The 121,896-nt window shown below is 43.6% G+C and overlaps 5 protein-coding genes, 1 long non-coding RNA gene and 1 other non-coding gene across 16 annotated transcripts; 4 read left to right on the forward strand and 3 right to left on the reverse strand.

Annotated features, from left to right (window-relative positions):
• Positions 1 to 24,710: 24,710 nt before the first annotated feature.
• On the reverse strand, positions 24,711 to 27,744 carry OLFML3 (olfactomedin like 3). The gene is made up of 3 exons (XM_034990244.1): positions 27,324 to 27,744; positions 26,365 to 26,650; positions 24,711 to 26,036 (listed from the first exon to the last, which is right to left on the reverse strand). Exons 1-3 carry the CDS (start codon positions 27,435 to 27,437, stop codon positions 25,216 to 25,218), a joined length of 1,221 nt encoding a protein of 406 aa, XP_034846135.1. The 5' UTR covers positions 27,438 to 27,744; the 3' UTR covers positions 24,711 to 25,215.
• Positions 27,745 to 29,219: 1,475 nt separating this feature from the next.
• Positions 29,220 to 78,393, reverse strand: HIPK1 (homeodomain interacting protein kinase 1). 7 transcript variants are annotated; one of them, XM_034990246.1, is made up of 18 exons: positions 78,250 to 78,387; positions 77,582 to 77,736; positions 66,972 to 68,049; positions 58,362 to 58,485; positions 51,299 to 51,418; positions 50,405 to 50,491; positions 49,324 to 49,508; positions 48,847 to 49,009; positions 47,700 to 47,925; positions 43,798 to 43,919; positions 42,748 to 42,882; positions 39,982 to 40,124; positions 39,387 to 39,569; positions 38,678 to 38,884; positions 36,935 to 37,176; positions 35,213 to 35,343; positions 34,441 to 34,509; positions 29,220 to 34,080 (listed from the first exon to the last, which is right to left on the reverse strand). In XM_034990246.1, the coding sequence occupies exons 3-18, from the start codon at positions 68,045 to 68,047 to the stop codon at positions 33,592 to 33,594; spliced, it is 3,702 nt and encodes a 1,233-aa protein (XP_034846137.1). In that variant the 5' UTR covers positions 68,048 to 68,049; positions 77,582 to 77,736; positions 78,250 to 78,387; the 3' UTR covers positions 29,220 to 33,591. The 7 variants fall into 7 exon arrangements, with proteins under 7 accessions (XP_034846137.1, XP_034846139.1, XP_034846136.1 ...); XM_034990248.1 differs by lacking the exon at positions 77,582 to 77,736 and having other exon boundaries at positions 39,982 to 40,121; positions 78,250 to 78,393; XM_034990245.1 differs by lacking the exon at positions 77,582 to 77,736 and having other exon boundaries at positions 78,250 to 78,393.
• Positions 68,374 to 68,512, forward strand: LOC118000536. Its single transcript, XR_004676489.1, has one exon. It is a non-coding gene; the product is annotated as a U4 spliceosomal RNA (small nuclear RNA).
• Positions 78,394 to 78,644: 251 nt separating the features above from the next.
• LOC118000505 lies at positions 78,645 to 84,808 on the forward strand. Its single transcript, XR_004676484.1, has 3 exons — positions 78,645 to 78,809; positions 78,981 to 79,096; positions 83,080 to 84,808. It is a non-coding gene; the product is annotated as an uncharacterized LOC118000505 (long non-coding RNA).
• Positions 84,809 to 93,156: 8,348 nt separating this feature from the next.
• DCLRE1B (DNA cross-link repair 1B) lies at positions 93,157 to 100,146 on the reverse strand. Its single transcript, XM_034990256.1, has 4 exons — positions 99,688 to 100,146; positions 98,834 to 98,999; positions 98,296 to 98,478; positions 93,157 to 96,099 (listed from the first exon to the last, which is right to left on the reverse strand). Exons 1-4 carry the CDS (start codon positions 99,874 to 99,876, stop codon positions 95,021 to 95,023), a joined length of 1,617 nt encoding a protein of 538 aa, XP_034846147.1. The 5' UTR covers positions 99,877 to 100,146; the 3' UTR covers positions 93,157 to 95,020.
• Positions 100,147 to 100,328: 182 nt separating this feature from the next.
• Positions 100,329 to 109,957, forward strand: AP4B1 (adaptor related protein complex 4 subunit beta 1). Of its 3 annotated transcripts, XM_034990252.1 has the most exons (11): positions 100,329 to 100,535; positions 100,676 to 100,861; positions 102,756 to 102,980; positions 103,640 to 103,770; positions 104,143 to 104,290; positions 104,833 to 105,329; positions 106,364 to 106,447; positions 107,226 to 107,329; positions 108,060 to 108,267; positions 108,482 to 108,763; positions 109,206 to 109,957. In XM_034990252.1, the coding sequence occupies exons 2-11, from the start codon at positions 100,749 to 100,751 to the stop codon at positions 109,631 to 109,633; spliced, it is 2,220 nt and encodes a 739-aa protein (XP_034846143.1). In that variant the 5' UTR covers positions 100,329 to 100,535; positions 100,676 to 100,748; the 3' UTR covers positions 109,634 to 109,957. The 3 variants fall into 3 exon arrangements, with proteins under 3 accessions (XP_034846143.1, XP_034846146.1, XP_034846144.1); XM_034990255.1 differs by lacking the exon at positions 102,756 to 102,980; XM_034990253.1 differs by lacking the exon at positions 100,329 to 100,535 and having other exon boundaries at positions 100,636 to 101,312.
• A 4,343-nt stretch (positions 109,958 to 114,300) lies between these two features.
• Positions 114,301 to 120,686, forward strand: BCL2L15 (BCL2 like 15). 2 transcript variants are annotated; one of them, XM_034990258.1, is made up of 5 exons: positions 114,301 to 114,995; positions 116,044 to 116,196; positions 116,517 to 116,638; positions 119,454 to 119,678; positions 120,275 to 120,686. In XM_034990258.1, exons 2-5 carry the CDS (start codon positions 116,070 to 116,072, stop codon positions 120,290 to 120,292), a joined length of 492 nt encoding a protein of 163 aa, XP_034846149.1. In that variant the 5' UTR covers positions 114,301 to 114,995; positions 116,044 to 116,069; the 3' UTR covers positions 120,293 to 120,686. The 2 variants fall into 2 exon arrangements, with proteins under 2 accessions (XP_034846149.1, XP_034846148.1); XM_034990257.1 differs by having other exon boundaries at positions 114,301 to 116,196.
• The last annotated feature ends 1,210 nt before the right edge of the window (positions 120,687 to 121,896 follow it).

A 121,896-nucleotide genomic window follows, 5' to 3' on the forward strand; every position in this document is an offset into this window, starting at 1 on the left:
AGTCCTTCATCATTTTCATTAATTAGAGAAACAAGCACAGATGTCACTTATCAGAACTTGCAGAGCAGACACCTGCGCCTGAGACAGACAGTGAGGCAAGGGGGGGCAGATGGGGTAAATTCCAGAGACTGGGTTTTGGAGATGGGGGCCATTTCCCTGCAGGCAACACAACAATGGCTCGGGGAAGTAATGGAAGGAGGGAGACGCAAGTGTCTATTATACACAGTTAGCAATCACACCCCAACCCTGACCCATATGAATTCCAACACCCCCAAAGCTGTTGTCTTTGCATAGTGTCCTCCTCCCTACCTCCACTCCCAGCTGCCCAGACACTCCTTTTAATCTGACTTTGAGGAAGCAGGATTGCTGAGACAGCCAGTGAGGTTGGCCCCCGGGGATCCTCTTGTCGCTGACCATCAGGACAAGCTCAGATCTCCCACATCCTTAGGTTCCGAAATGGCCATTTCCGCGCTGAGAAAGGAGTGCAATCCTCGAGCATACACTGAACTTGGTGTTAGAAGACAGGGAACTCCATTCAGGTCCTGCCACAAAAATGCTATGTGACTCTGGCAGGTTGCTTAATCTCTCTGAGCCTCAACTTCCTTCTTAGTATAATGGAGATATCAATACTTGTCCTGACTTCCTCACCTTGCTGATATGAGGATCAAATTAAAAAACAAAAACAAAAACAAAACAAATCATGGGAATAAAAAAAATCTGTTTAAATGTTTGTTTTTAGAACAATGAAACTGTTAAAAGCAATAGGCTAGCTGTACACTTAGCAACATGGCTGGATCTTAAAAACATGGCCCTGAATAGAAAATGCAGGAAACACAATGAGCTGTATACCACAACACTGTTCGCAGAAATTAACAACACACATGCTCACAAAACAACCATACACGTTCTTCAAAGATCCAACATTAAGCAAATTAGAATAATAATAGCACCAAGGAATGGGGACAAAAGGAAGGAATGGATGAAGGAATGGATGCCAAGGGTTCTGCAAGGACCAGCGGGGACCAGCGGGACCATGCGTGACATGAGCTGAGGGGTGGACCAATCCCACCCTGTGCACCAGAAAATCAGGGAGAGAAGAAGTGCATTGTTACGAAGCATCAGCTTTGTGAAGTTAGAGTATGGACAACACTCTGTCCCACAACACAGTCTTTCATTTATTCACTCAACTCTTAACATTTGGTAGGCATCCACAGCCGGCCAAACTGTGCCAGTTGCTAGGACTACAGAGCTTTTAAAAAAATAGGTCCTACAGAGTGGCAGTGCCTGACAGAGGTGAAGACAAGGGAGCCCAGAGCAGGGGATCCCCACCAGCCTCGGCTGAGGGAGGCGGTGGGGCAACAAAGACTGGAGAGGGGTGCTTGAGCCCTTCTGGAAGGACGGGTCTGTGTTAATCTGGTGAAGAAGGTGAAGAGGAGACTGCAGGTGCGGGAAACAGCAAGTTTGGTGGCAGGCATGGGGGGTTTAAGGAGCAACTGGCTCAGACCAGGCTAGTGCAGGCAGAACAAGGCCGAGCCCCAGAGAGCCGAGGCCCCAGAGGCAGGCAGGCCCTGCTCCCAAGGGCCTCTGAGACGGAGCAGGGGAATTCAGATCTTGCCTACAGGCTTGGGAGCTGATGTGGTTTCACCCGGGAGGCCATCACACCCCGGTGTGCATTTTCCACAACCACCCTGGACGCGGGTGCACATTGGGCTCCTGGAGGGAAGCCTGAAGGTGGGGAGATGATTCAGGAGGCTGGAGGGGCACTGGGGGCCTGCACTAAGGCAGCTGTCGAGGAGATGGAGAGGAGAGACCAAGGTTGTGAGACAGGAAGAGGAAGAACCCAGGAGTACGCTGACCGGCTTCTGACTGGCAGAGGAGGGCTGAGAGAGTCGGGGATGATGTTGCAGCCTGTGGTCAGGAAGCAAGGTAGCCGTCATGCCGTTTTACAGAACAGGACATCCAGGGGGGACAGGCAGGCTTGGGCAAGACCACGGATTCCACGTGCGGAGGGCTGAGTTTAGGGTGCAGCGGGTGGTCACGCACACACGTACTCAGGGAGCGAGAGGGCCCTGGGCTGGGCAGAGGTGCATTTGGCAGCCCTGTGATGTAAAGCCACTGGAGGAACCTCCACATCGGTGCAGGGGGAGGGGAGGGCTGAAAAGAGAAGGCAGCCAAGAATGGACCGTTCATTTCAGGGGTGGGAGGCATTGGAAGCTGTGGAGGATGAAAGGAAGAGCCTGGAGAAGAGATGGGGAGTAAGCGAGTCCTAGAAATCAAGGAGCAGGGGGTTCGAGCAGGAGGAAGCGAGGGGCGGCAGGTAAGTCACATCAAGACTGAAACAAGCACAGCAACCGGAAAGCCACTGGTAACAACAGGGACTGGATCCACACTGTGGCAGACTGAGAAACACACACAGAATGTAGGCATGGCACTCGCAGAAAAGTCAAGAAATCCGGCTGGGAAGGTAGGGAAGGAGACAGAACTGGGACTAGAGGGAGCCAAGGAAGGGACTTCTCAAGGATGAGAACAACTTGAGTATCTACAGGGGAAAGGGATGTGGGAGAGAGGAGGAGACTGCAGATCTGGGAGAGAAGAGACAAGCTGTAGAGGGGGACCCTGGAGAAGGGAGGGGGTGCAAGGCACAGCTGAAAGGGTTCGCACGGACTGGAGAAAGGCTACCCCTTCCCCGAGTTCTCCTGAAATAATACTGCATGTGTCGCTCCCTGCTCCCTATAAATTAAGGCTGGCACCTGTTACTGAGATTACTGTGAAGTTTATTCCGTTTCATCCTTCCTCCAACTCCCTCCAGTAAGGGCAAGAACTCAGAGGTGCCCAAGAAGCAAGAGGGAGGGCCAGGGGCCCAGAGCCAGGAGAAGTGGGGACGGGAAAAGGGACTCCAGCCCATAATGGACATAGACATCAGCATCCCATAGTCTTCAACGCAATGCTTCTGCTGACCATAGGCAAGAGGCAAGAATCCTCACTAATTTGGGGACACTGGCCTGGCTTCTTTATGGTTGAAACCCATCTTCACTTACCCTGCCTCCCAACTCTGGAACCACCTCTCAATTTTTTGCTTACCCCTGTTCCTTTGGCTTTGGTGTTCTTTCCTTTCTGCCTCTGATTCTTGGCTCCTCCAGAGTTTTGTCTTGTATTCAATACTTTGACACTCTAGCTTTTGTCTCTCATGGGTAAAGGGATTTGAGGTGGTCAACAGAGATATATTGACTATAACAAGATTTTTTTTTAATGAGATCATAAATGAGAAGAAAAGCAAAGTTAGATGAAGGAGGATAAATCCAAGAGTAAGGTGAAAATACCAAAAATATATTCCATCACCATCAGTTTCTGTACACTTTGTTTTAAATGGTCATAGACCATAGAGTTCTGAGCTTTCTGGCAACTAACGTAAAGAAGAAACATGAGGTATGCAAATCGCTGTGCTTTTAAATAAAAACAAATGTATTAAAACACAAAAGAATTCAGAATAAAAGAGGCAAAGGGAACTTCAGCATGAAAATATAGGAAAATTCCAGGGTATTAGCCATGCAGCAGGCCTGGAGAGCACCAGAACATTCCAGGAGCTGTCTCCAAACAGCCATCTCCATGGGAGGAAACTGATGGAATACCTGATATGTTTGAAAGTATTGAAGAGTTTAGACAACTTAGGGGGAAGTTCAGCATGAAATAATGATAAATTCATAGAAATTAAGCATAACAACAGGACAATAATTATATCCAGTATTTTTTAAAAAGTACAAGAAAGTAAAACTAATAACTCTGCTATGAGTAGGAATTATGTGCTCTTAATGTAATCATCAAATATTAATATAAATGTTGATCAAATTGATGCTATAATATATTAAGAGGAGAAGAAAGTGACTGCGAGAGATGATGCTTTTTTGTTTTAATCTGCTAAATTTTGAGGTAATTTGTAGTTCTCACTATAAAAATGAAAAGATGGGAAATCAATAGATAATGCCTGAAACAGAAAAATCAGGAAGCAGCTGTATAAGCTTGTTATTTAGAGATGTGAAAGTGAGTGCCCAAAAAAAGGAGCTTACGAAAGTTGGGGCCGGAGGATCCTCTTCCAAGAAGGCTCATCCACACAGCTGGTCCATTGTTGCTGGCTGTAGGCAAGAGGTCTCTCTTCCTCACCACAGAACCTCTCCACAGGGCTGCTTGTGCTTCCTTACAACATGGTAGCCAACGTCCCCCAGAGTGGGCAGTATAGGAAAGAACATGGCAGAAGCCACAGTATCTCTTATGACCTAGCTTCGGAAGTCACACTCCATCCTTCCACATATATCCTCTTGGCTACACAGGTCAGCCTTATTCACTGTGGAAGGCGATCACATAAAAACATGAATCACCAGGAGGCAAGGATCACTGGAGGCTGCCACACAAGTATTCAAAAAGTAGAGACTTGCTAACAAAGTGAACCTCATCCTTAAACATGCTTATAAGTTCATCTTTGTTAGGCCAATGCCATAGCAGAGAAGCCCTGTTCCAAAAAGCTAGCCAACCAGAGACCAAGATCATCTGTCTAGGCATCCAGCTCTCTGAAGGTCTCTGAAGGTCTGATTTACCCATGGATAAGACTAAAGAATCTAGAGGAATGGTGGGAACGCATGCTTTTGCCTCCATTAATGCTATTTTTTGCCACTGAGCATTTGGTAAATGTTGAGCTGCAGGGAGCTCAATGTTATGCTCGCTGACAAGTACATGTAGTTCAGCTCCGCCCTGTTACCAATTGAGGGCAGAGCCATATTCTTTATTTAATAGGCTGAGCTGGAGATGGGCTGTCATCCATGTGTGAAAGTTCAGGAGCCTGGCCTGGGACACATGCATGGCTGAAGGAGAGCATCTTGCATAGAATACCTGTCCTAGCTGCAGACAGCCTTGGCATTAGGGTGTTCCAACTTTAGATCCACACCCCCTCCTCCTTGCCCAGGAACAGAAAACTATTCATTCTGTCTTTTAAAGTTCTATCAACTTTCCAAAGTCCAGCTCAAAAGCTACCTGTCCATCAAGCCTCCCTCCCTCCCTCCATACCTGCTCAGGATTGCCTCAGTTGCCTCCACCCCTCCTCCAGACCAGTGTCCCGGCCTCCCAGCCCCTTCCCTGCTCCCCTGGCCAACCTTCCTGACCCATACCTCCTGACGCGGAGGAAGTTAACCAAGACTGAGGAGGAAAGGTGGGTACAGACCGTGGTGAACAGGGTGCATGGAGGTGTAAGTACTGACCCCACCAAACTCCGCCATCTTATTCAGATATAAGATACACCTCATCCAAGTACCACTGAGTCAGCTTGTACCTTCCCAGGCCTCAGGTCCCTTCATAAGAAGCTCCTGTCATTTTTGCCTCTGCAACGTGCACCTTTAGAAAAGAATGATTCTGGGAGCACAAAGATGCCCACAAAGGATATCCACAATATTTGGTGTTTATTCAGGCGTATTTTTTCCCCCTGGGGAAAAGACTATATGGTTTTCATCAGCTCCTCAAGACCCAGAGAAGTTAAGAATCCTTGTCTGAGGACACAAATCAGGGCCTGCAGGCCAGATGTGGCCCTCTGTTATTGGCTTGGACAGCATGGTGTTCTGGGGGTTTTTGGCAACATTTAAAGGTCAGAGGATTTTACACAAAAATACTGATTTCTAGTTGTTGTTGTTTTTTAAAAAATTATTATTGGAAGGGGGCGCCTGGGTGGCTCAGGCGTTGGGCGTCTGCCTTCGGCTCAGGTCATGATTCCAGCGTCCTGGAATCGAGCCCCGCATCAGGCTCCCTGCTCAGCCAGGAGCCTGCTTCTCCCTCTCCCACTCCCCCTGCTTGTGTTCCCTCTCTCACTGTGTCTGTCTCTGTCAAATAAATAAATAAAATCTTTTAAAAAAATTATTATTGGAAAATGAGGCAACCCTGAGCCCACATTCCCTGGTGGCAAGACTTGGCTAGACCAGGTCAGCAGCTGCCCTTCAGATGGGGCATGGGTTCCGCACAGTCCCCAACGGACCAGTTTCTTTATGATGAGTCTGCCTTCTCAACCCCGTTTTAGGTCCTTTGTGTTAGATATTCAAAAACGGGTCCTGTGGCTCTCCCAGCAGCTCACCCTCCCACTGCTGGCGTTTCCTTACCTGCGGAGGGACCTACCCGAGCTGACAGCCCCGCCTGGCTCCGCCCCCCATTCCTGATTGGCGGACGGGCACTCGGAAACAGGTACCGCCCCTCTCGCTCGGAGCCACCTGCCCACAGGACACCTGTCTGGCTCTGGGTCCTCAGGCCCTGTGGGGCAGGTCCCTTGCCGAAGGACCCCATCTTGCTCCAGATGTGAGAGCTTTAGCAGGTAATAAAGGTAAGACTAGGGCGCCTGGGTGGCTCAGATGGTTAAGCGTCTGCCTTCAGCTCAGGTCGTGATCCCAGGGTCCTGGGATCGAGTCCCGCATCGGGCTCCCTGCTCAGCGGGGAGCCTGCTTCTCCCTCTGCCTCTCTCTCTCTCTCTGTCTCATATGAATAAATAAATAAAATCTTTAAAAAATAAATAAATAAAGATAAGACTGTTCTTCAGTCTACACGTTGCCTGTTGCTCTCTCTTTAGTCCAGGGATTTAGGAATCACACTGCCCTTCCCTTACCAGCTGTGTGACCCGAGGCAAGTCAGTTCATCTCTCTTCTGCCTCAGTTTCCTGTCTGTAGAAAGAGGATGATAAGATTAGTGTCACCCTCATCAAGTTGTCATGAAGAAGAAATGTGATAATCCAGTTTTTACTGCTTACCTAGCCTAATATCCAGGACATAGTAGGAACTCAGTAACAGCAACCTATTATAATTTCCGATCTCAGTGTTTTAAAAGTTAAACCAACTAAGTTGGAAGAAACCTCCCAGTCATACCTGTTATGTGTCTCTATATTCTCACAGGGTTACCACGCTCAGAACACTTCTGACGACAGATGGTGGGGGGGGGGGGGGTGGCATTTTCCCCACTAAGAAATTCTCTGCGACACCGGCTGGGTGGCCTTCAATTTAACTCAGTTCTGACACTGTCTACCTGGAGATGGCATCAGATCCCACAGGTTAAGGGCTCAGCCCTACAAGATTGCCCTCACCCCAACTTCAGATGCTAGGTCGTCACCATGCTTCTGACAAAGCAGCTACAAATCAGTGGCTTCCACAGTCGCCTCCTCTGGTTTAATTTGCTAGAGTGCTTACAGAACTCAGGAAAGCCGTTACTGTTTATAGGTGTAATATAAAAGGATATAAGGCTACAGATGAATATCCAAATGGAAGAGCTGCGTAGGCGAGGTCTGAGAGGATAGCACAGGAGCTTCTGTCCCCGTGGAGGTGGGGTGCATCACCCTCTTGGAAACGCGGATGTGTTCACCAACCTGGAAGCTCTCTGACAGAAGCCCACACTGCTGGCATTTTATGAAGGCTTCCTTACATAGACATGATCAATTATTAACTCCATTTCTAGCCCCTCTCCCCTCTCTGGAAAATGGGGGGTGGGGCTAAAAACTCCAATCTTCTAATCATGACTTAGTCTTTATGGGGACCAGCTCCCATTCAGGAGCCACCCAGGAGGCCGCCCAGAATTACCTCATTAGAACAAAAGATGCTTCTTGTGTTCTTATCACTTAGGCATTTATATAAGGGTTCGGGAGCCTGTGTCCGGAACTGGGGGCAAAGACCAATATATGGATTTTTTTTTTATTATCTCACACAAACCAAAACAAGGAAACCACAAACAGAGAAACACAGGTTTTCTCTGACTGGAGCTCTTCCCTTCCTCCCTTCTCTGGCCTCTGAAGTGGCTCCAGAAAACCCCTAGGGGTCCACCCAAAGGAGTCAACCAGACACAGTTTAAAACCACTGTCCTAGCCTTCCACTAACCCGTGCTGGGACCAGACATCTGAGAGTCATCCTTGATTCCTCTCTGTCCCCTCATCCCATACTCAGCAATCCCAGGTCCTGTGAGCAATCTCCTAGATTTCTCCCCATCTCTCCCCTTTTCTCAACCCCACTGCTATTGCCCCTATCTTCATGATTCTTTCCATTCATCCATAAATTCAATAATTCACTCATTTAGCCAATATTTATTGATACCTACTATGTGCCAGGCACTTCAGAGACAGCAGTGAACAATACTGCTCTCAAGGAATTTTCCTGCCCTCAAAGAACTTCCATTCTACTGGAAGGAGACAGAAAATACATAAGTAAAGGATACAGTGTGGTGGATAGAAAAAATAAATCATAGGAGTGGAGGGTGGAGGGACTGTTTTAAATAAAATGGCCCATAAGGCTTCATGGAAAAGAAAATTGTAAACAAAGGCTTGAAGGAGATAAGTGAATAAACTATGTGAACATCTGGAGGAAGACCATTCCAGAGAAAAGAAAGAGAAGGTGCAAAGGTCCTGAGGTCAGTGCAAGGCAGGTTCAAGGAGCAGCCAGCAGGTCAGTGTGGCTGGACCAACAACGACTGAGTGGGAGATGAGGTCACAGAAATAAGGGATCAGCCTGCAAGGGCCTGGCTGGTAGGTCATTGTGATGGTTTTGGTCTTTACTCTGAGTGCAGTGGGCAGCCTTAACTGAGACTTCCCCATTTTTCACCTGCATTACTGCAATAGCCTCCTATCTGGCCTCCCTGACTCCAGCCTTCACACTGCGTGCCCACCCCCGTGCCCCCGTCAGTGCTGCCTGAGTCAGCTTTCTGCAACACATCATTCCCATTCTTAACACCTTTACCAGGTCTCCACTGTTGCCAGAAAATGTCAGTTTCCTTGGTGACGCTTTAAAAATTGGGTGATTTGAGCTTAGACCCACCTGTCTAATCTCTCTGCAGTTATTATCCAAGGAGCACCCCCTGCCCTCAATAATACAGAACGGATTCTAATTCCCTGTGCGGGCCACTGCCTCGGACCCTCTGTTCCAACAGCTCTCTCCACATGCCGGAGAGCGTCCCCTTTGCTCTCCTCTCCTCTGACTGCTCCAGCGCTTCCCCAAGGACCTCGGAGGGGGAGGAGAGCATCCGCGCTCCCCGGGAAGTACCATCTTGTGCTCATCTCCACTCCGGCGCTTTTCCCCACTGTCTCCTCATTGCCCATTCACTCATCCCACTGCCCTCGAGAGCACTCTGAAGGCTGGGTGTGTCCTTTTCATCCCTGTGTCTCCAGCAGTTGACATAATACCTTGAACACAGTAGCAGCTCATTTAAATTTTAGCTTAAAAACAAACGATTCTCTTTCCTATGCTCTTCAGACCCAACCCATTAAGCTAGAATTCCTCTTTCCTCTGAGCTTAAGCACCTCCTCGCATTTGATTTTGCACGGAGCAAAAAATCACCGTGTGACCTTTACCAGTTATGTGTACACATGTGTTATATCCCCTCATGGGTTATGAACTGACCAGAGTCATTGGATTTAACTTTTGTAACCTGACTCCACCCTGGCCCCCCCACCACCTAGAACGATGCCTCTCATGGGGAGATTCTAGTCAAATTAAGGGTGTGTGGGCTTTGGGATGGGACTTTTGCCATCTTGGCTTCCTGGCTTGTGTGTTAAGCTTTTTTCTTCTTTTTTGGACAATGGGGGTGGTGGTGATGGTAATGCCTACTTCAGAGCACTGTTGAAGGAGTTGAATGAGCCATTGTGTTTGTTGGGGGGGTTGTCATTGATTAAGGGCTTCAAAAAGGCAGCTGTTATCGTTAGAGGTGCAGTATAGTATTTCTCGAACTGTTAGAAGTTCGGTCCCCTTTAAAGGAGAGAATTTCTCATAGGATCCCTGAAAACACATATGCAAAAAGAGTGACTCAAAATAACTGTTATTTTTATAAATGGAGTCAAAATTTTTGTAAAGCTTATCATGTTGAGAAGTCAAAATTCAAGTGATTCTTGGAGACTGTGCGGGAGCTTAGAGTGTCCACAGACCCCCATCTGAGGAGCCTTTGTTTACTAAGTTGCCTTGGGGCCGAGCCAAAGGCAGAGGCCACTTCCATGGCCAGCAGCATGGTTTCCTTCCAGGGGTGGTCTGCAGAGACAGAGTCTTTTGTTCTTCCCACAGGGGTGGGGCTAGGGAGGGGGAGCCAAAAGGTCAGTGGTTTGCCCCTGGCGACTCCAGCCTGGTGTGGGTCCAGCCCGTGGGTGTGAGCAACCTCCCACCAGACCCTGGAGCCAGCAGAGCCTTGCACAAGACTGAGGGCCAAAGGGACTGTGGGCAGAGGCAGAAAGAAGTTCGGGGGAAACGATGTAACTGAGGAATTTTATATCTCCAGCAGACGGAAACATTGCCGAGGCAAGAGAAGGTCTCCCAAGCAGAGAAGAACCAGTTAAACGTAAAGAAGGACTCCTGTGCCCCCTCCTTTCCGCCAGGGACTCTGCAGGGGCTGAGGATCCCTTGGGTCCTCCAGCTGCTCTCTAAATACTGTTTCAACCCCACGCTGCCCAGAACACCCTCTTCACCTCCCCTCTCCCCTAGCAGGATCCTGTTGGCAGGAGTCACCCTGGCCACAGACCCAGAGTGGAAACATCTGGAGATTTCCCAACTTGCATTTCAAAGAGATCTCCAGAGCTCCCTTCCCACCAGCAGCATATAGCAGTTCCCCCACTTACACAGGCCGAGGCCTCAGTAGTAAACACACCAACCGCTCACCATTCTCCCTCCCAAAAACCTAAACAGAAGTCTAAATGATCATGACAGCCATGGGCAGACTCTGTGAATGCACACGGAGCTCTTTCATATTTGGGATGAACCTGCAGGGGGCAGCGGGCAGCATCCTCCCTGCAGCTCCGTTTTCCCACCGGAGACTCTTCCATAGAGGCTGTCAAGCTTGGAATGCCATTCTCCTCCTCCCGAGAGACTTTGGAAAGAGTACAGACATTCAGCCACGCCTAGCACCCTGAAACGTTCCCGCTGCACACAGTGCCCTTGTCCTACAGCAAGGACCGGGAAGCAGCTCCTGGCAGCTCCCCTCCCTGGGGCTGTCAGATCCCTTGAGGCAGTGCCGGGCGGAGGCCCAAAGGAGGGACCAGCCTCCTCCAGGGAGGAGCTTTGGTCTAGTGGGCAAACTAGCTCTGTTCTAAGTCACTGCAGTGTACCGCAATCAAAATGTAAAAAGAAACTCAACTGCATGTTAAGTAACTGGAATTGAAATAAAACTTTGGGGTGGGGGGGGCGCCTGGGTGGCTCAGTCATTAAGCGTCTGCCTTCAGCTCAGGTAATATCATGGGATCGAGCCCCGCATCGGGCTCCCTGCTCAGCGGGAAGCCTGCTTCTCCCTCTCCCACTCCCCCTGCTTGTGTTCCCTCTCTCGCTGTGTCTCTCTCTGTCAGATAAAATCTTAAAAAAGAAAAATTTGGGGGGAAAAAAAGAAAAGGGAAGAAAGTAAAAAAAAAAGAAACCCACAGAGCCCAAGGACCACGCAGGGCTCCCTTGTCCTGTTATTTCTTCTACACCCTCACTTGGCCTCCTTCCACCCTTCCCCACTGTACGTTGGAACAATTTCCCAGAGAGAATTCGGTGATGTGTGCCAAAGTTCTTACTAAATCTGACTTCTAAGAATCTACCCCCAAGAAAAACAGTCTATTTCATTTTGTCTTAAATCTATAAGTGTTCTCTTTGAAATGTTTTTAGTAATAAATAGAACTGGCCCAACAGAAAGGACTAAACAAATGATGGTATTTTGGGTACTACAATACTATGAAATCTTGAAAAAAAAAGTAGGGGGAAAATGTCATACTATATTGAGAACTTTTTAAAAGCATTTTCCAAAACATTATTTCAGTATATCTCCAATTACATCTAAAGAGGGAGCAAAAAAACAAAACAAAACAAAACAAAGCCAAACAAAAAAACAACCGTATCCAAAAAAAAAAAAAAAAAAGACTGGAAAGATATGTTGTGTGGTGGGTATATGGATTTTTTTTTCTTTGTACTTCTTAAATTTTCCACAATTAGTATGTGTTATTTCTTAGCAGACAAAAACAATAAATTGTCCACCTTTCTAAAGGACAGCCATATACTTTATCCAATACTCATAGAGTAAACTTCTTATCACTTGGCCTCCTAAGGAAAGCCAGAAGTGGAAAAGGCAGATGAACATAGGGCAGGTCATTGATCGATGAAAGAATCTTTGGCAGGGCCAGCTAAATAATTTGCAGGGCTCAGTGCAAAATAAAAGCAAGGAGCTCCTTTTTCAAAAATTAAGATTTTTGTGGGGTGCCTGGGTGGCTCAGTCAGTTACGTGTCTGCCTTTGGCTCAGGTCATGATCCTGGGGTCCTGGGATCAAACCCCCACATCGGGCTCTGTGCTCAGTGGGGAGCCTGCTTCTCCCTCTCCCTCTGCCTGCAGCTCCCCCTGCTTGTGTGCTTTCTCTCCCCCACAAATAAATAAATAAAATCTTTAAAGAAAATTAAGATTTTCGAGACAGCAACAGCAGAGCATTATTACACCAAGTGTGGGGCCCTTCTAAGGGGGGAGCCCTGGGCTCTTGCCGGGTCATGTGTCCAGGAAGCCAGCCCTGGTCTTTGGCCTGGAACAGGGCCCCACGATGCAGCAGGTGAGGGCTTACAGACCCGCACCATGCCTGGAGGAGTTGACAGGAGGTCCCACTGCTTTCTCACCTGCTGCTGAACAGATTTTCACTCATCCTGAGTCCACTTTCCCAGCAATCAACCTCTGGAACAGTGGCATACTTTATCATATATATGCAAATCAGAAGCCAGCCAAGATTATTTAAACCCTGGATCATAACCTCCTTTTTTTCCACTTAAGGTGACTGCTTATTTATTCTATTTTAAGGATACCGGAAGGATGCCAACCCATTTTCTACCCTGAAATTAATGACAGTCCCTCCTGAGAACAGAAGTCAGATTTTTTTTTTTTTTTTTTTTTGAGAAGCAATTTCTGCTTGCTTTCTCTCCAGAATCATCAAGAACGCTGATTTGCAGAGTATTATGGTCTTTCTCTGGTCTAAGATCCCCCCCTTTTTTTTTTGGCCAGTCCCTTCTTTTGGGGAGCAGAGAGGAAATTCATTAACAAATTCACTACCGAGCATTATTCATTCCACATGTCTCACTCAGAGGTTTTTAATATCAGGAGTTACAGCAAATCACCCATAAATTGTGATCACATGAAACTAACAAGGCTCACAGAACAGCCTCCCTGCTAATGACCAGGCGAAGGCAAGGCTGGAGGAAGTGTGTTGATTCCCCTTGTCTGAGGGGGAGCAAACTCATTAACTAACCCTTGTATTATATTATGTGTAAAGCAAATTTGTCCCTTTGCAGCCAGTCACAGCGGCCGCCTGCTGCAGAAATGCAAACAAATCAGATTCAAACCACAACCAGACACCTGCCTAAGCCAGAGCTTGTGAAAAATGGAGGCAGAGTTGCTTAGGCAGAAATGCACACGCTAAATGTCTTCTTCCTCTAACTTCTCCAGCACACTTCACCTGAGGCCAAGTCAGGGGTGGGGTCAGGCAGGGCCCAGTTCTATCCCTCACCCAATGGCCAGAAGAACCCTTCTCATTTGTTAAAATGCCCCATGTGGTTTGCCCTGCGGCCAGCCATCCTGCGTTCTTTGAACCTCTTTGCTCTCGACGTTTCCCCCCCTTTTTTTTATTTTATTATGTTAGTCACTACACATTATATCATTAGTTTTTGATGCAGTGATCCATGATTCATTGTTTGCGTATAACACCCAGTGCTCCGTGCAGTACGTGCCCTCCTTAATACCCATCACTGGGCTAACCCATCCCCGACCGCCCTCCCCTCTAGAACCCTTGAATGTTGGAAAATACTGTAAGGGGCATCTAGCTGCACCCTTCTAACACTTGCATCCTCTGTAAAGCCCCACCCAACATTCATCGAGCATTTGCTTGCACACCTCCAGGAACAGGGAGCTCACCATCACCAAACATAACACAAAACATTCTGGCACAGAGCTGATTATTCTTCCTTTTGCTAAGTGAAACTCTCTTTTTGTGCAACGAACTTGTACTGAGAGCCTCTTTCTATGCTCTGGGGCCAGATTAAACAAGTATTACCTCTTTTCCTTCTGGTGACCTTTCAGACGTTTGAAGGCAGGGCTCTTATTTCCCACAGGCCTTCTCAGGGGGTGTCAGCTACTCTATTGTCCAGGGAACTTGGCCCATGACAACCTGTCGAAGGCTCAGTTTTCTTACTTATAAAATGAAGATAATAATATCTAGTTTGGGGCGCCTGGGTGGCTCAGTCAGTTAAGCGGCTGCCTTCGGCTCAGGTCGTGATCCCAGGGTCCTGGGATTGAGCCCCACGTTGGGCTCCTTGCTCAGTGGGGAGCCTGCTTCCCCCTCTGCCTCTGCCTCTCTCTCTGTCTCTCATGAATAAATAAATAAAATCTTTTAAAAAAATAATATCTCGTTTTCAGCATTGCTGTTGGGATTAAAAAGAACGCATGCCAGGGTACCTTGGTGGCGCAGTCGGTTAAACGTCCAACTTTTGGTTTCAGCTCAGGCCCTGATCTCAGTGTTGTGAGATCAAGCCCCACTTCGGGCTCCACACTTAGCAAGGAGTCTGTTGGGATTCTCTCTCCTTCTCCCTCTACCCCTCCAGCTCTCTCTGAAATAAATAAATAAATCTTTTAAAAAATCATCAAAATCAAAATAAAAAGAGTGCATGCAAACATCTCACAGGAGCCTCGCCCGTGGCAGGTCCCTCATAAGTAGTAGCAGCTCTAATAGTCCTCTTCCCCAGGACGGAAGAGAACATCGCTTCTCCAGCCTAACTACAGCAGAACGACACGGGACTGTCTCCCCTCCTTCACACTAATGCTGGGCTTCTACTTACTCAGCCTAAGAAGGCTCATCTTTTGGAACAGCCACACTTCCTAGTACCTGCTTACATCAACCTGATACCAACCAAAATCCTTCAAGTCTTCATGCTTTAAACCTGTCATGCAGGGCGCCTGGGTGGCTCAGTTGGTTAAGCGACTGCCTTCGGCTCAGGTCATGATCCCGGAGTCCCGGGATCGAGTCCCGCATCGGGCTCCCTGCTCGGCGGGGAGTCTGCTTCTCCCTCTGACCCTCCTCCCTCTCATGCTCTCTGTCTCTCATTCTCTCTCTCTCTCAAATAAATAAATAAAATCTTTAAAAAAATAAAAAAAATAAACCTGTCATGCAGTTAGAGGCAATTTATATTCTCAAAGAACTAGCCTGGTGGCTATTTCCTGACCATGCCTGTGCCGACCCGCCTCCCCACCCTTGCTCACGCTCGTCCTTTCTCCTGGAACCTGCTCTAGGTCCAGTCTTCCCTCCAAGGCTGACCTCAGATGTCACCCCTTTACGGAGCCTCTTCAAATCTCCCTCGTTGGAGTATGACCGTTTCCTCCTTGGAGGTCTTACGAAGGACCCCCTCTCAAGGTACTACTCCTCAACCACTCAGGAGGTCTTGGGTAGCAGAGGGAAATGGGTGCCTGTTTATCATCCTACCTGTAACACCTCCCACCCGAATCGTCAGCTCCTGAGGCACAAACCTCATCACGGTGTCCTCCTTGACCACCAGCACAAACCTGGCTCTCGTTAAATAATTTGCTGGGGGGATCCGTTGTCTTTTGAGGCTTGAGACCGCTGCATTCATGCCGTGTCCGGCGGGGGCATAGGGTTCGGCAGACAGTCCTGCTGTTTATTATTTCTGTGTGGCGGCCCAGCCCAGAGGTACGTGGCCCCGCAGAAGCTGCAGCCCAAGGCAAATGTGAATTCGAGGCTGCACCCAGTGAATCTAGGATCCAGGGGAACGCGAGGCTGGCAACAGGAGATCCGCAGAGAAAACGGTGTGCGAAACAGAAGGTGGCCTTCTGGCCACTGGCCTCTGGCACATCTTCCATTCAGGAGAGGATTAGCTGCTCCTGCAGAGCTTACACCTGTGAAAAAGCCTCGTGTGGGGGGCACTGGCCTCTCACGCTCGTGGAGAACATCCTTGGGAGGAGAGGACAGTCCCTGGACAGTAAAGACCCTCCTTTCTCTCTCTGTGCCTTCCTGCCTTTTCATCTTTCTATTTCCCGCAAACACCCCTCAAGCTGGAGCGCGAGGTACTGACCCGGTGGAGAGACAGTCTTCTTCCCCACAGGCAAGGGCAGGTCCACGGCTCGTCTGGGGAGATGGGTCCAGCAACAAATACTGACAGACAGTGAGACATAGTGACGTGGGTGCCAGGAGACACCCGCGGACAAAGAGGTCAACTGGGAGCCTCTTGCCATGCGCCAGCCGGGTGGTCGTGACAGCAGTGGTAAGTGTGAGGAGGAGCCCATGGGGGTGTCCCTCGGGCTCAGGCTGCGGAGCCTCCAGAAGCTGCCCCTCCCCTCCCCCAGGCAAGGCTAGGGCAGAAGGTCCTCCTCTCCCATAATCCCACCACACCGTCATGTAGCTCCCTCTTTGTTTCATCCCGTTATCCCCCCGGTCCACAGGATGCGAAGACACGTCCACGTCTGTCTTATTCAATGTTGTGAATAAGCATGTAGCACAGAGTAAATACTTCATCAATATTCATTATGTTTTTAATGAATCCATTGTCTGTCCCAGTTGGCTTTGACATTGAAGTGTTCCCACAGATGCTGCCCCTCACGTGGGCTCCATTCAGACGTCAGCGTCTCTCAGGGGCCCTCCTGACTCGGGCCTGTGTCTCACCCCGATTTTCTTCCTGCTCCGCGAACTAGGCTTTGGGCGGCACTCTGCTCTCTCGTGTGCTCTGCACCATGCCATCCGAATGCCATCTTTGGCTTTGTCTTCCCTGCCTGCTGATGACCACTTAACAGCGGTGCGATCCCACACAGGGTCCACGTAACAGAGCGTTCGGAGCCCCTTTTTGAGTCTGGGACATCTACAAGTTCCTTCTGTTCCTAATAATCCACTCCCTGAGCTACGACTTCTCATTTGTACAGCATCCCTTTGCTCCTTGCTGGACAGTCTCCACGGCCTGCCCCGTTCCTTGGCGGCCTGAAACCCAGCACAGACACGAGACATCGATGCTAATTTTGAAACGGATATTGTGAGCAGCCAACATTTGTAGGCATTTGTGTGCTTTATGATTTACAAAGCTCTTTCACATACATGATCTCCTTTAGTCATCACACCATCCCCGGGAGGCAGGTATGGACATCGCCTACACCGTGGACCATGATGTCTGCTCCGAGCCCTTCCCCTGCACTGCCCACAGCAAGGATGAGCCAGCTGGTGCTTTCCAGATGGCAATCAATACGAGTGTTGAGCTGCCTGAGTTGCCCTCGTTAAAAAAACCCACAGAACATAAATCCCACTTTACCGCTGATAACCTATCTGCAATTTACAGGCTTTCAATTGAATATTGAAGTTTGATATAAATGACATTACTCCTATCTCAATTTAAAATCCAGCGATATGACTAACATTTCCCCCATGTCTCCCTTTACCTCCTGAATTATTATTAAGCGAGTGCTCCTAGTTTACACCTTTACTATTTTACAACAGCAAAAAATATTTCACCTCAGTCAGGACTAAGGAGGGCTGGCAAGAACAGAGAGAAGAAAAGGGAATTTACTAGGTCATAATCAGAAATGAGAGGAGAAATCCACATCTCTGTGTGTTTCCCTCCCCTGGGCTGGGAGGGAAAAGGAGTTAAGAATCCAGGTCACTTGATGGACTCTGAAAAACAAACTGAGTGTTCTAGAGGGGAGGGGGGTGGGAGGATGGGTTAGCCTGGTGATGGGTATTAAAGAGGGCACGTTCTGCATGGAGCACTGGGTATTATACACAAACAATGAATCATGGAACACTACATCAAAAACTAATGATGTAATGTATGGTGATTAACATAACAATAAAATTTTTTTTTTAACTCCAAAGAATCCAGGTCACTGGGTAGAGATCGAGGGGGCAGAAACCAGCACATTGCTCAGCCAGTACCAGCTACTTCATGCACCTGCTTCACCAAGGAAACTAATCACGCCATGTGTAGAAAGGGTACCGTGAGTTAGAAAATACTTGTATGTCTTGAGGGGATGAGACCAGATGACTTCCGGCCACTCCCAGCTTAAAAGAGGCTGCGCTTCTTGTCTGTGGAATATTCTGCCACACTCCTTGGGACTCCCATCATGGTGCCAACTTTAAATCTTTCAAAGCCCTTCACTCTTGTTCTGTTCCAGCCTAGAAGGGACAGATCTAGAAAGTGACGCAGATTGCTCTGAGTGGATCCAGTGGCTACAGGGAGAACTGACAGGTGATAGTGAGAGAGGTAAGAGAAGAAACGTAAGCGGAAAAGCATAGTAACCACGTTCTGTTCAGCATAATGGCTCCGAAGGCATCATGGCATAGCTGCACAGTATAGGAATTGAGGTTGATAGTAACTCTGAGTCATCAAGAGAGGTTAACCATAGATATGTCACTGTGAGCTAGCTGGTCACTCAACTCATTTACAAAATATTTACTGGATGCCCAGGATGCACCTGACTCTGGATCCAGGGATAGAAAGATGGATAAGGTATGGTCTTTGCCTTCAAAAGGTTCTCTGGGCTTCAGTTTCTTCAGCTGTAAAATGAGGGAGCCAAACTCAGTGATCCCTAAGATTTATTCCTGGGGGTGCTAAAAGCTTTATGTATTAGGGCTTGAACCTCAACAATCTTCTGAAGTGGTAATCCAGGTCCCATAATCCTGTTTTGCAAATGACCAAACTGAGGCTCAGAGGGTTAGTGTCTGGCTCAAGATCACACAGTCAATGCAGAGCAGAGCCGAGACACTCAGCCACATGGACCAATCACACCAAGAAGAAGGGTCTTCCTCTCTCCCTTGTGCTCTGTCTGCACTATCTTCCTTCCTCCAAAAGGGCAAGCAGAATAGATGGGGAACGGCCCATGCACCTGACAACTGCATGGATTTACTGGTCTGGAATACAACATTCAGCAGCTACAAAACAAAAGTCATGTGCAATGTACGGTCATAAATATCTGTAAGACCAAGTGCACCCAAAACGGCATTGAAGGATCTGTCAAGATCAACAGCAAGGTAAGTCCAAAAAGTCAACAGTGATGTCTACCAGGGACCCATGCTGAACAGCTAAAATATCTTTGAGAGAAAATATGGTAAAAAGAAAAAGGCAGGGCGCCTGGGTGGCTCAGTCGTTAAGCGTCTGCTTTCGGCTCAGGTCATGATCCCAGGGTCCTGGGATCGAGCCCCACATCGGGCTCCCTGCTCGGCAGGAAGCCTGCTTCTCCCTCTCTCTCTCTCCCCCTGCTTGTGTTCCCTCTCTCGCTGTGTCTCTGTCAAATAAATAGATAAAATCTTTAAAAAAAAAAAAGGAAAAAGGCAGCTTGGGAGTACTACATTTAAAAAAAAAGGGTGGGCAGGGGGAAGATGACCCAAACCCAAAAACCAAACACACACATCACTGCTGGTAGGGTTGGTTTAGGCACAGAGAAAAGGGGACAGGTGCAGGCGCGGGATATCTTGTCTCCTGCTGTTACTGATAATGCGGAGATCTACGCTGGGCCACGGGTGGCCTGTCTTCCTACAGACAGTGTACAAATGGAGAGACAAGGTAGCCAGAGCCACTGGATCGAGACAAATGGTCTGGAACACCAGAGATGGCCACCAGCATACTCCTCAGGACAAGACAGCAAGAATCAGCCCTGGGAATGAGCATTTACTGAGCACCTTTATTATTCTGGATGCTCTGCTGGCTGTTTCGTAAACACTGGCTCATCCATTCCTCACCAGCTCCAGGGTAGGTAATACTCCCTGAAGCCCAGAGCATTGGTGCGCTCAGGCTGACATGGCTAGGGAGTGGGCGAGCAAGGATTTGAATTCAGCCTGAGTGGGGAGCTCCAGCTCTTTCCACACCTCACACAGCCTCCAAGACATAGGTTCTGCCCCAGTACTTATTAGCCACGTGGCCTTGGACCAACTGTCTCAATCTCTGTACCCCTCAGGCTCCTGGAGACCTGCTTCTCTCATGGAATTGTTGTAAAGATTAAAGGAGATTAAATGCACGAGCACTTTGCTCTCTGAAAAGACGTCTACAATCATGATGACATTACTAACAATAATAGAAATGACATTTATTGAGCACCTACTATGTGCCAGGCACGGGGCTCACTGCTTTACAGGAATTGCTCCATTCAGTCCTCACAGTAATCTGTGAAATGGGTACGACTACCCACATTCTATGAGTGAAGAAATGGAGGCTCACGGAGGTCAAGTAAGCGGCAAGGAGTGGGGCGCAAGGCTAGGGTGGGAGCAGCTTTCCCTACTCCAGAACCCTTGCCAGGACCCAGACCCAGCTGCTAAACAAGAAGCTTCCACTACCTTCTGTACTTTTACTGCCTTCCTCCCCTGTGGTCACAGGGCTTAGATGTGTCGGCCTAGTGTGAGACTTTGCCTTTAGATGCTAGAGCTAGAAATCGTCACCATGGGAAGGCCAGCATGTTCTGCAGTTGAAGGAGACTGCTTTCAGCATTTCTCTGTAGCTTGTCTTTGTCCAACTGAATTGAAGGATGCCGCCAAGAACATTTACCACGTGCTGGCAATGTGCCCCTTCTGAGTTAGGTCCTGAGTTAGGAGACAAATACGCCCAGAGTTCTTAGAGTTCACAGTCTAATGGGGGAACCTGAAGACAAGTATTTAAAGGGCCCATCTATGAGCTGGGCTCTGGGTCAGGCCCTGGGGACACAAAGACGAGCAAGATACAGTACATGGTGATGCAGGCCACAGCTGCAATGTGCTCAGGGTAAATTGGGGCCCATCGGGAAGGTACCTGACTCTGCTGGGTGCGAGTGGAAACCCCAAGCAAGTGGGGTTTCAGAGCCCCATACTGATTGTCCACACTGCTCAACAGTTTCCATATATCGGCTCTAATCCTTGCAGCAACAATCCTATTGGGCAGATACTGTTGGTTTATAGATAAGGTAGTGAGTAACTTGCTCAAGGTACGAGAGCAGGAAGCGGCAGACCAGACTCAGATCGCAGGCACTCGGACTCCAAGCTTGCCAGACTCTAAAGTCCGCGCGCTTTCCAATAAGAAGGGTTGCCGCAGAGAACACTGAGCCATAAGCTCTGCTGGAGAAAGAAACCACACACCACGAATGAACACAGCAGGAAAGGGCAACCGCGCGACCATCCGCAAGGTGACAGGGAGGAGGTATGACAGGCTTACACAGGCTCTTTCATTATCCTGGTGTGTCCTCTGGGTCATGTACAGGGAGGAACATCCTAGAGGGTCAAGGCCCCCTGCCCAGCAGTCCAGGGGACAGGGTGAATGTTTTTGGTGGGGAGGTAAGTTGAGGATGAGTTGTCCGTCTTCAGGTTGTAAGAAATAGAAACCCACTCATACTAACTTGAGAAAAAAAGAAAAAGGAAAAGAAAGAAAAGAAAAGCAAACAAGAAGGGGAGTATCTGTTTTAAGGAGTCGGGCATTTTGGAGAAGCCAGGCTAGGCTGAGCAGGGTGAGCACAGGGGGATGGGTAGGGAGAGAACACATGCTTGGCGACCCTCTTGCAGGGCCTCGGCCTCTGTCCACCCACCTCATCCTTCCCCCTCTGCAGGCTGGCTCTTGCTGTCTCTCCGAAGCAGGGCAAGAGATGCTTCCAAACACTTTCTCACATCTAACATCTCTGATCTGCAATTCTAAATCCCCAGGAGAGAGAATGTGATTTGTTCCCCTTGGGCCACGCAGCCAAGGCCAGGGAGTGTGGGTGTCCATTCTCAGAGAAGGTGGAGCTTGGGCGGCGGGGCAGACCCCCGGGGGTCATGCCGGAGGGCTCTGGAGAGGTGTCCAACTCTAGATATTGTCAGAACCCATGTTCTGGAGAGACAGTGCTGAGAGGTCTGCCCTTTAAAGTAATACATTGGCCTCCACATTTATAATTCTTCTGTGGCGTTATTAAATCCATAAACAAAGATTTAATCTTTTAAGCTCTGCATTGTGAGAGCACAAGTTAAAGAGCAGGCAGAGGAGAGCTTATCGGCCTTGGTGGTGGCTGGTGGCATGGGTAGAAGAGGACAGAGCGTCCAGGATGCTGGGGCCGAGGAGCCAGAAGAGACAGCAGCTGCTGATAGGGGCTAAGGGTGGAGGGACCCCCCCCAAAACACACAAGCAGAGCTCTTGCACTAGAGACCACACTGCCCTGCCCAGGCAGCCACAGGGAGGCTGGACAGCAGGTCCTACAGAGAGCCATCCCCGGAGACTGGGACAAATACCGCAACACCTCTCAAAATGAGTGCAGTTTGACCTAAACAGGTAGAGAACTGGGAGCAGAGTTAGGGAGGATCGCAGGAGCCTCAGGGAAGGAAGGGGCTCGTGCACTAGGACGGGTGCGAGTGGAAACCCCTCGCTGAAGGAGGAGGAGGAAAAGGGCTTTGCTTCCTGCTTAGCCCGGAGCCCTGTCCCAGAGGAAGCATGACAGCTGAATCAACAACTTCATCCATCACTGCCCTTCCTTCCCCACCATCCGGGGCTCAGACAACATTGGCTCAGTCTCCTTGATGAAAATGGCAAGATGAACACGTGGTTTCTCCGCGGGCAGTCGCAAAGACCAGCCCCAGGGAGGAGAACATACTGAGAACAAAGAGGAGAGCTTGAGAGTTAGGGCAGAAGACTGGGCACTGGAGTAGGAAGAAGGGGACCCCTCTCCATCGGGCCTTGTGATGGAGAGGCAACGTCTGGCAGCTTAGCGTTGTCAGGCCAGGGGCTGGGGGCAGATGGGGGGCTTCTCTTTGGGCGTTTAGCCCCCTCTCCCCCATGAGAGGCTCTGCCTTCCACTGCCTTTTGTTCAACCCAAAGCAGAGGTCACAACCTGTCTCTGCCAAGTGATGGGTTATAGAGGGTCTGAGAAGGGGCGCTGAGGTTGGTTTCGGATGAGAGGATTCAGCTACTGAGGAGCTCTCTTTGAGCAGCAGATAATTTAGTTTAATGAATTTGGACAGTTCATTGGATCTGCTCACACAGTTTCACTCACCTTCCAAAACGCTTCCAAAATAGCACACTAGCTATTGTACAGGAGCCAAAAAGAAGAAAAGCAAAAAGTCATAAATGACAAGGCCCCAGGGATTTCTGCCCTTTCAGAAAAGTCTGAGTGAACTTTTCCAAAGAAAACTGAAGCAAGAAGAAGAAGAGGAGGAGGAGGAGGAGGATGAAGAAGGGCTGTTTCTGCCTTTCTCATTGAGGATTGAGGCAAATTCTCATAGGCCCTCCGTTTCAGAGCCAGTCCCTCCTGAGGGTCATCCAGAACCCATCCCTGATGTCTGCTGCCATATCGAGATAACGCCACAGACCCGGCCCCAGCCTCTTGGCAGCTTGTAAGCAATCACACTGTGAGAGTGGGTCCCACTCGCAAGGAGACCACCCCCCCACGTGCACACAGGCGCACACACTCAGCGACAGTCCCACGCAGCCAGGGCCGGCGGCCGGGACCCCTCTCACCAGGCCCTCCCGGGAGAGCACCCCGCCTCCTCCACACCCCTCCCGTGCACCGCCTGCCTGCAGGAGCCAGATGTTCCGTGTTCACCCACCCCTCTGTGGGTGACAGGCGGTGATTATGGTTGCCAGCCCCACATTAGGAGAGCTGAATGGGAGAGAGCCCCCACCCGCCCCGGGCTCCCTACAATAGCGCCTTTGTGAGGTGCTTCACTGTCTCTCTTTTCCCTGTCCTCACCAACCTACGTGAGGGGCAGCTCTGCCTGGGGAGAGAAGAAAAGAAGACAAAAGGAGCATCACAGGCCCCCCTCCCCCCCCCACCGGCTGATCCACCCTATCCTTTAGGGAAAAGATGTGTTCCTTTCTCCTCCCCACACTGAGGTCAATAACCACGAGGACCCTCGGGCTGCCTGAGGTCTACTTCCCCAGAAGGGCAGCGGGTCTTGTTCCTGAGTGCAGAATGGGGGCATGCGGCGGGGGTGGGGCCTGGCACAGAGCTCAGCACATTCCGACGGCGGGGGGTGGGGTGGGGTGGGGTGCGGGGGTGGGGGTGTCCAAAAGCCAGGGTTTTCCTCTCCGGGTCCCTCTCCCTTCCCCGGATGGCCTCCTGGAATTCCGAGCCAGAGGCCAGGGCAGGACAGGGTTAAGTTTCCAGGACTCCTGGCCAGACTTCAGCCAGGTTCCAGGACTGTGGTGGGGTGAGCGGAGGGACGTGTTGGGAAACTGGTAGAGCTCCCATCTGGGGCACGGTCACGGCCCCTCCTCCTCGCCCAAACCGCAGACGCCGTGGCAGCAAGAAAATCAGCGCGGTTCAGAGCAAGCTCGATTGTGTAACCGTGTAACCGGGCCCGCGGGCTGTCCCGAGCCGGAGAGGGCAGTGGGGGCTGGGGCCGGGGCAGAGGCCACCTCCGAAGTGACACCGGAGGTTCTTTCCCAAAACACAGTCGGGGCTCTGGTCTTCACACTGCGCTCCGCTGCCACTCGGATCCATTTTCTGGTTCAAACCCTCTGTGAACTGGAATTGGAAGCTCTGCCCCTGGGCCCCAGGCTGGCGGCCAGGGGCGCGGGGCCAAGGGCGGCTCTGGGAGGGCCGCCGCGGACGAGAGGCGGCTGTGGAGGGAAGCCTTTCCGCCGGCCTCCTAAAGCGGCGGGATTGTGTGCTTCCCCAGGCGCCGCACGGTAAATCTGTAACTAGAGAAGTCCCCTCTATCTCAGCAGGAGAGCCCAGCCAAGTCCCCGATGTGGCTTAAGGAGTGGCAATGGGGTGGAGGAGGAAAAGGGAGGGTCAAATCCGATCGGAGGGCCACCCCAAACACACACAGGCGAGGAGCAGTGGATTTTCCTTTTAATGCAAAATGTTGCAATAATACAAAATGATGTGGAGAAAGCCCCGTTCTCCGGGGCACTAAAGGGAGAAGGGAGACAGCCAGAGTTGAAAGTCTCCTCCTCCTAGAACCCTCTCCCCCCACCGGACTCACACGGAGGCAAGAAATATTCTGTTGCCCATTTGCTGGGGTTGCCCCCATAGGAGGGTCCAGAGCTCTGGGTCTGCGTGGTCTTTGGCCTGAAATTCATTGCCATGGGGCAGGAGGGCAGTGGCCACTTAGGGCTGTCTCTCTTTCAGCTCTAAAAGGGTCTCTGAAGATCTAAGGTCCCCCAGGAAATGGAGGGGCTATGAGAATTTGGCTTCCGTTGGCCGCAGATACAGGCCCCGAAGCACAAGTTGCCCACATCTGGACAACGAGGAGCAGGAAATGTTGTGGGGACAGAAATGTGTAGAGGTGAGAGAGATTCACCGACCGGGGCTAGGTCCTCAGACTTCTTCCTCTTTCTTTCTCATCTCCAGCTTATAGACAATCTGGTAGCCGTCATCCCAGGCGTAGAGCTGACGCTCTCGGGGGTTATAGCGGAGGCTGGCATGGGCCCCGTATCGGCGGGGGAAATACGGGAGGGCCGCCCTCTCGGGGGTCAGGGTGCCACTGGCATCAAAGGAGCATTGGATGCGGGCGCGGCTGGCAGGGCGGGTGTTGTAGACAACGTACAGGGTGCCGCAGATGACAAAGGCCGCCTCGGCGTTCTCTCTGGGACATGGTGTGTCCCACTGTTGCTCGGTGTCCAGGGTCTGGGGGTCTAACTTGGCCAGACACAAGTGCCTGTCATCTTCCCGAGTGGCATAGACAGCCCAAAGGCCCTCCTCGTCAGCGGCCAGGTCGATGTACGTGTCTGCTGTCAGCCCGTACGGGGGGATCAAACCCTCTGCCGGGAATACTGAGCTGTCCACCACGGTCCGGTTTGCCAGGTGGAATTTGATGAGCTGCAAGGTGTTCTCCAGCTCCCCTCCCCCTCCGGGTCCTCCAGGAGGCCTCCGGGCGTAATAAAGAAAGCCACCGTACACCAGCTGCCCCGTGCCTACCCAGGGGAAGGGCACCCGGATCCGGGAAGCTTTCCGGGCAGCCATGGCCAGGGTGAAGTCCCGCAGCCTTGGGAAGACAAAGGCTGTGTCATTCTGTGTCCCATCTAATACATAGATCTTCTCTGTTGGCCCCATTGGATCCTTGGTCCACAGACCAGCTGGGCCACCGAACCGCTTCAGGATCTTCATTGATCTCACCTGCGAGATTGTGTAGCCACAGTCTGGTGGGGAGGGAGAAAAGCACAGGACAAGGCAATACGGGCAAGAGTTAGATGCCCGATGCGGGAACCCCCCAGGATGGGCCATCTGGAGGACAGTGGGCATTTGCCAGTGGACGCCTCCACTCTTAGGGAGGATAGGGAAAAGGGCGCCACAGAGGCCTGGGTCCCCAGAAACGCTCGCAATGGCCCTGTCATTATAGAGATTCCCCTAAAGCAGATTCCAGAAAACCGCGCCAAAGTGGCCTCCGGGACAAGGAGAAAAATGGGAAAGAACCAAGGCAGAATACAGGTCCTGAGAGTGTCAGGGCTCTGCTTTTGGACCACTTACCTGTCACCATATCGTACTTCTCATTTCTTCTACCCTTGCCTTTGATCCCAGGGCCTCCGGTCACCTTCTCATCAACCTCCACACAGGGTAGAGCTGGGTTCTGGGTCTCCAGATAGTCAACTTCCCGCTCCAGACGGTCCACTCTGCCCGAGATGGTGTCGGCCTCGGTTCTGAGTGCCTCACGCTCCTTCTCGGCCACCTCCAGCAGCGGCAGCATCTTGTTCTTGAAGTCCCTCAGCTCAGCGGCGTGCCGGCTACTTTGGTCCTGGCACTGGGCCAGCCGTTCCTGCAGGGATGGGGGCCAGGAGAGGGGCTGAAGGGTTACAACTCCCCGGCAGGGAGAGGCCCAACCAGGGAGTGAGGAATGGGAAAGAGCACCAACTCAGCCAGGCATCAACTCCCCTTCAACCCCCACTGAAAGGAAACCAGATGTTTGGAGATGCTAAATGTGCAAAAAGCCGGGCTCGGATCACCTAGGCCTCTACCCCCACTTCATGTCCTCTGAGCCGCCGGGGGGGCCTAAGTGCATGAGGGGTCTCTGCTCCACTGTATACTTCTCCTCCTGGGAATGAACAGATTTCAACTCGGGAATGGCACAGACTTCAAACTGTTAAAAAGACAGAAAGCTGCAGATTCTCTGGGAACTTCTAACTCTCACAGAATCATCAGCTCACCCTGAGATGCTTTCTTACCATGCTAGCTCTCATGTCCACTGTCCCCTTATTCCATGCCATCTCAGGGTAAAACACAAAGGCCTGTTTGCTTTGGAATGGCTCTGTGGCCGTGGGGAAAGAGGAGGGCTTGCAATTGTAAGGATACTCTTATTAAAAGATAGAGTTTTCTGTCGGTCCTCACAGATCCCCATCGTGTCATGTCCCCAGATCCCTGACACACTGGGTGAATCAACAGGAGATGTGGAGTCCTTCCTGCCTGGCCCGGGAAAGAAAGGAGTCACTCACCTCTAAGGCAGCTAGTCGGCGTTCCATGTACTCCACAAGGTGGTGCTGCTGTCCCTGAAGGGGTCGCAGCCATGACAAAAGGAACAAGGTGAGGAGAGGTGTGCAGGGCCCCATGGCCGTGGGAGAAAGGGGGCCGGAGTAGGAGCGTGCGGTCCTGTGCCTTTCCCACTCAAGCCCGCCGCTTAGCTTTGGAGGCGGGGTGGGGGCGGTGCCTTCTCTCTTTCTGGATCTCGGGTCTCTCTCACTACTCTGGAATGCTTTCACGGTCTCTTTACAGCCCCCACCCCCTCCTTTCCGCCTGGATTGATCAAACACAGATGGCCCTATGGCAGAGCAGCCAGAAGAAGCCTTAACCACCTCCCGCCTAGGCTGTAGGCTCCCAGGGAGAGGGGAAGGAGATGAAACCCCGGGGCAGAGGACTTCTGGGCAGTCACCCAGAAAAAGGAGCTAGCAGCGGGAGGCAGGGGCCCCCCAGTACACTCAGCAAACTCTATTCCTGTTTTAGGAGAATGCATGCTTCCTTCCAGCGCTGGCTTCTTAAAAGACATCCATCATTAATCTTTTCCTTCCCCAGCAATAGTAGCATGAATTGTTTTCTGCCTTGTTCAGTGGAAGCTGGAAGCAGGGGAGATGAGGTTTGAGGGGAAGGGGTGGGAGAAAAGATCACAGTGGTCAAATCTGCACTACCTTCTTCTATAGCTCACTGGCGCCATCTTGTGATAAGCACCTGGTGTCATCTCAGGATTCACAGGGAAACCAAGGCTTAGACCTCACGTCCTGTGGAAAATTTTCCACAAAGCCAGCCAAGCAGATTGAATTTACAGGGGTTTTCATCATTAAAACACAGATTTCCCCACAGACTACCCAACTACTTAAGGGGCCATCCCAATCTCTCTCTGATTTAGCCTAAGGAAGAGAATATAACTGAGATTTTAAAACAAACAAAAATACCAAAAAAACCCAGATCACTGGCAAGTTAAATTCATTCTTGATTACCTGGGAAGTGAGACTGATAGCAGAGCCTTTCTATTTGCCTTTCTCTTACCTGAACTCTTCTAGGTATATTCTCTTACCAAAACTGGGGAACGTTCAGTGAGTTCACCCTCATTTCATTTATTTAGGAAAAAAAAAATCTTAAAAATATATGTGTTGCAGTCGAAATCAAATAAATGTGTTCTGACTTCCCTACCAATGGGAGAGAAGAGCCTATTGATCATTTCTAGGTTATGGTCCAAAACGGTGTTTCTAAATGCGTCTCATTTCTATACCCCAACCACGACTGCAGAAGCCCACAATGAATTAATGGCCACTGTAGGGTAGATGTGGCCTGAAACACATGTGTGAAAAGAAGCCAAACGAATATATAGCATTTATTCAGGGACCTGCAGTGATCGATTTAGACAAATCTCTAATTCTTCATCAGGAGAAATTTTCTTCACTTTAGAATCAAGAGAAATCTAATCGGAGTCCTTCTCCAAAAGGACTATGCTTCAAACAATGCAGCTTGAAAGGAGGGAAAAACAGCGTCTGCTGTGGTGATTCTGATTTTCATTATGATACTTCAGATGGTTGCTGGAACATGCTAGGAAACAAACTTTAGTTATCCTGGGTCAGAAGCTGTGCCTCCTTCAAAGGGCCAGGACCAGATGATCTTCAGCTAGGGCCTGTTTGCTTTGGAATGGCTCTGTGGCCGTGGGGAAAGAGGAGGGCTTCCATTCCTGGGAAGTGTTTTCAACCAACCCTGTTTCATTTCCATTGTGGAGATTTGTATGAAAGATGGATTTGCCTCTAACCCACCACTGACGTTCATTTCAGATGCGATATATTTAGCCACTCCAAAGATGCCATTTGTTGATCCCCTTTGTAACCCTCTAACAGAAGTCAAAGACAGCCACATGAATCAGAAAATTTACCCATTTTATTGATGCATTGCAATTGCTCTACATTTTACCATATTATGTAGAAAATACTGAAAATACAAGCTACTTTGTAAAACCAAAGACGAACATTGAATCCAAAGATAAACTATGTTTTACACAATGGACCCTTTTCCCGTAGTTAGTATTAAATTTTAAATATCTATTTCTTTTGTTAAAATGATTATTTTACATACTCCCTAAGTACATCTGCATTACAAACATAGCTCAATAATTCTCAGAAACTGTTTCTAGAGGCTTGTTGTAAAAGGAAGCGCACAACCAGAAAAGGGAGAAAGCAAAAAAAGTTTAAATCGCACACAATAACTAGCATATCAAATACATTTAATAGAGTTGGAATTCCATTGCAATATCAAGGATTCAAAGCAGAAATACTAACGTTACATATAATGTACATATAATGTACTGCTACATGTAGTGAGATTATTTTTCAAGCTGAATCAAAACCACACATTATATAAAGTTTAGCAACAAACAACCATGTAGACATGCTGCACCATCCATCAGTTAAAATAAAAACAACAAACAAACAAAAACCAAAACAGGAAGCAGGCTTGGGCCATTCCTGTCACTGAGAGGCAATTTCATTTCCTATCCTAAAACCAACCAACCTAATCAGTGGGTTTTTGCATAATAATGCTGACTAAAACACACATTACTGTGCTTGCCTGGCTAAGGGCAGTCAAGCTGAGCCCCTCTAGTGGAGGACGATGGATGGCCAGAACTGTTTGAAATGGGAGTTCTTATTCCTGGGGCTGGTATCTGAGCTGAGCACTGACAGCAGTATCCCCCTCCTGGGAGCTATTAAAACTCGAGTGATCAAGTGTCCCAATGAGCCCAGAGTGGCTGTACTTAAACCTTCCCCACTTTCTCTCTCACCCTGAAGGGGAAAAGCTGGAAATGCAAGTTCTGAAAGGACGTAAAGCCTTAAGCTGGTCTGAGGTTAGGCCACTGCTCACTGAATTTGCAGGGCTTCCCCCCATCCTGTCAGGGCTGGCAATGTTAAGCCCCAGGGACAGAATCTAAAGCCACATTGAGCACATACACATTGAGCGGACACAGATGGATTTTTATCTTGGTAAATTTGAAATGCCAATTTGCAGACTAAGGCTGAAAATTTCTAAAACTCTTAAAGCCACACACTGCTAGTAAGGATGTTGCAGATAACAATACACACTCTTGGTATTGTCTTTTCCCCATGAAGTTATAAGACACTCACATCTAAAGTGGTTATCTACTTATTGGACAGGGGGGCAGGAGTGGAGTGTTTTGTACTTTTTTTCCTGCATCTCCTTTGTTACAAAAACAACAAATCTTATCCCTTGTAGAGGAAAGGTAAGGAACAAAAAATGTTTCTACTAGAAACTAGGTCTGCCTTTGAACAAGAAAATCAAAATATGCTTGGCAAAAAAGGGAAACACAACGATCACACACGTTGACCAGAAAACCGTGTAACACTAGTGACGGAAACTATACAAACTGCTTGGGTATCTTCCCCAATATAGCGGTGCAAACCGAACTCAGGAGAATGACCACAAAAAAAAAAAAAAAAAAAAGAAAGAAAAAGCAGAAAACACCAACATGTTCCTGGTAGGCTGCACTGACTGTACTATCTGCCCCATCGTGGAAGCCCTTACTCTTTACAATGAAGAAACTCCAAATACCTTGACAGCTCCTCGGTGTTCAACCCGGTACAGAGCTTGCTGACCAGGCTCCATGAAATCTCCCATCTCCATCCTGCACCTCCTTGACGCCATCTCTACAAAGAACCAGTCCTAGACTTAGCCCTCAAGTACATAATTTTCAATTCAGATGGAACACTTCTATATCTTAGAGTTAACCTTCTTCCCCCAAATCTTTTATGGGCAGGAACATCCCCATCCCCAGTACCCTCCACTTGACCCAGATCCATGCAGGAGCTGAGAGTACAAGGACAATTTCACAGCCCCAAGAATATTCAAGTTGTTAAAAAGAAACCTCAAAAGCCCGATGACTCAACAGGCTTTGGTTCCTTTTTAATATTCTTCACCGGCTCAGAAACCTTCCTGTGAGTTCCCTGTCACCAGCGGCCTCACAAAACTCCTCCTCATAGTATGGGGACATGGTAAGCAATACAACAGGCTCTTTGGTATAAACAGATCTGTTATATGTTTTTTTTCAACAAGCAAATATTTTACTAGGAATGGCAACTATTTGCAGGAAGGACTGCCACATGGGAAAAGGAAAAGAAGAATCTCATTCTAAAAGTGACTGCACATACTTTAAAGAAAAAGAAAACAACCACATATTTCATATTGGCTTGACTCCTCTCACCTGCTTCCCAAATTCTCACAGAAGCAAGGTAGCAATGCGCCGTGAGAGAGCCACATGGGGAAAATGCTTCTGTGAGAACTCAGCTGAGATTCCGGGTTGGAAAGGGGTAGACGTGGTGCTAAAGGAGAAAAGCTGCTGTTTTTATTTTTCAACGAAGGCAGGGAAACTGACAACAATGCATTTACACGACACAGCTACTAATCCTGTTCTGATAAATCCCAGTGAACAGCTTAGGGTCCACAAGGGCTTGCTGGTCCGTCCTAAGGCAAGCTCACTGTAAACTCTATGAACCACTACATTATCATATAAGGCACTACAATAAGGGAAGGAGGAGATAGGGAAGAAGAGACACACACTGAACAACTCCTCACCAGACACACCTGTGCAAAACAATTCCAAGGGTCTCCTCTCCTTGCAGGCAATGCCCCTGCTCATTCAACACTACAGTAATATGCTCTAATATAATTGCAATTAGTTCACATACATTCCAACAAGTATCAGTTCATTTTGGTTTAAATACAATGGAGACATCCATTCCATCTCCGGGGTAACACTGGAGGATCAGATACACACTAAATACACAATTCAAGTGTAATCACTACACATTTGATTACAAATAACATTTTGGGTTAGCAGGAAAAATTGCTTGTTATATTTTTCTAATCAATATGTACATATTTAATTATGCAAAATATTAAAACACCACCATTACAAAACTTCTAAAATATTTTTAAATTCAGTAATAAATTTTTAAAATATTTTTTGCAATTCCTACATGCACTTATTGTATAAGTCTTAATAAGAGAGCATTCAATTTGCTGCTGGCATACAAAGGAAGCTACTTTAAAGTATAAAAGCTATACACAACGTTCTTATCTGGTTTCAGATTCTTTAGCTTTCTCCCCAAATAAATCACTTAGAACAGAAGGGAGAGATGAGGCAAAGAGAGAGAGGTGTATTATTGAAAATTCATATTAATCTGTAGGCAAAGCTCACCAATGCCAACAACCTTTAGGCAAAGCTCATCAATACCAATATCGCATAATACAGAGAGATTTTGCATATAATAAGACAACCACCACCATACAATAATAACCACCTTAATGGCTTTTCCAATAATAAAATTTAAGCTGAATCAGAGAAAGAGAGAAAGACTTTTAAAAAATAACTTAAGAAGAATGCACGGTACTTCATTTAAAAAGAGTAATGCCTAGTGCTTTCACGGTAGGTATGGATTCTCTCACACTAAGTTACCAGCAAATGGTGAGCTGCCTTTTTAACACTACTTTACAATAAACACAGGAGCAACTGAGAGAATCCCAAGAGTAACACAGAGCAGTATATTACCAGTTTTGCAAAAATAACAATTGCCCAGTAAGTGTAACGTGACACGAAAACAAAGCTAAAACACTGTAAGTCTAATGTCCCATAAGAAAGGTAAAATTTTGAGAGGAGAAATGCCTGATAGTCAGATACAGACTTGTGTAAGCTGCTCTTAAAATAGGCAATTAAATCTTGGTTTTTAAACAAGCAAAAAGTGATGATTTTTCTTTTCTCACTTGTTACCGGATTTCAAATCCTTCTATCAGCATTTTTCCTCTGACCAGCAATTACAATAAAACAAAGTTAAATAAAGAGGGGCTTCACTTGGTTTTTTAAAAACATTTATAGAAATCAAGTCAGAGAGAAAATATTTTTCAAAGGGTAACTTCAGAACGATCTCTCTTCCTTGGTAACTGCAGAAGATGGGCATCTGAACTCTTCCAAATAGCAAAAATGCTGTCTCAAAAATAAAGAATTAAAAAATAGGGCAGACTTTGGGAGACTACAACAATGCAGTCAACACTAAGACAGGTTCCCCAGAGAAAAACCTTCTGCTTCAGTGGGCCCCTGCAGAACAAGTTGCTGGCTAAGGAGTTTCAAGAGGGGCTTAAGGGAGGAGAGCTCATCATAGCCTGTTATTAAGAACTCAAAGCCAGGAACAGGCAGCCATGACCCCTCCTCCCTCTGCTCACCAACTACAAATAGGAATACTGGCTGATCTTGGTAGGACTCAGTGGGTATCCAGTGTAAATTGTTGAGCCTCGGGAAGACCCAATGTAGGACTGGGTGGCAAACTGGTGTTGGTACTGAGCAGGGGCCACACTGGCAGAAGTGAGAAGGCTGGGCCCAACACTGACAGGGACCTGGTGCACCAGAGTGCTAGGGTGGGTGGTATAGGCTGCAGCATGCCTTGAGGAGCCCTGCGGGGAGAAGAGATGAGCAATGGAGCTGGTGGAGCCCAACGCAGCAGCAGAGGTGGGGGCAGCATACGTATACAGGTGGGGCTGGCTCGGCAGGTGAGCAGGGGCTGGGGCCAGGTGTGGGTGCCCCGTCGAGTGTAGTGGGCTGCCGTGCTGGAAGGCGTAGGGGGCTTGGGAGAGCGGGGCCACAAACGCCTGCTGCCTGCGGGGGGCAGGGTTGCTGCTTCTCTCCTGCGAGGTTGGAGCTGACGATGACTGCTGGTTCTGGAAGGAGGAAGAAGGGAGTGAGGAACCTTGAGGTCATTCCGGTTCAGGGCACCAAAGACCAAGTGGAGAGTTGAGTAGAAGTTCTAACCTGTACTGTTCCTGGGCTGCCACAGCACAGAAATCTCCCAGACTGGCAATGCTGTCAGAAGTCAGCCTCCATCCCTCCACCTCTTGGCAGAACAGATCCTAACCCAGCCCAGATAGCAGCAGTTTGCTCTTAAGTATGACAGGGGCGGGGGGGGGGGGGGGGGCAGGTAGGGAATCAAGAGTTCACAGGGTTACCCACTCCTGCAAGTTAGTAACTGTTGACTCAAACTCACCCTATTCTGGCGCCAGGGAATTTGAATTTTTCCTAACCTTTCTTTCTTGCCATTGTTTTCTTTTGTTCTCCTCTAAGTTCTTCATATCCCTCTTGACTTGTGGAGCCTAAAACACATGCACTAACTCGAACTGACATTTGCACTTGCATGTGCTGTCTCTCTCTCTCTCTCTCACACAAACACACACACACATTCACAGTTACACCCTCATATTTACACTTTCTTAATACTGGTAGACATCATACAAGCACCAGAATTTTAGCTGAAGAAAGAATGAATAGTGCCCCTTTTACACACAGAATAGTGTCCCTCCCCATCCCATCAGATCACATAGTGGTGGCAGGGGGGGAATCTCAGACTCAAGCCAACACATAGGACTAGAACCAGCTGATGAAGTGGCCACAAAGCTTTGCACTGTCTCTTGCCTCAAGTAATTGGTGTGAGGCTCAGGTTATTTATGAGCTGGGATATAAAGGAAGAGGATCTGGTAGCAAAGCATGTGGTGGTACAGAAGCAGGTACGGACTAAAGCACCCAAGGCTCTTTCTAAATTCCAGACATTTCTCTAATCTTCCAGGACAGACTAGGGAGGTCTGAAGGAAAACCTGGAATGTGTATCCTCAACACACTTACAGAGGGAATAAAGGGACACAGCACATGCAGGTATGACACAGGCCATAGAACACCAAATGGTCTGACACAAAAGGGGCTTCATTTGGCTTTATTCAGCAGTCCAGCCGGAAGCAGGGTTCTCCAGAGAGTGACAAGAGGGAGGGCCCCAAACAGAAGGCAGCAGCCCCTAGCGCTTACCTGGCTAAGGTTGAGTGGCTGTGCTGCGCTGGTCCCCCCGCGTGGAGCTCGACACCCTGTGGGGGTGATACAGCATCCAGATGACTGCCCACTCACTGAGGCCACTGGCTTGGTCTTACTGCTCAGGAGACCTAAAAAAGGGTCAGACCGTAGTCAGTTATGAGTGGCCTCAGCTAAAGCTCAGATGGCATCATATTCATCAGTCCACATCTGTGTGAGGTTTGCAAGAGTTAAGGTTTCATGTGTATCTTATTTCCTCAATTACATTTACACCAGAGGAACAAAAACTGTACAACCCATTTCTTTTCTGTCTTGCTACAAAGCTCCATGAAGGATCTTCGAAAGATTCACTTCAGTAAATCTTACACAGTCTCTTGTAATGTGCAAGGCACTGCTGGAAATACAAACACCAGTGGGACGCAGTCCCTACCCCCAAGGGGCCCAGAGTTTTATGTAGGAAGGGGTGAAACAAGTATAGAAATGACACTGGGAAGCTGAGTAAGATGTTGGTAATACTTAGGACATTTAGGTGTCAAAGGGGCTTCAAAAGAAGGCACGATTAGATCCTGTTGGGCACTCACTATCTTCAAATTCTAAGAAACTGCAGAGCAGTTGGATATAAGCAAGATCAGTTTCCAAGTTCTGCTTCCTCTGTGGTCCTACTAGGAAAACGGAAGCATTTATTCAATGATTTGTGGAGTAGCCTCTATTCTTTGGACCCAACAATGGACAGAGCTCCTAACGACGTTCTTCAGTAGCCTGGCATCAGGAAGTTCTGCCTTGCCTGCAATGGGACAGCTGCCCAGTTCTGAGGGGGGGAACCGCACTGAAGCTTAACATGATATCCTGAAATCAGAACCCTGTTCATGTCTCTGGCGGTAACATAATTCACAGTAAAACACTAATTTATGTCAGTACAGCACAGACAGCTATACTGACACCAAAATTTCATGCTCCCCCCTCCTTTGGTGTACAGAGTTGCCACTGGAAAACAGGTGCCTAGACAAGGACTCCATTTCCTGGGCCTCCGAGCCTCTAGGTGGGGCCATGGGATTAGTCTGCACTGTTTCCAGGGCTTGAGAGGTGTCCCTCCTCCAAACTCTTTCTTCTTTTCATTGGAGGCTGAGGATCCCTGGGCTCTGATCCCTGACACACTGCAGGCCCACCAACCAGGAGCACTAGCACTGGGAAGTCATGTGAGTAAGAAGCAAACTTCTATTATGTCAAGCCAGGGAGGTCTGCGGCTTGTTACTGCAGCTAGCATTACCTGATAACTGAACTGGGGAGCCTAAGCCCAGCATCTAGCAACAAAAAAGATGGAGGTAGCTAGGTTGATGATAAAACCACAAAAGTATTACTGCTATGACACTGGTAAGAAAAGATCTAAGTACATAGCGTTTTCCAAAAAAAAAAAGTTTGCAGTCATTTTTAATAGTATCAGTTCCTGTTCACTCTGGATTGTCAAATTTTAATCACTTGTGCCAAAAAAAATTTGCCTGTCTTCTCCCATCAAAACGGAGTACATTTCTGAGACTACAAATTCACTTTTACCAAATACACTGATTGCCAAAAATGATTTCACATCACAAGGAACCGGTTTCTGAATTAAGTAACTGGTCGCTACCATCGCTACCATATAATCTACCTAAGCAGATTAGAGCGACACATTAAGGACACACACACAGTGATGGAGAGTTCACCTGCGGCTGTGAAGATGCTCACCTGAGGCTGGGGCTGCTACAGTGCAGTCGCCAAGCTGAGTTTTCAGTGGAGGCACGATGATGGTGCGGGTGCTGGCGCCATCCCCCACAACTCTGCCGGGCCCCTCCACGAGGGGTCCACTATTGCCCCGGAGAGCACCCAGGGTATCAGTGGAATATGGGCTGCTCAAGGACGAGTCAGAGTCTGGAGAATCATTGACAGTGACATAACTGATGACATTAGACCTTGCCTTCAGGCCCGAGCTGAGGAGAAGAAAACACATGACAATTCACCCCCCTCTTAGCAATGTTTCTTTGATGATCTCTGGTCTCCCATGACGACAAGGATGATGACGGCGACAGAGTAACACTAGCAGTGGCAGACTTCTGAGTGCTTGTTATGCATCAGGCACTGTTCTTACACTACACATAGGTCTCACTGGATCCTCACGACACTTCTATGAAGTAGGTACTATCACCCCCATTTTGTAGATGAGGAAGCTGAAGCACAGAGAGATTAAGACACTCAGCCAAGGTCACACAGGCGGTAAGTGGTGAAGACAGGATTCAAGCCAGGACAGAATGCTGCCAGATACACAGCTCTAACAACTCTTCCACGTTGCCGCTCAGCCATTTCCACTCACGGTCATTTCAATAGTATTCCCCGTATCATCCTGCTAGACTATATAAATGGTTCCTTAGTATGTCTAATCAAACTTCTCGCCATACGTTTTTTTTTTTTTTAAATGTTCCTTTACAAACTGAACTCCATCTTCGTAACTTTAATTTTTCCTGATTTTAAAAGAGACTTGGCTCCAGTCCAAGCAATCCTGCTGGTTTCACAACTTTTGCCACTCCATGGTCACTGTTCCTCACTGGAAAGTTCACCTTTTCTCTTCCCCAAATCCGTTCAGAAACCACTTTCAATACTTAGGTTCAAGTCTACAACCCATTTGTAAATACCATCTTGTAACTGTAAATATCATTTGTAAATAGCTCTTTTGAAGTACTTCATTCTAAATCTGCTCTTTCAGGTCATTAAACTTCATTTATATATAACTCTGCAAAGTCTTCTCAGTTACTGTCATGTGTGAATCCTACCTCCTCAGGTAAACGTGGGGTTATTCCCTCTTCTTTATGCCTAGCACCAAAGGCCCAGTGAAGAATTTAACACAGAAAAATCAAAGCAATTAACTATGTTCCCACTAAGAGAGAGGTGTATGTAACAGTTCTTAAATGTATCCACTCTCTCTTGGTTAACTGCCCAGTTAAGAACTTGGATTAAGGTGCTGAAATAAGAGGAAATTATCTGGTATTTACATTCCTCAACTTGCAGACCATACTTAAAGTTGCACCTCTTCCAAAGAGGCCTTTGCAGATTATGAAATTACAAATAACCTCCTATCTACTAACTTTTCCAATTAACTGTTGTTTATGTGCTTCTGCTATGGCATCTATTTTCAGACTCTAAAGGTCCTTAAAGGCAGGGAATCATGTCTGTGGTATAATGTGCATTGCAAGCCAAAGCAGCTAAATATTAAGCAACTTAATACCCCCCTTCTAGCGAATGTATCTGAAAAGACTGATTTAACATCGCTCAGTCATGGAAACTTGAGTGTTCTGACTCACGCATCCAAGGCCACGCTTCCAAAATACCATTTTTTAGTCCTTCCTTTCATAGCCCAAACTGGACCACTTGCCTGAAACCAAGAGTCGAAGATTAAGGTTTGGAGCCCCGAGCCAAGGAGCCATTCACCTATCTTACCTATTGGGCTTATACTTGTTGTCCTCTTCCTCATCAGTGTCACTGCGGATGGTGATGACACTCACAGGAGGGCTAGGAGTATCTGGAATGATGATTGGCTGATGCTGATCTGGGACAGGGACTAGGGAATTATAAGAAGATGTGGTACGGAGAGGACTGCTCCCAACCAGAGAATAGACTTGAGAAGGCAGAACATCCAGAGAAGACCTGTAGTAAAAGGTCACAAGAAAGACCGTTCAGTCCTTGGTCCCCAAAACTATCCATCTCTTCCCCCAGAACTCTTCCCAACTTGTTCTTTGATTCCTTTTTACCTAACCATTAAGTCAATACAACACTTGACTATAGAAGTTCCAATAAAAACTAAACGAACCGCTCTAGCCAGGGTTTCCACCAGGGACAGGAACCCTAAAATACAACATAAATTTTATTTTTGTATGCCCTTTACTCCATGGTTAAATTTCTCTCTGTAATGTTGGCAGAAAAACAAAAACATCGGCCTAAAAGACAGCCTGGATTCAAAGTGGCAGCAGAGAGAAAGGATCTGCATAACCAGGGCACACCTGGCATGCACGCCCAAGTGAAAAGGTTAGCTCACTTCGGCAGCTACTCGCTGCTTTACACCGAAAGGGTCTACACCACGGCACTCTAAATGCTGGCGACATCTCTGTCAAACTGGCAGCTTTAACTACCAGCTCTAACAGAGACTTACTTAGAAGAGACTGGAGCAGACTGCTTATTCTTCTTTGAAGGGAGAGAACTGGATTGTTGCTGTCTGACAACATGGGCAACACCAACATTCAGGGGCTGAGCAGTGGCCAGTGTCACGTGGTTAGTCAGCAAGGAGGGCTGCTGCATGATAGTGCTGTACTGGCTGCTGTGAGAGTGGGCGTTCCTGTACCAATAGAAAGACACAGAGAAGACTGAATGCCTAAACCGCTGGGAAATTAGGACCAAATAGGTATTAAAAGCAATTAAAACAACCAAACAGAGCTGCGTTTTATTTTTTAAGTTGGGCACCTGGATGACAAGGCTATAGGTTTTCATTGCATGGTTTCTAATTGCATAAGCCTGTCTTTAAATCCGAAATAAATGATTCCTGATCTCAGAATCTATTGTTTTCCTATATTCCAAGTTTTCTCATTACTCCATCTCCTAGCCCGATAAGGGTTTTCTTAAAGAATCTGAAACAGAGATACATCTCTCCTTTCCTTTATATTCTTCCCAGTCTGACCAAACCATCAAGCACTTCTACCCTAGGGGATCTACCCTTGCAAATCTCCCAGAGAAGAACACAGGGTACTTGCCTCCAGTCTGTGAGCTGCTGGCCACTGCCCATGGCCTCTGGAATCACTGCTGTGGGCTGGACAGAGTTGTGCAGAGCTACCCCAGGCAACTGTTGCCAAGTTGAAGGCAGGAGAATTTGTTGGGTTCCTCCAGGCCAAGCCTGCTGTAAGGAAACACACATAAAAAGATCCAGACTTGACTCATTCTTGGCTTTTTCTTTTGTTTTTCAGATGAAAGAAAAATTCGTATCTTAAAAGAAGTTGCTTGTAGATTGTTAACTTGCAGAGATCAAAAAAGAAAAGTCAGAGGGGCTCAAAGTTACAAGTCTTATGAATAGGGAAAGAGAACATGCTGCTTTTTCTCGGCCACCTCTGTAACATGACCACCAGGGTATTAAAGAAAAGAAGATCCCTGTGGTTAAGAGTTTCTCTCTTATACTGCAGAGTCAAAGAGTCTGAAAAGTTCAGAGGTAAGCTCTGGTTAAATGATGGAGTATCATTTTTGCAACGATTCTAAAAATACACCTAGAAAGAGTTAAGACAGCTCCCTTGAGATTAAAAATAGTAATTTTAAAATTGAAGTGCCAATCAGTTAAGACATCAGGTCAATTCAACCCATAAAACAAAGGGGAGAATTGTGCCTTTTTAAAAGGGTAGAACTTGGAACATGGAGACAGATGCAGATGACCAAAGGCCAAAATCCTTTGGCAAACAAGCATATGCCAGCAAGAGAAAGCCAACTTCATCATATACAGCCATATGATAGAATTAAATAAGGCAGTAAGTAAAATATTTCCAAAACAGATGCAGGGAGCACCATATTTTGTTTTTAATAGTTACCTAAAATATAATGTTTAACGTATCATTTATGGAAACATACTTCAACATAAAAACTAATCACTACAAGAAAATACATCATTTCTAGTTTTTAACAAGCACTTGCAATAGACAGCAACAAATATGTTTTCTAACTTTTTACAGAAATTCTGGCATTTTCTGAAAAAATGGGAACAGATTTGAAAGTTTCCTTTTTAAACTTAAATTCTACAGTACAATCACCTACAATGCTTGGGTACATATGGTTCTTTCTTGAATTTCAAACTGCAAGGCCATCAACACACTGTTTTAAAAATATTTCTGCAAGTAACAGATCCACTTGTTACAAATACCGGTTCCAAACAAGAAGCCTTCAAAGCAGAGAAACTGCAAACACGTCTGCTACCATAAGCAGAATTTAAAACAAAATAAAACAAAACAAAAAATAAGAGAAGTATGTTAAGTCACACCATGCGTCTTTCCATAAGCCAACACCTGCACAAGACAAAGCATGTAGTTTAATACAGAGCAAGAAATAACATTCCAACGTGAGGCAGAAATCTGGCGTTCCAAGCGACGAACTGTTTTGACAGAGGAAGAACAAAAATATGCAAAGCTTAGCAAATGACTAGTGCAAACTTAAGAAAAGCAGCAAAGGAGAAGTATCAACTAACGTTCTCAAAACTACAGGTGAGCAAGTTAAAACCAGTGGCTTGGATCAATCAAATTGGAAATATATCTGACTCCCTTGCACTCAGGTTTTATGCTCATGATACAATTAATCTGGAGGTGACAAAGGCTTTTAAACTAAAAACCAAACAAATTCCAACAGCCAAAGTATGTTTCTGGAAGTGTTTATACTCAACATGAGTCCTTGAGAAACAACAAAGGGAATTTTTTAAAAGCCCCTTCAAAAGATGTAGATATCAGTATTCAATAGTATCAATAAAGCTTTCAAATGGCTACCTAATTTTAAATTTTTAAATAATGAAATGCTGGATGTCCAATAAAACAAGTTTAGCTCCCCCAAATAAACCAAAACACATCCAAAGACCACTCTGAAGGGTACAAATCCTGAAACACACCTCGAGGTCCTATTTGTTTTTCCTATCTCTAAGCCCCATACTATTACATTTGCTGCTGTATTTAGTAACTTTTCCCCAGGACTTTTAGTGACAAAGGTATTGTATTTGCATAAGGGTTTTCGGCCATATTTTCATCTCTGTATAAAGACCTATTGGTAAAGTCATTAATTTCTCCATAAACCCCTAAAAATGAGTTCACGTTTAATCTCAACCAACAAATGAAATATGATCTAAAAATATTCTAAAGGGACCATCTTTAAATGGAAGATATAAGCTGCCACTGATCACGAGCAGCAGAGTTATCTTCATATGTTCTTAGAAGAAAAGTTAACATCAACTGATAAAGCAATAAATTAGGAGCATCTTTAACATTTCTACATGCACAAAAATTTTCGAAGCTTAAAATAGCAAATAAAGAAGGAAGCTAACTTGCCAGGGAGTTCAAATTTTGGCCATCCGGATACCTGCAGCAGAGCCGAACTAAAGGCCATTTCCTTTAATTCTCAAGGATCAGAGGGTAAGAGGGCAGAAAACAGATACAGTGTTGAAGCTCTTCTGAGACTACACCAAGAGCTTTTATCACACTAGGCTGGCAAAGAAGAATAAAGGGATCTGGCTCCTTACAGAGTCACACTGAATATCAGAGTCAAACAGTGCTTCAGCAAACGTTGGGGAGGAAAACAATGAGACATTAAAGATGTAGCAAGAACACAGCCACAAGATGGCACATGCTTCCATGCCCTCTGCAAAGACTAAGTTAAAAAAAAAACTTTTTTTGAAAAATGAGAAAACCAGAAGGAAACAGAACAAAAACAAACAGGAAAAAATAAAAAAGAAAGAAACCAAAGAAACTCCGTTAGTAACACAATCAAGTGAGGGGAATTACCAGTACAGCGGCAGTCTGTTCAACCAGCGCCGGCCGGCCGGCTGCGCAGCTCAGAGTAAAGGGCACCGCATACTGCGGTGTGATGGTGGCTACTTGAGGGTGGAGAGTTGCTACCATTAGTGGTGTACAGCTTCCCTGCAACGTAGATTAGGCAGGTGAGTGAAACAAACACGGAGGCAGGTTATCTGGATTCAGAAGGGTTCTCATTCCCCCCAAGATATTACCAACAAGTAGGAATTTCGTATCACCTAAAATGCACGTAAAACACAACTTTCCCCTTCAGCTCTGCACGGCATCAGCCCACTAGGTCAAATGTCAAGGGCCTGAGGCAATCAAATATAGGAATCCTTCTTGGGCCCGATTCAGAGGATTGGCTCTACAAAACTCAGTTAACAAAGGCATGTAGTAAGAATTCCTCTTCGTCCTACTCCCAAAAGAAGAGTTTTGGGCTTCCAAATTTCCTCTGTGTCACGGGCCACAAACATTTACACACGGAATTGAAAATACGGTATCTGTTGCTTATATGAGTCTTTCATGATTTTCTTGCCCATCTTAGTTGCATGTCCCGTGGCAGGTAGAAAGTTTTAAGGCTTTCTATAGCTTAGTTAAACACACAGAGTGAAGGAATGTAATACTTGAAGAGGCATCCTGGTATGATCCAGCCTCTCTGTCATGATATCATTCTGAAAGAGTGAGCAAAGGGGACACTAAAGGGAACAAAAGGGGAACACTTTATCTTTAGAATCAAAATGCTGTTACATGTGTATAAAAAACTAACTATATCCCACCAAGTCTGAGTAAATTTACTCAAAACACCATTTCTCAAGGTCTGGGTATTTATCCTTGTAAGTCTAAGGAAGACACTGTCAGAGCTGCAATAGTGTTAGGAATGAGCAATCATTCCTCTATAGATGTTTCCTTTTAAGTCCACGGAATCATAACCAAGAAAGATCTTACAGTCAAAGTAAATACCATCTTCTAGGACAAAATATCTGCATCTCAGTAGCACTTCCGCAATACTGAGTATCCAAGCTGCTGCGGCTTTTTTACCTGTGTCAGAACTCCTGACTGTATCTGCAGTGGCTGAGCAGCTGGAGCCTGGGGTACAATCGGCACAGCGTTATCCATTCTCACAGGGAACCCAGAATGCTTGGTTGTTGCTTGTAGTCCAGCTGTAGAAAACACCACCACAGTTAAATTGCTTTGCTAGGTCTGTGGTTTGCTTACGGTTTTTTTGTTTTTAGCTTTTCTGTTCAAATCATCCACCACCCAGGTTAGTTCTAGACATGTGACATAGGAATTTCATAGAAGTCTAGGGACTTAAGAAAAGGGAGACTGGTTTGGCTCTCTCAGGTTAAATTCATGGGAAGATGTTTGATACAAGAAGGGATGGTTTAAGGGAATTTTAAAAAAACTTTTTTTATCCTGCAACACTTAAAATGTAACACCCATCCCATTCCCATTAATAGCATATGCAAAAGCAAACAAACAAAAAACCTCTATACTTACTAAGTTACATTCACCTTTTAATCCATTAGGGGGGAAAAAAACTTGTATTTTTTACATGCAATCTATTAAAAGCAAAGACTTAAAATAATTATAACTTTTGGTTCATTATGACTCTTAGTTAAGAAAAAATTATCATTATTTATCATCTAAGTTACCCTTTCAGAATATTTTAAGATGTTTTACCCTACTCCTCAAAAAATTCACAATTTAGTTACACATTTTATCTTCAACTAGTATGTGAACTGAAGAAATTATAACTCAGGATAAAAATATTTAAAAAGTAGGTATTTTGGTTTACAGGAACACTTTTTTTCTACTTATTTTAGGAATCTGCCTTTGCCATTGACAGCTTTGTCTTTTACAACTAATGCACAGCTAATTTTTGCTGCCTTGCTCTGGGCACAAATGCTGAATGAATGTTTCCTCCAAATGGGAATTTCTTATTCTGGGGAAAAGAGAGGCTCAAGGCAGTTCTCCCTTTTGCCAAGAGTCGGGAAGAGAGACTTCAAAACTTTCTTTTAAACTTGCCCTATCAAAACTTTCAATGTGGAGAATTTAAGTTTCTATTATCCACTAACAGAAGTTTCTCTAATTCACTAATGCCTGCAGTTTTGTTAAGTGGGACACAAACATTTTAATTAGAATACTTCTTCAGTGATACTTTCTAAGCTATCACCAACTAATTTCTCTTAATATTACTACCAAATAAGCATAACTCCTAAGCTCTAACACTGTGGTTTTCAGCAAGTCCTCCAATTTTCCATTTCAGTGATTTACAAGTATTTTAGCAGTAAGATGTCATATTGGAAAACACAATCCAGAAATACACGAAGTAAGAGAGACTAGTAAAATTAGAATTAAAACACTATAATAATAACTTTTTAAAAAAGTGCTACTTATATAAAAATGAAAGGTAACAAATCCAGATATCCAGATTAAAAAAAAATCGGCCAGCCGTTCTTCATAAGGCAATGCTAGCTAATAAAATATCTAAGCAACATCAAAATTCTTGTCTAAATTCCCAGGACACATGGCCAACTACAAGACAACATTATTGTAATAGCCTCCTACAAACAGGAACAGAGGGCAAAGGCAAGTAAAATTTAGGAAGAAATGTTCATGATAGAAGTTCACCTATACATTCCAAGATAATAAAGTAAAAGGGACAAAATTACAAAATGATAGTTACCACTGAGTAAAATGTGTATCTATTTTGGTCAACTGGAATAGTACAGAAAGTAATATTTATAGTACTGACCTACAAATCTAACTAAATAAGCATTAGACTGCTTTCATAATTTAGGCTAAGCCACAGCAGTTAAGCTATTTACACTTGCTTCTTCAGGAAACTACAAGTGGAAACAAAGAATTAATAAGGCAACACTTTTGGAAGGTTCTCCCTGAGCCCTGAACTAGGAAATGATTCAAGCTTTAATTTTTGTTTTGCTTTTGTTGAATACAACCCGTTAAATAAAAAACCATGGAAGTATGGAAAGAACTGTCTAATTGATGAGGGTCAATTTTCTTCTAAGTATAGTATCTTGTAAAAAAAACAGATGGTGAAAGAAGAGGAGGCAACCTGGAATAGAGGACTGCTGGGCAGAAACCAGCATACGGCTGTGGCTGACAAACCAACTGACAACCTTTATAGCTGAGTTTAAATACTAAGAGGTGGTACTGTATATTTCAAAAACCCACTGCCTGGATTCAAACCCCAGTTCTACCACTAACTAGTGGTAGTTATTAAGACTTTGGGCAGATGAGAGAATCAGGTTCAATTTTCTCATCTATAATGAGATATAATGACATCGGGCACAATGGCATTACCCACTTCCTAGGGTTGTTTGTTGAGGATGAATTAATGCATGTACAAACAGAACATTATCTGGCGTGTAGTAATACATATCAGCTATTTTCATCCTCATTAACTTAAAAACTCCTTTTGTTTGGAAATTATATAATTTGCTCTAACTCCTCAGGTTATTCAGACTTCCTAAATAGAAAAAAATTTCCAAAACTTATAACTTATTACAGCAAAAGAGTTACACCACTCTTCCCCTCTACATCGAGTCTACATTTTGTTTTATTAAGGGAACCAAAAAGTTCTGCTTCATCTTATAAATATCATCTGAGAAGCGGCAGAAGACTTCAGAGTCCCGCATCTGAAAACTGTTCCCGTGAGACTCACTTTGGAAAAGGTGAGGGGGAGGTGGGTGGCTAGTTTGCTAAATTCAGTAGAAGAATCACTCGACATACGACAACCCAAAGTATAGAATTTACTCTTATGTAGCATATGCAGAAAATTATTTGGTAAGTTGGGCTAAATATGCATTTACGGGTTTGGTATCTGCTCCTCCGCTCTCCCTGTGGTCTCTCCCTGGTTTACATCGCTATCGCTCTCCTGTCCTCCCGGTAATCTCTCAGTCTCCCCTAGCCCCTCTTTTCCTTCTGCTTGCTCCGACTCTGTCAGAAACCAAACAAACAAGAGAGTCACAGTCAATAAGTAACTGAAGTAAAAAGATAAAAATGCTACCTGCTTCTATTGTAAAGTGCTATGACAAGCCTGAATCCTGATTTATTACCACAGGGTACTGACAATGACTTTCTGTTGGGAAAGTCAAGTGTGTTGACTTAAAATAATTTAAATAATTTAACCTTTTAAATGGCTCACCATATCAATAAACACATTTCCCATATTTCAGAAAAAAAGGAACTGGACAGACTGAATTACAGAATAATGATAAAAAATGAGGAAGGATGGGAATGTGAACATTTAAATTTTATTGCAACATATGGGGTCAGAGCCTCTTTCTTCAGCTATTCTGTTCCTCTGTTGATAGAAGTTTGTAGGAACAATATGATTCATAAGCTGAAGCAGATAAATTTAATGCACTCCCCATACATGTACCTCCGCTTGTAGAATTTTTCAGTTCAATAAATAATTTTTATTTCTGAATGTAACTCATGAGGTTTCCATATTCTTAAGCATAATTTTTACATTTTAGAATAAAATTACCTTTTATTTGGAAGGCTAATTTTATTAATAGTAGAATGATAAAGGAAATAAGATTCAGTATAGAATTTCTGTTTATAACAAATTTGTTCAAGCTTAATATTTCTGCATATTGAGAGATACATACTTAAACAAGATATAGGACATTGGTACAAGGTCTCAGTGGGCAAGAAATTGGTATCAGGACAGTTCAAATAAGAAAAGTGAACTGAACTCCCATAACGTGTCAGACAGTAGCATAATTAGATACATAACCAATGTAAAAAGGGTAAATCCACGTTGTTAATTTCAGTTATTTTCATATTCAGAGACAGAGTTTAAACTTGTCAGAGATCAAAATTAAACAACTAGATACCTACTAAGGAACTGCCTAAAGCAAGATCTGTGGCTCTGATATGATACCATTTGATAGAGGAGATTCCCCACTTACTCTGAAAAGCAGGTGGACATACTATAAATGTTTGTTGGAACGGATCTGTCTGAGTGCAAATTTGGGTGGTTCCAGGCTGCAAGGACACGCCCTGCTGGGCAACTCCAGGAACTGGTGCTGCAGACGATGGGTACAAAGCCGACTGGTAGTTTAGCAGTGAGACATCTGAATTAGCCAGGGAAAGAGTAGCAGCTGCTGCAGTAGAACTGGAAGCTAGAACACTGGCCTAAAAACAAAAGGATTATAGCTGTATACTGGCATAAAGTGGAAATAACAGTATTTTTACACATGCAGAATCTACCCAGAAAAACTTAAAACAAAGTTTTAAAATGTAGTATTAACTGTCCCTGAAATAACTCTCTGCTTAAGAAATCTTCCCAATCTCTAAATTTAAGGCATACTGTAAGGTTGAATAAGAAAACACAGAATAAAAAACAGTCCTGTACTGAGGACAGCCTCAAATAGACCCTTACCTCTTCCTTCTGTACAAAAAAGTTGCTGGATGTGAAATACCACCAAATCTCCTTTTAAAAGTAGACCTAGCTAAGATATTAGGAAGCTCACATCTTCAATAACAAATGTAAATATCACCATTTGGCAAACAAATGCAAAACCACTCTTAAATTACTGGAAACACCAAACCGAACTCATAAAAACAGTGAGTAGATTGGTGGTTGCTAGGGACAGGGCAGAAGGTGGGAAAGAAAATGGGTGAAGGTAATTAAAGGGTACAAACTTGCAGTTACAGATGAGTAAGTTCTGAGGATCTAATGTACAGTAGAGAAAAAAATTATTGGAAACACCCTTCAACACATGTAATGAGACATATAAAACCTTACCAACAGAGAAAGTCAGTGGCTAAAGTCAGTACAACTAACAGCAGTAGGTAGTACAATAGCTATGGTCCCTTTATGGGACTATGCAAAGACTGTGAGGGCCTGGATTAGGCCTTTGAATTTAGTTTTTGGCGGTACATGACTGGTAGGTATCATCAGTCCACCTGGTCTCCCATCACTTTTGCTATGCAGGAAATTCATAAGAAGCAACAAGATCACCAAAGCAAAAACTGGTTTCTTTATCTCAAACTGCACTCTTACTAGTTTCTACCCCTCTTAGGTTTGAGTTTCCAAAATCATTTACTAAATACCTGATTGTGCACTGTATTAAGCTGGTTGCTGAAGCTCATGGTTAGATTTGTGCTTGTATTTGGGGCAACGTGAGTAGTGAAGGGGCTCTTGATCTGACTCACTGTATCATACATGTGAACCCTCCGCTTGCAGATCTCCATGTTCTGAAAACAGGACTTAACACTGAAAAAAGAGATTAAAGATTCAGTAAAATGAATGCTGAGATTTAAACAGACAACAAAAAACTCAAGATGAATATGGATCAACATTTTTCCCCAAGTATATTTAGATAAAATGAATCCAGAGTTTTTATAACCATAAAGAGAAGAAACACACATCTTATTTTTAATCTCACGATTTTTTCAATGAGAAAGGAAAGCATCAGTGAGCAAAATATGAAAGTACCAAGGCTGCTGCTCATGTGATTGTTCTGTTTAGCTGTTAAGATGGTAACAATACTGGACCACATCATGGCAAATGCCCCAGACCATACTCACTGATTGCTATGTGGAAAATCCAGAAGGTGGGTCATTGTCACAAACTGATGGTTAAGAGTTTTCAGAGGAGTAATTCTCTTATCTGCATCAATTGTTAGCATTTTTTTTAACAGATCGATGTATTCTCTTCGATCCGCCTTCTCTGCCAACATATCTGTTCCCTCCAAGTCTGTGGACATATTCACCTTCCAAGGAAAATTTAGAAATATTATACTTCATGACTTAACCTTTAATGCTGATACTATGCATATGAATAATAGATAGATACAGATAATAGATCTCAAGAGAAAAACCTGAGGAAATTCTTTTTATTACAGAAAAATCATTTTCACAAGTGGAAACTCTTCTTATGCTGTCTAAATAAAATCTTCAGTTTGGTAGAGTGTGTTGGTAGAAAAAAGCTGAATGAGTCTTTTCATTCAAAATTTGGACGAACAAGTGAAAGCAATTATTATTACTTAAATATAAAAATTTCTATTGTTGAAAAGATTAAATGACATAATAAGTATAAAGTGTTTAAGCAGAGTTTGGAACACAATATGCACTCAATTAATGTTAGCTCTTAAGTATTTATTTAGCAGAGAAAATGGACAGTAAAGAAATCTTCAAAAATAGTATTTCAAAATACTGACACACAAAAAGACCAGTTAAGCAAAAGCAAGGGAGAAACACAAAATTCTTTTTTTTTTTTTTTTTTAAGATTTTTTATTTATTTTTTATTTATTTATTCATGAGAGACAGAGAGAGAGAGGCAGAGGGAGAAGCAGGCTCCCTGCAGAGCAGGGAGCCCGATGCGGGACTCGATCCCAGGACCCTGGGATCATGACCTAAGCTGAAGGCAGACGCTTAACCATCTGAGCCACCCAGGCGCCCTGAAACACAAAATTCTAAAAGTATCCTTGGTTAGGATTCAAATGTTCCTTTAATACATGGCAGAATACTAATGAACTTTTATCTCTAAAAAAATGAAAACATATAGAAGATAACAGATTGAATCCATTTTTAATATAACTAATCAATGGAAATGTCTCTGATTAAGAGATATATAAATACCTGGCTTCCTGAAACCTTCTATACTCACCTGAGCCATGTCATCTAAACAATTAAAAATGTACTTTCGAGCTTCTTTTGATTTGATTCCAGTCTCCAATTCATGTTCTTCCGGTGTCTATAAAATATAGATTAAAAAAAAAAATTCCATCTGTTATGTTATTTTCAATGTTTTTTTCTAAATTAAAGCCAAAAATACAAAGAAACAAGTGTTGTCACCTTGCCAATCAGAGATGGCAAACATGAAAGTAATTTACAGCCAGAAAATCTTCTGGTGGATGGACGGGACCTGGATATCTGGCCACCCTTTTAATAGTGCTAAATTAAATGTGGAAACAGTGATCTAACACAGTTCCTGAAGGATGTCATGTAAGAGGGGATATTACCATTTTTCTCTTAAAGCTACTTTCAAATGAAATGATATTTCAAATGCTAACTATTAAACAGGTTCAGGGGCAGAGATTCACAAGGTTACTCAAATTAGTCAGAGATCTCTCAAGTTAAAGGAGTAGGATCAGAAGTAAAAAGCAGGCATTTGTTTCATGAAAATATATAAGGCCTTAACATGGGGAGTTAGAAACTTATGTTATTTTCTCATATTTATTGAGAATTCTCTAAAAAACAGTCCTAGCTAAGTTACTCTAGTTCTTCCTGTGACTTAATGGTGAGCACTATTTTCCATACCCCCTTCTCAGCTGCTGGTTCAAATATACAAAATAACCTCAGACAACTGAATGGTGTTTATTTTTTTAGCTAAGGATCAGGTCAAAGGGGTACAATTAAATAATTTTTCCAAGTACTTCTTCCTGCAAACATACACTGCCACCACCACCACCCCCTTTCCTTCTTCTACCTCAAGAATTTAATAACTAAAAAGTTGGGAGTGAAGAGTACAGGAATGGGTAGTATAGTAGGGGAGCCAAACCTTAAGCCTCCACAGCGGATACCCCAAATTAGGATCTCTGTTGAAAAACCTGGTTGTTTTTGTCCCAGCACTGAGAAGATATTCGGCGGGAAGGCCTTGTGTTTGTGAAATGTAACGAATCTGAAACATCAAAACCATTAAAACACTGATTTGGAGTGGAAAGGGGAAATATTACAATATTAATATTTTATTAATACGAAATATTAAATATTTAAAAATATTAAAAACTTTTACACTAAGATATTATTAGTTCTAGCCAAATCAATACAAATGAAATTTATCTGTAAATACATATAAATGCTAACCCACTCACAGGTAATTCCCAAATATTTATTCAGCTATTTCCATGTTACTGTATCTGTTATTTACAAGGAAAACTCAGTTTTGAAAACTGTGTGTGTAACCATTTTTGCTTCTCTGTAGACCTCTGATACAAAGTTCAGAAAACTTCAGGAGATTTTTAGGACAGAACAGAATAATTTCCAACAACTATCTCATGGATCACCAAGGATTTTTCTTTTTCATTTGCTGATACATTATCAAATTTAAAAGATCAGGAAAATATTTTTATAAGCTTCTTTCTTACTTGGTTTCTAGCTCCCTACTCTAAATTGCCATAGAGCTTTTCCCTCATAACCATAAAATTACTTAATTTAGTTTCTCTACCCCTTCACCACTAGGGGGCAGGCTCTGTGATAATTCAATCAACATTTACTGAATACCTACTATGAACTAAGCTAGCAGTTCTCAAAGTCTGGTCTGGGGACCCTAAGGGGTCCCCAAGATCCTTTCAGGGAGTCCACAAAGCAAAAACTTTTTATTATTTTTTAAATAATACTCAGAAGTTATCTGCCTTTTTCATTCCGTTATAGGTATACAGTAGAGATTTCCAGAGAGGATGTGTGATGATGTCATTGCTCTGATGGCTAATGAAACATGTGCTTGTATATAGTTGTGTTTTAAAAATTTCCCACTTTTATTGTTCAACATTTGTTTGCTTCCACAATTCTAATGACCCAAAAAAGCAAAAGAAGAGGTGATTTGCTTTTCTCTCCACTACTGAGAGTGATACAAGAGGCAATTTTTTTTACCACCTCTTCCATATTTGAATGGCTGTACTTAATATTAGAGAGAAACTTGTAAGCCAGGAAATAAATCTTACTTCCTCCCTCTCCCACTAAAAACTTCAGTTTTAATGTCTTTTTTTTTAAAGTTACACTTTTTATTTTATTATTTTTTTAAAGATTTTATTTATTTACTTACTTACTTATTTGAGAGGGAGAGTACGTGTGTAAGCCGGAGTAGGGGCAGAGGGCAAGGGGGGAGAGAGGAGAGACAGAATCTCAAGCTGACTCAGTGCTAAGTGTGGAGCCTGAAGCAGGGCTCGATCTCACAACCCTGAGATGATGACCTGAGCCAAAATCAAGAGTACCATGCTTAACCGACAGCCACCCAGGTGTGCCCCGTTTTGATTTCTAATGCAGTATATACTAATAGATATAAGCTATACAAACAGAGCTCTTTGGGATCCTCACCAATTTTTTAACAGTGTAAAGCAGAGGTCAGCAAACTATGGCCTATAGGCCAAATGTGGCCTGCTATCACGAGACAATTTCAGATAACAGCAGGATATTACTACTCTTGAATCTGTGGGAGCTACATAACGGAAGCCAATACAGCAAGAACAAAAGAGAAAAAAAATTTAATGTAGATAAGAACATTTTTAATGTGAACTTCTTTTGCGTACAAAAATGGTGAAATATTTTTTAAAATCCAGAATAAAATTTGTGCAATAAAATACTACCCAGACATTTAAAACAATAGAGTAGAGGGGCACCTAGGTGGCTCAGACAGTTAGGCCTCTGACTCTTGATTTCGGCTCAGGTCATGATCTCAGGGTCTTGAGATCGAGTCCCAGGTTGGGACTAGATGCGCTAGGCGTGGAGCCTGCTTAAGATTCTCTCTCTCCCTATCCCTCTGCCCCTCCCCACCCTGCTTGCTCACACGTGCACACTCACGCTCTCAAAATAAGTAAAATAAATAAAATGACAGAGAAGTATAGTTAATGACACATAAAGATATTTCACAATATACTAAGTAGAAAAACAGATTATAAATTAAATAATCTCACTTTTAAAAAAATTACATTTCACTGATCCTAAGAGGCACATTTTTTCACACTAACATCTTTGAAATCAAGGTATGTCCTACAACTGATAACTACATGGTTTAATTGGCAGCATTCTTTCTTACAGGTACAGAAAATTGGTGTATCTTTCAACCAATAGTGTCTTAAATATGATAAAATACAGTATATATCCTCCTCTATATCCCTAAGTTTATCATGTGGAATAAAACTATATATAGCACATATATTCATTCATTCTTTTAGTAAGTACTTATTGAGCCAGGCACTGGTGTTTTAAAAATAGACATGGTTCCTGATCTCATAAACCTTGCAGTCAAGTGAGAAAGACAGACACTGAATATTCAAACTGAATTGGCATTCTAAAAAAAAGAAATAGGCTTTTATAAAAATACATAGCAAATGAACCCGAGCTAGACTGGGGACTGGTTAAGGGAAAGCTCCTTGAGAAAGTAACACTTGAGCTAATAAATGAGTAGGCACTGACTAGGTGAAATGAATGGGTGGTATAGAAGCATTCCAAACTATGAGAACAGTATGTACAAGGGGCCTTTGCTGGAAGGACGCATATTCTTAACCAGTGCTGAAATGATGCCAATGTGCTAGAGCATGAAAAGCAAGAAGAAATGGTGTAAGATCAATCTAGAGAGGGGGAGAAAAAGGGGAAGGACAACCTATGTAGGGGCTCAGTGGCCATATTAAGAATTTAGCCCTTCATTCTAAAAGTATTAAAAAACCACTGAAGAGCAAGTAAGTAGCACGATCAAATTTGTGTTTTGTAAAAATTACTTTGTAAAAGAACTGGAGATCTCAATCATATTATATAATTATTATATATTATGTATATAATTTATATATTATGTATAAAAGTATTACATAATTATTTACTTAGTATCTATTTCCCATCACCAAACTATAGCTTCCATGAGGGCAAGTACAATGTCTTATGCAGCACTGTATCCCCAGCTCTTGATCTTGGGGTCATGAGTTCAAGCCCTACACTGGACATAGAGATTACTTAATTAAAAAGTAAATAAATAAAAGAACCTTAAAAAAAGAAGAAAGAAAACTACTATAAAAAGAGCTCAAAAAGGTTGCAGAATAAAAGATCAATTACAAAACTCACTGTATTTCTATACATTATCAATGAATAATCTGAAAATAAAATTAAGAAAATAATTCCATTCACCACAGCATCAAAAAATAGAATACTTAGAAATGAATTTAATAAGAGAAATGTAAAACCTGTACTCTGAAAATTACAAAATGCAGCTAAAGAAAACCTAAAAAATCTGGTCACATTTATGGGATTGGAAGACAATATTCAATGCACTCAACTATTTAAACAAAACAAAACCACCAGTAATTATTTTGCAGAAATTAAAAAAAAAAAAAAAAGCCCCACCCTAAAATTCATATGGAATCTGAAGGACCCTGGAATAGCCAAAACAATCTTGAAAAAGAACAAAGAGGACTCGCACTTCCTGGTTTCAAAACTGACCATAACGCTACAGTAATAAAAACAGTGGGATACCTGCATAAAGATAGATATATAGATCAATGGAACAGAACTTACAGTCCACAAATAAATCACTGTATTTATGGTCAACTGATTTTTTATAAGGATGCTAAGAAAGGTAGGGAAAGAACGGTCTTAGAGCAAATGGTGTTGGAAAAATTGAATATCCACATGCAAAATAATGAAATTGAACCCTTGCTTTATTCTATGTAGAAAAATCAACTTAAAATGGCTCAAAGACCTAACTGCAAGAGATAAAACTATAAAAATCTTAGAAGAAAACATAGGAGAAATGCTTCATGACTTTGAATTTGGTAATAATTTCTTGGATATGATACCACAAGTACAAGCAACAAAAGGAAAAACAAACAAATTGGACTTCATCAAAATTAAAAACTTTTGTGCAAACAATGCTATCAACACAGTGAAAGGGCAACCCCAAGGAACGGGAGAAAGTTTTTGCAAATTATGTATCTGATTAGGGATTAATAACCAGAATATATACAAACTCCTGCAACTCAACAACAACCCAATTCAAAAATGGGCAATGGACTTGAACAGACTTCTCTGAAGACTGACTGATTGATTGATTTTTTTGGGGGGGGGGGTAGATTCGTGTGTGCAGGGGGGAGGGGGAGAGGGAGAATCTCAAGCAGATTTCCCACTGGGCACAGAACCCGACTCAGGCTTGATCTCACGACCTCAAGATCACAACCTGAGCCAAAATCAAGAGTTGCACACTCAACCGACTGAGCCACCCAGGCACCCCTTGAGTAGACTTTTCTAAAGAAGATATACTGATATCCAGTAAGCACATAAATAACGATGCTCAACATCACTAATTGTTAGAGGACTGGAAATCAAAATCACAATGAGATTATCACTTCACATCCATAAGGATGGTGGCTGTTTTTTTAAAAAAAAAAGGAAAGTAAAAAAGAAAATAACTAATGTTGGCAAGGATGTAGAGAAATTGTAACTCTTGTATATTGCTGGTAGGAATGTAAAATGGTGTGACCGCTGTGAAAAAGTTTGTTTAAACATAAAATTACCATATGACCCAGCAATTCTACCTCTAGCTATATACCCCCCAAAATTGAAAACAGGAACTTAAACACTTGTATACCAATGTTCATAGCACCATTTTTCACAATAGCCAAAAGATGGTAACTCAGTGTCCACCAACACATGAATGGACAAACAAAATGTGGTATACATATATACAATGGAACATTATTCGGCCATAAAAAGTAATGACGTTCTGATATAGGTTACAGCACGGATGAGAAACATGCTAAGTAAATTAAGCCCATCACAGAAAACCACACATTGTTTTGTTTTGTTTTTTTAAGATTTTACTTATTTATTTGACAGAAAGAGAGAACAGGAGAGCAGGAGCAGTGGAAGAGGCAGAGGGAGAGGGAGAAGCAAGCCCCCCGCCGAGCAGGGAGCCTGATGTGGGGCTCGATCCCAGGACCCCTGGGATCATGACCTGAGCCGAAGGCAGACACTTAACAACTGAGCCACCCAGTTGCCCCGAAAACCACACATTGTATGTGATAAATATGATAAACTACAGTAGGCAAATCTATAGAGACAGAAAGTAGATTAGTGGTTGCCAGGGGTGGGGGAGGTAGGGGCTGGGGGGAATGGGCATTGACTGCTAATGAGGTACAGGGTTTCATTACAGAGAGATGAAAATGTTTTAAAACTGACCATGGTGATGGTTTACAGCCCTGTGAACATACTAAAAATCATGGAGTTGTACACTTTAAATGGCTGAATTATATGGTATACGAATTATATCTCAATATAAGTTGTTTTAAAGAAACTTGACTATAAGAACAGAGATCCTGCAACAGAAATCTTTGTGTATAACCAGAGATGCAAGATAACCTATCCACAATCCTGCTCTACAACAGCAATATCCTATTTATTCAGCATGGGAAAAACGACTTCCTCCTACCACCCACAGTTTCACATCTATGTACTAGGCAAAATCTCTCAAAACTATCAGATCATTTCTTTATTTTAAAAAACCCCAGTTGTACCTTAGCTTCTAAACCTAATTTCATTTGTTTCCACTTCCTAGGGAAATTTACAATACCAATCTGTTTACAAAAGGTTGAAGGTTGGCCTAGGAATGGCACTTGGGGGGCTGTAACTGCTCAGAGCAAGGTTTCTTAATTAGGGATCCATGAATCCCCTAAATTTGTACTCAAAACACTGTACATAAATTTTTCTGAAATGATCCATACCCATCCTTCATCAGATTCTCAAAAGGGTCAATGACCCAAAAAGGAGAATCAGTGGCTTAGTTCAACCAACTGTGTCTTTGCATCATTTAATCTCCCTCACACTTTTTTGTCATTGTAAAATAAGAAAGCTGGCTTCTCTCTCACGAGGTAGAAGGAAGGCTAAATTACAAAGCTCAAGGTGACCAGTTACTTATCACATGAGCAACTCATTTTTTGTTTCAATCAAAGACATGCCCAAAGAGTCAAATTTTTGGAAGGTGGACCTAAAAATGGATCAAGGAATCAAAATTCTAAGTTGAATAGGGGAAAATACTGTTTACTCTTTTTTCCTTTTAATAATTCCAGATAACCATTTATTTCTTTAAAAACAAAAAACAAAATATCCTCATGTACCTACTATGTGTCAGAGATAATGTCAGGAGCTGAGGATACACTAGTGGAATCAAACAGTCTATGCCCATAATACAGCATAGTGATTAGAACGATTTTTTTTTTTTTTTTTAAGAACAAGAAATAAGAATTCACAATTTATGTCCATGGCAAAACCTTTTCCCTCAGGACCAGCTCCTTGGGAAACTGTAGCATATCCTGTAAAGCTTCTCTGTTTTGAGACATAGACCATCTTCTATTACAATACTTCTCAACTCATATGATTTCCCTCCTAAATCCTATTTTACAGAAAGCCAGTATACATCACAGCTTCCAGGGACCAATGTGTTTCAGTATGCAGAGAGTACTTATTTCAGTATATGTCGTGTATAAGAAGAAGTAACAGCTCTGAATGAGACAAAGTTCACTCTTAAAATTCCAATTCCTCATCCTTCTTTACTTTCATATCTTAAAAACTCACAAGACACATTTGTTAACCAAAGTCAGTCTCTAATAAAGCATGACAGACCTGGAAAAGTACCAATCTAAGGTAATATGAAATAAAAACCTTTTTAAATTGTTGAATTGCAAACATAGTATCAGACTAAGAAACAGGTAGAGAAAATTCTAGTCTTTAAAAAATATCCTTTCTAATTGGACTACTTTTTCCCTAATATCTAAATACTTCACTAGTAAGTACTTCTCTTCCTCTAGAATCTATTTCACTAGTAAATACTTGCATCCTATTTCCATCCCAATATATACTCTTACCTGATCATATTCTGAAGCACCAGGGTAAAGAGGCCATCCCAGGAACAGCTCAGCTATCACACAGCCCAGTGACCACATGTCAATAGCTTCACAAAATGGTAATCCAAGAATAATTTCAGGGGCTCTAGCAAAAACAAAAATAGCAAATTAAAAAACAAACATTATTCAGGGAAATTAACTACTGACTAAGTCCTGTTTTAGTATTAGCTCATTGTACATATTGATTTAAAGAAACTGAAAACTATCTTAGATATAAAATCCATCATTTGGGGCCAGATGTGTTTTGGAATTGAAAATTTTTTTGAATTTCAGAAAGGTATCACCATGCATAAAGCTACATATTGCACAGTAATCCCAATGGAGTTTATTAGGGAAGCGCCCCATAATCAGACACATTATTATTTCCACAACGAAACAAATGAACAGTCATACTAAGTTGGCTAAATAAAGACTTTAAATAGCCTTACATTGGTTCAAGATAGATTTTGCCAATGAGCTTAAACCAAACTTAGAAAAAGTTCTTTAATTTTGAAATCACAGACAAGGGATCACAAATTTATTCTTTTTATTCTTAGCACTATAAGAATAGTGCTAAGAATTATAGAAAAATCAATTAAATGACCTGATCAATAAGTACCCCTTGGTAACAGAAATGCCTTCCTAGAGATATAGTGATCGAAAGCACTATAGAAATATTCACTTGCATTAATGTTCCAAGTGAGAAACCTAACCCTAGGGGGCCCTAAAGAGAAGACTAAGATAATACCATAAACTAAAAACTTTATATATATATATATATATACACACACACACACATATATACATACACACACATACCCAAGGTATAATTATTATCCTCACTTATAGAGAAAACTGAGGTAAATAGAGTAAGTAATTTGCCCAAAATCACAGTTAATAAGTGGAAGGGCTAGAATTTGAACCCTGGCAATCTGGTTCTAGAGTTGTACCGTACCGTCTCCAAGTAAGTAAAAGTTGTATATATCCACCTATATAAATCTATCTGGCATGGTGGTACATGGCATTTTTCAAACCGTGACTAAAATTATGAGCTAAATGGGTTTAAAAGGGGGAAGATAAATAATAACAGGCATTACTAATATCGATAATAATAAAAGATGACACTTATATAGTGCTTACTCTGTGCCACGCACTGTTCTAAGTTCTTTACAAATGTGGTCACTTACCCCTTACAACAATCCTACGAATGTAGATATTACTACTGTTAAGCCATCAATTCTTATTTTTTTTTTTTTTAAGTAGACTCCATGCCCTGCATGGAGCCCAGTGCAGGGCTTGAACTCACAACCCTGAGATCAAGACCTGAGCTGAGATCAAGTCGGACGCTTAACCGACTGAGCCACCCAGGCGCCCCAAGTCATCACTTCTAAGATGCATGGGTTTTTTTTTCATATTTTAACACTCTAAAGTCAAGAAGATTCTTGCAAATGATGATGTTTTTTAGCTTAATGGCAGTGATTTACTTTCTTATTATGAAACATAAATGTTTCATCTTTTTTTTTTTTTTTAAGGATTTTATTTATTTGTTTGAGAGAGAGAGAATGAGAGAGAGCACATGAGAGGGGGGAGGGTCAGAGGGAGAAGCAGACTCCCTGCCGAGCAGGGAGCCCGATGCGGGACTCGATCCCGGGACTCCAGGATCATGACCTGAGCCGAAGGCAGTCACTTAACCAACTGAGCCACCCAGGCGCCCCATAAATGTTTCATCTTTTAATCAATGGTATCTTAGATGCTATGTAATAAAGTATCCTTTCCATTTTACAGATGAGAAGTTAAGTAACTCACCCAAGGCCACACAATTACTGAATGATGGAGCGCAAGCAATCTGGATCTAAGGGCTGAGCTCGTAAACATTTTATCATCATCTCCAGACAATTTCCTTCCTTCTTACAAGTCACAGAATTGGAATCTGTAAGGGCACACCAGATCCAGACCCCTCGGCAGATTTCTCTCCCCAAGGAGCCGTCTAATGGGCTGTCCCCCCTCATGGAGTGCCTAGGTTTGTCCAACTTCGAGGTATTATGTGCACATTGTTGCTCTGGGGCAGGTAGGATTGAGCAGGGAGTGTATAAAGATTTTTCTCTAAATAAGAATATCCTCCCCCAAGTAATTTTCTAAGTAAGTAGCCCTTAGAAAATAAGGTAAATTAGAGGACTTCATAGGATCTAAAGGCTTTCCTGATCCTAGTACAGAAATAGCAGAAGAATGATCCAGGCCTGCTGAGACTTTCACTATTTGACAGCTATCAGTGGAAGGACTAATATCACCAATTTTTATACTAATTGATGTGAACTGTGGTTTTGTTAGCCAAAGAAACAAACTTCAAAAGGGATATTCCTGTTGCAGGTGGCTAGGGCCACATATTACTGATGGAGTTTCAGAGTTTAATTAAATCCCAACCACTGCAGCATGTTTTTAAGATGGCACAAGTTTAATAGCATTAATAAACTAGAGCATAAGAGTATCCAGAAACATAAAAGCTTTTCTAAAATTGAAAAGGGACAAAATTTTTACTTTCAGTGAGCAGAATCATTAATTTCCAAGTTCATGACAGTGCCAAAAATAGCTGGCAGGGAGAATGCAAATGGCTTTGTGCCAAAATAAAAACTGGGCTTAGAACATTTCTAAGCATCAATTGAAGAGCAACAGATTTGATTTTGCCATTCCCACTATACCAGGAAGACATTTTAAAATCCAAAGGTAGGTCATAGGGAGGGGGAGGCCACCCAATAACTTACTTCTTTAAAAAGGTAGCAATAATATGTGATAACTGTTAGGCATCCAACGCTTAAAGTTTCAGAGAAATTAAGAAAAACACTAATTCCAGCCCCCAAGCCCCATTAGACAAAAAAACCCCTAAAGACTGGCTGGAATCAGTTTTTCCATTTGGTTTCACTCTGCTTCTGGAGTAACGAAAGCAGATAAGGATTTCCAGCAAAAACTCACTTAAAACAGTAACTCTACTACATCTACCATACAAAAAGGTGAGTATCAAAGGAGGAAAAAAAAACGAATGAAAGTAAAAATAAAATAAGGTTGCTCAGTCTATTGAGGGCTTTTCACTATCATTAGAAACTAGAAATGCTGACTGACCTAAACTCTAAGAAGCAAAAAGATTGAGGTTATTTTCTTTTACTGAACAGAACAGAACAGAACATTTAAAGCAGGTTCATCTCTAAAGACTGAATGTTTTAAACTCTGAATTCAGAATATAATTCTTGGTACTATCTTCATTACTGTATCATCTTTCCCCTTGGCCTCCATTATTTCTCAATCCCTCAATATAAACTCTCAACACTAAAATTCTGCTTCTACTTCATCTGTATAGGGAGGCTGAGTGAGGTTAATTACTCTTCTAGGTCCCTTTCCAGCTTTGACATTCTAACAACTGGACATTTAAAAAAGATGACCTACAGAAGCACAAGAGAAGAGGGGGGAAAAAAACAAACTGGCAGTATTCACTTTTGTAGGAAAATGGCATTAATTGTACTTTGGACATAGTGGGTCCCCTCTTTGAAAATACATCCCATCCTTAATGAACAAATACTAAACGGGCTCTAATGACTACAACCAGGTAGCAGAAATAGCAATCCTTGCCTTTTGATTTTCCAACTTCAAATTTTTTTTTTTTAAGATTTTATTTATTTGACAGAGAGAGAACACAGCGGTAGAGGGAACACAAGCAGGGGGAGTTGGAGAGGGAGAAGCAGGCTCCCCACGGAGCAGAGAGCCCGATGCGGGGCTCGATCCCAAGACCCTGAGATCATGACCTGAGCCGAAGGCAGACGCTTAACGACTGAGCCACCCAGGCGCCCCTCAAATCTCTTTAAACTAAAAAATTCCTCCAAAGTCATAAAGCGTTATTTCATTAGAACGTGGAACAAGCTCCAGTTAGAATCACTTAACAGCACAAATTAATCTCTGCTCAATGTCATGAACACTCTTGTTTCTTCCTGCCCATCTCAGAGGCATCAAACTTACCAGATCAGAGATGTTACATAAAGCCTAACTTCCTGCATCTGTGGCTTAGGTGAAACTATAGTATGTTTGTCTAGGATAAACTGAAAATATGCTTTCTTTCTCTAGCCCTTGTCCTTCCATATATAACAAATATAGTGATCTTAACTTGAGTAAAGCCAGCTAGTTCGTTCAGAATGGAAAAGCACTGAGCTTGTAAGCATGGCAAACCCTTGTGCCTAAACTCAAACCCCAAAGACAGCAACTTCTTTGGAAGTAGTCTACATCTACATTATAGTGGCCAGGAAATAAAGTATATTATTTCCATTGCCTAAGGCATTTAGCCATGCCCATGACCAACAGAGACAGTATGGTGGCAAAAATTTATGTCAACTGATAATATTTTGGCATGTTATCAAGAGGATGAAGCAATGTAAACTAAAAAGGAAGGTAAGGGGAAGTCTGGCTTTGGAGCCAGGATGCTTCACTGGCCAAAGGGATTTCACAGAGGTTTTCTGAAAGACACCAGGGTGAGGACTTAACAGACTCTAAAAGCAACACAAAGAGGACCACTGTGGATAAAACTAACGGTAAAGAAGGAATGCCTGAGCTGCTATTCCATTGGCCTAAGGTTCATTATCAAATATTACTGTGACACTAGAGAATACTCATGTTAAATCCTAAATGAAAAAAAAATCCTAAATGTAGTCAAGCCCTGGACATTGAACTTCAGTATGCATAGTAATTAATCAGTAATACGCAGAAAGAACTCCTGTTTTTAAAGGGTAAACTGAGCTCCATTCACAATTACTCTTCTAGTCAAGAACTAAATGCAATGGATTTGCAGGATGATTCGTTGAGGAGTAATTACCAATGGACTTAAAAATCTGAAAATCTTATTTCCTATAAAAACAAAACATAATTGAATTACTCAAATGACGTCTTAAATTAAATCAAAAGGATAGGGTGCCTGGGTAGCTCAGTTAGTTAAGCGTCTGCCTTTGGTTTAGGTCATGATCTCAGTGTCCTGGGATCGAGCCCCATGCCAGCCCCATGCCGGGCTCTCTGCTCAGCAGGGAGTCTGCTTCTCCCTCTCACTCTCCCTATGTGCTCTCCCTCTCTCAAATAAATAAAATCTTTAAAAAAAAAAAAAATGAATCAAGGTGCCCCTGGGTGGCTCAGTCAGTTAAGCATCTGCCTTTGTCCTGGGATCGAGCCCCACACAGGGCTTCCTGCTCAGCAGGGAGTCTGCTTCTCTCTCTCCCCGCTGCTCGTGCTCTCTCTCTCTCTCAAATAAATTAAAAAAAAAAAAAAATACATCAAAAGGATAGGGAAAGGGAAAGGGACAAAGATCAGCAACCTAACAATGAAAATTATTCAAATGAATTATTTATTAGAGAAAGCTAAGCAGCCGGAACTATTTACCCACCAAATCTCCTTTACCCTTTAAGAGAAAATCCATCAAAATTATTTCACAAAATAATTGTTATTTCTATCGCTTTTTCAATCTTAACACTGCTTCCGTTACCACAAGACAAGGCAAGTAGTTAAAGAACACCTGCAGGCACTGACTAGAGAAGAGATCAAGAAGCAAGAGCTGATCAGCCTCCACACCCCTCAGCAGTGCCCTCCCTCCTACCTCCCCAATGCTCCAAACGAGATGCAGAACTGAGCTCTTAAGTGCACCTGTAGAGCGTTTCTGTATATATACCTGAGTGGGTGGTGGTGGGATTGCTCAAAGGAGAATACTAAAAGAAAAAGTAATTGGAACCTAAATCTTCCAAGTTGTGAATAACTAAATGAAGGTAAGATTCTCAAAATTAGCCAAACTGCCTAGAGCAGCATGAAACGAGAAACCAAGGCTATAGGAACCTCTTTACTCCATCTCACTCAAGTAAGAAATAATCAGAGTTTTACAAAACTATAAAAGGAAAAGAGAAAAACAGAGAAGAGTGGATTGGAAGACATAATGTTGTGAAAATGTCATTACTACCTAAAATGATTTACAGATTCAGAGCAATCCCTTCAAAAACCAATGACATTTTTTACAGAAATAAAAAATCCATCCTAAAATTCATACAGAATCTCAAGGGACTCTAAATAGTCAAAACAATCTTGAAAGACAATAAAGCTAGAATCTCGCACTTGTTGATTTTAAAACTTACTACCAAGCTACAAGTAATCAAGACAGTGTGGTACTGGCATAAAGACAGACATATAGACCAATGGAATAGGAGAGCCAAGAAATAAACCCTTGTATTTATGGTCAATGAATTATGACAAATGTCAAGACCTTTCAATAGAGAAAAGATAGTCTTTTAAGCAAATGGTTCTAGAAAAACTGAATATCCACAGGCAGAAGAATGAAATTGGACCCCTACCTTATACCATATATAAAAATTAACTTAAAAATAGACCAAAGATCCAAATACAAGAGCTATCTATGTCTATATTTATGTTCTTTTAAATAGCTAAAAATTATAGAACTCTTATAAGAAAGCAAAGCAGAAAAAGTTTCATGACACTGGTTTGACAATGATTTCTTACATATAACACCAAAAGCAAAAGCAACAACAACAACAAAAAAATTGAACTTCATTAAAATTTAAAACTTTTGTGCAAATACCATTGACAAAGTGAAAAGGCAACCCCATGGAATGAAAGATATATTTGCAAATCATCTATCTGCTGAGGGATTAATACCTAGAATATATAAAGAACTCTTACAACGCCGTAAAAAAACAATCCAATTCAAAAATGGACAAAGGATTTGAATAGACATTTCTCCAAAGATACACAGATGTCTGACAAACAAATGAAAAGATGCTCAACATCACTAATCATTAGCGAAATGCAAATAAAACCCCATGAATACCATTTCACACACAGAAGGATGGCTATTATCCCCCCAACTTCAAAAAAACAAAAACAAGTGTTGATGAGGAGGTGGAGAAACTGGAATCCTCATGCACTGCTAGTGGAAAACAATTTGGTGGTTCCTCAAAAAGTTAAACACAGAATTACCATATGATCCAGCAATTCTACTTTTAGCTATATACCCAAAAGAATTGTAAACAGGGACTTAAACTCTTGAACACTAATGTTCTTTGCAGCATTGTTCATAATAGCCAAAAATGTGGAAACCCAAGGGAATGGATAAACAAAATGTAGCACATACATGCACTGGAATATTATTTAGTCATGAAAAGGAATGAAAGTCTGATACATTTTATAGTATGGATTAATCTTGAAAACATTATGCTAAGTGAAATATGCCAGACACAAAGGGACAAATATTGCATAATTCCACCTACACGCAGTATCTAGAATAGGCAAATTCATAGAGACACAAAGTCAAACAGAAGTTACCAGGGGTAGGGGAAAAGGTGGAGTTATTGCTTAATGGTTACAGAGCTTCTGTTTTGGGTGATGAAAAAAATTTAGAAATAGTGGTGATGGTCATACAACACTATGAATGTACTTAATGACACTGAATGGTACATTTAAAAATGGTTAAAATCATAAACTTCATGTTAGGCAGATTTTACACAATTAGAAAAAATATGTAGATGGCACATGTGAGTCTTGTACAGGTTAAAATATCCTTCTATTATTTTTACACATAATATATGGAATTCTAAGCTCAGACTTTCTATTTACTCAAAATTTAATAGAGGCTTTTGACAGATTAGACATATCTCCTGATAAACACGTATTGTGGATTACCTTTTTTTTTGTTGTTTATTGTTTTACTTCTTGATTGGGTGAGTGGACAATTTGTATTTAATGATCATTAAAATTAAGTATCAGATTCCTTAAAATTAGTAACTAGACAAGTAAATAAATGAAGTATTGAACAATAAAAGCTCATTTAAGAAGACTTGCCCCTTTTCTTTCAGTAAATCTCCTTGGTTATAGCACAGACAACATTGTAATATACCAGCATTTAAGAACTATCCCAGTAATTATTACATATTAAAAAGGTAGCTTTGTTAGAAGTATCAATCTGGAAATATAAATCACTAAAATATAAAGCACTTGGGTCAAGGACATTCTAGGATAACCAAATAAGGTCATAACTGAATAAGTTAGAACTATTATGGAGATGTTAAAACAGGAAGAGCCCTTAGCAATCATCAAATCCAATTCTATTACAAAAGAAAGAAAACGTCAAAGAATGAAATGTTGCTAGAGTTAAACCTGGAATTATTCCCAAAGCATTTTACCTGCCAAGAAAGGAACTTGGAAAAAGTAGCAGCATATGCCCAAATTCATTACAAATAAGTAAACATCTTTATATTTGTAGACTCTTTAAAATGGAAAATTAGGCATAATGGTACTAAAGAAGGAACCAGATGCTAGTATAATTCAAGTAGGAACAAGCTTCAGAATCGAACTGAATTAATTTTTCTAGTCTTAAATAAAAACTTCAGAAATAAAATAATGTTACATATAGGAATGCCAGACAAGGAATAAAGTAAAACATATTATCCTATTCCACCTTGGAATCTGTAAATAAATTCATTGTTTTCTGTATGTAGCTCTATGTAATATATGTTAAATGTAAAGACAGATCTCTAGTCTAAGATACGCTTTTTAGCATTTGTCACTTGCCTGTAGTAACGTGACTGTAAGTAGGTTGAGCACACAGCTTTGGAAACGTGACTAGCAGAACCAAAGTCAATGACCTTCACTCGGTAGGGTTGGCGCACTGGATCGACCAGCATTATGTTTTCAGGCTTAAGGTCAGCGTGAATCAGACCAAGGCTCTTGAGCTTCATCAGGGCTGTGGCCACCTGCTGCAAGATTGGTCTGATGTACTTGAGTGGCAGTGGGCTAAACTTGTTCTGCTTTAGAAAATCATACAAGTTCTGCTCCAGCATCTCAAACACAAGGCAGGTGTGATTCTTATGCTGAAAGCACTCATAAGAACGGACAAAATTATACTCATCAGCATTTTCACTGCTTAGGCGAGAAAGGATGCTCACTTCAATCTGTCCCTGTCTGGCATAGGAGGGGTGGTTCTTCAAGATTTTAATAGCCACGATTTCCTTAGTGCTCCGCTTCCAGCACTTAGCCACCTGTCCAAACGTTCCCCGGCCTAGAAACTCCAACACTTCATAGCTATTGGTCATAGAGCAAAGGATCTCATGCTGGACCAGCTGGTAATCCCCTTCTCCACTGGAACTGCTACTCTTTGTGGTCACAGTGGTGGTCGTGGCAGCAGCACCCACCACAGTCCTGTTTTGCAGCATGAGAGGGGGATGTTCTTCTATGATTTGCACGCTACCGTTGCTGTCAACTTCCTCACTTTTTCTTTTCAATCCACATTTTTGATATGGCTCAAGCAAAGAAACGTTGTTTCTGTGAGTCAGGGTCTGGCTGCTTTGGAAGGTTGATGGAGCAGCACTGGCCGAGCTATCAGCAGCTGTTACAACAATATGCTCCACTGCAGGAGCTGGGAGGAGGAGGCCCTGGTCGTAAGCAGGGATGTTGAAATTTGCTACCTGGTGAGAGGAGTTGGCTTGCCCTTGTGTGGCTGGGAGGGTTTTGCTGTGGGTATAATATTTGTCGTTGCTGCTCTGTCCAGAAACATCCCAGCCAGAGGGCTCTATTTTCAGTTTCTTCGCACTGCAGAAGGCACTCGACGACACTGATGGGGGGGAAAACACCTGCAGCTGTGATGCCATACCTACGTTGAGAGAGAGGAAGAATTAGACCCTCAATTTTACACAACCCCTCAACTAACAGATCAGAAAACTTTTAGTTTTGAAAAACCACAAGTAAAATATACCTATCTGGCTGGGGTTTTATTTTATACATTTTCCAAAACACGTTTCCTATTACAGAAGATCAACTTTTTGGTCTACTCACACACCCTTAATCACTCTTTGAGACTCAGCAACAGGTAGTATTGTTAAAAGAGCATGAACATCTATTATGGTTAATAAAATAATAACCATAATAATAATAATAGCTTAGATGACTGATCACTTACTATGTGTCAAGTAGTAGTAGCTTTGCGCAGTGGCAGTATCGTAGCCAATGAGGTTTATCCGAGGCGCGATTATTGCTAACTGAAAACTATGTGTCAAGTAGTCGTCTAAGCACTTCACATGCATTACTCATTTAAAATTTGTCACCACAACTCTTTGGAAAAGATACTATCATTATTTCCACTTTACAGATGAGGAAACTAAGATACAGAGTGGTTAAAGTAACTTGCCCAAAATAGCAGAGCTATTAAGTAGCAGCACTGGAATTCAAACCCAGGCTCTTTGGCCCCAGAGCTCATTCCACAGCTCTGTGTTCACTCCTGCCCTGATGAGCTTTTTGATCAATTATTTAAATTTAGACATAGATGGCACACTTATAAAATTTACAGAGGAATCATTTGGACAGGATACTCAATATATTGCTAAGTAACAGGTCCAAAAAGACCATAATAGGGTAGAAACTACAAGACAAATCGAGCAGATGAAATTGAACACAAATATAGAATCCTACATAGTCCAAACAAAGTATGACTAGCACAAAGCACAAGGATAAGAAATACAAGGTCTAGGAGGAGCACATGTATTTAAAAAACACTTTCAGCTGGTAAGAGAAACATTATGTAGTAATGCTCCCCCACCACCACCAAAAGCTAATTGAATCTTAAACTACATTCATAGACAGGTGCCTGGGTGGCTCAGTTGGTTAAGCGCTGCCTTCGGCTCAGGCCATGATCCCAGGGTCCTGGGATCGAGCCCCGCATCGGGCTCCCTGCACAGTGGGAAGCCTGCTTCTCCCTCTGCCTTCTGCTCTGCCTATCTGTGCTCTCTCTGTCTCTGTCAAATAAATAAATAAAATTTTAAAAAAAACTACATTCATAGACAGTGTCCAGAATGTACTGGACAAAGCGAAGGCTATTTACTCTGCTCAGTTAACTATTTTAATAGTGTCTAGCTCTGTCCACACTACATTGTAAAGAGGACCACTGATAAAATGACCAGAAGAAAGTAATCAAGATGATGTGAGCCTATTGAGAGGATCTTCTGAAGAACTACAGGAAGTTACTCTTAGAAAAATATGGAGAAAGGGCGTAGAACAGCCCAGCTTTCTGTCCCGGAATATCCCATAAACACCTCAAGCCCAATAAACCCCAAGACTCCCAAAGCTAATACTTTCAGAAAAAAGTTCAAACAACTGATATAGCATACAAGCCATTTCCTATTTATCTTCTCCCTTCTCAACCATATAACCCTCAGATGCCTGGGGGCTCTATATTAATTCTTCTTCTCTTATCCATACTTTCCCCCTTCCCAATAACTACCTTCCCAGGTTTAGTCATCTGCAAAAGATGCTCAAATCTTTATTTCTACCCCAGACTTCTCTCTCCTGAACTCCAAATTCTTATTTCCAAATAACCACTCCACACTGCAATTTGGATATCTTGCTGACATCTCAAATTTAACACGTCCAAAATTAAACTTATGAGCCTCCACCCCAGCCCTAGTCTTCTGTCTCAATTATGACACCACCATATATACCCAACATCTCAAGCCAAAAATCAGAGAGGCAATGAGCCTCAGTTTCCTCATCTATAAACTGGTGATGATAATACCTACCTCATGGGGTTATTCTGAGAATTAAATTATTTAATATATGTAAAGTGCTCAGTGCCTGGAATTCATTTAGTAGTATTATCCTGACTCCTCCTCCTCCCTTACTACTCTAATCTATAACCAAATCTTACCAATTCTACCTCCTAAGTATATTTCAAAATCAGCCATTGGGACCAATCTAGTTCAAAGAGCCAGTAGCCAGTAGCCTCCAACTAATCTTGAATGCACTCTGGGGATCTTTGTTTTAAACTATGCAAATCAGATGACTGCTCTTTCTTTCTTAACCACCTTCTTCCCCCTGCCTCCAGGGTTTTCCACTGCTTTGTGGATAAAATCCAAAATCCTCAATCTGCCTTAAAAAGCTCTCCAAAAATCTGGTTGTTGTCTTCCAAAATCTCCCCACCTTGATTCCTCCATTCCAGCCATACTGCCCTTTTCAGTTCTTGGAAGACCCTCTGATGTGTTGAAGATTTTCTTCTGGGAAAACCATTCATTCACATACACACACACACACCCCCACCCACAACTACCACCATCCCCCCCCACCACCACCACCGTGCACTCCCATAGCATTTTGTTTCTCCCTTACAACTCGAAATTATTCATTTAATGTTACTCACATTTCCAGCTACAGTGTAAGTTCCATGATAGGTACCGTATCTGTCTGTCTTGTTCTTTGCTTATCACCAGGAACTACCACAGAGACTCTGGCAATATTCAGACACGCAGTATTTGTTGGATGTTTTTGACCCCTGCCTACCAACTTATATCTACTCCCTACCACTCAAACTGCAGGAGTTTCAAATGCTTGCTTTTATTTTTCAAATGTCCCTCCCTTTTACCTGTGCAGTCTTTGAGATATAGGGGGAGTCTCCCTATACTACACATAGTATAATTTTACTAGTCATAAGAGAATAAACAAGCACAACAAGAAAGGAAGGAAGTGTGACAAAGGATTGTTACAGAACATAAAAAAGCAATGTGTACATTTCTTTGTGCCTGAATGCAACTAAAAACCATCTGCACTAGACTAGACAGCTGGAACGAAGAACAAATCCCCAGCCTTCAATTTCTAAGATGTGGTCTGGATTTACTTTAAACAAGAGTTTCCATAATTTATGTGAACCCTGAAGAGAAAAAAGTGTAAATTAAAAGCTAAAGCCAGTGCAATTTAACTACAAGGCTACAAATTTACAAGTCCTCTTGTTCAGCCTGTATCACTGACATAATAACAAATTAAAAGAAAAATGTGAAACCAAGTAGTACCTTTACAAAATTTACCTATTAAAATACATGCAAAAGTACTTCTCATCTATCATAAAACTGAGCCAATTTTTGAACAATGAAAGGAAGCAAATTTTTGAAATTTGTTTTCCATTGCATATCTGTTCAGCTACTAATTTTAACAATCTATCAAGAAACAGGAGCACAACCTTTATGTGCCTAAAAGTATTTGATAAAAGAAATGAATGCAAAATTTGCAGTTTGTAGCTATGTCTAAGAATATGAAAGCTTAAAGTAATAATACTGAAAAGAATTCATGAAGTATAATACCAAATTTTTAAAAGTATGTTCATAACTAGACACCCATTAAAATATTGCATTTACCAGAGTAATGTTATGGACAACTTTTCACCCAATAAACAAAATAACAGATACTGATGGTTTCAAATCTTCACAGCAAGCACTGCAAAATGCACAAGTTCTAGGAATTTTTCTCTAAGTTTAAGTATATAAACGAATGCAATTCTTATTCAGTAAGACAAACTTTTAAGTCCACCCACAGGGAAAGAAAAACCCAGAATTTCACTGGCCTTCCCCACAGTAAGGGTGTGTGGTACTAAGTCAGTTTCATGCCAGTATGGCTGAGACTCATCCTGACCTCAACCAGCACAAGGTGAGAATACATAATCAAAACTGCCTGGAAAAATCAACACTCTTAGGGCACCTGGGTGGCTCATTTGGTTAAGCATCTGCCCCCAGGTCATGATCTCAAGGTCCTGGGATTGAGCCCCATGTCAGGCTCCCTGCTCAGTGGGCAGTCTGCTTCTCCCTCTCCTTTTGCCCCTCCCCGCTGCTCATGTTCTCTCTCTCTCTAATAATAAATAAAATTAAAAAAAAAAAAAGAAAAAGAAAAATCAACACTCTTATCTATATGACACCCTGAAATTCAGCTAAAAGCAGCCATTTCTAGACATAAGATAAAGATACTATGTTCCATAAAACCTGCCTTTGCAAAGTGGGGAAGCAATTTTCTTCCTAGGGTGAGGCCTCCCAAACAAAATTATGGACCAGAATTAACATCTGTGGAAAACTTACTATGTATCAGACTCTGTTAAGAATATTCTCAAATAGCAGGAGAGCAGCTCCCAATAAATTAAAAAGTTACTTCTGACTTCCTGAAAATGTTGCACCTCTTGACTCTAGTAATAAACTAGTCTTTTCATTTCAAACCTGACTCTCCATCTAAATATACTGACAAATTTGGCCACTGCATGCATTAATCTGGAACTAGAACTAATAGGCAAAAGGTTACTAGTACTCGCACTTATTGCTAAAGAGAACTGAGTCTTGCTAGAACCTAAGGCTTTCAAAAACAATCAAATTAAAGGCTTCCCCACTCCCTGCCGTGGTCACATCTATCAAACATTTACAGAGTGCCCCACATTATGGGCACTATAGGTAGGTAATATTACTACAAATGATTCAAATATTATAACTATGAATGGAACAGTTGGTTATGACAACCAAGGTTTTGTCAGTGTTTTGCCCTTACTCTTCAGGTAACTTCCATCTTCCACATCAATAATAAATTCCTACTGCTTTCACTTAGCATCATCTTTGCCTCTTTGATACAATTTAACAATTGGTGACCTAAATAACCTAAAATCAGTACTGTATATTGATTGCTTCCTCTGGCACTTGTCCTCAGCTGATGTGTACACAGATATACATCTTCTCCAGCACGCTGATATATAAAGAATATTCACATCATTAAAGTAGGTAAATAAGAAAACACATTCTGTAAAAATAAAGCAAGGAGTAGTTTTGGGAAGAAAACTCCTTCACCACAACACCATCTATCTCTCCACTCCACCCATTTTTCTCCACCCCTGCTGACAATCCTGGACTGTTTCAACAGCCTAACTTGCTTCCCCCAAATGGTACTCTCAAGCCCCCTTTTTAAACTCCCTTCTCCCAACTCATTCTTTACCTTACAACTGAAGCTTTTAAAAATGCTTATCTGTCTTCTGCTTAAAACCTTGAGATAAAGTCCGAGATCTCTAAATTTCCAGTAGCACTAAATTTCTCTGGGTTCCTAGAGTAGGCCTTATTTCTCCCATCTTAGTTCCTTCACACATAATAGTCCCTCTCTGAACTTCATTGAACCCTCCTAGTCTTCTCTTTTTCTAACTTCTACTTATCCTGTTAATCTCCATTTAAACCTCACTTTTTTCAGTGTTGTATAGGCTGTTGGTTTGGATCAAAATCTACTCTCTCCTTCACCCCAGGCACATGGCTATGTTCACCAGCCCCTCTCACCAACAGACAGAGTGATGTGTGGGTTAGCTTTTTGTGTTCCTTTCCATTTCCACCAGCAGAAACCCATGGAGACCCAGCTTCCACCATGAAACAATGCTCAAGGGATGACAGAGCAATAAGATGGAAAGAATGGTCTCTGAATGATCCTCTAAGAGCAGAGCCACCTGCCCACCAAGAACGCTCACTTCAACCTGGAACATTTACTTCAGGCTGTTACACGAAAGAAAAACTAATTTCCTAGGTTATGTATGTTTTAGTCAGCCTTATGCTGACAAAAAACACTCAGAAAACCTTGCCCGGATCACTTTGTACTAGCTTAGGTTTCCTGGTAAAGGCTCCCACAGCATCCTGTACCACTTCTTAGTACTTACCACACTTGTACTTATTTATGTCATTTACTCATTTAACAAACATATAATGAGTACCTAGTCTGTCTGCCGGGCACTGTTCTAGAAACTAGGGATAACAGTGGTGCTCCAGAAGGACAAGATTCCTTGTCTCCCGGAATTTAACTTTCTTCTGGGAAGACAGACACACACACACCCCCAAGAAAACAGTAGCTAGTGATAATGCTATGATGAAAACAAAACACAGTGATGTGACAGAGACGGTGGGAAAGGCAGAGGTACTCTAAATTTGGTGGTCAGGAAAGGCCTTGTAAGGTGGTAGCACTTAAGCTAAGATATAACTCACAAGAAGGAGCCATTCCAGTGAATGACAACAGTTAGTGCCAAGGCACATTCTTGGCCTATTTGAAGAGAACAGGAGAGAAAATAATAGAAACAGGGCCCAAAGAGACAGACAAGGGCCAGATCACATATTAACTCATGAGGCCACCCTAAATGTTATTCTAAGCATGACTATTTAAAAGTTGACTTCTCAGGACGCCTGGGTGCCTCAGTCGGTTAAGCGTCCGACTCTTGATCTGGGCTCTGGTCGTGATCTCAGGGTTGTGAGACTGAGGCCTGTATCAGGTTCCACGCTGGGTGTGAAGCCTGCTTAAGATTCTCTCTGTCTCTCTGCCTCTCCCCCCCACCCCCAAAAAAGTTGACTTTTCTTAAACTGCCAGTTCTGTGAGGGCAATTCTCAATACCAGAGTAGGTGTCTTTTTTTTCTTTTTGGTATCACCAGCATCTATCACATATGGTATGTGTCAAATGTTTGTTAGAATAAATGACTAGAAAGAGATCATTACTGCTCCATATATAAACATAAGGGGATCTCAGGTGTCATACTAAGTTAGAGAAATAGTCAAGTGAAATAGAAATTATAGTTTCTTGCCTACGAGAGAAGACCTAAATTAGTTTTCTAAGTGTAGTGATACATGAAGGAAAAAATAAGCGTGAAACCCTAAGGACACCATTTGAATGGAAGTTCCCCACCCCTTTCCTGTAACACTTTCCTTCATAAGGAACCAACAAGCCAATTGCCCAACCAGTATGCAAAGAGAGGGCGTGGAATAAGTGGTGTTAGCTGATGATAGAGTAACCCTACAATTCTATGTAATTTACAGCCATATAATCAATATTTTGTAATATTTTGGTAAACTAGCTGATGGGTGCTTTCCTTCTAGGCAGGATATCTTTTCCTAAATTTCAATCACTCTGCTATTTATTTGGAATGATGACTCTATAGCTACAGAACAAAAGAAAAGTAGGTGTTTTTTATGTTTGGTAAAAAGGTACGATCTTGGGGGGCGCCTGGGTGGCTCAGTCTTTAAGCATCTGCCTTCAGCTCAGGTCATGATCCCGGGGTCCTGGGATCGAGCCCCGCGTCGGGCTCCTGCTTCGGGGAAAGCTCCCTCTCCCACTCCCCCTGCTTGTGTTCCCTCTCTCTCTCTCTCCTCCCTCTGTCAAATAAGTAAATAAAATCTTTAAAGAAAAAAAAAAGGTATGATCTTGGTATGTGCACCCAACAGTTTACAAGGCCTATAAAGTTTAGAATGAAGAAAGCTGTACCTCGAGAAGTTTCAAGCATAAGGAAAACGTCAAATTAACAAAGCATACATCAATATAGAACATAAACGTTGAGATGACCCTGTTTAGATCAGTCAGCAAAGCCTAAGGAAAATAGGACTTTAAATAAGGTAACAACACTTTGGCAGATGGAAGGCAGAATAACTTCTTTCAGATGAATGAGATAACTTTTGCCAGTATGCCAGGGAATGTAGCAACATGAAAAACTGTTTCAAGTAAGGAGATGTACTTGACTGAAGCAGAAGACACTGGCCAAAAAGTACAAGGATTCTTACAGCTAAACCAGACCTTATGAGACTCTTTCCAAAACCCCCTAATTCCAAGATGAGAAAAAGGAGACCCAAGAAAGGCAAACAAGTTTTACATAGAGCTAATGAGTAGCAATGCTGGCAAAGAATTCAGGTCTTCTGATTCTTTTTCATTAAGCACTCTGGGAAAGCACTGTACCTACCAGGTGCCCTTAAAAAATCCAAAAGAAATATACATAAGTTTCCCTATCTTCAAAGAATTTAGAATGTTGCTTAGGTGATGTAACACAAAAAAAAAGAAAGAAAGAAACAAAAACAGGATGTAAGTTTTTTTACAGAGCCAAATCATGCTCTACAAAAATACGTAAGTCATTTAGGGAGCTGGGAAATTAGGAACAAAAAAGGAACCAAAAAGCAAATCAGTGATTGTTGAAATGGTACTTGAAGGAAAAATTATTTTGATGGCTTGTGCTCAGAATTGCACGAAACCTAAGGGAAGAAACTGGGGAGAAATTAATAACTAACTTGAAAAAAAAAAAGCTAAAAAAACATGGATTGCTTTGTACAGTCGTGAAAATGAACATAAAAGGGCAGATCAGGAAGTTCATGTTTGCAAAATTACTTCAAATTACAAAAGGACCAGTTACAATATACAACTAACAACAAGTTGTGCAAGTTCCAAGTGTAAGAAGTTTACAAGGCAGGTTTGGCTCACTGATTTCTCTCAACAGAACCACTGACTGAGCTGTGCTTATGAAAACAAAACCACAGAATGAAGAAATTCTATTTTCCAGAGAATTGTGAACTTTGAGATTATCTTTTTTTCTTTTAGGAGGGAGTTCTGGTTTGTTTTAAAATCTCAAGTTACCAATCAACTTACTCTACAATCCATAGAACTACAAATCCAAAAATAGCATAAACTATGAGTATCACCAGCAAAGTCCTACTTACCAACCAGAGCTAGTATACATATTTACAAGATCTCACTCACCATTTTACTCATCAGATGCTTTACTGGCTTGGCTGCCTCCAGTTCCAACCACAAGTTACTTTACTAAAATATCCTCCCAGCGGGGATCAGTATCTTAAAGTCAATGATATACTTCATCATACCAGTACTGTAACACAGAACTCTGAGGTAATTACATGTAAAGATCCAAAATCACCAGCTGAATAACTATTAGGTAATAGGACTTGTTAGATTTTTAAATGTTTTACAGAAAGCTTTAGACCTATATAAGTAAAAGCTTGTAATGATTTGAATTCTCTACGATCTTTAAAACACACACACTACAGACCAGGAATCGAAAATAGCTTTACACAAACAAGAGCAAAATTGTAGGTTTTGCTGAGGGCATCAGCCACTTAATTTAACCCCACTTCATCAAGAGCAGGAAGCCAGGCTGCTGTTTTCATCAGTTACTAGGGAACAAGTAAGATAAAGGATAGACTGGGCAGAAGAGTCTACAGTTGAAATGAATATTTTGATGCAATTACTGAAAATTCCCAAAGTGTCACTAAGAAAAAGCACCTAGGGCTGCGTCAAAACGAAGTCTATCTACAACTGAGTGAGTGCTTTAAGGGGAGTAAAGACATACTGGGGCTCAGGATTGTTTTTTCCCCTTCTCGAGCCCCTCCTCCCTTCCCCCACCTAAACAGGAAAGAAAACTCGCCCAGCATAAACACAAGGCCAATGCTCACGGTTTGTCACCACAACAAACTGGAGGTTAGACCAGCGCTGCTGGAGACCGAGCCCCAAGTCCCAGTTGCTAAACACAAAAAGGGCCTCTTTCCCACAGACCTGTGAACAGCGCGGGCCTTACTCAAGAGTTTTTTGGTTGTTTCCTCACCTTTTCTCTCTTTTTTCTTTAAACGAAAGCTGTGGGAAAGTGGCGACAGACAGCAAAAGTTTCCCTCTGAGCCAGACCTCTAAATCCGCCTTGCACTGACACACATTAGGTGGGCTGGTCCCACGTAGTCTCCACCATCATTACAAATTACAAACCTAACGATTAAAGAACAGAAGCGGAGAGGATAGAAAAGCTTCCACACCCACCCCACCACCGCCGTCCTTTCCAGACACCGCTTCCTGGTCGCAAAGGGCACAAATAACCCAAAACCATGGTGATAAGCAGAGCTGTGAAATACACACGCACAAGCCACACGCTGGGAACCTGCCACAACGGCCGGGAAAAACCGGCCGGGTGAGGAGGCGCAAGGCGGCCCCCTGTCATCTCAGGACAACAACACGCCCCGAAGAGAAGTGGCAGGAGGCAGCGGGAGTTGCCCCGAAAACAAGCCCGGAGCCGCCCCGCTTTCCCGGGAACGCAAGCTCCTCCGCGGCCGCGAACTGCCGGGCCGCAGGACCGGGCGCCGGGTCCCGGGTGGGGGCGCGCCCAGGGAGGCGCCCCCCGCAGGCCGGGCGCCCCGGAGAGCCCGCGGCCCGCCCGGCCCCGCCTCGGGAAGCGGATGGGAGCTCGCTCCCCGCCGAGGCCCCTTCCCGCTCGGCCCAACTCACCGCCGGTGGGTTTGGTTCTCAGCCGCGAGCTGGGGCTGCCGTGAGGAGGCGGCGGAGGAGACGAGATCCGGGGCCCCGTCGCCCGGTCATCATACCCCCCGCGCGAGCCGGCCCGGGCCCCGGCCCCCGCCCCCCGGAGCCGTCCCCGCGCCCGTCCCACGGGGGGAGCCCCCTCAGCCTCCCGCCCGCTCCGCCGCCCGGCCCCTGGCCGCCGCCGCCGCCGCCGCCTCAGCCCCGCGCGCTCCCGCCTCGGCCTCCCGCTGCCGTCCGGGGCCACCGCCGGGCCCCTCGCTCCGCAGCCGCCGTTGTCGCCAGACCCGACGAGCCGAGCGCCGAGCGGCCGCCCCCATCCGGCGGCCCCGCCCCGCGGGAACCATTCACCAGCCCCGCGCCATGACACCTACTGAGGCGGAAGTGTCGAGGAGCGGGCGGATTAGGACGACCGCATAGTGCAGATGGGAGTGGGCGTGGGGGGGCCTCCGTGGGGAGCCAGCGTGGATCGAGTGCGGAGGCCGGATTCCCCGCCCCCTCCGCGCGACAGACTCCGCGGCGATTTAAAGGTGCTTGGTGGCGGTAGGGGGGGGTCCAGCCGTAAAATGTCATCCCAGCCAGTGTGACATCACCACAGTCTAGTGTGACACCCCCAGAGATTGGGCAGTGCCTACCCGGGAAGCCCCCCTGCTGGTGAGGAATTACTTCAGTTTAGGCTCTAACGTTTCGTTGCCATCTAGAGACTTTCTGGCAGAGTGGCATCCGTGTACGGGATCTGGAAGCCTCCACGTACATGAGGAGCCCCTTAGGAGACTCTCCCGCTGCCCGCCGTAGGAACCTGTGTTTGCATTAGGAGGTGAGAAGGAACAGGTGTGCTCTGGACCCAGCCCCTCAAAACGTGCAGTGACCGAATGCTACCATAATGTTGTTGCCTCTACCAGGAGATAGTAAGACTGGGAATTCAGGAAACGGAGTGCGTTGGGCACACAGCATTCAGAGAAAATGGACACTGTAAAAACTAGGTTATCCTGGGGCGCCTGAGTGCCTCAGTCGTTAGGCGTCTAACTTCGGCTCAGGTCACGGTCCCGGGGTCCTGGGGTCGAGCCCCGCATCGGGCTCCCTGCTCGGCGGGAAGCCTGCTTCTCCCTCTCCCGCTCCCCCTGCTTGTGTTCCCTCTCTCGCTGTCTCTGTCAAATAAATAAATAAAATCTTAAAAAAAAAAAAAAAAAAAAACCTAGGTTATCCTAAAAGAAAAACTGTTGCCATCTCCCAGAGTCAAGAGATTCTTTCCTAGGACTTCAGATGTACCTCCCGCTGTATAAATTGTTCTTATTCCTAAAGTGGGGACCATTTTTAGAGAGACAGTAGTATAATCTGTTTATTTTTTCTATCCTGCAAGTGCTGGAGGCAGCAGTGATCTGAACCCTACAAAGCGACTGTCCAGCATCATGGATGTTTGCTTATACTCTCTGAGTTGGCGGACAGGTGTGGCTAAGTCAAGATTCTGCTATTACACTGTATTTCTCAGATCTCACTTAGTATACATTCTTGACCTCTTTGGATCCCCATCTCCTCACACGCACACAAAAGATGTGCTAATACTTTTGTGAAGAAGCAGTAATGCTATGTTAGTACCTTAGGGTTTCTTTTCTGGCTTAAAGCACTGGGAGCAGTTCTATTTTATTGGAAAAAGGGAAGTTGATTTTCCTAGAGGACCAAGTTTAGCACGTGTTCAATCACACAGAGCAGTTTTGTTTGCTTATTTTCACAGGAACTTAGAACATAAAGTCCTACATTGGGCTGACCTGGGAAACATCAAAATATAGAGAGTGGGTGAGCATACCCACTTGGGGAGGAGCCAGGAAAAAGGCAGAACTTAAGCTCTGGAGTAGACAGGCTTCAAACACACTAATTACTTACCATGCCTTGGCTCAACCAAACTCCATGACATGCTTCTAGGCTCCTACTATCTCAAGTTATGTCCCTTTCCTCTTCAAACATCTCAAAAGCCAACTTGAGGAAGCCTTTCCTGATTGACTCCCATTTTATTCTAATTATTTAATTCTACATCATCATCTCTTTACTTCCTTGTACCTTATTTATACTTGTTGATCTATTTTCATGGTTCTTAGGTCATTTCTTCAGTCTCCCTCACTACATGGAGACCTCAAAATCTACTATTTCCCCCTCTCTAATATTCATTCATCCGTCCAACCACTGTATGCCTCCTCTACTCCAGGCACTCTCCTAGATACTGGGTCAAATGCAAAATGAATAAGACGTGGCCTTTCCTCAGCTTACGGTCAATGAGGGGAAAAAAATGCATGGCGACATATATGACTTGAATGACAGAGCCAGAGAAGACTTCAGAAAAGGAGATATTTAAACAAAAAAGAAAAAGCATGGTCCATGCTCTGAAAGAGCTGACACTTCAGCAGAGAAGTGGCAAGAGATGGAATTAGTAAAGTAGGTTGAGTCAGATTTTAAAGACACTGAAGAACTCAGAGGTTTAACCAAACAGGTAATATGAAGGAATCTGTGCTTTAGAGAGCCAGTGGCAATGAGGATGGCTGACTGGAAGGTGTAAAGACTAGAGAAAGAGAACCTAATTAGAAAGCTATGATGAGGGTTTGGTCAAGGAGAGACCCTGGAGAGAAGGGGGCAGATAGGAGAACTATTTCCTCCTAGACAAAATCAGTGCAGCTGGAGAGGGAGGGGGAGCTGTTGCTAGTTGGAAGCATTGAATCTCGCTTAGGGTATGATATTCCTCTGGGGCCTAGAGCCTAGATTCAATGTTGCAGGCAAGAAATTTGCTCAGGAGCTGCAGTGCTTAAGGCTAACTAGGAGAAGTTGACCAAAAAGCTGTGTCACGAGAGAAGTTGAATCAAAAAACTCATCCAACTATCCAAACAGTAGTGAATCCAAGGGGCCAGGAAGAAAAGAGAATTCAAGTAGAAGCCAACTGTTGTAAAACTGGGAAAACCAAATGAGAGTAAAGGTCTGAAGGAAAGGATAGGAGATAGAACATGGAAAAAGCCTTTGAAACAAGAGGGAAGCCTCTGATTTTTTAAATCTAGATTCCAGGAAACCTTTTATTTGGAAATAATTCCGAACACACAGAAAAGTTGATAATAAAAAGAGCACCTATATATCCTTTACTTGAATTTGTTGATTAATGTTTTGACCCTTTTGCTCTAACACTTGTAGTCTCAAATAGGTAACACACATACACACACATTTTTTTCTGGCCATTTGAAAGTAAATTGCATACATCATGCCCCTTTATCCCTATGTACATTCCTTTACATACACAATGTATACAGTTATCAATTCCAGGAGACTTAACATTGATACCATACTTTAATCTACCATCCATATTCCAAATTTTGTCAATTAATCCAATAATGTCATTCTTACCCTTTTTCCCCTTCGAGTAGAGGATCCAATTCAGGATCATATATTGCCTGTCTCTTTAGTCTCCTTTAATCTGCATCAGTTCCTTAGCTTTTCTTTGTCTTTGATATTTTTGAGGAGTACAGCCCACCCCCTTTGTTTGGACAAGAGAATGTTCCTCATTTCCGATTTGTTGTTCATGTTTGTCTCACATTTATTCATTATTAGATCCCGGTTATCCATTCCTGGCCAGAATACTGCATAAGTGATATTGTGTCCTTCTCAGGATGTCAAACTCAAAGTCAGACGATGTCTCTGTCCCTCATTGGGTGATAATAATTTTGGTCACCTTGCTGAGGTGTCTGATTCCCCCACAGTATATTTACTATTTTTTTCCTTGTAATAAGCAATCTGTGGAGAGACATCTTAGACCCTGCAAATATCCTGCTCCTCATTAAACGTGTTCCCTTAGATTTAGCATCTATTGATGATTCTTACTTGTACCAATCCTCCCTTATCTCTTATTAGTTAGTTATCTAATAATGATATAGACTCATGGATTACTATGTTTTTCAATGGTTTGTAATTCTTTACAGTCCTTAATTATTTGGGTGCTAAAACTTTCCAGATTTAGTCAGTGGGGGCCTTTTCAAGCTCCTGTGTCTTTTTTAGCATGTCTGAATGTCAGATGTTCTGGACTCATCTTGATTCTTGCAGGTTCACCATTCCTTGGAGCATTGGATTTCTCCACTGGATGCTTTGTATCTGCCCAGAAAAAAACAAAGGGAAGAGAAAATATGGATTATTTGTGTGGGAAGTTGTTTTTTTTTTTTTTTTTTAAGATTTTTATTTATTTACTTGAGAGAGAGAGAGCACAGAGGGAGAGAGAGAAGCAGACTCCCTGCTGAGCAGAGAGCCTGATGCGCAGCTTGATCCCAGGACCCTGAGATCATACCCTGAGCCAAAGGCAGACACTTAACCAACTGAGCTGCCCAGGCACCCCGTATGGGAAGTTTTTATAGGCCAGGCCTGCAGGTAGCAAACACAGAGATCTATTCTGCACACATCACATTGGTGGGAACTCAGGAACATGGATACTGCTACAGTGATCAGGAGGTGACACTACGTGCCCAAGAGACATGATGTCGTAAAAATTAGGCCAGTCTCTGCCACACTTGTCCAAAAGCCATTCCCTATGTTACTTCTCCCATATTAGTAGAATCCCAGTTTTGTTCAAATAGAAGGAAGATCCTTTGATTTCAAAGAAGGTAACTTCCTCTGACCAAATCGGGAAATAAATTACAGTGGTCCAAACCAATCCTGGTAATTCCATTTCTTGTCACCAATGACTAGTCTAGGAGTGGGTATAGACTCAGTTCTGGTCAATGAAATAGGAAAAGAAGTCTAATGGGAGGCTCATAGGAAAAATTTTCTTTTTGTATAAAGAAGACAGGACCTTCACAGAAGCAATTCTTTCGTTCCTGCCTCTCTTCTTTGCTGAGACAAAGGAATGAAGACACCAGGCTTGGAGCTGCCATAGCCATCTTGTGACCATAAATGTGACAGCAAACAAAGATGAAGACAGTCAACATGCTGAGGACAGCAAAGGAGACGATGGAAAGAAGGGGTCCTTGACGACAGAGGTAAGCTTCTGAATGAACCTGGAGTGCCCACTGCTTCTGGACTTTTTAAGTAAATAAATGTTCGTATGTTTCAAGAACACCGTGAGACAAGTTTTCTGTTCTTTGCTGCCAAAAATCATTCTTAAGTGACACAGGAGAGAAGTAGGAGAGCTTTTCTAGAAAAAGGAGCTAATTGGTGGTATCCAAATGTTCTGAGAGTAAAGGAGAATAAGGATGGAAAAGAGGCCAGTGGATTTGCAATGAGAAGGTCCCTGTTGATCTTGGTAAGAGCAATTTAAGTGGCATGGTGCAATGTGATGGGGCAGAAGCAATGTGATTCCTACAAAGGACTTTTCCTAGTATGAGTGGTGACCGACAAACTGGGAAGGATGGTTTGATCCAACTGGGTGATAGAATCTATTCTGGTCAATTCCCATATTCAGTTCCTAATATCCAAGGAAGCTGCTTGGGTTCCTGCTGTCCACTTCAGCAACATCTGGGAAATCATGAACTGAATCACTTTGCTCTCTTAACACTTCCCACAGGAATAAGCCAGGAAAAGTTGTTCTGGACCCTTAACTGGTTTCATAGAGGGCAAATCCAGCATGTATGATGGGGACTAAATAGGACTTTTTAAAAAACGTTTTCTTCCAGGATTTATTGACTGAATAATAAGTACCAGGCATTCAGTTAGACAGAATAAAAAATGAATAAAGCACATTCTGTGTCCTCAGGGGCTTCACGATCTAATTAAGGAAATAAATTAGGAACAGTTATAACAAGTCCGAGATTGGTCCTCAAAGTGGCATTATAAGTGCTCAAGAATATAGCAGTTAACTGTCTGGAGATCACTTGCAGAAGCATCTAGAGGTATTACTATTGACTGAACAGGGACTTAAAGAAGACAGCACTATTTCAGCCAGGCCATCAGTGAGATGTTATTTGTTTTTAGTAACTATCTTTAAGTACCTTTTCCATGCAACATGTGAACAGAATAAATATGCTGTTACATTATCATATACAATGGACACGAGCTCTTCATTATGACAAGTACTCCTTGGGAAGGAGTTATCGGTCTGCACTAGGCCACCAGAGAGCCATGGGGTTAGAAACTAAAACCAGGCAGAGATGAGTGTGGTATACAGAGCAGAGAAGTGAAGCACCCACCTGTGTTAGGATAATCAGGTAAGTGAGTCCCTCCTCTGTATGGTAAAAAGGTTTGGTCCCCTAATGGCTCCCACACTTCTTATCCTCCCCAGCATCTCCCCACTAAAGCTGGGGTGGTTGCTGGGCTGAATAGTGGGATTGCAAGTAGGAAATGGCTTCCCTGCTCTCAAGTGTAAGTCTTGCTGGTCTTGTTTTCTTTTTGTATCAAAATAGGACATTTTGGGGACTGGGTCCCAGCAGAAATGATGGCTTTGGGTGGAAGGGGTGTTTGGAAAGAGGCCATGGCTATGGGATTAAAGAGAAAGAGTCAAATACAACTAGTTAACATTATGAATGCATGAAATGCCACTGAATTGTACACTTTAAAATGGTTAAGTGGTGGGGCGCCTGGGTGGCTCAGTCATTAAGCGTCTGCCTTCAGCTTAGGTCATGATCCCGAGTCCTGGGATCGAGCTCCACATTTGGGCTCTCTGCCCTGCGGGAAGCCTGCTTTTCCCCCCCCCCCCCCCCCCCCCCCCCGGCTTGTGTTCCCTCTCTTGCTGTCTCTCTCTCTGTCAAATAAATTAAAAAATGGTTAATTGTGTGTTATGTGAATTTCACTTCAAAAAAAGGGGAGGGGAAGGGGGTTTGCAGGATTTAGAGATAATGAGCAAGAGACTTGATCCCTAACTTTCCTAATTTTCAAGAGTCAATCCAGAGCCTTCTGGGAGAAGAGCAATGCCTTAAATACTTCTACAACCATGTTTATTCCTCCTCAGACCCTCCTTCCCCCTAATCATTTCTGTTTCCTTCCTTATCTACACATGACCATCTTTCTCTCACTTTCTCCATATACCAACTCTTTATTCATCAAAACCAAGGGATAGTGCTTTTCTCTCCCTTTCCCTGGATCATTGTCATGTCTCATTATCATGTCTCCACCATTCTGTAGCTTCTCACCTTCGACCAACTGTTACACAAGCTTTTAGCACCTGCCCTCCATATGTCTCTCCCTATTCCCAATTCTAAGCAAAAGCCAAAGCCAAAACAAATGCTCTGGGAAGGGACACAGAGACCCACAAGGACTATGATTCAGGACAGAAAATCGAAATTCAATCATTGACTATTATTTGTGCTAAGTCATTTTGCACTTCCTGCAGACTCAGAAATCAAAAAGGCCCTAATGAAGTATACCTTGCCTAACACAATTCCTGATATGTGGTCAGTACCAATAACTATTTGGCTGACTAAATTACTAAATTATCTGATTGTTTATTCATGGTGCTCAAAGCATCAGAATTCAGTTAACTATAGAATAGAGTTTTGGAAATCTCAACAATCGTCATCTTTGGCTGTGAATTTAACTTAATTTTTTATTATTACTTTTGGAAACTCACTTTTATAAAATCTGTAAGCTGTCATCAAGGGGTTAGCAAGTGGCCCTCTCCTTTGGAGGTGGGTAGGAGGGGGGGCCTTAATCAAAACCCTAGAGGGTAAATTCTCTGAGGTGAAATAGGTTTCTGTCTGACCAACCTCCATGCTCCCATAATGTCCGGTACAGAAGTAAAACATGAGCTTTGGAGGCTTTTTTTTTTTTTTTAAGATTTTATTTACTTATTTGACAGAGAGAGACACAGCTAGAGAGGGAACACAAGCAGGGGGAGTGGGAGAGGGAGAAGCAGGCTTCCTGCAGAGCAGGGAGCCCCATGTGGGGATCAATCCCAGGACCCCGGGACCACCACCTGAGCCGAAGGGAGATGCTTAATGACTGAGCTTTGGAGTCTTGACATCAGTAGGAATCCTGAGTTTTCTAGTAACTAGGGTGATAGTAGGCATGCTTATGAACTTCACCTTCCTCATTCTTCTTTTTTTAAAAAAAGATTTTATTTATTTATTTATTTGAGTAGGGAGTGGCAGAGGGGCAGAGGGAGAGAGACAAGCAGACTCCCTGCTGAGCGCAGAGCTTGATCTCAAGACCCTGAGATCATGACATGAGCCAAAATCTAGAGTGGGATGCTTAATCCACTATACCTCCCAGGCGCCCCACACCTTCCTCATTCTTAAAATGGAGATGATAGGGCGCTTGGGTGGCTCAGTTGGTTAAGCAACTGCCTTTGGCTCAGGTCATGATCTTGGAGTGCCAGGATCAAGTCTGGCATCACATCGGGCTCCCTGCTCAGCAGGGAGTCTGCTTCTCCCTCTGACCCTCCCCACTCTCATGTGCTCTCTTGCTCTCTCTCAAATAAATAAATAATAAATAAATAAAATAAAATGGAGATGATAATACCTTCTTACCTCCCTCATTCCATCCATCAGAAAAAGTCTTCAATGTTACTTCCAAAAAATATCCTGAATCCACTACTGTTCATCTCCACTGATACAGACTTTCTGATTTCACAGACAGAAGTGAGATAGAGACTAATAATAAATATGGATTTTTCAGTCCTATATTGATTAAAAGGGAGTGCAGGTTTTAGTTATGTATATATTGACTAGGAGCCTTGTAGAGAGAGGATGCACTCAATAACAAAAAATTACCTGTTCATTCTGGTGCTCCTCTGTAAGGATGTGGAATATTATAATTGGTGAATTAAACAAAAAGTTCAATTCACACTGAATTTGACTATACTGTTTTCTACTATATCTTATAGATCTCTCCTCATAGATGCAGATATTCAAAGATCAGGACTGGGGCGCCTGGGTGGCTCAGTCATTAAGTGTCTGCCTTCAGCTCAGGTCATGATCCCAGGGTCCTGGGATCGAGCCCCACATTGGGCTCCCTGCTCGGCCAGGAGCCTGCTTCTCCCTCTCCCATTCTGCCTGCTTGTGTTCCCTTTCTAGCTGTCTCTCTCTCTCTCTGTCAAATAAATAAAATAAAATCTTTAAAAAAAAAAAAAAAGATCAGGACTAATATTATTCCCAATACAATTTTATGGTTAAAACTTTATAATAATTTAGGGACGCCTGGGTGGCTCAGTCGGTTAAGCGGCTGCCTTTGGCCCAGGTCATGATCCCAGGGTCCTGGGATCGAGTCCCACATCGGGCTCCTTGCTCAGCAGGGAACCTGCTTCTCCCTCTCTCTCCCTCTGCTTGTGCTCTCTCTGTCAAATAAATAAAAATAAAATCTTTAAAAAAAAAACTTTATAATAATTTAAACAATTTAAAAATTAAGTATGCTCTGATAAATAATTTTTTGTTTGTTTTTACTGAAGAGCCCTAATCTCTCAGAAAATATAACCTTTAACCCCAAGGCTTGTGTTGACTCCAAAGCAAGTAAAACATGTTTCTTTCTCTTAAGTACATAGTTGTAAAATATGTCTATTATAGGAAGTAGTGTTAATTCATAAAGTATTTTAGTTACTTGTAAAATTCATTATTTTCTTCTTCTCTTTCCTTACTCCCCCCAAATATCAGTATGTATATATTTGTGGAGATACATATGTATATATATCTCTTTTGTGAAAGCTATGGTGGTGGAAAAGTCATGTCTTTTATTTCTGTAGCTGCTTGTGCTAAAGAGGCTTCTCTAATAGATTTAAAGCCAGACACAATGCAAATCCCCTTTCTTCCAGAAGCCCCAAGTTTAGCTCACCAGTATCTCACAGCTGCAAGACCTTCCTAACTCATATGCCTGCTTTCGTTCTTGCCCCATTCTCCATCTGTTGCATTCAAAATACATATCAAATCATATCACACACACCCACACACACGCTTTAAGGCACTCCAGTAGCTTCCTATTATACCTAGACTAAGCCCAAACTGCTTACTTTAATCCCTGAGTCACTTCTGACCCCACTTCTGCCTCCCTCTCTGAGCTCATCTTCTCCCTCTCCGACACATGCTCTTCTCAATGTTCCCTGGACACAAAACTCATTCCCATCACATGGTCTTCGCACTGATGCTACCAGGTCTTTACCTGACTGGTTCCTTCTAGTCACTCGAGTCTCATCTTCAGTGTCGATCCCCTGACACACCTTCCTTGACCTGTTTCTGAACTGCTCCCCACACCCATAAGCCAGTTTTATTTTCTTAGCTTTTATCACTATCTGATCTTTATGTATACTGCCTGTCTCTCTTCTTTAGAGTGTAAATGCCATGTGGGCAGGACATGTTCTTGTTCACTATTTTGTATCCCCAATGTCTAGAACACATGCCTGGCACATGGTAGGCATTCCGTAAATTTTACTGAATGAGCAAATGAATGAATGAACTTGTGGACACTAGTTTTCTCATAGGAGAGTTGCAAGATTTAGAGCTATTATATAAAAAGTGTTTGCCAAGGTAAGCTTTCTCTTTTTTTTTTTTTTTTTTTTTTTTAAGATTTTATTTATTTATTTGACACACAGAGAGAGCACAAGTAGGCAGAGGGAGAGGGAGAAGCAGGCTCTCCACTGAGCAGGGAGCCCGATATGGGGCTTGATTCCAGGACCCTGGGATCATGACCTGAGCCAAAGGCAGCCGCTTAACCAACTCAGCCACCCGGGTGTCCCAAGGTAAGCTTTCAATAGCTGTTAGCTCCTTGAGGGCTAAGAACTTGCTTTATTTCCTGTTTGAGAGAAACAGTATTTATTGAGGGAAGATTGCCTCAAGGATGAACAATCCATCCATTTTTCTAGATTCATTCATTGATTCCACCGTGTTTATTATTAAGAACTTGCCATGTGTTCGAGACATTATGGATGCAACAGTGAACAAAAGAAACCGAAAAAAAAAAAGTCCTGGAGCTTACATTCCAGTACAGTGAGGTACACACCAACCTCAGTAAGTAAATGTTAGAGTATGTTTCTAACGAAAGTGGTAAGGGCTCTATGGAGAAAAAGGAAGGAAGGGAGAGAGGGAGTGGCCGGGCAGGTGGTTGCAATTTTAAATAAGATGACCAAGAATAGTCCTGCTGAGCAAAACCTTGAAGGAGGTAAGGAAACCATGTGGGTATCTGAATGGAGGGCCTGGTAAGGGGAAGGAAAAAAGTGAGGTGAGAGCTTGCCTGGCGCTGGAGTAACCACAAGGAGGTCAGCAGACTTGGAGAGTGTAAGTGAAGGGCGCGGCAGAACACGTGGGCCAGGAAGACCGTGGTAAGAACTTTGGGTTTTATTCTGGGTGAGCTGGAAATACCTTGGAGGATTTGAACAGAGAAGCAACCTGGGACAATTTATATCAGGCCTGCTGTGGGTAGCAGATTGAGTGTCTGCAGGGGAAAGGGCGATGTTGGAAGCAGGTAGAACATTTAGAGGCTCTTGCAATAACTCAGACACAACACAAAGGCTGCTCGGACAAAGGTGGTAGAGGTGAAGATGGGGAAAAGAAATAAGATTCGGGATACGTTTCAAGGTAGAGTCAACAGGATTTACTGACAGATGGTAGTGTGGAGGGGAGGGAGAGCCAAGAGAAAGGGACAACTGGAAACCAAGCCCACTGAAGAAACATAATAGGATTGCTTAGCAGAATGGAAGGCCATTTTGATGTATGAGGTCATGAATTTTATTTATTTTTTTTTAAAGATTTTTTTTTTTTTTAAGATTTTATTTATTTATTTGACAGAGAGAGAGCACAAGTAGGCAGAGTGGTAGACAGAGGGAGAAGGAGAAGCAGGCTCCCCACTGAGCAGAGAGCCCGATGCAGGGCTCGATCCCAGGACCCTGGGATCATGACCCGAGCCGAAGGCAGATGCTTAACGACTGAGCCACCCAGGTGCCCCTAAAGATTTTATTTGACACAGAGAGAGAGAGAGAGTGCACAAGCAGGGAGAGGGGAAGGGCGAGGGAGAAGTAGGCTCCCTGCTGAGCAGGGAGACCGATCCCAGGACCCTGGGATCATGACCTGAGTCAAAAGCAGTTGCTTAACCAACTGAGCCACCCAGATGCCCCTGAGGTCATGAATTTAAAATGAAACCAGTCAGCCTGGTTAGGGGTTTCTCCAACAGCATCTAGCTGCTCCAGTATAGGCAAAGAACAGATAGATAGTAGAATTTATTCAGAATTTGAGTTTTTCAAGGCAAGTGTGTCTGAGTGAGAGAGAGCAAGGGAGTTGTATTATGTCGATGGATCATGGGATGCAGTCGGGTCAAGGTGGGAAGTGAAGCTCAGAGCGGGCTTACATTGACAATGGAGGTACTTTAGTAAATAAGCTGAGAGAAAAGATTTAAAATTGAGATTTCAGATGTAGTTCAATTTCTGGTAATGACACGGTGGTGAGGAAGACAGAAATAAAGTCTTCGGAGGTAAGGAGGTCAAAGAACCAGAGAGGCTGGAATGTTGAAGTCATCCAGAGTAAGGACAGAGTTCTGAAGGAGTGAACACTTGGAAATCTGGGAAGAGTGGCATGCTCAGAGAGCGTGGAAGCTCCTCGCCCTTTCTGCATTGCCCTAAGCATCTCTTCCATCTGAGTGATATCCTTTCATAACAAACCAATGATCTAGTAAGTAAAATGTTTTTCTGAGTTCTGTGGGCTGCTCTAGCAAATGAATCAAACCCAAGGAGGAGTCATTGGAACCTCCAATCTATAGCCAGCAGTCAAAAGCACAGGCGACAACCTGGACTTGTGACTGGTGTCTGAAGGGGAAGAGAGCAGTCTTGTAGGATTGAGCCATTCACCTCTGGGAGTGGAGGCTATCTCCAGGTAGAGTGTCAGAATTGAGTTGAATTATAGGACACCCAACTGGTATCAGAGAATTGTTGGTTGGTGGGGCTCCTCCCCAGTTTAGGAATTAGGTGCTCAGAACCTTTTAGCAGGTTTTCTCCAAACCTTATATCCCTGACTCATTCTGTACAGCAGTCTAGATCCACCTTGATGCTTTGTTTCTATGGAGCCCAGTTAGTAGGGTGAGTGAGCTGGACCCAATGTTCTTGGTTCTACAGAAACACACATTACAGTGAACACATTAAGAATGGGATTATAGCATGGAGGACAAACTTTTCATCCTCCATTCCCCAAAATTATTGAAAATTAATGGGAGGATTCAGGATTGGTAAAATAGCCATAATATAATTGTTTTTTAATATCTGAATATTATAAGGGAAAGACTAACCCAAGGCTTGCCAGAAGTTTTTTTGTGATTGAAAGATGATTCAGTGAGCCATCTGTCCAGGAAAGGAACCAAGCCTGAGATTCTGGGAGCATCCAGTGGGTTAAGGATGTGTTCAAAGAAGAGGAAGTTACCTAGGAAGGAGATAGTCAAGGTGGAAGGGTACAGCTAAATGAAAGCACTGTGGTCAAAATAAAGACAAGCTTAACCATTCTGAGAATCCCACAGGAGTTGTAGGTTTAGGTTATAATGGCAAGCAGAAGTATTCTGTATTGATGGGGTGGGGCGTTCCATGGAGGAGGAAGTGGGAAGCACCATGAACCCAAGACAAAACAGCTTGTTGTGGTAGTGATTAGGGAGGGTGAAGGGTGGGAGACAGGTAAGAAACTGGCAGCTGTTCAGTAGCGGTAGCATCAACAATATGTAAACACGGTCTCCCAGGTGGGATTTCTCTTGTTTAAGAACCACTCCAAGAATGCAGAGAGAACGATCTCCTTGGGAGTGGACCTGACACAGAGAATCCAAGTCCAAATCTCTTTCCTCGAATAAGCAGACTCGCTTATCTCCTATTTCCTACCACAAAGGGAGTGAGAGATGGCCCCTCAAAGCCAGCCAGGCAGATTTTTTTTTCCCACAGATCATGTTTTCCCACAGATCATGAAACAACTAATTGATCACTAGGGAATTCCTTTCTCCTTGTAAGATCTCCTTAGATCTGTGCAATCATCCTGAGATTCTAAAAATAAACTAAGGGGTGCCTGGGTAGCTCAGTTGGTTAAGCAGCTGACTCTTGGTTTTGGCTCAGGTCATGATCGGGTTGTGGGATCAAGCCCCATGTCAGGCTCCACACTTGGCGGGGAGTCTGCCTGGGATTCTCTCTCCCTCCCACTCTGCCTCTTCCCTCCCACACGCGGTCTCTCTCTAAGTAAGTAAATAAATAAAATCTTAAAAAAAAAAACTGGCTACTTACAGATATATGCAGTGCAGCACTTTTACGTGAGACTACTGAGATATCAAATAAGGTAACTGCCAATTTCTATTATAAGCCAAATTTACTTTAGAAAATTTTCCTATTATTAAAACACAAACATGCCATCAACAACTAAATTCCTCAAAGCCATTTGCTTCCACCCCCCATCTGAATTCACAGAGGTCCCATTTCAAGGAATGCATGTGACACAGCACAGGCCAAGAGTAGACAGGTTCCCTTGTCACTATAAGATAACACCAATCTGGGGGCCCTTGTATGAAGACTACCTTATCTCTCCCAGCCACCTTTGGGTAGCAGAGAAGTGAGACAGCTCTAGCTCCTGAAGGAGCTCAGGCTAAGCCTTTGCCCACACAGCCCTAGTAAATATTTATTAACACACAAGATGATTTGCCTTATGTTCACATGTTCCAGGCTAATGACATTATTTGAACTTGATGAATCTTCAAGGTATTCTAATCCTATCCTCTTCTGCAGAAAGGATGGTACGGAAACCTTTCCAGAGGGCAACTGGGCACAATTTGCATTAAGAACTTAAAATTGTAGGGGTGCCTGGGTGACTTAGTCGGTTTAGCGTCCGACTCGATTTTGGCTCAGGTCATGATCTCAGGGTTGTGAGATCGGGCTCCACATTGGGCATAGGTTCTCTCCCTCAGCCCTTTCCTGCCCCCCCCCCCAAATAACTTAAAATTGTAATCCCACTTCCAGTAATTTACTCTAAGGAAATAAACAAAAATGCCATGAGAGATGCATAAAAATGTTCACTGTAATATGTATAATTGCGAAAAAGGGGCACATAAAATGTTGAATATGGAAATGGTATTACCTATATAAGGTATTATACAACTATTCATAATTACATTTCAAATAATATTTAATGGTACAAAGAAATGTTTAAGATAGTAAGTAAAATGCAGGATTGAAACTATATACAGTATTGCCTCAATTTTGAAAAAAAAATTATATAATACATTTATACATACAAAAAAGGACTAGAAGGAAACAACTGATGTACATGGAGGAATTAAAATTGACTTTTTCTTCTTTATGTTTTTATATGACTTCCAAAATTTTGTGTTTTACGTACGGAATAATCTCTTTAGAGAACCAGAGTCTAAGAGAACCAATACTTGAAATACCCATCATGGCGCAGCCACTGAGCTAAGAATTTTACCAATTATCCAACCTCCAGAGCAACCAGGAGAGGTTGGTCTTGCAGTCCCTGTTTTACAGATGAGGAACAGAGGCTCCACTATGTAGGCGTGGGAGCTCTTTGCCCAGGGTGCCCTGGATTCGAGCCCAGGACAAGCCCATGTTTCCTGCTGCCCCACATGCCTCCCCTGCTGCAGCTCCTGGTGGGCCCACGGGAGGCTTACAGTGAAGGTCACTGACAAAACAGAGCTGTGCACAGCTTGCCCAAGAGCAAGGCCTTACTTTCTAAACTCTTCCTATCTTCTTCTGAAAGTAGAAACCACCTTCTTTATTGCAAGGCTCCATTCTGAAGCAGCTTTTACCCCTGTGCCCAGCTCCACTCGCCCATGCCCTCTCTCAGAGCCTGTGGTATCTGCTGTCCTGCTTATTGGTTTGGCATGGCATCAGGCTGTGAGCAGAAGGACAGGGCAGAGCTGCACACCCCCACCCCTTCCACCAGCTGGCTCCTTGGTCTCTGCCCTGGATACTAAAACAAACAGGCTGTGTGCTCTGGTTCCCTACTCAACCCAAGGGGGTGGGGGTTGGGGAGAGCAGCAAATATCCCAGCTATGTGAACAATCAGGAATATCTGGCAGCACATTTGATCTTTTATAACTTTATTTCAGCCAAATAGTCAGGGCCTCCAGGCAGCCGGGAGGCCATTGTACCCCTAAGTCTAATGCTCAGCTGGTTCCAGGTATGGCCTTGGTGAGGGGTGCCCAATCCCCTAGCTGGCTCTGTTCCAGAGAAGTCTCCAGTAACACTAATTGCAAACTCTCATGGAGGCAGAGGGTAGTTTCTCTCCACTGTTCCAAGGTTCTTCACTGCTTCCTGTTCTCTCCCAGAGGCAAAGAGAGGAAGTCTCTTTGATGGGGTCATGGCAAGTCAGTGACATTCGGGATTGGAACGTGCTGTCTGGATCACCACTTTATCCTCCAGCAACACAGTTCCTGACTAAAACAACAACAACAACAACAACCTAACTACCTAGGTTCTTTTATCTGGGAAGAGGGAGAAGGGGACATGGGGAATGGCAGGCACACGGCCCCAGGAACCTGGCCCTTTTGGATTCAGACCATATCTCTTTCGGCACCCACATAAGAGGACTGCATGTTCAAAAGAGGTGGAGAAATACTGAGTTAAAGTTAAGCAGATTAAATTACTGCAAGACTTCTGGGAACCTTTAATGTACTCATGTATACCGTGCAGGGGGTGTAATGGAAAGTGTTTCTTAAACATAGTCAACCATGACTAATGAGTCCGTAGGCACTGAGACTCCAATGAACATACTTTGAGAAGTACTGCTCCAGGGTGAGCCCATAGGGATCCTGTGAAGATAGAAAAGTAAGGCCGAAAACAAACCTCCTCTCCAGCCATCAGTCAGTCTTTAACACTGCATTGCTGGACCAACCAAAGGTATTATTCTGCATTCTCCTCTCTGGACTTCAGCAATGGTTTATGGTATTTTTCCACTTGCTGGTCAAAGCCCCTAGAAGAGAACTGTGCCTGAAAAAAGTTCACTGGAGTCAAAAGGTATTTTAATGCCAGGCCCCTGAACTCAGGAGCCAGGAGAGGGGCAGCCTTGCTGCTGCGAGACAGGAGAGACTCCTGGGCCAGCCAGGCGCTCTGGTTCCCTGTGGCTGCTGAGCCATTGCGGTCTCCCCTGGGTCCCAAGTGGGGCCCTATACCAACTTCCTCCCCAGTTTCTAGAGAAAGAAATTCCTCATCTGTAGACTGTAAGTGCACTGAAAAACTCAAGGGGGCAGCCCGTACAGTCACCATCTTCTGGGACTCAGAGATAGGGACTGCCCCATCCCATTCTTTGTAGCAGAGGTCTGGGGACAACTGTTTCTTGATCTGCAAAGGATGGTGGGAAGCCTGCTTCTCAAGGTCCCCAGAAAGGTTCTCATTCTTGGCCTTCTTTGAGTCCCTGGCAGCTGGAGATTGATCAGCAGTGTCCTGAGAGGAGTCAAACATGACACCCTGGGTTCTTGGCCTCTTTAGCCTCCTTTCTAACAGCCAGAGAAAGCTTGGTTTCCTTGAGGAGGAATTCATATATTGCTGCACAGAGTCTGGGATCAGGGGCACAGAGAGCCTGGGGCTCAGGCTGTCCTGAAAGTAGTCCCTACAGGGCTGCCGACTGACAATGGGCACCACTTGGCAAGGCTTCAGTGCTGCAACAAAGGTCCGGAGCTCCGAGTAGGAAGAATGATCAGAGTAAGGGATGACGTGGATGTCGGGGTGGGAGCGGTGGATCTTCCGGCTCGTGGGAAGGATAGCGATGGTAGGATGGGTCTGGTTCCAGTGTAGCATGGAAGAATGGCAGATCTCCATATGGTCCACCGCATGGATGCGGCCGGCCTTCTCTTCCACGGTGAACACATCCGCCAGGCCCAGCAGCTGCACCAACTCCAGGCGCCGAGGGCTCAATACCACCCAGGTCTGAAACTCCAGGGCCAGCTGCTCCAGCAGTGACTCTTTTCCCAGGCTATAGAGTCCTGAATCATGTTCAACGGAATGGGAAAAGCAAGCGATGAAAGACAGGAGATACTGGGGAATCCTAATACATCAACCAAATGTTTAACAAAAATACACAAATGGGGCAACTGGGGAGTGTATCAGGGAGGAGGTGGCATTTGAGCTGAAATACACGGAGGTTGGGGGTGGGCTTAACACCGAATCCACCCACTCGTTCGGTTCAACAAAGGAAAGCACTACCAGGTGTTAGGCACTGTGAAAATAAGCACAAGCCTCAGTCTTCAAGGAGTGCAGTCTACATGGGGACCCAGAAGCAATGTCAGAGACATGCACACAGTATTATGAGGGCACAGAAAAGTATCTACCGGTTGACAGAGTTAGGGAAACTTCCCTAAAAATGGCAACTGAGTTGTCATAAAAGATAAAGGATGGGTCTGAGTTTACCTGGCAAGGGAAGGGATGGTTCGGTGTTTAGACTAAAGTGCAAAAAAGGAACTAGTAAGAAATGACACAGAAGAGGTAAGGGTCGTATTAGACAGGGCCCGTATATACTGCTAAGGAGTTTGAACTTAATTCTGTAAGTGAAGGGGAGCCATTAAAGAGTGTGCAGCAGGAAAATGGCTCACTTTAATCACAAGAATAATATGATCAGAGGAGGGCTTTAGAAGAAAAAAAGAGCAGGAGTGTTACTGGATCACCTGGATGAGGAGATGCTGAAATCAGAAGTACCAGTTAGAAGGTCCCAAAATGAGGGCGCCTGGGTGGCTCAGTTGGTTAAGCATCTGACTCTTGATCAGCTCAGGTCATGACCTCAGGGTTCTGAGATCAAGACCCACATTGGGCTTCATGCTCAGCATGGAGTCTGCTTGAGAGTCTCTCTCTCCCTCTGCCCTTCCCCTTACTCATGTGTGCTCACACCCCCCCCTCAATAAAATTAAAAAAAAAAAAGGCCCCCAAATGTTTTATACTATTGTGGAATCGCTAGAACAAATATACAGTTGGTTTCTCAATGTGTCTGATTTTAAGCACAGCATTCACTTGAATATCTACATTCTGATAAATTCCATTCACTCAGGGACGCCTGGGTGGCTCAGTCGGTTAAGTGTCTGCCGTTGGCTCAGGTCGTGATCCCAGGGTCCTGGGATTGAGCCCTGCATGGGGCTCCTTGCTCAGCAGGGAGCCTGCTTCTCCCTCTGCCTGCCACTCCCCCTGCTTGTGCTCACTCTCTCTGACAAATAAAGAAATAAAATCTTAAAAAAAAATTTCATTCACTCAGATAATATATTTATTGAGTGCCTCCTCAGGCATTAATCTAAGCATTTGGGATATATCCACAAGTAAAACAAAGAGCCCTGCCGTTGTGGAGCTTATTATATTCATTCTAGCAGGGGTAGACAGATAATAAAAACCAAATACAACAATATGTAAATTGTGGAATACATTATAAGATGATGAATGCAATATTGGCCCTCTCCTATTTAAAAACCTTCAATAGCTTTTTGTCCAAATGTAACCATTTGGATCAAGTTACGTTTAAGGACTACATTTAGGACCAAGTTCAAGCTTACAAGCAAGCACTTCAGCCTCTCCTACCGTTACAGCCTCCTCACCCACTTGTGTGCCTGTCATACTGCCACTTCTCTGTTCCACAAGCAAGACTCCTTCCTACCTCCATCCATGCTCTCAAGTAGTCTGAGTGTATGGCAGGAGACGTGGAGAACAGACAAATAATAAGCAATAGCATATTAAAATATGGATAGAATATACTAGAAGGTGATAAACGCTATTAAAGAATGAAAAAGTTGAGTTGGTATAGGGGATCAGGAGTTGGGAATGTCGGAGTAGAGACGGTGGGAAGATTGCAATTTTTTAAAAAAGATTTATTTAGAGAGAGCGCGCACGTGGGTGAGGGGAGTGCTGCGCGACTGGGAGGGGCAGAGGGAGAGAGAGAATCTTAAGCAGACTGGGAGCTTAGCATGGAGCCCTAGGCAGGGCTTGATCTCACGACGCTGAGATCAAGACCTGAGCCAAAACCAAGAGTCGGTGATTGGGGAGCTTAACGGACTGAGCCACCCAAGCACCCCAGGAAGACTGCAATTTTAAACAAGGTTTCATGCAGAAAGGGGGATCTACAAAGACCTGAAAGATATGAGAAACCCCCAAAACCCAAGATTCACTAGCTATGGGTAAAAGAAAAAGGAAAGGAAACCACTTACCAATCTTTATGTTATGTTGTGGGTGCTTTCGAATGAGCTCAACAATCTGGCGGGCAGCTTCTTGTCGGGAAGGAAGAACCCAGGCTGGGTTGCAATTGGTGTTGTCTAGGTATAAGGTATGGATCTGTTTCCCCAGTTTCAGAGCTGGCTCCTTTAACATGGATGGTGTATACCGAAAGTCACCTAGAAGAAGGATGGGGGGGGGGGCGGGCAGAGAGTCTGAGACAAAAGTATGAAACACAAGCTTCTCCCAGCTTCCAATAGCTGATGGAAATTTGCTTACCAGCCTGTGGAAAAACTAAACAGGAAGTCTGGCACTAACATAGTATAGCTTCTTTTTGGAAAGGTCTCCGTTCTGCTTCTGTTTTTATTGTTCTTAATAAGGTTTGAAACCTTAAAGAGTGGGAAATCAGTTGAGAAAGGGTCACTGTGGTCATATGGGATGGAGCTAGGAGGCCTCCAGACTTCTGAGTTAAGGCTGCTCAAGAAAAGTAGTATCTAGGCTGGGAAGGTGGGAGTGACCCCCTGGAAGGCCCACCTGTATAGAGAATGGTTCCAAAGTATCCTTCAAAGAGAAACATGACAGAGCCAGGGCAGTGATTGGCATCCATGAGGGTTACAGTCATGGTCTCTCGCCCAATTTCATCTAGAGGCAGGACATGGCTCTCACCAACCTCCAAGGCCCGGATCCACTCCTTAGGTACCTGAGGAAAAAGTTGGTCATTCTAGTGAACACAGACTCTCCTCCTTGGTACTACCCTGGATCAGGAACTAACCCTTTACAGGAATCAGGGGAAGCAGACGACATCCTAAGCCACCCTGGAGCAGAAGGTATAATGGAGAGTCCCCTCAAATCCTCCCTTCTTCCTCCCACTCTCCCCTCCCACCCTTTGTACAATTTAAATTAAGAGTCTAAAAACAGTCTAGCCAAGCAATTCTCAAACATTCCTGATAATAATCCCTTGGGGGCACCCGTTAAAAAAACTTCCAACCAGATTTCCAGGACCTGCACCAGCTAGATCTACTGGGGGGTTGCGGGGGGGGGGGGTGGCGGTGGCCGCTGGAGAATGTGTCACCCAGCACATTAGGTGGATTCTTAACGACACTAGGGAAACACTGGCCTAGTTTATCTGAAAAGGTAGCTACAGTTTCCTTGGCTGGACTGAAAGATCGCCCCAACTTATAGCTGAAACTTCCCAAGTGGGCCAGCCAAGAAGCCACACTCCCATTCTGGGCTAAAGACGCATTTCTGGGTTCGAACAACTCCCGCTTTTGTAAAAATCAGTCCTCCTGGCCCCTACTCTAGAGTCCGAGGCTGTGACAGATCGGAAATCCCACCCAATGCTCGACCCAGCTCTCGGAGGACTTCGCCCCCCCCCCCCCCCCCCGTACCTGTAGGTGACGATGCACGAGGTAAGCGGTGATTGGGGAGCAGTAGAGGGGCCGGGCCCAGGTGCTAGACAAACCCACGGTGTGGTCCGAGTGCATGTGGGACAAAAAGAAGAGCCGCGCGGGACCAGCCCGGCGCAGGCTCCAGAAGTCCACAGCGATGGGCGTATGGGGGATCAGGGCCCCATTCATGGTGGCGGGGCTGGAGAGTCACCAGCTGGATCTTCATGGGCACAGAGCTCCCGCGCGAGGCTCCCGCAACCGCGCCCTGAAGAGAAGTCACCCTGGGGCAACGCGGCCAGAAACCCTGACGGGAAGCCAGGCCAGTAGAGGAGTAAGTCCCTAGCGTGGGCAGAAAGAAGGAAGTGGCCGTACTCTTGGCAGTCCTGGGGGGAATCGCAAACCGCGGAAGACGCTCGGTTGGGCGCCACTCCTACCCGCGCGCGGGAGCCGGGCTGAGGCCGGGCACTCAAAGCGCGCGCTGCTGGGCGGAGACAGGCCGAAGCAGCGGATTTCCGATGGCCCGCCGCGCCTCCACCAGAGGGAGCCGCGCGGCTGCGCCTGCAGGGGAGAGGTGGGGGGAAGGGCGCCCTAAGGTCGGCGTCCGGGCGACGCTCGGCGCTCGCTGCGAGAAGGTGAGTGGCAGCTGCTGTGCGCGGTCGGCCCCGAGGAGGCGGGACTTCCGCAGAAAGCTTGATTGGGCCTATCCGGGCCCGCAACCGCGCGGAGGCGCGCGAAGGGCTGCAACTGGCGAGGGAGGCGTCGGCGGACCTTCGGCGGCGGGGCTGGAAATGGGGCGAGGGGCCTCGAGGTAGCCGGAGCGGCCTCAGGCGGAGCGAGCCGGCCTGCAGGTCTCAGGAAGGAACCACAGAGCCTCGCTTGGGGCTCGCCGGGGCGCGGAGGGGGTTGGTGTGAGTGTGCTGGGGCCTGGCGAGGCTGGGGCGAGATCACGCCTTTGGTCTCTTCGCTGACTGACGTTTGCTTTACCCAGGTTCGCACGTCGGGGCTAGGAGGAGCCCGCGAGCTACCTAGGGGTGTGTGGGGCTGCCCCGCGGCCGTTGAAGATGCCGTACCTTGGTTCCGAGGACGTGGTGAAGGAGCTGAAGAAAGCTCTGTGTAACCCTCACGTTCAGGCGGATAGGCTGCGCTACCGGAATGTCATCCAGCGAGTGATTAGGTATCAGCTACCGCCCGAGCTCCCCGCCGCCGCCCCCATCCGGGCCCTCTACCCGTGGCTGCTCGGAAAGAGTGAATGAACTCAGGGCAGGGTATGATTGGGCCTTCCTGCTTCTCTGGATGGCCGCCGCAGCCTCCCCTGAGGCACTTGCTTGACTTGGTTTACTCAGCAGGGTGGTTACACCCACGTCTTGAACTTAACACTGCTGATTCCCACATCTATAGTCTGGTACAGAAAGCCTTTTGTATCTTCAAACCCACATATCCTCTTGCCCGCTGGGCATCCCCCCCTGGACATTTCTTCAAAGACATGCAAAATAGCACCTGCATCCTTCCCCTCTCCCCAAACCTGCTCTTCCGCTTATGTTTGGGTTGAGGAATGTCACCATCCAGCTGACCAAGGGAGGGAGTCAATCTTGATGACGCCTGATTTTCACTTCTCAAGTCAGATGGTATGGATATGTAGTTCTAAATATCCATCCTCTTTTTTTTTTTAAGAAAACGTCTATGTATTTCTATTTTGTTGGCACCGCTGTTCAAAGCAATTGGCAGTGGCTTACTAGTAGGTCAGACCTTGCCTCTTCATTTCAGTCAGAAGTTTCTTAACATGAATTTAAATGTATAACTCTTGGCTGCAGTTGTGGGTAACAAACGTTAGTATGCACAAAAGTCCCTTGGGGTGCTTTTAAAAAAAAAAAAGTGTAAAATTTTCATCCAATCCAGTAATGCTGCTTTCGGGAGGGTGGGATGGAACCCAGCAATATGCATTTTAAACAGATATCCCATCCGATTCCTGTAGGAGACCACAGTTTGAGAAACAATGATCTACAGAATGAAGTCCAAACTTCTTACCATAGCACCCAAAGAACACCCTGCTAACACAACTACTTGCATACTCTCAAAAGAATGTAGCATTCTTGCTGATGTCTACATGCCTCATAGCATGTGTTACCTACCTAACTACACCTGCCTGGAAAATTCCAGCTCATTCAACTAAAGTATTACTTTCTCTTTGGAAACGTTTTATGATTTCTTGGCAGTATTAGACTTCTGGGTCCCCATTGCACCTTGTCTGTTACTTCTTTTTTTTTTAAAGATTTATTAATTATTTGAGAGAGAGTGGGGAGAGAGGGAGAGAGAGAATCTCAAGCAGACCTCATGCTTAGCGCAGAGGCAATACGGAGCTTGAACTCACAACCCTGAGATCATGACCTGAGCTGAAACCAAGAGTCAGACGCTTAGCCTACTGAGCTACCCAGGTGCCCCAACTTTGTCTGTTACTTCTGTTTTAACACTTACCTATTTTAATACTTACGTATTGTACTGTAATTAGTGGTGTTTTTGTCTTGCTCCTTAGTAATACCTTGAGTTCCTAAAGATCTGAGACCATGCCTTCTTCAAGATTATGTCCCCAGAGGGGCACCTGGGTGGCTCAGTCGGTTAATTGTCTGCCTTTGGCTCAGGGCATGATCTCAGGGTCCTGGGATTGAGTCCCTGCATCAGGCTTCCTGCTCTGGGGGGAGCCTGCTTCTCCCTCTGCCTGCCGCTCCCCCCGCCTGTGCATGCTCTCTCTCTCTCTCTCTGATAAATAACATAAAAAAAAAGAATCTTAAAAAAAAAAAAAAAAAGATTACGTCCCCAGAACATATCCCTGGAATGTAGAAGCTGAATTAGACTGGAATGTTCCAGGAATTCAATAAGTGTTTGTTGAATGAATAGAAAAACGTTTACATAGGCCCATGGTGTGAAGTATTGTGCAGTATAATAGACAAGGTGGACTTGGTTGCTTCCTTCACAATCTAGTTGGATCACCAGGATGTGTATAGGTAAAATGCCTCTCATTGTAGGCTGGGGATTATGTATTTTACTTCTCCTGCTATGTGTGTTGGTTTCAGGCACATGACTCAGGGCTTGGACATGTCTGGTGTTTTCATGGAAATGGTGAAGGCCAGTGCCACCGTAGATATTGTTCAGAAGAAGTTGGTTTATCTGTACATGTGTACATACGCCCCCCTGAAACCAGATCTGGCTCTCTTGGCCATTAATACGTTGTGCAAAGACTGTTCGGATCCCAATCCAATGGTTCGAGGGCTGGCGTTACGGAGCATGTGTAGCCTCAGGTGAGTACCCTCTTCCCTGACTGTTTATCAGTGGCTGAGGTATTTAGGAGACGATGGGGTAGGTCTTCAATGGTGAGGTTCTTAATACTAGGGAAAATGCAGTTGTAACCTGAACTCAGGTTTTCAGCCATTGCTTAGGCTTAAAAAACTGTCATATGGTTACATTAAAGGGAGTTTTCCATCACTCTTGCTGAAATAGTTTTTGGTTTTGGTTAATGATTTGTAAACAATCATGTAGATATATGTTTTTGCCACCCCTGGAGTATTATTCCAAATGAAAAGTCAAGTATGACTTTTTAAGTGTGGCAGTGGCTTTCCCTAATTCTTTTTTTTTTTTTTTTTTTTAAAGATTTTATTCATCACTTGACAGAGAGAATGAGAGAGAGAGCACATGAGAGGGGGGAGGGTCAGAGGGAGAAGCAGACTCCCCGCCGAGCAGGGCGCCCGATGCGGGACTCGATCCCGGGACTCCGGAATCATGACCTGAGCCGAAGGCAGTCGCTCAACCAACTGAGCCACCCAGGCGCCCTCCCTAATTCTTTATGATGTGATAGATGTACATTCAAACATCTACTGAACTTTCTGTTAAGTGAATAGGGGCTGAATTATGTCAAAACTAGTATTTCAGGATCTGGCTGACTCCAGGATGTGTTGCTTAGGATGCCTGGTGTGCAGGAATATATCCAACAGCCTATTCTCAATGGTCTGCGAGATAAAGCTTCATATGTCAGAAGGGTGGCAGTCCTTGGTTGTGCCAAGATGCATAATCTTCATGGAGACTCTGAAGTGGGTAAGTTTCAGTATAATCCGTCATCAGTATTTATTTGTGCCTCGGTTATATGTATGACTTTGTAAAAGATGACATGACTTTGGTAGGAGATAGTAATGTGGCCCTACTTCTGTACTTGTCGCTTTAAGTAGAAAGGCTGGTTTGGTATTTTTTGAGATCAGAGAAGCCTTTTCTTTGGGGCCCAGGTGAGATCCATCACATTAGCTACTTAGAACAGTCTGGAGATGGCAATTTTTTGCCTTTCACTTTATTATTGCCTTTGTTATTTTTGTAGCAGAGAAGTTCAGCTTTGTCTGCCTGGAGCTAGTACTCAGCTCTATTCCTGAGATTCTGAAGCTGTTCTTTATCTGAGATCTTCGTGCTCTTTTATAGACGGTGCTCTGGTAAATGAATTATACAGTTTGCTACGTGACCAGGATCCAATTGTGGTTGTGAACTGCCTGAGGTCTCTAGAGGAAATTCTGAAACAGGAAGGAGGTGTTGTCATCAACAAGCCCATTGCCCACCATCTCTTAAATCGGTTTGGATGCCTCGGTGCTCTTTTTGTTATGATGAGATCTGCATCCTAGTGGGATCTTGACATGTTGAATTAAGGAGACGTCTTGAACAACTTCTGTAGAGTAGTAAAGTTAACCATAACTATTAACCTCCTCATATTTCATTGAGAGGATTTCTTTTATTTGTCTTAGTTTCTTTTGGTGATATAGAGAGATGGCAGAAATATCCTGTGGAAATAGGTTCTGCCCTCCTCTACAATCGTTATGTCCCCCAAACTGAGCGATTTATCCTGTCTTAAACTGTAAAGAATCTGGATCTAGGTATAGTGATCATGGTCCTTGGCCTTAGATGATGAGAATTTGTAGCGTAAACTCATCTCGGAATTTAAAGCCTATTTTGTGTAAACTTTAAATAGTACATGAAAAGAGTGATTCTATTACGGCATAGCCTGTTTTCAAGAATTCTCCTTGTTATGATGAACAGATGACTGGTGACATGGCTTTTGCATGCAGAAGGTCCTAATTTGGTTGCTAAAATAACACTTTTCTTTTCTTTTTTGGTTAGAATGCCAAAACTGGACCAATGGGGCCAGGCTGAAGTATTGAACTTTCTGCTACGCTATCAACCCCGCAGTGAGGAGGAGCTGTTTGACATTCTCAATCTGTTAGATAGCTTTCTCAAGAGCAGTAGCCCCGGTGTGGTAATGGGAGCCACGAAACTCTTTCTGATCTTGGCAAAAAAATTCCCCCATGTACAAACTGATGTGCTTGTGCAAGTCAAGGGCCCTTTGCTGGCTGCCTGTTCTTCAGAGAGCCGCGAGCTCTGTTTTGCTGCCCTATGTCATGTGCGTCAGATCTTGCATAGTTTGCCCGGTCACTTTAGCAGCCACTACAAAAAGTTTTTTTGCTCCTACTCGGAGCCCCACTACATCAAGCTGCAGAAGGTGGAGGTGCTATGCGAGCTGGTGAACGATGAGAACGTACAGCAGGTGCTAGAGGAGCTCCGAGGGTACTGTACTGACGTGTCAGCTGACTTTGCCCAGGCTGCCATCTTTGCCATAGGTAGGGGTCTGCTGCTTTTCCTTTTGGAGACCTTCGACTAACCAGAAAGCCTTGGAATCATAGCGAACAAAAGGGAATGAATCTTGCATCAGAGACCAATTACCAGGCACCAAAAAACGGGGTCAGTGGCCACAGACAGGAGTGGGGAGGGAGGTGTTTTGTTTTTTTTGTCAACACTGGTGTTACCGTATCTTCTAGGATAGAGAATACACGTAACTCAAACTAGAGTACTCAAAATTTATATGGCCTTCTTTTGGCTACTATCCAGAATGCTTTCCATATATCATCTTAGCACAGTCTTTGGAGGCAGTTTGGAAAGGTGGACAAGTGTTATCACCTCATTTTAGAGATGAAGAAACTCAGAAAGAAAAAGGTTATTAAATGGCCAAAAGGTCATGTAGTTCCTGACCCAGGGTCAGAACCCGGCTTTCTAGACTCAAAGTCCTGTGACAATTGACCGCTTGTTTATTGAGCTTCTGCTATGGGCTATGTATTGTGCCAAGTACAGACCAATACAGAATAAATACTAAATCTTTCAGGCTTTTTCGTATTACTCTGTCTGGGATTCAAAAGGCCAGAGTGACTCACCAAATGAAAGCAGCCAGGGAGTAATGTTTTGTTGGAGGGCTTCAAGTGGAAGAGGAGAAGGAGCCCTTATATTAGAATAAAGAGTGATTATTTTCAGGATCAGGAAGAGCGAACAAAGGGGAGCAGCGCTCCTGCGGTCAGGTGTCCCTGCAGGGACGCTGCTGTGAGGTGCTCTGTAGCCAGTGGCCTCGAGGCCTCGTATCTGGCTGCCACATACATACCTTTGTTACTGAAAGTTTTCCACCTTGTTCAATGGAAAGTTCACTCTTACCAAACTTAGGAAACTTAAATTGTTATTTCATCAAGCAAGGGGTGATTTTTTTTTTTTTTTTTTTTTTTTTTAAGGTATCCCTGGTCCTCTTTGTCTTTGGCTGGTGGGAAGTTTTTATAAAATGAGGTGCTAGGATTTGACTTACCACTTTTTTCTGCTTTCTCTTCCTCTGTAGGTGGTGTTGCCAGGACCTACACAGATCAGTGTGTGCAGATTCTAACAGAGTTGCTGGGGCTTCGGCAAGAGCACATTACCACAGGTAATGGCTGCCTATCCTTCGAGCATTTTTATTTATTTATTTATTTTTATTTTTATTTTTTATTTTTTGTCAATTGCCACCCCTATAGCTATTGCTCAAAAAATATTTGTTGTTGATTAACAGAGGTTTAAACTTTTCTTTGCATCCTCATCTGTTGCCATCAGAGAAGCATAGGATCTATAGATCTAACAGGTAGAGGGTCTTCTGGTTGCCGTAAGTCTGCAAGGCTGTTCTGTAGATAACGAGGACTACCAGAATGCTAGTGCTTGTTAACTCCCCACCTTTACCCTCTTTTTGCTTTATGGCAGCAGTGGCTTCCAGGGCTGGGACTAGGGCGAGGCAAGCAAGGTGCCCAAGATGCAAAAATTTAAAGAGGCATTCACTCTCAGGTTCATGCAGGTGCTAACCCTGCATGTCTTAGATTTTACACCCACAGCACCTCGTGTGCCCTACCCTAGTCCCAGCAGTGGGGGCTCCATTTATACTGTCTTCAGAATATCAATCAACAATAACATGATCTCACATTTGCTTTACATTTTACCATGTGCTTTTGCGTATATGAGCTCATTTGTCGTCATAGCCAATCCAATATGAGCAACATCCATTTAAGAAATTATTGCCCATGTCAGACATTTCTCAGATAATCATGGACCACCCCTCTAACACCCGTTTTACAGAAATTCACGTAGCAATCTAGTCTGAATATGTGACTTCTCTTAAGATTCCTTCCTGCGTGGAGCCTCTAACCTGTGCTCTTATATCCTGAGCTGTGTTGTAGTGGTGGTGCAGACTTTCCGAGACCTGGTTTGGTTGTGTCCTCAGTGTACGGAAGCTGTGTGTCAGGCCCTGCCCGGCTGTGAGGAGAACATTCAAGACAGCGAGGTAGATGGCAATTCTCCTTTACCTCCAGGCAGAGGGAAATGCTTGGGACCCTGCACTGTGAAATGGAATCTAATTCTTCTCTACCCGGTGTCTGAATGTGGAAATTCTTAGACTTGATTGCCACCCCAGATTCTCTTTTGGGTGTAGTTAGGATAGAAGTGATAAAAACGTGAGATTTATCTATGATTTTTATTACAAATGCTTTGATATCATTGTTTTCTTGAACAGTTTTGAGCCAGAGATTTAGACCATGGAGTTTTTAGCTGGAATGAGAATCAAATTTTTGCATATTTGGGCTTCACTGCAGGCCCACCAACTTAAATATGCAGGAGTGGTAGACCTAGACACATAGATTTTTAAGAAGCTTCACAGATGACTCCGATTTGCACTCTAGGTTAATTACCACTTTCATGAAGTGGTTTAGAGGAATCTTTCAGTCACTTCCACTGACACATTAAACCCCAGACTGGGGCAGAGGCCCCCAAACTGAGGAAGCCTTATTTCTTAACCAACACAGGCTCTGGGAGTCTTGAGTCTCCTTTGGGGTAGTAACATTTTATTCCTGTTTGTTGTACAGAGTGGAGCCAGGGTGTGGGGGATTGATAACAATGCCAATTGAAGTAAATAAAAGATTCTATCTTTCCTGCTGACGTTGGGGGGAAGCAAAACCTGCCGCTGTGTTTGGGACAGCCAAATATTGAGCACCTGCTCTTACTCCTTCATTCCCCAGGGGAAACAGGCGCTTATTTGGCTCCTTGGCGTCCATGGGGAGAGAATCCCCAATGCTCCCTATGTGTTGGAAGACTTTGTGGAGAATGTGAAATCAGAGACCTTCCCAGCTGTGAAGATGGAGCTACTCACTGCACTGCTGCGCCTTTTCCTCTCCCGGCCTGCCGAGTGCCAGGACATGCTGGGGCGTCTGTTACATTACTGCATAGGTAGGTTCTTCAGAAGGAAATTGTACTTGCCCTGTCAGATAGTAACATTCTGAGAGCTGACACTGTTTGGTGAGTCGTCTCGGGGACCCAAGAAGACAATGTTAACGTTTCCTCCCTCCTTCCTTTTTTTTTTTCCCCCTATTGCAGTTGGCACAGGGTAGAAAGAGTGTTTTTGGTTTTGTTTGTAATTAACTCAGTCTTTGTCTTACCACAGAGGAAGAAAAGGATATGGCAGTACGAGACCGGGGTCTCTTCTATTATCGACTTCTCTTAGCTGGCATTGATGAAGTGAAGAGGATCCTGTGTAGCCCTAAATCTGACCCTTCTCTCGGACTTTTGGAGGATCAGGCAGAAAGACCTGTGAATAGTTGGGCCTCAGACTTCAACACGCTGGTTCCAGTCTATGGCAAAGCCCGCTGGGCAACCATCTCTAAATACCAGCGGGCGGAGCGTCGGGGCCCGGAGCTTCCTAACACTGCATCCTTTGCCACTCCAGGTAAAAATAGTCCTTACTTTATGTCTTGTCATGAAAAATCTTTACCTTTTGCAACGACTGGTAGAAAGTAGAGTACCCTAACTACGTCTCAGACTATTGCCTGAATTTGAAGTCTACATGAGCAAGAAAGAAGTTCCTCATTGGCTATTTCAATCATTTATCCAAGGATAAAAGGCACATTGTGTACTTATGGAAATCTAGTTAAAATCATAGTTTGGGGGCATCTGGGTGTCTCAGTCGGTTTGGCTCAGGTCACGATCCCAGCGTCCTGGGATCGAGTCCCTGCATCGGGCTCCCTGCTTAGCAGGGAGTCTGCTTCTCCCTCTGCTGCTCCCCTTGCTCACATACTCTCTCTCTCTTAAATAAATAAAATCTTTTTTAAAAAAACCATAATTGGTATAGATTAAGAAGATCTCTTACACAAGCTTTCTAACTCTTTTAGGTCCCCTGATTCCTGAAGAGAGCAAGGAGACAGTACAGGAACTTCCTGATTCTGAAGCCCTCATGCTAGTCCCCAGTTGCCAGCTGACTGCTGAGTATTTTGAGAAAACTTGGTTTAGCCTGAAAGTTGCCCATCAGCAAGTGTTCCCTTGGCGGGGAGCCGTCCATCCTGACACCCTCCAGATGGCCCTGCAGGTAGTGAACATCCAGACCATCGCAATGAGCAGGGCGGGGGCTCACCCGTGGAAAGCCTACCTCGGTGCTCAGGATGACACTGGCTGCCTGTTCCTAACAGAACTGCTCTTGGAGCCCGAGAGCTCAGAAATGCAGATCTCTGTGAAACAAAATGAGCCGAGGACTGAGACCTTGAATAGTTTTATTTCCGTATTAGAAACTGTGCTTGGAACAATTGGAGACATAAAATCATAACAGATTCTTGCTGCCTGTGCTAAGTGAGATGAGTAGCTATCAGAGTTCCTAGTTTTTCTTATTAGAATTCGCTTGTAAGTCCAGATACTATCAAATGCAAAGGAGAATGGACAATCTCAGAATCAGGATTCTTATGTTTTTGTCCAAAGACTATTGACTTATTCTTCTCATACCTATAGGTGAATGACCCCATTTTTCCAGGTGATGTTGAAAAGGTTAATGTTGGTAAGGGGATGGGGAGGGGGTGAGGATAGGATTTGGATTCTTTTCTAATCCGTTTTAGGGATTGTTTTACTAATTAAAGATGCCTGATGTTTATGGAAACTGATGAAGTCATCATTTGTGGGGGTCATCTTTTCTTCCCTGTATTACTGCAATAAATTCCTCACTGGTCTCCTCTATCTAATCATGCTTTTCAAGGCCAGAGTCCAAAGTCCTTTAGTGCGGTATCAGAAGTAACTCTTCAGTTCCTGTCTCACCTCTTGCCTAAACACCCTGGTCTTGCATAAGCAAACCACTTGGCATTCCTTGAATGCACAAGGCTCTCTCTCACCTCTGTACTTTGCTCCTGCTTTTATTTCTTGGCTAGAACATTTCCTCACCCTCATATCTCCTTTCTTTAGGTAACATCTAGTCCTTGTCTTTCAGCATTCTGCTCAGTCAGGAGCTCTTGCAGGAAGTTTTCTGTGACCCTTGATGCTTTCATTATGGGTCCTGTTCAGGCTGTCACGGCCTCCAGTGCATGTGTCTAGCAGTACTGTTGTAATTGTTTTCTGTCACTCTTCCTTGCTTTCAATTTTATTCATACCTGCCCACATTATATACATTAACTGAGGCAACTTATGGCAAGAGCAGATGTAATAAAATGGTTTAAAGTATATATAGTAAAGTATAAATAACCAGAGGATCCACAACAGGGAAAATGGAAATACCACCTCAGACCAGCTTGGTTGGGGATGGGGAAGTACACAAATGTTCAGGCTTAAGGGCCTACATAATTGGTACAGTTGAGCCTCAAATTTAGTGATTTGGCAGTCAGGGTGAAGAGAAATAGGTGTATAGATGTCATCAGAGAGGAAGAAGCCTTCCAATATTAATTTCTAAAAGAAATTTACAGGTAGTTTCACATAGGTGACACAGAGGGATACATACAAGATTCTTAGGGGAAGTTAGTAACGGATTTCTCATGACTTAATGGTGTTCTTCAATGAAAGCAGAGAGCATAACTTTAACATGGAGCTTAGGGAGGGCATTTCTTCAAGGACTTAACACAATTCAAATATTATCTAGCTTAATTCAAGGACTTGTCACATAGATATGTAAATGGACTGCATACCTTTAAAAATTTTTTTCATCCATCATTTCTCTCAACTAGGCTCTTAATAGGAGTAGATAACAGACAGTATTGAATTTTCTGGCAAGGGCCTGGATTTTGTGAATTGATCTCCCCCTGGACAACTTCTAAGGACGGTGAGGTTCTTTCCTTCCATCTCCACAGTCTGCCACATAGTGATGACTCAATAAATATTTACCAAATGAGTGGCTGTCAGTAATTAGATTCTGATGGTGTTTTGGGGTTGATGTTTGAAGTGTGTATTTTGCTATATTGTATCATATTGTATCAACCAAACAATAGTGGAAGTCCACCTAGACTAGGGTTTCTCAAAAGTGGCATTACTGACATTTGGGGCCAGATAATTCTTTGTTGTGGAGGGTTTTCCTGCGCACTGTAGGATGATTATTAGCAGCATCTTTGACCTGTATCCACAAATGCCAATAGAACCCCCAGTCATAATAAAAATGTCTCCAGACATTGCCAAAGGTGCCTTGGCGGGACAAAATCGCTCCTCATTGAGAATGAGCTAGATCATGGGTCCCCAGGGATTACATGTAGAGAGATCAAAACAGCTTCAGAATTGCTTTTTCCATAGTTTGACTTGTTCGGTTAAACCATGAATGTTTAATTAGGTGCTAAAAGAAATAAAATGGAAGTGTAAAGTGCTGCCAATTTACAGTGTTATAAGGGAATAAGATAGAAATGGTAAAGATTAAGTAAACTGATGGACTTTTTTTAAAAATTAAAGACTATAATTGAAATGTTGACCTAAAGAAAATTAGGTATGGCTTAATAATTGAATAAATGTTACTAAAATGATCCTAGCTATTGGAGCTTTAAAAAGATTAAGTCCTACTTGGTTGCTTCTCTGTAATATATGGGGCATAGCAGAATATGAAACTGTTGCGTTTGAAAAGTATACTTTTAAAATGATCTCAAAGGGCGCCTGGGTGGCTCAGTTGGTTAAGCAACTGCCTTCAGCTCAGGTCATGATCCTGGAGTCCCGGGATCGAGTCCCACATCAGGCTCCCTGCTGAGCAGGGAGTCTGCTTCTCCCTCTGACCCTCTTCCCTCTCGTGCTCTCTCTCTCATTCTCTCTCTCTCAAATAAATAAATAAAATCTAAAAAAATAAAATGATCTCAAGGAAGAAATGATTTCTCTTAACTGTAGCCTGATTTTGCTAATTTATAAGCAAAATGACTAAAGCTTAAGTATACCATGAAGTTAATTATATTTCTTCTCCCTAAGAGGTCTCTCTAGCCTTGGCAGACATATGGTTTGATGATGTGATATAAGTAGGTGCATATTTTTAAAAATCCTTCAGAATAGTTGATATTGTGCTTTTAGAAAAATGGTTTTCTAATGTCTGTCTTGTTGGGAAATAGTATGTATTTCACATGTAATGGGTGCCCACTGATGACCATGGCGCTTTAGAACATTGCAGAGGCAATCATTTATGTAGTTCCTGACCATAATCTTATTGCCATGGACTAGTGGCTATTAAATGGCTCCATTTCCCCCACCCCTCTTTTTGAATGGGAGTTCTGTTACCATTATTCTATCCCTTTCTCATATATTGGGTGTTTGGGGGAGAGGAGGCAAAGAACTTATTTTCTCAGTTATAGATTTATACATTGAGAGGAGCTGTACCCAGGAACCTCATTCACAGGCAGACCTGGTGCAGATAACAAGACCCTAGACTTTGAGCCAATGATAAAAGGTGATGAGGCTTTTGAGAGAGGGATGTAAATTGTTGTGGCCAGAGCAGGAAAAGAAGCAAGTGATGGTGGAAGCATTGTGGCCTCATTTTTCAGCAATAACTGGGAGACAGAACTTGAACTGCAATAGTGAGGGGTATGTGAGCTGTGGGAGAAGGGATGGGATGGTTCGGGAAGACGCTATAATGAAGCCTCAAGAAGAAATACACAAAGGAGGAAACTACCCTACATTGTCCAGGAGAAGGTATACTCCGTTTCCTTAGCCTTACAACATTGATTCTACAAGATAATGCAGAGGATAAGATAATGCAAAGATTAGATTCCAAAGCAGGAAAGAATATCCCATGGAAAAAAGACAGTCTCTTCAACAAATGGTGTTGAGAAAATTGGACAGCCACCTGCAGAAGAATGAAACAGGACCATTTCCTTACACCACACACAAAAATAGAATGGATGAAAGACCTAAATGTGAGAAAGGAATCCATCAAAATCTTTGAGGAGAACATAGGCAGCAACCTCTTCGACCTCAGCCGCAGCAACTTCTTCCTAGAAACATCGCGAAAGGCAAGGGAAGCAAGGGCAAAAATGAACTATTGGGACTTCCTCAAGATAAAAAACTTTTGCACAGCCAAGGAAACAGCCAACAAAGCCAAAAGACAACCGGCAGAATGGGAAAAGATATTTGCAAATGACGTATCAGATAAAGGGCTAGTATCCAAAATCTATGAAGAACTTGCCAAACTCAACACCCAAAGAACAAATAATCCAATCAAGAAATGGGCAGAAGACATGAACAGACATTTCTGCAAAGAAGACATCCAAATGGCCAACAGCCACACGAAAAAGTGCTCAACAGCATTTGGCATCAGGGAAATACAAATCAAAATCTCAATGAGATACCACCTCACACCGGTCAGAATGGCTAAAATTAACAAGTCAAGAAATGACAGATGTTGGCAAGGATGTGGAGAAAGGGGAACCCTCCTACACTGTTGGTGGGAAAGCAAGCTGGTGCAGCCACTCTGGAAAACAGTATGGAGGTTCCTCAAAAAGTTGAAAATAGAGCTACCCTAGCAATTGCACTACTGGGTATTTACCCCAAAGATACAAATGTAGTGATCCGAAGGGGCACGTGCACCCCAATGTTTATAGCAGCAATGTCCACAATAGCCAAACTATGGAAAGAGCCTAGATGTCCATGTCTAGATGAATGGATAAAGAAGATGTGGTGTTTATGTGTACACACACACACACACACACACACACACACACACTGGAATATTATGTAGCCATCAAAAAATGAAATCTTGCATTTGCGACGACGTGGGTGGAACTAGAGGGTATTACGCTAAGCAAAATAAGTCAATTAGGGAAAGACAATTATCATATGATCTCACTGATATGAGGAATTTGAGAAACAAGACAGAGGATCATAGGGGAAGGGAGGGAAAAATAAAACAAGACGAAACCAGAGAAGGAGACAAATCATAGAGATTCTTAATCTTAGGAAACAAACTGAGGGTTGCTGGAGTGGAGGGGGGTGGTAGGGATGGGGTGGCTGGGTGATGGACATTGGGGAGGGTATGTGCTATGGTGAGCTCTGTGAATTGTGTAAGACTCATGAATCACAGCTGTATACCCCTGAAACAAATAATACATTATATGTTAAAAAAAAAAAAGATTAGATTCCTAAGATGGCATTTGCCCATAAGTACATCAGCTGTGAAACGAAACTGTGGGAAAAGATTTATTATTTGAGGTAGGACATACTTGGTTTTAAATTTCTATTCTGCCACTTACAGATGCCATTTACCTTGGGTAAGATATTTAACACCAATTGGATGATATCTTATAAAACTTTTGTTTGTTTTCGTATGCAATTTGGGGAGTATGTCATAAATTAATTTGATGGAATCCTTAAATTTTTAGTAACTGGCTCTAGTGTGAAAGGAGGTGGCTCAGAATTATCTCAGAAGGACCTTCTTATGTTAGAGGTCTGAAGCTTATTTAGCAGAAACTGAAGTTTCAGCCCTAGTGATAGATGACAAATGAAAACGGCCCTTTACCTAATTTCTGTTTCTTATCCAAAAGCAATTTATGATCTATTTAGAATAGAATAGAAATCAGAAGATTGGTTCTCTTTATTTTGCAAGTAGAACTTTCGTTCTGAATAACTGACTTACTGCTTATGCCTGAATCTCTTATCAGCTCACCAGGTCAGAATACCCTGGAAGACCTGATAGTTTGAGTGCTGACACCCAAATCCAAAATCTAAGTGTGGCTACATTAAGAAGGTGGCCACTGTGGGTAAGTGTCCAATCATGAGATCTCGTCAAAACAGTGATGGTGTCTAACCCCTGTCAGGAGAATCCTACTTAATTCTGTTGGAGAGTGAATCCCAGATCCCTGTCATCCTGGTCCTCAGGCCTTGGGCTAACAGGAAAGATGTTTAACACTTATTACAGGTCAGAAACTGCTGGATCATCCCACATAACATTATCTTATTTAATCCTCATAAAATTTCCCTGTGAAGTACTTTGTGTTATCCCCATTCCTAATTCCTCAAACACCCAACTTTTTTTCCCACCTTCTCAGCTTCTATATATCCTATTCCCACCTGGAATGCTTTTATTTCTCCTCTTTGCCTCATAATCCCTACTTGTCCTTCAGAGCTCATCTAAGATGTTACAACCTCAAGGAAGCCCTCCTAACCCCCTAGCTCTGATTACCCATTGCACACTGTAGTCACACACTGTATCTCAATAAGCACAAGAAATTATGGGATTAGTCATGTAATATCTGCTGTGCATGCTGAAACATAAGCTCCATGAGGACAGGAGCTGTGTCTGTGTCATTTTCCTGTCTTATTTGTAGTGCCAGACATAGTTCCTTACCCATAAACATTCAGTACATAAAACGTCTGATTATGGCACACAAATGCCATCTATCAGGAATTGAATGCTTGTCTATTATAACTTCAGAACTTTAAACTGCACCAGACACAGAACCTAACAGGAAGTATTTCTAAATGAAATTGCCCAAGAAACTTCCTCAACTCTATTTCAGTTCTAAATTGGCTAATGATAAAAGTTACTCATTAATCTTGGGTACTGGCTAGAGTGTGGTTTGGAGAAAAGGAACTGAAAGTCTTCAAAAAGTCTTCCCAGTCTGTGTAGGTGAGCTTTTCAGAGATGTCCCATGTTTCTGACCAGCTAGTTTGAAAAAAATTGGTAGGACAGGCTCTAGGACTACACGTCCCATTAGGAAACTTTACGAAGTACAAAGGTAGATGCATCTGGTTTACCAGTATTTCTGACTTCCTGCTGAACTGAAAACTGCTTGTTTTGTGGAAAAGCAAAAACTCTGCAGCAAATATCGAAAATGAAGAGGCCCCGAACTTTTGAGGAGCAAACAGAATGCATCGTGGACACTTTACTTACAGACTTCTTAGGCACCACAATGCAGGTTGCTAACCGGGACCTACGTTGTGGAGACGAACCAGATTCAGGTAAGGCTCCTAGCCTGAGGTGGTGATTGCAGGTCAATAAGAGCATCTGAGTATGCTTTCTTATTTCCTCTTAAGTTTCAAAAAGGCAAACTAAGCTTCAGCAATACCTGAAAATCAGTAGTTTCCATAGAAGGGAAAGATAGTCTCAGTGAAAGGAGATCTTCTGACTATGGGGTTGACAGAATATTGAAGGTGTTCTTGGGAGAGAACGATGCCAAGATTGTTTAAAGTCTAGAGAACATTCTCCAATGCCCAGATGCCTGGGACTGGCCGTCCCTTCAAGTTCTGTAACAAATGTGAATGTGTTGCCTCCATCTTAGGAGAGTCTTGCTCTTTTGACGTGGCCATCATTGCTGGCCGCCTTCGGATGTTGGGTGACCAGTTCAATGGAGAATTGGAAGCTTCTGCCAAAAATGTCATTGCAGAAACCATTCAGGGACAGGTAAAGTTGCTGCTGTTTTTCTATTCCAGATGCTCTTTTCTTACCACTCTTATATGGCTATAACTAGAAATGTCCTGTGAAAGATTTGGGGGCTTATGTTCATCCAAGGAGACACAGCAATAATTCTCTGATTGCTAATTCTTCAGGAGTTAATCAAAGGCCCAAGTGGTATTGAGAGGTACTGGCAAGGGCTGGTCAACCTTCAAATTGTTCCCATTTGTTTTTCAGCAGAGCTGTGCTTATGTGACATAGAGCACATCTGTAGCACTTTGTTCTTGGTAAAGCACTTTATTCTTTTATGTACCTGTTTTAACATTGATCTGGCTGGGAGCGGGCATCTTCCCCTCACACCTCCCCAAAGTCCAGCAATGAAATTATGTACCAGAAAGGCAGGAAGTCCACAAGTATGCTGCAGTGAGGGCTAAGTACTTACAGCAGCCATCTAGGGCATAGCTGGCTTTTCATTAGAATGTTGATTACTGGCAGTGGCACTTGGATTCTGCCTTGGATGCAAAGACCATAGGCGACATTCTAGAAGATGTTGCTGATTAATATCAATAATGGCAGGTAATATGAACTCATCACTTAACAGGTGCCAAACAGTATTTATTACAAATACTTTGCACTTATTATCTCATTTAAACCTTCCACCACTCCCTGGGGTATTATAGGAACTGTTATTCACAGGGCAACCTCTCTTCCTGTGCACGGAACGCTGTGAGAGCAAACATCTAACCTCTTTGTTCACTGCAGTATTCACACAACCCAGAATAGTACCTCCTATACGGGAGACCCTCCATAAATATTTTCTGACTCGATATCCATTTAAGCAGATAGGGAAACTGAGGAAGAGGGAAACAAAAAATTAGGTTAGGTTACTCAGTTAGGATTTGAACCCAGACTGATTCCAGAACCACACTGTTCACCATTATGCTTTATTCTTCTTAACCAAATATAGCTTGGATGGTGCACCTATTCAGGCAGCACTGGACTTATTATTCCTAATAGCTTGCACTGAAACTTTCCTAAGTACCCGAGAGCTGAATTTACTTTTGTTTTTTAATTAAAAATAAAGTTTTTTGAAACTCCCAAATTCATAGGAAAGTTGCACATAATTAATTGTACAAAGAATTTCCCTCTTGAATCATCTGAGAGTAGGTAGCTGATATGATGTTCCATCATTCCCTAATACTTTCACATTTCCTTCAAACAAGGCCATTCTTTTATATAACCACATCAAAACTAGGAAATCAGCACTGACACATTATCATCTTGTCCTCAGATCCTGTTGAAGTTTTGCCAATTGTCATTTGTTGATGTCAAAAATGTATGACATTTTTGTTGTCATACAACAAAAAGATCCAGGCCAGAATCAGATCCTGCATTTAGTTGTCATGTCTCTTTAGTCTCCTTCAACCTGGCATTGTTCCTCAGTCTTTCCTTGATTTTTTGTGACCTTGATGCTCAAAGATTATGGGTTGGTTACTTTGTAGAATGTCCCTTAAGCTTGGGTTTGTTCCATGTTTCCTCATGAGTGGATTCAGGGTATGTACTTTTGGTAGGAAGGATTGCTGTGTTCTCATAGCACCTATTAAGTGGCACAAATTTTAATTTGTCACATTAGTGATGTTAACTTCAATCACTTAGGATGGTGTCTGCAAGTCTTCTCCACTGTAGTTAATATCTGTGGTTAACATAGTTAAGTGTTGTGGAGGGAGGTACTTTGAAACCATGTAAATATCCCATATCCCATCAACATTTCAATCTATTCATTTTTTTTATAGCAACACGGACTTATGAATTCCTACTTTATTCAAGGGTTATAATCTGTTACTATCATTATTTATTTGGATGCTCAAATTGTCCCAGTTTTGACCAGTGGGAGTCCTCTCCATCTGGGCTGTGTCTTTTTAGCATGTCCTTGTCATTCTGTGAGTACTTCCTTAATTTCTGACAGATCTCTCGTATTTTCCAAGCCCCAGCCTGAAATCAGCCATTCTCCAGAGAACTCTGGTATCTTTCAATGGAGAATGATATTTGGAAACCAAGATCTGGGTACACATGTGGATGCCCTCTTCAGCTTGTTTGGGTTCTTTAAAAAAATTTTTTAAAGATTTTATTTATTTGACAGAGAGAGAGACAGCCAGAGAGGGAACCCACAAGCAGGGGGAGCGGGAGACAGAGAAGCAGGCTTCCCTCTGAGCAGGGAGGCCCATGAGGGGCTCGATCCCAGGACCCTGGGATCATGACCTGAGCGGAAGGCAGACGCTTAACGACTGAGCCACCCAGGCGCCCCAGCTTGCTTGGGTTCTGACAACCTGCTCTGACTACCATGGGTCCCCCTACACTACACCACAGTAGATCTTGCTTGGCCCCACCTAATGACTTCTAGATCAATTTTGGGGGGAAGGGAAGAGGAAGAGGAAAAACAAATCTTTTTTTTTTTTTTTTTACTTTAGAATTCCCCAGACTTCAGTCATTCAAGTAATACCTCTACAACTTGACCAGCTGTACTATTACATACTTAATATTTTTCTTTCAAATCATTTTGTTTTTCTTTCAACCATTGTGCTCATCCTAAGTAATAATATCTGAACTCATGGGTTTGATGGGCTACTTATGTTTTTCTCTATACCCATTACAGTAAATAACAAAGTAATAAAAGCTTGTCCATCTACTCCTTAAGATTACCCCAGATACAACCAGTGGTGCATTTGCCATTCTCTAGGAAACTCTTGCTTTACTGGACTCCTACACCTGCAGCCTCCTGTACCTTTTTATTGCTACTTCACTGATTTCCTGTGTCTCTCCCCAGGCAGGAGCTGTATTGCGGGACACAGTGAAATCTCTCAGCCAGGCCTGGTGTGCTCAGGATTCCAGCTTAGCTTACGAGAGAGCCTTTCTGGCAGTGTCAGTGAAGCTTCTTGAATATGTGGCCCGCATGGCTCCCGAAATGGCAAGACAGGTGGCTGTCCCCATGACAAACATGATCAATGGGAACAGTGCCATCCGGGAGTTTGTCCAGGGCCAGGGAGGTTGGGTGAGTACGTTGGGGCCCTGGCTTTGATAGGCATTTGCATTGCTTTTGTACTAATACCTGGGCCTCCCAATTCCTGATTCTTTCTGTAAGTTGGAAACCAAGTAGAAAAACAGGTCTTCCTACTTTGCTGAAAATGGCAGTTTGGGTTTTTTTTACCCCCAGTAGGAAGGGGAGCAGTCAGAAGCTCAGGCCTACGGGTGTTGGACTCCAGAGACATTTTGCCTAAAATTTTAATTGACTACTAACAGCGTAGAGCTAAATCCCACTGCCTATATATAACGGCCTATTAAGTATACTGGTGATAGAGTACTAGTCTCAGCCCAGCTTCAGAAATTCAGAATCATCCCCCTGTTGTCTAACAAAAAACAGTGTCATCTGCTGCAGCGATAACTCTAGGAGGCATTCTAAGCCCATGTCTTAGTAATCATTAGAACATCTGCTCTCACTGAGCATTCCTCTTCATTTCCAGCAGCAGCACAAGCCTCAGTAAGAGCTGCATTCCCTGGTGGTATCTGTAGATTATTTGTGCTTTCTTTAGGAAGCTCCCTTTAGGAAGACTATCCCTTTGACTCTAGGATATTCATTGTCCTTCCTAGGAAAATCTGGAGAGCTGAAAAAGAGGTGGCGCTGTTTCCCAGCCTGAACATCACTGCCACTTTGTTCTGGTGACTGATTGCTGGCCATTGACACAGACAGCCAAATCCAAAGCTACTTTCTTTTGGACACAAATGGACTTAGCTGAATAATTTCTTTTCCACTGATGGCTAAAGTTGGGAGCAGCCCTCGGAGGTCTACAGAGATTTTGTACCTTCTGTCTTTATGAGAGTTTGAAGGAGGTTCCATTTAAGCAAAGACCTCCAGATACAAAGTAATGGCTTGTTAGGAGTGGAATTTCCAGGCAACAGAGCAAGCCTTCACTGGACGTATTTTGGGAAAGGGAGCACACAGTAAACTATTTGTTCGGATTTAGCCCTGTCCTTTATTAAAGATCTTGTCTACTCTACAGTCTAAAGGACTTCAAGGGAGATCTTTGTTGGACTCTTGTTATTTTAAGTTGAGGATTTTCTTTTAAATTCCTATCCTAAGTTTTGTGTTAATTTCACCAAAGCAAAATTATTGTATGCATTTTTAGGCTGAAAGCAAAAAAAATGGCAGTTTCTTCATCTGCCCTGCTACTAGAAAGGCCAACAGAAGATAAAACAGTGCATTTTTACTGCCACAGGATGCAGGAAGTGCTGGCCCACATCTAGGAGAGTGGGGCCACCCCACCTTAGATGAAACTAGCTGCATACCACAGTGTTTTTCAAACCAAAGAGTGGTTTACATACCACTTGTGGACCTTATATTTCCAGGCCCCCATCCCTAGAGATTCTGACTCTGTAGGGGGAGGCTGGGGCCGAGCATCCTACCTTTTTAACCAGTTGCACAGGGGTTTCTTATGTCCATATAGAACTTGAGAACCCTCACGTTAGAGCAGGGCTTGGCCAAATCCTGTCTGCTGCTTTTTTTGTCGATAGGTTTATTGGCGTGCAGCTACACTCACCTGTTTCCATCTTGTCCATGCCCGTATTAGCACCTCAATGGCAGAGTTGAGGAGTTACAGCAGACACCTAATGGCCCGTAAAATACATTTACTGTCTGGCCTTTACAGAAAAGCATGTAGACCCCTGCTTTAAAGCTAAATGAATGTTTCTCTCTGAATAATTTAAATTCTGTTGCAATCCTGATCATTCATACCAAACACAACGGTATGTAGGATAACTCTATTTTTTTTTAGAATTCAGTCTGAGAGTGTTTGTTAGTTCCTGCAGAGTCCACACTTTCTCTGGGACTTTGGCAAATCAAAAAGCTCTGGGACTCCTGGGTGGTCAGTCACTAGAGGGTATACATTTCCCTGGCCCCTACCGTAAGTGACTGGAAGTAAAGCCTATGGTATCTACGGCATGTGTATCTTGTAATAATCCTTCATACCTCATAGATTAGTAGGCACTCATCAAGTAGAGACTCTTACATTCATAAGCCCCAAGGCTAGACTACTTACCTGCTTGTCAAGAAGAAAAGCATTGCTGTATCTATTTTTGAAGAGAGGCATTAATGGTTTGGTTACAGTTTGGCTCAAGTGTAACCACATCCCCTCCCTTCAGCCAGCCAGCTATCTGTTTCCCCTAAATGCATAGAAATAAAGATGTAGCGCTGCTACTATATTTTCGCTTTTTAA

This window comes from Mirounga leonina, unplaced genomic scaffold, assembly GCF_011800145.1.
Source record: "Mirounga leonina isolate KUSES-001 unplaced genomic scaffold, KU_Mleo_1.0 Mir_507, whole genome shotgun sequence".
Taxonomy (NCBI): domain Eukaryota; kingdom Metazoa; phylum Chordata; class Mammalia; order Carnivora; family Phocidae; genus Mirounga; species Mirounga leonina.

Bases quoted from the DNA above. Each gene is read 5' to 3' on its own strand.
- DCLRE1B (XM_034990256.1), bottom strand. From the start codon at position 99,876: ATGAATGGGGCCCTGATCCCCCATACGCCCATCGCTGTGGACTTCTGG. The intron at 99,000-99,687 runs GTACGGGGGGGG...CTTTTTCCTCAG, and splicing joins TCGTGCATCGTCACCTACAG to GTACCTAAGGAGTGGATCCG. The intron at 96,100-98,295 runs GTAAGTGGTTTC...AACATGATTCAG, and splicing joins ACAACATAACATAAAGATTG to GACTCTATAGCCTGGGAAAA.
- BCL2L15 (XM_034990257.1), top strand. From the start codon at position 116,070: ATGAAGAGGCCCCGAACTTTTGAGGAGCAAACAGAATGCATCGTGGAC. The intron at 116,197-116,516 runs GTAAGGCTCCTA...CCTCCATCTTAG, and splicing joins TGGAGACGAACCAGATTCAG to GAGAGTCTTGCTCTTTTGAC. The intron at 116,639-119,453 runs GTAAAGTTGCTG...GTCTCTCCCCAG, and splicing joins CAGAAACCATTCAGGGACAG to GCAGGAGCTGTATTGCGGGA.
- OLFML3 (XM_034990244.1), bottom strand. From the start codon at position 27,437: ATGGGGCCCTGCACACCTCTCCTCACCTTGTTCCTTTTGTCATGGCTG. The intron at 26,651-27,323 runs GTGAGTGACTCC...CCATCCCTGCAG, and splicing joins GCCGACTAGCTGCCTTAGAG to GAACGGCTGGCCCAGTGCCA. The intron at 26,037-26,364 runs GTAAGTGGTCCA...CCTCCCCACCAG, and splicing joins GAAGTACGATATGGTGACAG to ACTGTGGCTACACAATCTCG.
- HIPK1 (XM_034990245.1), bottom strand. From the start codon at position 68,047: ATGGCATCACAGCTGCAGGTGTTTTCCCCCCCATCAGTGTCGTCGAGT. The intron at 39,570-39,981 runs GCAAGTACCCTG...CTATTGGTACAG, and splicing joins CAGCAGCTCACAGACTGGAG to GAACGCCCACTCTCACAGCA. The intron at 35,344-36,934 runs GTGAGCATCTTC...ACCCTTTTTTAG, and splicing joins TGTAGCAGCCCCAGCCTCAG to GTCTCCTGAGCAGTAAGACC.
- AP4B1 (XM_034990252.1), top strand. From the start codon at position 100,749: ATGCCGTACCTTGGTTCCGAGGACGTGGTGAAGGAGCTGAAGAAAGCT. The intron at 102,981-103,639 runs GTGAGTACCCTC...TGTGTTGCTTAG, and splicing joins CGGAGCATGTGTAGCCTCAG to GATGCCTGGTGTGCAGGAAT. The intron at 105,330-106,363 runs GTAGGGGTCTGC...CTTCCTCTGTAG, and splicing joins GGCTGCCATCTTTGCCATAG to GTGGTGTTGCCAGGACCTAC.